The 144,179-nt window shown below is 44.0% G+C and overlaps 1 protein-coding gene across 1 annotated transcript; it reads left to right on the top strand.

Annotated features, from left to right (window-relative positions):
* Positions 1–84,326: 84,326 nt before the first annotated feature.
* Positions 84,327–136,948, top strand: sema3ab (sema domain, immunoglobulin domain (Ig), short basic domain, secreted, (semaphorin) 3Ab). Its single transcript, XM_079567810.1, has 17 exons — positions 84,327–84,966; positions 107,025–107,185; positions 109,297–109,359; positions 117,691–117,810; positions 120,037–120,127; positions 121,706–121,825; positions 123,329–123,471; positions 124,896–125,010; positions 125,091–125,160; positions 125,297–125,441; positions 125,624–125,843; positions 126,204–126,295; positions 126,382–126,423; positions 128,416–128,573; positions 131,242–131,309; positions 134,671–134,816; positions 136,175–136,948. Exons 1-17 carry the CDS (start codon positions 84,846–84,848, stop codon positions 136,727–136,729), a joined length of 2,430 nt encoding a protein of 809 aa, XP_079423936.1. The 5' UTR covers positions 84,327–84,845; the 3' UTR covers positions 136,730–136,948.
* Positions 136,949–144,179: the final 7,231 nt, after the last annotated feature.

Genomic DNA, 144,179 nt, shown 5'->3' with positions numbered 1-144,179 from the left:
TCACTGGCCTCTCGAAACGAGCTATCAGACAGCTACAGTACATCCAGAACGCTGCTGCTCGAGTCCTGACAAGAACCAGGAAATACGACCATATTAGTCCAGTGCTCCAGTCTCTGCACTGGCTTCCTGTCACTCAAAGAATAGACTTTAAAACAGCTCTGCTTGTTACAAGTCTTTTCATGGTTTAGCACCAAAGTACATCTCTGACATGTTAGAACCGTATGAACCATCTCGGGCCCTAAGAACTTCAGGGAGGGGCCTCCTGGTGGTTCCCAGAGTCAATAATAAACACGGTGAGGCTGCGTTTCAGTTTCATGCAGCTAAAATCTGGAACAGTCTTCATGAGGATGAGACAAGCCTCAACTCTGACAATGTTCAAATCCAGGCTGAAAACAGTTCTTTTTGCCCGTGCAAATGACTGAATGTATTTTATCTACACTCTTGCCTTTTACCGTAATTGATTAATTTTTATGTTGATGTCCAGAGGAGAAGGAGCGACAAAACAGAGGTTAGGTAACTTTGTGTGAACGAGCAAGAAAAAATAGTGCTCAAGACAGAGGGAAATAGTGCTCAAGACAGAGCGAGTCTAAACAAGACTTAAAAATGCATATAACTGAAAGTATTTTATCTACACTCTTGCCTCTTACTGTGATTGATTAATTCTATGTTGATGTTTTTATTGATTGTATTTGTTTTCTTATATTTAAGTAACTGTGAAGCACTTTGAATTGCCTTGTGTATGAATTGTGCTCTACAAATAAACTTGCCCTGCCTTGCTTATCTATTGTCTATGTACATTTGCACTACTATGGTATCTGCACAGTTATATTAGACATGTTTTTGCCAGGTTAGTGACACTTTTACTTGTTTTTGAAATAGCGACACAATGCTAAGCCCTTTCCTGTTGCTACCTTGCTATTGTTGGTTAGTTCATAGACGTATGCACACATTTTGACAGTTTGATTTCATAAAGGCTGATCTTTATGGCTTTCTAACTGTCACATTGATTTGTACGGTCTTGCTTTACTTCACTCTGTCATTGCTTGGCACCGTACACAAGGCTTGTTTGGACATGCCGTATCCTGAAATGGGTACATGCTCAATACTTGTGTAAACCATCATCAGCAGAGCATGAAAAACAAGTTGGTATGCTGTATTGGCAGATGACACGGGTGTTCTAACAAGCCGTGTTCAGAGGGTGAGTTCATGCTTCAAAACAGAAGTCAAGCTCAGACTATTTGAACCGCGACTGTATTGTAAACAAGCCAAAACGGGATAGAAAAGGAATTAAAATGTTTTAAAACTCATGAGCCATAGTTTGGACACCTCCACTAAATAAATCTAAATTCAAACCTACTGAACTTGACCAATTCGCCACCAAAAAAAGGTCAAACTCTCTAATATTTGGTTGGAGCTCATTTGGCTTTGATTCCAGCGCATTCGTTGTGCTGTTATTTCAATAAGATTCTGCAATGTCCAAAGAACTAGTGTTGCATTCATTTTTTCATCAAGATCTTGTATTTATGATGGGAGAGTGCACCAACATCTTAAAAACAAATGTAAATTCCACCTCTTTCAGGTGACACCTGAAGTTTTCTTGTCCTGGGGGGTCGGGGATGTCTCCTATTGTTTCCGGTGGCTACAGAAAGTGTTAGTGCAACCCTAATGACCTCAGGTGTGGATGACTTTGGAGATAACATCTGAAGTGTGCCGTTAATCCCTGGTCCGCCCTCTTTTACTGCTGGTCCCAGGAGGACGAGCAGGGCAGAGGAAGGAGCAGTTGGGACTCAATAAACTATAGAAGACACATGACAAGACTGTACTTCACAGTAGTATAACCATATAAAACTGTTCTGTCATCTGGAATAATGTTTCAATTAAGTGTTTCTTAAGTAAAAAATAATATAGTTACTTGTTCCACAGTGACTAAATCTTAATGTGTGCTCTGTACAAAAACATGTACAATAGGTGAATCCTCCAGCCAGGTTATCCTGGCCAGCAGCCTGGCCCCACATCTGAAGATGGGTCCTCTCGTGTTCCACTGCCGTCGTCCACTGCTCCTTACAGGTGCAGCGGCATCAAAGGATGCGTCAAACGCAGATTATGTCCCCATGGAGACCATAAAGTACACCTTAACCTTACTATTACCTATCTGCCCATCTCAGCTTAGGGCATCGGTTCGGTTGGAGTATTTGGACGATTTGGTCTGATTTTTTTTGCTCCCTTCGATCCCTTGCAAAAAGGGACTTTTGCATAATGCAATCAAAGTCATTTTTCTACCATGCAATAATGTTCATCATAAACATATCTTTACTTATGTGTCTTTCATGCTTGTTAGAGCTGGTTCAGCTGGTGGGTCAGGACCCAAAAGTGGTCACAGGAAAATGGTTGTCTTTTTTACATTATTTATCTTCTTTCAAGTCTATTTAATCCTTAAATCGTCACTGAGCGTCTGCTGCAACAATTCAAAGTGTTACTATTCCTTCCTTTTTCATATAGTCATACCGTCAGCCCTTCGTAACCAGAAACTTCTCTGCCTACCTCCATGCTTCCATTGAAAAACATCCACCAGACCTCCATCTCAAACCAAAACAATACTGTAGCACTTATGGTCGTGACAGTGTTGGATCGTAAATTACATCCAGGGAGCCACAGACAAAACACAAAACTGTCCTAAAGTATTACATTAGGACCCCTGAGGTACCTAGTGGACTGTTTTCATAACCTAAAAGGAAAAGTGAATTCAAGAGTGAACTTATCGGATGTAAATAAAGTCTTGTTGGATCATAGCATTCTCAAAGCAACAAAAAGATAGCGAAGAAGCTGCAAAACGTGTAATGAGATCTATCGTAGAAGCCTGAAGAGCTGGTCATAAATCAGGCCTTCTGTTTGTTGCAAAATATTGAGCTCACAGGGATTTGGAGTCTGGCTGAATGAGCGGACCACACAGACCTTGCCAAGTGCGATGGAACGGCTTTAGATAATTACGGCATTTAGCACTCTGCGCGGCTAACTCTGTGTTCTCAATTACGGCCTGTTCTGTGTTCACTGGCTCTGCTCGCCCCGTCCCTCTCCGTAATCTCACTGTAATTGTTTTCAGCCACCGTGACAAAAATATTTAGCTATGAACAATGGTGGTTTGACACGGAATGGACTGGAATGACTGGAAATCGCTTTATCATTCTCAACTGTTTACGGAGCAAGTCTTTCTTTATTTGAAATGGTAATCGAAGAGTTTACGCAGGGACTTGAACATGCAAGTATTACCATATGTACATTCCTGATCAGCATGAGAAACCCAGCTGAGAATGATGAGAATTCATATTTTAGGGTCTTAAAACAGCGGCATGCCATTTAGCGATGCAATGGACATTCCTTTAGGACAACGCAACAGTTCACAATGCCTGCATGACACAAGAGTTCTTCCACTCCCTTGGTTCCCCTGATCTAAATCCAAATGAGAACGTTTGGAGATGGATGGCAGGGGAAGTTTACAAAAATTGACATTTCTAGGAGTGGATGCCCTTCATGAGGCCGTCTTCATCATTTGGAGAAATGTTCCCACGAGCCTCCTGGAAACACTCACATCAAGTGGAGCAACTGAGTCCTTGTTTGAAACGTGAACTCCATGGTATTACACTTCTGAACAGCTGATGAACAGCCTATTTCAGTTTAATTGACGTTTTCAGGAGATGGTTTACTCCTGTTTCAACAATACGGACGACAATCCAGGAGAAGGCGGAAAAAAGAGGCCGCCTAAAGAGACATGACTGTCAGTGATGTGTTGTCCCACCAAGGCGCCTTTACACACCGTCACAGTGGTCACTAGGACGCTCCAGGATCAATTGTTTGGAAGGTTTTCTCTGCTGACGAACCCTCTCACCAGAAAACCTACCAAACAGTTGATCCTGGAGTGTTGTAGAGACCACTGTGATGGAAAGTTCAGGCACCATGCTGACCACTCATACAGACGCTGGGTCACTACAAGGTCAAATACAAACCAATATGTTTTTTTTTCTCTTGCATAATGCACCTTTAAAGTTGTTGAATATATTTAACAATTACATTTATGAAGTGGGAAGTCACAAATAATTCAAATGGTTTAAAAAGAACTGTTTTACTAAAGTGTGGACTGTTTTGATTTTGTCAATTAAAATACAACCATACAATCCTTTTTTTTTTAAATGAAAGTAGAGACTTAGATCTTTTTATCAGTACACAGCGCGTGGTTTTCAGAGTGTTACAACATTTTCTCGGGCAGCGGAGATTGTTGAAAATGAGCAGAATTGCTGGCAGACTGGGGGTGGCTTCTGAGCAAAGGGCTGGCAAAGAGTTAACATTTTGATCAGTGGGATCTTTCAAACATTGTCCATTTTCACCTCAGCAAACCAGCCAAGATTGGACTAAATTGATGCCGGCAAACTTTGTGACCAGACATTGTGACGACCACCATCTTTATAGAATCCCCTTTTTCCCAGCATTGTTAATCATTTCCATTCTCTGGGTTTCCTCCAGGTGAACCTCTACATGTCCCCATTGAATCAATAACAATTGCCTACACCTACAGCCAATCAAAACCAGATTTTCTTTATTCATCACCAAGGATAAATTCTTTTAATTTGAGTTAGTGAGTGCCTTTGACTCCTCTGCATGTCTATGTGATCTGTGACTGTGTTGAATTTGGGCTTGTGTCGTTTAAAATTTCTCTCCTCATTTCAGCCCCCTTTAATGCCGTTCCAACATTCAGTCGACGGGCCGAGCTGATGAAACCACCATCATTATCTGCCTCCGCGGCCGGACACGTGAAAGACACACTACCCTCGGGTCTTAATTGCATGTGGCAGGTCCCGCTTGATCGTCCCGACAGCGTCTTTGTCTTCGTTCACGCCGACTTGAACAATGTGCGACAGTCTTCATGTGATCTGACCCCGAGGTTGTGGAGGTCCGTGGGTCAAATGCAGGGGCCTTTCATCAGCGGAGCGCGTGCAGTTAGGCTGGTATATGGGTGTTACAGAGTTCGGTCTCTGGTCTGAATGTCAGCTATTGTTGTGCGGTCAATTGAGTGTGGCGAGCTGCATGTTTGCGTGTTTATCCCAGAAATCGTTGGGCAAAGTGGAGCCTGTGGGCAACGCGGGAACCAGGGCTGTCCAGGTCTGATCAGTGTGCGTGAGATTTTTTAGCCGCAGATGGGGAGGGAAATACTTTAGCCAGTGACACGACTGAGAAGAAAGGGAGGAGCTCAAGAAGCGATTGAGGAAATAACCTGGCTTATAAAATATGATACATTCTTTTGTTTGTAGTGTGAGCAATGGGATGTGTGGCAGCTTCGATTCCCTGTGGCTTCACTCTCCTGAAACGTAGATGTTTCAAGTCAATTCTTAATTGAATGGAATGGCAATGGAATGGTGTTTCAAAATGTTTTTTATGACGTTTGGCTGAGGTCTACAGAGCCGTGAGATTTGTGTCGACCTAAGTAGGACGATTGAATTGCACGTTAGACAGTATGTGCTCGCTGAAAACTAGCTTACAAGGATGTGATCTGCTTTGAAGTGCAACAACTAGGACAGGCCTGGTTAAGCAACGTGATGTATGTGCCCAAAGAATGAGATCAGCTGAAAATCCTGAATGACCAGGTGATTCCATCAATGGATTTCTTCTTCCCTGATGGCACGGGCAGGTTCCAAGATGACCATGGCAGTGGACGAAGCACGTCCAGTTGCTGCGCTGTCCTCGGTCCGGACGGGTTTGTTAGGTTCCGGTCAGCTGCCGGACACGTAGTCCTGCCCTGCTCCAGGATGTTTCTCAGTCATCCTTGGACCGATTTTGACCATTGCAAAACTCAAAGAAACGTTAAAATCTCAACTGTTTCGATCTGTCCAGGGGAAGCCGCTCTGCTTTGTCAAACGTGCTCCAGAGAGCGAGTTAGCTGTTCGCTACGAATAGAATCATTTTGGGAATATAACTGACCTTGCATCACATGAATGATTGCATTTTGAGGGACTATTTTCTAGCAGATCACTCCGCCGCTGCATAGCTTGAAACCACGAAGCTGATGATGCTCAAATAAAAGTTCTTTCTTTCTTTCGTTCAAAACTACAGGCGGTCCATCGACATATTAGAGCATACGTGGCCTTTTTGTGACTTTCTTGTTGTTGTTTTTGGTCAGGACACTTTATTAATCTTCCATTGTACTACTCCAAAACTGGATTCATGAAGTCACATGACAGTTATTGAGTTTGACAAAAGTTGATGTTGCATTCTTGATTGAATTTCGATTCATTGCCGAGCCCGAGTTTACTGTTGTTCATGGAGACATTGCAGAACGTCAGTGAAATGGACCGGGCACGATTGACCAGCTTTAACTAAGTCGATTTTCACTTTAATAGAAAAACTTTCCTCAAGGCACTGTTGTTCCTCACTCAGACACAACAATTCAAGAGTTTAGATACTTTCCCTAAGAGTCATATCACAATACTTTCCCCTGTAGGTCATGAGGGCTCTGGTATTCGCTTACAAGGATGTTTACGCTTTGCTTTCCCCCATTGCGTCTCCGGGGCACTCTTTTTGATGAAGCTATCATGTTAAATGAGTATCTGGGTGTGATGGTGGTGGCAGCAATAAAGTTGATAGCGAAGCGCTCGCAGGTGTTTGCAAATGATATCGAGACCGTCTAGACAATGAGCTGGTGTTGTTTGGTCTCCTGGAAGCCACTGAACCATTCTTCCCAGTCTTTAATTTGTGGACAGTTGCTATGGAGACAAATCAAAATGAGTGGCTCTACTGCTGCTCAAATGACATTATTAAATGACGATAAGACTTCTGTATCTAAAGTTGACATTAGCCTTCATTCATTGCAGACTGAGAGTCGGAAACACTCAACTTGGGACCCTCGAAACTTCTTAAGCCTTCAGACCCTTTCCCAAAAATATGTGTATAAGGTGGTTAGTGATTTTATTTATTTTGCTAGTATTGAAAATTCCTGCGTCAGTGAATGCACCACCTGTGGGAGTGCCATGAGCTCTGGTGCTGCTGATTACTAGACTCAATAAAGGTGCGCACGCCAGTGTAGTTCAATACATGGGGCTGTCGGCTGGTCATGGTGTTGTGGCACGAGTAAGTAGACCGGGTGGTTTTGGTTTTTAGAGCTTACAAATGTATTTAAAAATGTCCGTATTGAAGTGTATTGTTTTGACCAAGGTTATGAGGGTGGTTGCTGCCTGTTCCCCCTCGGGTGTGCCCTGAGCCCTTGCTATGGTGTCTGGATGCTAAGGTAACTGTCTTGATTTATGCATGCGCCGCTAATGATTGTGAACAGTGACTTACTGAGTTTTGTTTTTGTCAAACAGTAGGCCACTGCTGCTCTTTTATGCTCATTCTAAGTTGCTCTCAATGTAGCCTGCAAACAGGAGCTGGGCTGGGTTTTGTTTTTGTATCTCGCTAGCATAGAATGTGGGACTTACGGTGTGTGTGTGTTGTGTCACAGTATAAACCTGTACATATTGGCACTTTAATGCCTAGTACACTGGCACTTTACCTCAAGCACCTAACGGGTTATTGTCCTACCTTTTTTTTCATTGTGTCCTTCAAAATTGCTGCCTCTACAATATTCAAGTGAAATACTTTTTGCACTGAAAACCTCAAATAAAAATATTGTTTATTTCTGTTATTTCTCTGTTGTCTTATTCAATGTTGAGCCAGACTTACCTGTAGCATTTAAAGGGGCCTTGCCGCTCCGGTTACATCAGAATATCATGGAAAAGTTATTATTATTATATTATATTATATTATTTCCATAATTCCATTCAAATCATTAAACTTCCATTGATAATAGATTCAGGGCCCACAACTTAAATGATTTCAAGTATTTAGTTGTTTATTTGTACATAATTTGGGCTTCCAGCTCACAAAACTCACGAAAACAGGATTTCCAAAAAATTGAATACTGTGAAGAAATCAGCCCATGAATGTTTTAAACTGAGTGTCACACACGACTCATCTACTAAACTAAAAAAGCACCTGCACAGGATTTCCCAGGTGTTATTAAATTGCTTCACTTTGGTTCAATTGTCTCAGGATCAATATGGGGAAGACTGCAGACTTGACAACTGGTCAGAAGTTTCAAAAACCACCACATTCAGACGCATCTGGGAGATGGGCTACAACTGTCAGGTTCCTCGGGTCAAACCGCTTCTGAGCCTGAGCCAACGTAGGAAGCGTCTCGACCGGGTCAAGGAGAAGGACTGGACTGTTGGCCAGTGGTCCAAGGTCCTCTTTTCCCATGAAAGTAAAGTGTGTCTTTCATTCAGAATCGAAGTCCGAGGGTTTGGAGGAAGATGGGTGAGGAACAGAACCCGAGCTGCTTAAGGTCCAGTGTGAAATATCCACAGTCAGTCATGATTTGAGGTGCAATGTCCAGTGCAGGTGTTGGTAAACTCTGCTTTTCTTAAATCCAAGGTCACCGCATCAGTCTACCAGAATGTTTTGATGAGGACTTCTCGATTCCTTTTGCTGAGGATCTGTATGGAGATGCAGATTTCATCTTCCAGCAGGACCTGGTCCCTGCCCATACCGCCAGAAGCACCAAAACCTGGTTTGATGCACATGCCATCACAGTGCTCGACTGGCCTGCCAACTCGCTGGACCTAAACTATTATCAAGAGGAAAATGAGGGACACCAGACCCAAAAACAAAGAAGAGCTGACAGCAAGCATGAAGGAAATCTGATTAAGGCAAAGGGATTCTCTACAAAGTAGTGAAGATTGACGTATCATTTTGGAAGTTTGAATTTCTTTTTTTTTTCTGCAAAAAAAGTAAATTGTGATGTCTTCGCAGTATTCTAATTTTTAGAAATACTGTTTTTGTGGGTTTTGTGAGCTGGAAGCCCAAATTATGTACAAACGACTAAATACTTGAATCTATAATTTATGGAAGTTTAATATTTTGAATGGAATTATGGAAATTAACTTTTTGGAAAGGGTCTGTAGATCTCAAGTGCTTGTGCACAGGTGAAACAAGTTACCAAAGCTTATTAAAACTTTTTCCCGCTGAATCTTAACCAGACACAGGCATGGTGGGCAGTGCTACTACAACTACATTGGTGAGTCAAATAATGAAATCAACGGCCCATTTGGGAAACATGTCAGTAGAAATAACGACCACAGTGCAGTGCTGGGATCCATGTCCACATCTCGATCCAAGTTTGGCCAGACCCACCGAGAATATATTACCATATTGTGCATGTTTTAAGCTGATGGGGAATCCAGGCACCCCGGAGATGTCCCACGGAAAGGGGAATCAAACTCAGATCCTGTTAGATTGCCAAACCACTTTAACCGAGCGCCTCTTGAGTAAATTGTGGAATGGACATTTAACAAACTGTTGGCGACTGTGGCCTGCCCTGCATAACCTCTGCAAAATTTCTCCCGTCAGAGAAATGATTTATTGGTGTCAGTGAAATAATCCCCAAGTTTGTTTTACGTTTTTGTGGACAGCGTTCTTCATTTTGATGGCATCCTGCAATATATCCTGCTGCTTCAATGACAAACTCGGAGACAACTTCCTCTGGACTAATTGGTGTGGAATTTGTGCTGTTTAATGAACCCCCGGGGCCCCACGGCAGGGACGGCTGTCAGGAGGGGAGGGTCGACGAGGCCCCACCTCCAAAATCTTACATCTAGGGCTGCAACTAACGATTATTTTGTAATTGATTAATCTATCGATTATTTTTACGATTAATCGAGTAATCGCTTGGCTGTGAATGGTGTAGGAAAATTGTATTTTTTCCCAAAAAATTCTCACATATAGCTTAAGTGGCGCTGCTTGAAGATGTGTTGATGGAGTAAACTAAAGAGACATGTTTGTTGGAGGCTCTATTCATGAAATTTACAATGGAAAAAATTTACACAGACGCTAACTACACTGCTCAAAAAACTTAGGGCACACTCAAAAAACACATCCTAGATAACAATCATTGCGATTTTTCGGATGAAAATCTTTATTCATAGTGTAGGGCAATGTGTTGAGAACAAAATAACATAAGAATGATAAATGGAAATCAAATTCTCAGCCCCTGGAGGTCTGGATCCAAAATTATAGTCAAAATCAAAGTGACAAATAAGGTCACTGGTTGATCAAAATTCTGTAGAAATTCCTCAAAACGAGTCTGTATCATCCTCAGTAGTGTGTGTGGCCTCCACGTGCCTGAATGCACTCCCTACAACGCCTGGGCATGCTCCTGATGAGACCACGGATGTCCTCCTGAGGGATCTCCTCCCAGACCTGGATTAGAGCATCAGTCAGCTCCTGGACAGTCTGTGGTGCGACGTGGCGTTGATGGATGGACCGAGACATGATGTCCCAGATGTGCTCTATTGGATTTAAGTCTGGGGAACGGGCAGGTCAGTCCATAACATCAATACCTTCATAATGCAGGAGCTGCTGACACACTCTTGCCATATGTGGCCTGGCATTATCAGGCATCAGAAGGAACCCAGGGCCCACAGCACCAGCATATGGTCTTACAGTAGGTCTGAGGATCTCATCCCGGTACCCAATGCCAGTCAGGGAACCTCTGGCTCGCACATGGAGGGCTGTGCGGCCCTCCAATGAATTGCCTCCCCAGACCATCACTGACCCACCACCAAACCGGTCATGCTGGATGATGTTGCAAGCAGCAGAACGTTCTCCAGGGCTTCTCCAGACTCTGTCACGTCTGTCACATGTGCTCAGGGGAACCTGCTCTCATCCGTGAAGAGCACAGGGAACCATTGGCCAATCTGCCAATCGCTGTGTTCACGGGCAAAGGCCAATCAGGCTGCACGGTGTTGGGCAGTAAGCACCGGCCCAACTTGTGGACGTCGGGCCCTCATACCACCCTCATGGAGTCGGTTTCTGACCGTTTGAGGACCAACATGCACATTTGTGGCCCTCTGGAGGTCATTTTGTAGGGCTCGGGCAGTGCTTCTCCTGTTTCTCCGTGCACAAATGAGCAGATAGCGGTCCTGCTGCTGGGTTGTTGACCTCGGTCGCCCCCCCCAGGTCTCCTGGTGTAGTGGCCTGTCTCCTGGTATCTCCTCCATGCTCTGGACACTGCGCTGGGAGACACAGCAAACCTTCTTGCCACAGCAAGAAAGGACGTGCGATTTTGGATGAGCATCACTCCCTGAGCAACTTCTGTGGGTTGTAGATGCTCCTCATGATACCTCTAGTGGTGAGAACACTGGACAAATGCAAAAGTGTTCCAAAAATACGGAAAAAGGAATAAGACAGGGAAATGGTCTGTGGTCACCACCTGCAAAACCATTCCTCTTTTGGAGTGATCTTGCTAATTGCCTCTCATTTCCACCTGTTGTCCACCTGTCCGTGAGAAGAAAAAAAGCACCCGCGAGAAGAGGAAAAGCACCCGCGAGAAGAGGAAAAGCACCGTCGAGAAGACCGAGAAAAGCACCGTCGAGAAGACCGAGAAAAGCACCGTCGAGAAGACCGAGAAAAGCACCGTCGAGAAGACCGAGAAAAGCACCGTCGAGAAGACCGAGAAAAGCACCGTCGAGAAGACCGAGAAAAGCACCGTCGAGAAGACCGAGAAAAGCACCGTCGAGAAGACCGAGAAAGCACCGTCGAGAAGACCGAGAAAAAGCACCAGCGAGAAGAGAAAAAGCACCGGCGAGAAGACCAAGAAAAAGCACCCGCGAGAAGACCAAGAAAAGCACCAGCGAGAAGAGAAAAAGCACCGGCGAGAAGACCAAGAAAAGCACCGGCGAAAAGAAAAAAAGCACCGTCGAGAAGACAGAGAAAAGCACCGTCGAGAAGACCGAGAAAAGCACCGGCGAGAAGACCAAGAAAAGCACCGGCGAGAAGAGAAAAAGCACCGGCGAGAAGAGAAAAAGCACCGGCGAGAAGACCAAGAAAAGCACCAGTGAGAAGAGAAAAAGCACCGGCGAGAAGACCAAGAAAAGCACCGGCGAGAAGAGAAAAAGCACCGGCGAGAAGAGAAAAAGCACCGGCGAGAAGAGAAAAAGCACCGGCGAGATGACCGAGAAAAGCACCGGCGAGATGACCGAGAAAAGCACCGTCGAGAAGAGAAAAAGCACCGGCGAGAAGACCGAGAAAAAGCACCGGCGAGAAGACCGAGAAAAGCACCGTCAAGAAGACCGAGAAAAGCACCGTCAAGAAGACCGAGAAAAGCACCGGCGAGAAGACCGAGAAAAGCACCGTCGAGAAGACCGAGAAAAGCACCGGCGAGAAGACCGAGAAAAGCACCGGCGAGAAGAGAAAAAGCACCGTCGAGAAGACCGAGAAAAGCACCGGCGAGAAGACCAAGAAAAGCACCGGTGAGAAGAGAAAAAGCACCGTCGAGAAGACCTAGAAAAGCACCGTTGAGAAGACCCAGAAAAAGCACCGGCGAGAAGACCAAGAAAAGCACCGGCAAGAAGACCAAGAAAAAGAACCTGCGAGAAGACCAAGAAAAGCACCAGCGAGAAGAGAAAAAGCACCGGCGAGAAGACCAAGAAAAGCACCGGCGAGAAGAGAAAAAGCACCGGCGAGAAGAGAAAAAGCACCGGCGAGAAGAGAAAAAGCACCGGCGAGAAGAGAAAAAGCACCGGCGAGATGACCGAGAAAAGCAACGGCGAGAAGACCGAGAAAAGCACCGGCGAGAAGACCGAGAAAAGCACCGGCGAGAAGACCGAGAAAAGCACCGGCGAGAAGACAGAGAAAAGCACCGTCGAGAAGACCGAGAAAAGCACCGTCGAGAAAACGGAGAAAAGCACCGTCGAGAAGAGAAAAAGCACCGGCGAGAAGACCGAGAAAAAGCACCGGCGAGAAGACCGAGAAAAGCACCGTCAAGAAGACAGAGAAAAGCACCGGCGAGAAGACCGAGAAAAGCACCGGCGAGAAGACCGAGAAAAGCACCGGCGAGAAGAGAAAAAGCATCGTCGAGAAGACCGAGAAAAGCACCGTCGAGAAGACCGAGAAAAGCACCGTCGAGAAGACCGAGAAAAGCACCGGCGAGAAGACCAAGAAAAGCACCGGCGAGAAGCCCAAGAAAAGCACCGGCGAGAAGAGAAAAAGCACCGTCGAGAAGACCGAGAAAAGAACCGTCGAGAAGACCGAGAAAAGCACCGTCGAGAAGACCGAGAAAAGCACCGTCGAGAAGACCGAGAAAAAGCACCGGCGAGAAGACCGAAAAAAGCACCGGCGAGAAGACCAAGAAAAGCACCGGCGAGAAGAGAAAAAGCACCGGCGAGAAGAGAAAAAGCACCGGCGAGAAGAGAAAAAGCACCGGCGAGAAGAGAAAAAGCACCGGCGAGAAGAGAAAAAGCACCGGCGAGAAGAGAAAAAGCACCGGCGAGAAGACCGAGAAAAGCACCGGCGAGAAGACCGAGAAAAGCACCGGCGAGAAGACCGAGAAAAGCACCGGCGAGAAGACCGAGAAAAGCACCGTCGAGAAGACCGAGAAAAGCACCGTCGAGAAAACGGAGAAAAGCACCGTCGAGAAGAGAAAAAGCACCGGCGAGAAGACCGAGAAAAAGCACTGGCGAGAAGACCGAGAAAAGCACCGTCGAGAAGACCGAGAAAAGCACCGTCGAGAAGACCGAGAAAAGCACCGTCGAGAAGACCGAGAAAAGCACCGTCGAGAAGACCGAGAAAAGCACCGTCGAGAAAACAGAGAAAATCACCGTCGAGAAGAGAAAAATCACCGGCGAGAAGACCGAGAAAAAGTACCGGCGAGAAGACCGAGAAAAAGCACCGGCGAGAAGACCAAGAAAAGCACCGGCGAGAAGAGAAAAAGCACCGGCGAAAAGACCAAGAAAAGCACCGGCGAGAAGACCAAGAAAAAGCACCTGCGAGAAGACCAAGAAAAGCACCGGCGAGAAGACCAAGAAAAAGCACCTGCGAGAAGCCGGAGAAAAGCACCGTCGAGAAGACCGAGAAAAGCACCGGCGAGAAGACAAAGAAAAGCACCGTCGAGAAGCCGGAGAAAAGCACCGTCGAGAAGACCGTGCGAGAAGCACCGGCGAGAAGACCAAGAAAAGCACCGGCGAGAAGACCAAGAAAAGCACCGGCGAGAAGAGAAAAAAGCATCCGCGAGAAGAGAAAAAAGCATCCGCGAGAAGAGAAAAAAGCATTTGCGAGAAGAGAAAAAGCATCCGCGAGAAGAGGAAAAGCATCCGCGAGAAGAAAAAGAAAAGCACCGGCGAGAAGAGAAAAAGCACCGGCGAGAAGAGAAAAAGCACCGGCGAGAAGACCAAGAAAAGCACCGGTGAGAAGACCAAGAAAAGCATCGGCGTGAAGAGAAAAAGCACCGGCGAGAAGACCAAGAAAAGCACCGGCGAGAAGACCAAGAAAAAGCACCTGCGAGAAGACCAAGGAAAGCACTGGCGAGAAGAGAAAAAGCACCATCGAGAAGACCGAGAAAAGGCACTGGCGAGAAGACCGAGAAAAAGCACCATCGAGAAGACCAAGAAAAAGCACCCGCGAGAAGACCAAGAAAAGCACCAGCGAGAAGAGAAAAAGCACCGGCGAGAAGACCGAGAAAAGCACCGGCGAGAAGACCGAGAAAAGCACCGGCGAGAAGACCGAGAAAAGCACCGGCGAGAAGACCGAGAAAAGCACCGGCGAGAAGACCGAGAAAAGCACCGTCGAGAAGACCGAGAAAAGCACCGTCGAGAAGACAGAGAAAAGCACCGTCGAGAAGACCGAGAAAAGCACCGTCGAGAAGACCGAGAAAAGCACCGTCGAGAAGACAGAGAAAAGCAACGTCGAGAAGACAGAGAAAAGCACCGTCGAGAAGACCGAGAAAAGCAACGTCGAAGACCGAGAAAAGCACCGTCGAGAAGACCAAGAAAAGCACCGGCGAGAAGAGAAAAAGCACCGTCGAGAAGACCAAGAAAAGCACCGGTGAGAAGAGAAAAAGCACCGGCGAGAAGAGAAAAAGCACCGGCGAGAAGAGAAAAAGCACTGGCGAGAAGACCAAAAAAAGCACCGGCGAGAAGACCAAGAAAAGCACCGGCGAGAAGAGAAAAAGCACCGGCGAGAAGACCAAGAAAAGCACCTGCGAGAAGACCAAGAAAAGCACCAGCGAGAAGAGAAAAAGCACCGGCGAGAAGACCAAGAAAAGCACCGGCGAGAAGAGAAAAAGCACCGGCGAGAAGAGAAAAAGCACCTGCGAGAAGACCAAGGAAAGCACCGGCGAGAAGAGAAAAAGCACCATCGAGAAGACCGAGAAAAAGCACTGGCGAGAAGACCGAGAAAAAGCACCATCGAGAAGACCGAGAAAAAGCACTGGCGAGAAGACCAAGAAAAGCACCGGCGAGAAGACCAAGAAAAAGCACCGGCGAGAAGACCGAGAAAAAGCACCGGTGAGAAGACCAAGAAAAAGCACCGGCGAGAAGAGAAAAAGCACCGGCGAGAAGACCGAGAAAAAGCACCGGCGAGAAGACCGAGAAAAAGCACCGGCGAGAAGACCGAGAAAAAGCACCGGCGAGAAGACCAAGAAAAGGACCGGCGAGAAAAGAAAAAGCACCGGCGAGAAGACCAAGAAAAGCACCGGCGAGAAGACCAAGAAAAAGCACCCGCGAGAAGACCAAGAAAAGCACCAGCGAGAAGAGAAAAAGCACCGGCGAGAAGACCAAGAAAAGCACAGGCGAGAAGACCGAGAAAAGCACCGTCGAGAAGACCGAGAAAAGCACCGTCGAGAAGACCGAGAAAAGCACCGTCGAGAAGACAGAGAAAAGCAACGTCGAGAAGACAGAGAAAAGCACCGTCGAGAAGACCGAGAAAAGCAACGTCGAAGACCGAGAAAAGCACCGTCGAGAAGACCAAGAAAAGCACCGGCGAGAAGAGAAAAAGCACCGTCGAGAAGACCAAGAAAAGCACCGGTGAGAAGAGAAAAAGCACCGGCGAGAAGAGAAAAAGCACCGGCGAGAAGAGAAAAAGCACTGGCGAGAAGACCAAAAAAAGCACCGGCGAGAAGACCAAGAAAAGCACCGGCGAGAAGAGAAAAAGCACCGGCGAGAAGACCAAGAAAAGCACCTGCGAGAAGACCAAGAAAAGCACCAGCGAGAAGAGAAAAAGCACCGGCGAGAAGACCAAGAAAAGCACCGGCGAGAAGAGAAAAAGCACCGGCGAGAAGAGAAAAAGCACCTGCGAGAAGACCAAGGAAAGCACCGGCGAGAAGAGAAAAAGCACCATCGAGAAGACCGAGAAAAAGCACTGGCGAGAAGACCGAGAAAAAGCACCATCGAGAAGACCGAGAAAAAGCACTGGCGAGAAGACCAAGAAAAGCACCGGCGAGAAGACCAAGAAAAAGCACCGGCGAGAAGACCGAGAAAAAGCACCGGTGAGAAGACCAAGAAAAAGCACCGGCGAGAAGAGAAAAAGCACCGGCGAGAAGACCGAGAAAAAGCACCGGCGAGAAGACCAAGAAAAGGACCGGCGAGAAAAGAAAAAGCACCGGCGAGAAGACCAAGAAAAGCACCGGCGAGAAGACCAAGAAAAAGCACCCGCGAGAAGACCAAGAAAAGCACCAGCGAGAAGAGAAAAAGCACCGGCGAGAAGACCAAGAAAAGCACAGGCGAGAAGACCGAGAAAAGCACCGGCGAGAAGACCAAGAAAAGCACCGGCGAGAAGACCAAGAAAAAGCACCGGCGAGAAGACCAAGAAAAGCACCGGCGAGAAGAGAAAAAAGCATCCGCGAGAAGAGAAAAAAGCATCCGCGAGAAGAGAAAAAAGCATTTGCGAGAAGAGAAAAAGCATCCGCGAGAAGAGGAAAAGCATCCGCGAGAAGAAAAAGAAAAGCACCGGCGAGAAGAGAAAAAGCACCGGCGAGAAGAGAAAAAGCACCGGCGAGAAGACCAAGAAAAGCACCGGTGAGAAGACCAAGAAAAGCATCGGCGTGAAGAGAAAAAGCACCGGCGAGAAGACCAAGAAAAGCACCGGCGAGAAGACCAAGAAAAAGCACCTGCGAGAAGACCAAGGAAAGCACTGGCGAGAAGAGAAAAAGCACCATCGAGAAGACCGAGAAAAAGCACTGGCGAGAAGACCGAGAAAAAGCACCATCGAGAAGACCAAGAAAAAGCACCCGCGAGAAGACCAAGAAAAGCACCAGCGAGAAGAGAAAAAGCACCGGCGAGAAGACCGAGAAAAGCACCGGCGAGAAGACCGAGAAAAGCACCGGCGAGAAGACCGAGAAAAGCACCGGCGAGAAGACCGAGAAAAGCACCGGCGAGAAGACCGAGAAAAGCACCGTCGAGAAGACCGAGAAAAGCACCGTCGAGAAGACAGAGAAAAGCACCGTCGAGAAGACCGAGAAAAGCACCGTCGAGAAGACCGAGAAAAGCACCGTCGAGAAGACAGAGAAAAGCAACGTCGAGAAGACAGAGAAAAGCACCGTCGAGAAGACCGAGAAAAGCAACGTCGAAGACCGAGAAAAGCACCGTCGAGAAGACCAAGAAAAGCACCGGCGAGAAGAGAAAAAGCACCGTCGAGAAGACCAAGAAAAGCACCGGTGAGAAGAGAAAAAGCACCGGCGAGAAGAGAAAAAGCACCGGCGAGAAGAGAAAAAGCACTGGCGAGAAGACCAAAAAAAGCACCGGCGAGAAGACCAAGAAAAGCACCGGCGAGAAGAGAAAAAGCACCGGCGAGAAGACCAAGAAAAGCACCTGCGAGAAGACCAAGAAAAGCACCAGCGAGAAGAGAAAAAGCACCGGCGAGAAGACCAAGAAAAGCACCGGCGAGAAGAGAAAAAGCACCGGCGAGAAGAGAAAAAGCACCTGCGAGAAGACCAAGGAAAGCACCGGCGAGAAGAGAAAAAGCACCATCGAGAAGACCGAGAAAAAGCACTGGCGAGAAGACCGAGAAAAAGCACCATCGAGAAGACCGAGAAAAAGCACTGGCGAGAAGACCAAGAAAAGCACCGGCGAGAAGACCAAGAAAAAGCACCGGCGAGAAGACCGAGAAAAAGCACCGGTGAGAAGACCAAGAAAAAGCACCGGCGAGAAGAGAAAAAGCACCGGCGAGAAGACCGAGAAAAAGCACCGGCGAGAAGACCGAGAAAAAGCACCGGCGAGAAGACCAAGAAAAGGACCGGCGAGAAAAGAAAAAGCACCGGCGAGAAGACCAAGAAAAGCACCGGCGAGAAGACCAAGAAAAAGCACCCGCGAGAAGACCAAGAAAAGCACCAGCGAGAAGAGAAAAAGCACCGGCGAGAAGACCAAGAAAAGCACAGGCGAGAAGACCGAGAAAAGCACCGTCGAGAAGACCGAGAAAAGCACCGTCGAGAAGACCGAGAAAAGCACCGTCGAGAAGACAGAGAAAAGCAACGTCGAGAAGACAGAGAAAAGCACCGTCGAGAAGACCGAGAAAAGCAACGTCGAAGACCGAGAAAAGCACCGTCGAGAAGACCAAGAAAAGCACCGGCGAGAAGAGAAAAAGCACCGTCGAGAAGACCAAGAAAAGCACCGGTGAGAAGAGAAAAAGCACCGGCGAGAAGAGAAAAAGCACCGGCGAGAAGAGAAAAAGCACTGGCGAGAAGACCAAAAAAAGCACCGGCGAGAAGACCAAGAAAAGCACCGGCGAGAAGAGAAAAAGCACCGGCGAGAAGACCAAGAAAAGCACCTGCGAGAAGACCAAGAAAAGCACCAGCGAGAAGAGAAAAAGCACCGGCGAGAAGACCAAGAAAAGCAACGGCGAGAAGAGAAAAAGCACCGGCGAGAAGAGAAAAAGCACCTGCGAGAAGACCAAGGAAAGCACCGGCGAGAAGAGAAAAAGCACCATCGAGAAGACCGAGAAAAAGCACTGGCGAGAAGACCGAGAAAAAGCACCATCGAGAAGACCGAGAAAAAGCACTGGCGAGAAGACCAAGAAAAGCACCGGCGAGAAGACCAAGAAAAAGCACCGGCGAGAAGACCGAGAAAAAGCACCGGTGAGAAGACCAAGAAAAAGCACCGGCGAGAAGAGAAAAAGCACCGGCGAGAAGACCGAGAAAAAGCACCGGCGAGAAGACCGAGAAAAAGCACCGGCGAGAAGACCAAGAAAAGGACCGGCGAGAAAAGAAAAAGCACCGGCGAGAAGACCAAGAAAAGCACCGGCGAGAAGACCAAGAAAAAGCACCCGCGAGAAGACCAAGAAAAGCACCAGCGAGAAGAGAAAAAGCACCGGCGAGAAGACCAAGAAAAGCACAGGCGAGAAGACCGAGAAAAGCACCGGCGAGAAGACCAAGAAAAGCACCGGCGAGAAGACCAAGAAAAAGCACCCGCGAGAAGACCAAGAAAAGCACCAGCGAGAAGAGAAAAAGCACCGGCGAGAAGACCAAGAAAAGCACCGGCGAGAAGACCGAGAAAAGCACCGGCGAGAAGACCAAGAAAAGCACCGGCGAGAAGACCAAGAAAAAGCACCCGCGAGAAGACCAAGAAAAGCACCAGCGAGAAGAGAAAAAGCACCGGCGAGAAGACCAAGAAAAGCACCGGCGAGAAGACCGAGAAAAGCACCGGCGAGAAGACCGAGAAAAGCACCGTCGAGAAGACCGAGAAAAGCACCGTCGAGAAGACCGAGAAAAGCACCGTCGAGAAGACCGAGAAAAGCACCGTCGAGAAGACCGAGAAAAGCACCGTCGAGAAGACCGAGAAAAGCAACGTCGAGAAGACAGAGAAAAGCACCGTCGAGAAGACCGAGAAAAGCGCCGTCGAAGACCGAGAAAAGCACCGTCGAGAATACTAAGAAAAGCACCGGCGAGAAGAGAAAAAGCACCGTCGAGAAGACCAAGAAAAGCACCGGTGAGAAGAGAAAAAGCACTGGCGAGAAGAGAAAAAGCACCGGCGAGAAGAGAAAAAGCACTGGCGAGAAGACCAAAAAAAGCACCGGCGAGAAGACCAAGAAAAGCACCAGCGAGAAGAGAAAAAGCACCGGCGAGAAGACCGAGAAAAAGCACCGGCGAGAAGACCGAGAAAAAGCACCGGCGAGAACACCAAGAAAAGCACCTGCGAGAAGACCAAGAAAAGCACCAGCGAGAAGACAGAGAAAAGCACCGGCGAGAAGACAGAGAAAAGCACCGTCGAGAAGACCGAGAAAAGCACCGTCGAGAAGACCGAGAAAAGCACCGGCAAGAAGAGAAAAAGCACCGGCGAGAAGAGAAAAAGCACCGGCGAGAAGAGAAAAAGCACCGGCGAGAAGAGAAAAAGCACCGGCGAGAAGAGAAAAAGCACCGGCGAGAAGACCGAGAAAAAGCACCGGCGAGAAGACCGAGAAAAAGCACCGGCGAGAAGACCGAGAAAAAGCACCGGCGAGAAAACCAGGAAAAGGACCGGCGAGAAAAGAAAAAGCACCGGCGAGAAGACCAAGAAAAGCACCGGCGAGAAGACCAAGAAAAAGCACCGGCGAGAAGACCAAGAAAAGCACCAGCGAGAAGAGAAAAAGCACCGGCGAGAATACCAAGAAAAGCACCGGCGAGAAGAGAAAAAGCACCGTCGAGAAGACCAAGAAAAGCACCGGTGAGAAGAGAAAAAGCACTGGCGAGAAGAGAAAAAGCACCGGCGAGAAGAGAAAAAGCACTGGCGAGAAGACCAAAAAAAGCACCGGCGAGAAGACCAAGAAAAGCACCGGCGAGAAGAGAAAAAGCACCGGCGAGAAGACCGAGAAAAAGCACCGGCGAGAAGACCGAGAAAAAGCACCGGCGAGAACACCAAGAAAAGCACCTGCGAGAAGACCAAGAAAAGCACCAGCGAGAAGAGAAAAAGCACCGGCGAGAAGACCAAGAAAAGCACCGGCGAGAAGACCGAGAAAAGCACCGGCGAGAAGACCGAGAAAAGCACCGGCGAGAAGACCGAGAAAAGCACCGTCGAGAAGACCGAGAAAAGCACCGTCGAGAAGACCGAGAAAAGCACCGTCGAGAAGACCGAGAAAAGCACCGTCGAGAAGACCGAGAAAAGCACCGTCGAGAAGACCAAGAAAAGCACCGGCAAGAAGAGAAAAAGCACCGGCGAGAAGAGAAAAAGCACCGGCGAGAAGAGAAAAAGCACCGGCGAGAAGACCGAGAAAAAGCACCGGCGAGAAGACCGAGAAAAAGCACCGGCGAGAAGACCGAGAAAAAGCGCCGGCGAGAAGACCAAGAAAAGCACCGGCAAGAAGACCAAGAAAAAGAACCTGCGAGAAGACCAAGAAAAGCACCAGCGAAAAGAGAAAAAGCACCGGCGAGAAGACCAAGAAAAGCACCAGCGAAAAGAGAAAAAGCACCGGCGAGAAGACCAAGAAAAGCACCGGCGAGAAGACCGAGAAAAGCACCGGCGAGAAGACAGAGAAAAGCACCGGCGAGAAGACCGAGAAAAGCACCGGCGAGAAGACAGGGAAAAGCACCGGCGAGAAGACCAAGAAAAGCACCGGCGAGAAGAGAAAAAGCACTGGCGAGAAGAGAAAAAGCACCGGCGAGAAGAGAAAAAGCACTGGCGAGAAGACCAAAAAAAGCACCGGCGAGAAGAGAAAAAGCACTGGCGAGAAGACCAAAAAAAGCACCGGCGAGAAGACCAAGAAAAGCACCGGCGAGAAGAGAAAAAGCACCGGCGAGAAGACCGAGAAAAAGCACCGGCGAGAAGACCGAGAAAAAGCACCGGCGAGAAGACCAAGAAAAGCACCTGCGAGAAGAGAAAAAGCACCGGCGAGAAGACCAAGAAAAGCACCGGCGAGAAGACCAAGAAAAGCACCGGCGAGAAGAGAAAAAGCACCGGCGAGAAGAGAAAAAGCACCGGCGAGAAGAGAAAAAGCACCGGCGAGAAGACCGAGAAAAAGCACCGGCGAGAAGACCGAGAAAAAGCACCGGCGAGAAGACCGAGAAAAAGCACCGGCGAGAAAACCAGGAAAAGGACCGGCGAGAAAAGAAAAAGCACCGGCGAGAAGACCAAGAAAAGCACCGGCGAGAAGACCAAGAAAAAGCACCGGCGAGAAGACCAAGAAAAGCACCAGCGAGAAGAGAAAAAGCACCGGCGAGAAGACCAAGAAAAGCACCGGCGAGAAGACCGAGAAAAGCACCGGCGAGAAGACCGAGAAAAGCACCGGCGAGAAGACCGAGAAAAGCACCGGCGAGAAGACAGAGAAAAGCACCGTCGAGAAGACCGAGAAAAGCACCGTCGAGAAGACCGAGAAAAGCACCGTCGAGAAGACCGAGAAAAGCACCGTCGAGAAGACCGAGAAAAGCACCGTCGAGAAGACCGAGAAAAGCACCGTCGAGAAGACCGAGAAAAGCACCGTCGAGAAGACCGAGAAAAGCAACGTCGAAGACCGAGAAAAGCACCGTCGAGAAGACCAAGAAAAGCACCGGTGAGAAGAGAAAAAGCACCGTCGAGAAGACCAAGAAAAGCACCGGCGAGAAGAGAAAAAGCACTGGCGAGAAGAGAAAAAGCACCGGCGAGAAGAGAAAAAGCACAGGCGAGAAGACCAAAAAAAGCACCGGCGAGAAGACCAAGAAAAGCACCGGCGAGAAGAGAAAAAGCACCGGCGAGAAGACCGAGAAAAAGCACCGGCGAGAAGACCGAGAAAAAGCACCGGCGAGAAGACCGAGAAAAAGCACCGGCGAGAAGACCAAGAAAAGCACCGGCAAGAAGACCAAGAAAAAGAACCTGCGAGAAGACCAAGAAAAGCACCAGGGAGAAGAGAAAAAGCACCGGCGAGAAGACCAAGAAAAGCACCGGCGAGAAGAGAAAAAGCACCGGCGAGAAGAGAAAAAGCACCGGCGAGAAGAGAAAAAGCACTGGCGAGAAGACCAAAAAAAGCACCGGCGAGAAGACCAAGAAAAGCACCGGCGAGAAGAGAAAAAGCACCGGCGAGAAGACCGAGAAAAAGCACCGGCGAGAAGACCGAGAAAAAGCACCGGCGAGAAGACCAAGAAAAGCACCTGCGAGAAGACCAAGAAAAGCACCAGCGAGAAGAGAAAAAGCACCGGCGAGAAGACCAAGAAAAGCACCGGCGAGAAGAGAAAAAGCACCGGCGAGAAGAGAAAAAGCACCGGCGAGAAGAGAAAAAGCACCGGCGAGAAGAGAAAAAGCACCGGCGAGAAGAGAAAAAGCACCGGCGAGAAGACCGAGAAAAAGCACCGGCGAGAAGACCGAGAAAAAGCACCGGCGAGAAGACCAAGAAAAGGACCGGCGAGAAAAGAAAAAGCACCGGCGAGAAGACCAAGAAAAGCACCGGCGAGAAGACCAAGAAAAAGCACCGGCGAGAAGACCAAGAAAAGCACCAGCGAGAAGAGAAAAAGCACCGGCGAGAAGACCAAGAAAAGCACCGGCGAGAAGACCGAGAAAAGCACCGGCGAGAAGACCGAGAAAAGCTCCGGCGAGAAGACCGAGAAAAAGCGCCGGCGAGAAGACCAAGAAAAGCACCGGCAAGAAGACCAAGAAAAAGAACCTGCGAGAAGACCAAGAAAAGCACCAGCGAAAAGAGAAAAAGCACCGGCGAGAAGACCAAGAAAAGCACCAGCGAAAAGAGAAAAAGCACCGGCGAGAAGACCAAGAAAAGCACCGGCGAGAAGACCGAGAAAAGCACCGGCGAGAAGACAGAGAAAAGCACCGGCGAGAAGACCGAGAAAAGCACCGGCGAGAAGACAGGGAAAAGCACCGGCGAGAAGACCAAGAAAAGCACCGGCGAGAAGACCGAGAAAAAGCACCGACGAGAAGACCAAGAAAAGGACCGGCGAGAAAAGAAAAAGCACCGGCGAGAAGACCAAGAAAAGCACCGGCGAGAAGACCAAGAAAAAGCACCCGCGAGAAGACCAAGAAAAGCACCAGCGAGAAGAGAAAAAGCACCGGCGAGAAGACCAAGAAAAGCACCGGCGAGAAGACCGAGAAAAGCACCGGCGAGAAGACCGAGAAAAGCACCGGCGAGAAGACCGAGAAAAGCACCGGCGAGAAGACCGAGAAAAGCACCGGCGAGAAGACAGAGAAAAGCACCGTCGAGAAGACCGAGAAAAGCACCGTCGAGAAGACCGAGAAAAGCACCGTCGAGAAGACCGAGAAAAGCACCGTCGAGAAGACCGAGAAAAGCACCGTCGAGAAAACCGAGAAAAGCAACGTCGAGAAGACCGAGAAAAGCAGCGTCGAAGACCGAGAAAAGCACCGTCGAGAAGACCAAGAAAAGCACCGACGAGAAGAGAAAAAGCACCGTCGAGAAGACCAAGAAAAGCACCGGCGAGAAGACCAAGAAAAGCACCGGCAAGAAGACCAAGAAAAAGAACCTGCGAGAAGACCAAGAAAAGCACCAGCGAGAAGAGAAAAAGCACCGGCGAGAAGACCAAGAAAAGCACCGGCGAGAAGAGAAAAAGCACTGGCGAGAAGAGAAAAAGCACCGGCGAGAAGACCGAGAAAAAGCACCGGCGAGAAGACCAAGAAAAGCACCGGCAAGAAGACCAAGAAAAAGAACCTGCGAGAAGACCAAGAAAAGCACCAGCGAGAAGAGAAAAAGCACCGGCGAGAAGACCAAGAAAAGCACCGGCGAGAAGAGAAAAAGCACCGGCGAGAAGAGAAAAAGCACCGGCGAGAAGACCAAGAAAAGCACCGGCGAGAAGAGAAAAAGCACCGGCGAGAAGACCGAGAAAAAGCACCGGCGAGAAGACCGAGAAAAAGCACCGGCGAGAAGACCAAGAAAAGCACCGGCAAGAAGACCAAGAAAAAGAACCTGCGAGAAGACCAAGAAAAGCACCAGCGAAAAGAGAAAAAGCACCGGCGAGAAGAGAAAAAGCACCGGCGAAAAGAGAAAAAGCACCGGCGAGAAGACCAAGAAAAGCACCGGCAAGAAGAGAAAAAGCACCAGCGAGAAGAGAAAAAGCACCGGCGAGAAGAGAAAAAGCACTGGCGAGAAGACCAAGAAAAGCACCGGCGAGAAGACCGAGAAAAGCACCGGCGAGAAGACAGAGAAAAGCACCGGCGAGAAGACCGAGAAAAAGCACCGGCGAGAAGACCAAGAAAAGCACCGGCAAGAAGACCAAGAAAAAGAACCTGCGAGAAGACCAAGAAAAGCACCAGCGAAAAGAGAAAAAGCACCGGCGAGAAGACCAAGAAAAGCACCGGCAAGAAGAGAAAAAGCACCGGCGAGAAGAGAAAAAGCACCGGCGAGAAGAGAAAAAGCACCGGCGAGAAGAGAAAAAGCACCGGCGAGAAGACCGAGAAAAAGAACCGGCGAGAAGACCGAGAAAAAGCACCGGCGAGAAGACCAAGAAAAGCACCGGCAAGAAGACCAAGAAAAAGAACCTGCGAGAAGACCAAGAAAAGCACCAGCGAGAAGAGAAAAAGCACCGGCGAGAAGACCAAGAAAAGCACCGGCGAGAAGAGAAAAAGCACCGGCGAGAAGACCGAGAAAAGCAACGTCGAGAAGACCGAGAAAAGCAACGTCGAAGACCGAGAAAAGCACCGTCGAGAAGACCAAGAAAAACACCGGCGAGAAGAGAAAAAGCACCGGCGAGAAGACCAAGAAAAGCACCGGCGAGAAGAGAAAAAGCACTGGCGAGAAGAGAAAAAGCACCGGCGAGAAGAGAAAAAGCACTGGCGAGAAGACCAAAAAAAGCACCGGCGAGAAGACCAAGAAAAGCACCGGCGAGAAGAGAAAAAGCACCGGCGAGAAGACCGAGAAAAAGCACCGGCGAGAAGACCGAGAAAAAGCACCGGCGAGAAGACCGAGAAAAAGCGCCGGCGAGAAGACCAAGAAAAGCACCGGCAAGAAGACCAAGAAAAAGAACCTGCGAGAAGACCAAGAAAAGCACCAGCGAAAAGAGAAAAAGCACCGGCGAGAAGACCAAGAAAAGCACCAGCGAAAAGAGAAAAAGCACCGGCGAGAAGACCAAGAAAAGCACCGGCGAGAAGACCGAGCACCGGCGAGAAGACCGAGAAAAGCACCGGCGAGAAGACAGAGAAAAGCACCGGCGAGAAGACCGAGAAAAAGCACCGGCGAGAAGACCAAGAAAAGCACCGGCAAGAAGACCAAGAAAAAGAACCTGCGAGAAGACCAAGAAAAGCACCAGCGAAAAGAGAAAAAGCACCGGCGAGAAGACCAAGAAAAGCACCGGCAAGAAGAGAAAAAGCACCGGCGAGAAGAGAAAAAGCATCGGCGAGAAGAGAAAAAGCACCGGCGAGAAGAGAAAAAGCACCGGCGAGAAGACCGAGAAAAAGAACCGGCGAGAAGACCGAGAAAAAGCACCGGCGAGAAGACCAAGAAAAGCACCGGCAAGAAGACCAAGAAAAAGAACCTGCGAGAAGACCAAGAAAAGCACCAGCGAGAAGAGAAAAAGCACCGGCGAGAAGACCAAGAAAAGCACCGGCGAGAAGAGAAAAAGCACCGGCGAGAAGACCGAGAAAAGCAACGTCGAGAAGACCGAGAAAAGCAACGTCGAAGACCGAGAAAAGCACCGTCGAGAAGACCAAGAAAAACACCGGCGAGAAGAGAAAAAGCACCGGCGAGAAGACCAAGAAAAGCACCGGCGAGAAGAGAAAAAGCACTGGCGAGAAGAGAAAAAGCACTGGCGAGAAGAGAAAAAGCACTGGCGAGAAGACCAAAAAAAGCACCGGCGAGAAGACCAAGAAAAGCACCGGCGAGAAGAGAAAAAGCACCGGCGAGAAGACCGAGAAAAAGCACCGGCGAGAAGACCGAGAAAAAGCACCGGCGAGAAGACCGAGAAAAAGCGCCGGCGAGAAGACCAAGAAAAGCACCGGCAAGAAGACCAAGAAAAAGAACCTGCGAGAAGACCAAGAAAAGCACCAGCGAAAAGAGAAAAAGCACCGGCGAGAAGACCAAGAAAAGCACCAGCGAAAAGAGAAAAAGCACCGGCGAGAAGACCAAGAAAAGCACCGGCGAGAAGACCGAGAAAAGCACCGGCGAGAAGACAGAGAAAAGCACCGGCGAGAAGACCGAGAAAAGCACCGGCGAGAAGACAGGGAAAAGCACCGGCGAGAAGACCAAGAAAAGCACCGGCGAGAAGAGAAAAAGCACTGGCGAGAAGAGAAAAAGCACCGGCGAGAAGAGAAAAAGCACTGGCGAGAAGACCAAAAAAAGCACCGGCGAGAAGAGAAAAAGCACTGGCGAGAAGACCAAAAAAAGCACCGGCGAGAAGACCAAGAAAAGCACCGGCGAGAAGAGAAAAAGCACCGGCGAGAAGACCGAGAAAAAGCACCGGCGAGAAGACCGAGAAAAAGCACCGGCGAGAAGACCAAGAAAAGCACCTGCGAGAAGAGAAAAAGCACCGGCGAGAAGACCAAGAAAAGCACCGGCGAGAAGACCAAGAAAAGCACCGGCGAGAAGAGAAAAAGCACCGGCGAGAAGAGAAAAAGCACCGGCGAGAAGAGAAAAAGCACCGGCGAGAAGACCGAGAAAAAGCACCGGCGAGAAGACCGAGAAAAAGCACCGGCGAGAAGACCGAGAAAAAGCACCGGCGAGAAAACCAGGAAAAGGACCGGCGAGAAAAGAAAAAGCACCGGCGAGAAGACCAAGAAAAGCACCGGCGAGAAGACCAAGAAAAAGCACCGGCGAGAAGACCAAGAAAAGCACCAGCGAGAAGAGAAAAAGCACCGGCGAGAAGACCAAGAAAAGCACCGGCGAGAAGACCGAGAAAAGCACCGGCGAGAAGACCGAGAAAAGCACCGGCGAGAAGACCGAGAAAAGCACCGGCGAGAAGACAGAGAAAAGCACCGTCGAGAAGACCGAGAAAAGCACCGTCGAGAAGACCGAGAAAAGCACCGTCGAGAAGACCGAGAAAAGCACCGTCGAGAAGACCGAGAAAAGCACCGTCGAGAAGACCGAGAAAAGCACCGTCGAGAAGACCGAGAAAAGCACCGTCGAGAAGACCGAGAAAAGCAACGTCGAAGACCGAGAAAAGCACCGTCGAGAAGACCAAGAAAAGCACCGGTGAGAAGAGAAAAAGCACCGTCGAGAAGACCAAGAAAAGCACCGGCGAGAAGAGAAAAAGCACTGGCGAGAAGAGAAAAAGCACCGGCGAGAAGAGAAAAAGCACTGGCGAGAAGACCAAAAAAAGCACCGGCGAGAAGACCAAGAAAAGCACCGGCGAGAAGAGAAAAAGCACCGGCGAGAAGACCGAGAAAAAGCACCGGCGAGAAGACCGAGAAAAAGCACCGGCGAGAAGACCGAGAAAAAGCACCGGCGAGAAGACCAAGAAAAGCACCGGCAAGAAGACCAAGAAAAAGAACCTGCGAGAAGACCAAGAAAAGCACCAGGGAGAAGAGAAAAAGCACCGGCGAGAAGACCAAGAAAAGCACCGGCGAGAAGAGAAAAAGCACCGGCGAGAAGAGAAAAAGCACCGGCGAGAAGAGAAAAAGCACTGGCGAGAAGACCAAAAAAAGCACCGGCGAGAAGACCAAGAAAAGCACCGGCGAGAAGAGAAAAAGCACCGGCGAGAAGACCGAGAAAAAGCACCGGCGAGAAGACCGAGAAAAAGCACCGGCGAGAAGACCAAGAAAAGCACCTGCGAGAAGACCAAGAAAAGCACCAGCGAGAAGAGAAAAAGCACCGGCGAGAAGACCAAGAAAAGCACCGGCGAGAAGAGAAAAAGCACCGGCGAGAAGAGAAAAAGCACCGGCGAGAAGAGAAAAAGCACCGGCGAGAAGAGAAAAAGCACCGGCGAGAAGAGAAAAAGCACCGGCGAGAAGACCGAGAAAAAGCACCGGCGAGAAGACCGAGAAAAAGCACCGGCGAGAAGACCAAGAAAAGGACCGGCGAGAAAAGAAAAAGCACCGGCGAGAAGACCAAGAAAAGCACCGGCGAGAAGACCAAGAAAAAGCACCGGCGAGAAGACCAAGAAAAGCACCAGCGAGAAGAGAAAAAGCACCGGCGAGAAGACCAAGAAAAGCACCGGCGAGAAGACCGAGAAAAGCACCGGCGAGAAGACCGAGAAAAGCTCCGGCGAGAAGACCGAGAAAAAGCGCCGGCGAGAAGACCAAGAAAAGCACCGGCAAGAAGACCAAGAAAAAGAACCTGCGAGAAGACCAAGAAAAGCACCAGCGAAAAGAGAAAAAGCACCGGCGAGAAGACCAAGAAAAGCACCAGCGAAAAGAGAAAAAGCACCGGCGAGAAGACCAAGAAAAGCACCGGCGAGAAGACCGAGAAAAGCACCGGCGAGAAGACAGAGAAAAGCACCGGCGAGAAGACCGAGAAAAGCACCGGCGAGAAGACAGGGAAAAGCACCGGCGAGAAGACCAAGAAAAGCACCGGCGAGAAGAGAAAAAGCACTGGCGAGAAGAGAAAAAGCACCGGCGAGAAGAGAAAAAGCACTGGCGAGAAGACCAAAAAAAGCACCGGCGAGAAGAGAAAAAGCACTGGCGAGAAGACCAAAAAAAGCACCGGCGAGAAGACCAAGAAAAGCACCGGCGAGAAGAGAAAAAGCACCGGCGAGAAGACCGAGAAAAAGCACCGGCGAGAAGACCGAGAAAAAGCACCGGCGAGAAGACCAAGAAAAGCACCTGCGAGAAGAGAAAAAGAAACGGCGAGAAGACCAAGAAAAGCACCGGCGAGAAGACCAAGAAAAGCACCGGCGAGAAGAGAAAAAGCACCGGCGAGAAGAGAAAAAGCACCGGCGAGAAGACCGAGAAAAAGCACCGGCGAGAAGACCGAGAAAAAGCACCGGCGAGAAGACCAAGAAAAGCACCGGCGAGAAGACCAAGAAAAAGCACCGGCGAGAAGACCAAGAAAAGCACCAGCGAGAAGAGAAAAAGCACCGGCGAGAAGACCAAGAAAAGCACCGGCGAGAAGACCGAGAAAAGCACCGGCGAGAAGACCGAGAAAAGCACCGGCGAGAAGACCGAGAAAAGCACCGGCGAGAAGACAGAGAAAAGCACCGTCGAGAAGACCGAGAAAAGCACCGTCGAGAAGACCAAGAAAAGCACCGTCGAGAAGACCGAGAAAAGCACCGTCGAGAAGACCGAGAAAAGCACCGTCGAGAAGACCGAGAAAAGCACCGTCGAGAAGACCGAGAAAAGCAACGTCGAAGACCGAGAAAAGCACCGTCGAGAAGACCAAGAAAAGCACCGGTGAGAAGAGAAAAAGCACCGTCGAGAAGACCAAGAAAAGCACCGGCGAGAAGAGAAAAAGCACTGGCGAGAAGAGAAAAAGCACCGGCGAGAAGAGAAAAAGCACTGGCGAGAAGACCAAAAAAAGCACCGGCGAGAAGACCAAGAAAAGCACCGGCGAGAAGAGAAAAAGCACCGGCGAGAAGACCGAGAAAAAGCACCGGCGAGAAGACCAAGAAAAGCACCGGCAAGAAGACCAAGAAAAAGAACCTGCGAGAAGACCAAGAAAAGCACCAGGGAGAAGAGAAAAAGCACCGGCGAGAAGACCAAGAAAAGCACCGGCGAGAAGAGAAAAAGCACCGGCGAGAAGAGAAAAAGCACCGGCGAGAAGACCAAGAAAAGCACCGGCGAGAAGACCAAGAAAAGCACCGGCAAGAAGACCAAGAAAAAGAACCTGCGAGAAGACCAAGAAAAGCACCAGGGAGAAGAGAAAAAGCACCGGCGAGAAGACCAAGAAAAGCACCGGCGAGAAGAGAAAAAGCACCGGCGAGAAGAGAAAAAGCACCGGCGAGAAGACCAAGAAAAGCACCGGCGAGAAGACCAAGAAAAGCACCGGCGAGAAGAGAAAAAGCACCGGCGAGAAGACCGAGAAAAAGCACCGGCGAGAAGACCGAGAAAAAGCACCGGCGAGAAGACCAAGAAAAGCACCGGCAAGAAGACCAGAAAAAGAACCTGCGAGAAGACCAAGAAAAGCACCAGTGAAAAGAGAAAAAGCACCGGCGAGAAGACCAAGAAAAGCACCGGCAAGAAGAGAAAAAGTACCGGCGAGAAGAGAAAAAGCACCGGCGAGAAGAGAAAAAGCACTGGCGAGAAGACCAAGAAAAGCACCGGCGAGAAGACCGAGAAAAGCACCGGCGAGAAGACAGAGAAAAGCACCGGCGAGAAGACCGAGAAAAAGCACCGGCGAGAAGACCAAGAAAAGCACCGGCAAGAAGACCAAGAAAAAGAACCTGCGAGAAGACCAAGAAAAGCACCAGCGAAAAGAGAAAAAGCACCGGCGAGAAGACCAAGAAAAGCACCGGCGAGAAGAGAAAAAGCACCGGCGAGAAGAGAAAAAGCACCGGCGAGAAGAGAAAAAGCACCGGAGAGAAGACCGAGAAAAAGCACCGGCGAGAAGACCGAGAAAAAGCACCGGCGAGAAGACCGAGAAAAAGCACCGACGAGAAGACCAAGAAAAGGACCGGCGAGAAAAGAAAAAGCACCGGCGAGAAGACCAAGAAAAGCACCGGCGAGAAGACCAAGAAAAAGCACCCGCGAGAAGACCAAGAAAAGCACCAGCGAGAAGAGAAAAAGCACCGGCGAGAAGACCAAGAAAAGCACCGGCGAGAAGACCGAGAAAAGCACCGGCGAGAAGACCGAGAAAAGCACCGGCGAGAAGACCGAGAAAAGCACCGGCGAGAAGACCGAGAAAAGCACCGGCGAGAAGACAGAGAAAAGCACCGTCGAGAAGACCGAGAAAAGCACCGTCGAGAAGACCGAGAAAAGCACCGTCGAGAAGACCGAGAAAAGCACCGTCGAGAAGACCGAGAAAAGAACCGTCGAGAAAACCGAGAAAAGCAACGTCGAGAAGACCGAGAAAAGCAGCGTCGAAGACCGAGAAAAGCACCGTCGAGAAGACCAAGAAAAGCACCGACGAGAAGAGAAAAAGCACCGTCGAGAAGACCAAGAAAAGCACCGGCGAGAAGAGAAAAAGCACTGGCGAGAAGAGAAAAAGCACCGGCGAGAAGACCGAGAAAAAGCACCGGCGAGAAGACCAAGAAAAGCACCGGCAAGAAGACCAAGAAAAAGAACCTGCGAGAAGACCAAGAAAAGCACCAGCGAGAAGAGAAAAAGCACCGGCGAGAAGACCAAGAAAAGCACCGGCGAGAAGAGAAAAAGCACCGGCGAGAAGAGAAAAAGCACCGGCGAGAAGACCAAGAAAAGCACCGGCGAGAAGAGAAAAAGCACCGGCGAGAAGACCGAGAAAAAGCACCGGCGAGAAGACCGAGAAAAAGCACCGGCGAGAAGACCAAGAAAAGCACCGGCAAGAAGACCAAGAAAAAGAACCTGCGAGAAGACCAAGAAAAGCACCAGCGAAAAGAGAAAAAGCACCGGCGAGAAGAGAAAAAGCACCGGCGAAAAGAGAAAAAGCACCGGCGAGAAGACCAAGAAAAGCACCGGCAAGAAGAGAAAAAGCACCAGCGAGAAGAGAAAAAGCACCGGCGAGAAGAGAAAAAGCACTGGCGAGAAGACCAAGAAAAGCACCGGCGAGAAGACCGAGAAAAGCACCGGCGAGAAGACAGAGAAAAGCACCGGCGAGAAGACCGAGAAAAAGCACCGGCGAGAAGACCAAGAAAAGCACCGGCAAGAAGACCAAGAAAAAGAACCTGCGAGAAGACCAAGAAAAGCACCAGCGAAAAGAGAAAAAGCACCGGCGAGAAGACCAAGAAAAGCACCGGCAAGAAGAGAAAAAGCACCGGCGAGAAGAGAAAAAGCACCGGCGAGAAGAGAAAAAGCACCGGCGAGAAGAGAAAAAGCACCGGCGAGAAGACCGAGAAAAAGAACCGGCGAGAAGACCGAGAAAAAGCACCGGCGAGAAGACCAAGAAAAGCACCGGCAAGAAGACCAAGAAAAAGAACCTGCGAGAAGACCAAGAAAAGCACCAGCGAGAAGAGAAAAAGCACCGGCGAGAAGACCAAGAAAAGCACCGGCGAGAAGAGAAAAAGCACCGGCAAGAAGACCAAGAAAAAGAACCTGCGAGAAGACCGAGAAAAGCACCGGCGAGAAGAGAAAAAGCACCGGCGAGAACAGAAAAAGCACCGGCGAGAAGAGAAAAAGCACCGGCGAGAAGAGAAAAAGCACAAGCGAGATGACCAAGAAAAGCACCGGTGAGAAGACCGAGAAAAGCACCGTCGAGATGACAAAGAAAAGCACCGGCGAGAAGAGAAAAAAGCATCCGCGAGAAGAGGAAAAGCATCCGCGAGAAGAAAAAGAAAAGCACCGGCGAGAAGAGAAAAAGCACCGGCGAGAAGACCAAGAAAAGCACCGGCGAGAAGAGAAAAAGCACCGGCGAGAAGACCGAGAAAAAGCACCGGCGAGAAGACCAAGAAAAGCACCGGCGAGAAGACCAAGAAAAGCATCGGCGAGAAGAGAAAAAGCACCGGCGAGAAGACCAAGAAAAGCGCCGGCGAGATGACCGAGAAAAGCACCGTCGAGAAGACCGAGAAAAGCACCGTCGAGAAGACCGAGAAAAGCACCGTCGAGAAGACCGAGAAAAGCACCGTCGAGAAGACCGAGAAAAGCACCGTCGAGAAGACCGTGCGAGAAGCACCGGCGAGAAGACCAAGAAAAGCACCGGCGAGAAGACCAAGAAAAGCACCGGCGAGAAGAGAAAAAAGCATCCGCGAGAAGAGAAAAAAGCATCCGCGAGAAGAGAAAAAAGCATTTGCGAGAAGAGAAAAAGCATCCGCGAGAAGAGGAAAAGCATCCGCGAGAAGAAAAAGAAAACAACCGGCGTGAAGAGAAAAAGCACCGGCGAGAAGACCAAGAAAAGCACCGGCGAGAAGACCAAGAAAAAGCACCTGCGAGAAGACCAAGGAAAGCACCGGCGAGAAGAGAAAAAGCACCATCGAGAAGACCAAGAAAAAGCACCGGCGAGAAGACCGAGAAAAAGCACCATCGAGAAGAGAAAAAGCACCGGCGAGAAGAGAAAAAGCACCGGCGAGAAGACCAAGAAAAGCACCGGCGAGAAGACCAAGAAAAGCACCGGCGAGAAGAGAAAAAGCACCGGCGAGAAGACCGAGAAAAAGCACCGGCGAGAAGACCGAGAAAAAGCACCGGCGAGAAGACCAAGAAAAAGAACCTGCGAGAAGACCGAGAAAAGCACCGGCGAGAAGAGAAAAAGCACCGGCGAGAACAGAAAAAGCACCGGCGAGAAGAGAAAAAGCACCGGCGAGAAGAGAAAAAGCACAAGCGAGATGACCAAGAAAAGCACCGGTGAGAAGACCGAGAAAAGCACCGTCGAGATGACAAAGAAAAGCACCGGCGAGAAGAGAAAAAAGCATCCGCGAGAAGAGGAAAAGCATCCGCGAGAAGAAAAAGAAAAGCACCGGCGAGAAGAGAAAAAGCACCGGCGAGAAGACCAAGAAAAGCACCGGCGAGAAGAGAAAAAGCACCGGCGAGAAGACCGAGAAAAAGCACCGGCGAGAAGACCAAGAAAAGCACCGGCGAGAAGACCAAGAAAAGCATCGGCGAGAAGAGAAAAAGCACCGGCGAGAAGACCAAGAAAAGCGCCGGCGAGATGACCGAGAAAAGCACCGTCGAGAAGACCGAGAAAAGCACCGTCGAGAAGACCGAGAAAAGCACCGTCGAGAAGACCGAGAAAAGCACCATCGAGAAGACCGAGAAAAGCACCGTCGAGAAGACCGTGCGAGAAGCACCGGCGAGAAGACCAAGAAAAGCACCGGCGAGAAGACCAAGAAAAGCACCGGCGAGAAGAGAAAAAAGCATCCGCGAGAAGAGAAAAAAGCATCCGCGAGAAGAGAAAAAAGCATTTGCGAGAAGAGAAAAAGCATCCGCGAGAAGAGGAAAAGCATCCGCGAGAAGAAAAAGAAAACAACCGGCGTGAAGAGAAAAAGCACCGGCGAGAAGACCAAGAAAAGCACCGGCGAGAAGACCAAGAAAAAGCACCTGCGAGAAGACCAAGGAAAGCACCGGCGAGAAGAGAAAAAGCACCATCGAGAAGACCAAGAAAAAGCACCGGCGAGAAGACCGAGAAAAAGCACCATCGAGAAGACCGAGAAAAAGCACTGGCGAGAAGACCAAGAAAAGCACCGGCGAGAAGACCAAGAAAAGCACCGGCGAGAAGAGAAAAAGCACCGGCGAGAAGACCGAGAAAAAGCACTGGTGAGAAGACCGAGAAAAAGCACCGGCGAGAAGACCAAGAAAAGGACCGGCGAGAAGAGAAAAAGCAACGGCGAGAAGACCAAGAAAAGCACCGGCGAGAAGACCAAGAAAAAGCACCCGCGAGAAGACCAAGAAAAGCACCAGCGAGAAGAGAAAAAGCACCGGCGAGAAGAGAAAAGCACCCACGAGAAGAAAGAAAGAAAAGCACCCAGAAGAAGAAAGAAAAGCACCCGCAAGAAGAAAGAAAAGCACCCGTAAGAAGAAAGAAAAGCATCCGCAAGAAGAAAGAAAGAAAAGCATCCGCAAGAAGATATAAAGCATCAGCGAGAAGAAAAAGAAAAGCATCAGCGAGAAGAAAAAGAAAAGCATCCGCGGGAAGAAAAAGAAAAGCATCCGCGAGAAGAAAAAGAAAAGCGTCTGCGAGACGAAAAAGAAAAGCATCCGCGAGAAAAGCATCTGTGAGAAAAGAAAAGCATCCGTGAGAAGAAAAAGAAAAGCATCCGCGAGAAGAGAAAAAGCATCCGCGAGAAGAGAAAGAAAATTATCCGCGAGAAGAGAAAGAAAAGCATCCGCGAGAAGAGAAAAAGCATCAGCGAAAAGAGAAAAAGCATCCGCGAGAAGAGAAAAATCATCCGCAAGAAGAAAGAAAAGCATCCGCGAGAAAAGAAAAGTACCCGCTAGAAGAAAAAGAAAAGCATCCGCGAGAAGACAAAAAGCATCCGCGAAAAGAGAAAAAGCATCCGCGAGAAGACCAAGAAAAGCACCGGCGAGAAGACCAAGAAAAAGCACCCGCCAGAAGACCAAGAAAAGCACCAGCGAGAAGAGAAAAAGCACCGGCGAGAAGACCAAGAAAAGCACCGGCGAGAAGACCAAGAAAAGCACCGGCGAGAAGACCGAGAAAAGCACCGGCGAGAAGACCAAGTAAAGCACCGGCGAGAAGACCAAGAAAAGCACCGGCGAGAAGAGAAAAAGCACCGGCGAGAAGACCGAGAAAAAGCACCGACGAGAAGACCAAGTAAAGCACCGGCGAGAAGAGAAAAAGCACCGTCGAGAAGACCGAGAAAAGCACCGTCGAGAAGACCGAGAAAAGCACCGTCGAGAAGACCGAGAAAAGCACCGTCGAGAAGACAAAGAAAAGCACCGACGAGAAGAGAAAAAAGCATCCGTGAGAAGAGGAAAAGCATCCGCGAGAAGAAAAAGAAAAGCACCGGCGAGAAGAGAAAAAGCACCGGCGAGAAGAGAAAAAGCACCGGCGAGAAGACCGAGAAAAAGCACCGGCGAGAAGACCAAGAAAAGCACCGGCGAGAAGACCAAGAAAAGCATCCGCGAGAAGAGAAAAAGCATCCGCGAGAAGACCAAGAAAAGCACCGGCGAGAAGAAAAAAAGCATCCGCGAGAAGAAAAAAAGCATCCGCGAGAAGACCAAGAAAAGCACCGGCGAGAAGAAAAAAAGCATCCGCGAGAAGAAAAAGAAAAGCATCCGTGAGAAGAAAGACTGAAAATCATCCGCGAGAAGAAAGAATGAAAAGCATCCGCAAGAAGAAAAAAAGCATCCGCGAGAAGAGAAAAAGCATCCGCGAGAAGAGAAAAAGCATCAGCGAGAAGAGAAAAAGCATCATCGAGAAGAGAAAAAGCATCCGCGAGAAGAAAAAGAAAAGCATCCGCGAGAAGAAAAAGAAAAGCATCCGCGTGAAGAAAAAGACAAGCATCCGCGAGAAGAGAAAAAGAATCCGCGAGAAGAGAAAAAGCATCCGCGAGAAGAAAAAGAAAAGCATCTGCGAGAAAAAAAAGAAAAGCATCCGCGAGAAAAGAAAAGCATCCGCGAGAAGAAAAAGAAAAGCATCCGTGAGAAGAGAAAAAGAATCCGCGAGAAGAGAAAAAGCATCCGCGAGAAGAGAAAAGCACCCACGAGAAGAAAGAAAGAAAAGCACCCGCAAGAAGAAAGAAAAGCACCCGCAAGAGGAAAGAAAAGCACCCGTAAGAAGAAAGAAAAGCATCCGCAAGAAGAAAGAAAGAAAAGCATCCGCAAGAAGATATAAAGCATCCGCGAGAAGAGAAAAAGAAAAGCATCCGCGAGAAGAGAAAAAGCATCCGCGAGAAGAAAGAAAAGCATCCGCGAGAAGAAAGAAAGAAAAGCATCCGCGAGAAGAGAAAAAGCATCCGCGAGAAGAGAAAAAGCATCCGCGAGAAGAGAAAAAGCATCCGCGAGAAGAAAAAAAGCATCCGCAAGAAGAAGGAAAAGCATCCACGAGAAGAAAGAAAGAAAAGCATCCGCGAGAAGAGAAAGAAAAGCATCCGCAAGAAGAAAGAAAAGCATCCGCAAGAAGGAAAGCATCCGCACGAAGCAAAGCATCCGCAAGAAGCAAAGCATCCGCGAGAAGAAAAGCATCCGCAAGAAGAAAAGCATCCGCAAGAAGGAAGGCAAAGCACCCGCAAGAAGAAAGAAAGAAAGCAAGCATCCACAAGAAGAAAGAAAAGTATCTGTAAGAAGAAAGAAAGCATCCGCAAGAAGGAAGGCACCCGCAAGAAGAAAGCAAAGCATCCGTGAGAAGAAAAAAAGCATCCGCAGGAAGAAAAAGAAAAGCATCCGTGAGAAGAGAAAAAGAATCCGCGAGAAGAGAAAAAGCATCCGCGAGAAGAGAAAAGCACCCACGAGAAGAAAGAAAGAAAAGCACCCGCAAGAAGAAAGAAAAGCACCCGCAAGAAGAAAGAAAAGCACCCGTAAGAAGAAAGAAAAGCATCCGCAAGAAGAAAGAAAGAAAAGCATCCGCAAGAAGATATAAAGCATCCGCGAGAAGAGAAAAAGAAAAGCATCCGCGAGAAGAGAAAAAGCATCCGCGAGAAGAAAGAAAAGCATCCGCGAGAAGAAAGAAAGAAAAGCATCCGCGAGAAGAGAAAAAGCATCCGCGAGAAGAGAAAAAGCATCCGCGAGAAGAGAAAAAGCATCCGCGAGAAGAGAAAAAGCATCCGCGAGAAGAAAAAAAGCATCCGCAAGAAGAAGGAAAAGCATCCGCGAGAAGAAAGAAAGAAAAGCATCCGCAAGAAGGAAAGCATCCGCACGAAGCAAAGCATCCGCAAGAAGCAAAGCATCCGCAAGAAGAAAAGCATCCGCAAGAAGAAAAGCATCCGCAAGAAGGAAGGCAAAGCACCCGCAAGAAGAAAGAAAGAAAGCAAGCATCCACAAGAAGAAAGAAAAGTATCTGTAAGAAGAAAGAAAGCATCCGCAAGAAGGAAGGCACCCGCAAGAAGAAAGCAAAGCATCCGTGAGAAGAAAAAAAGCATCCGCGAGAAGAAAAAGAAAAGCATCCGTGAGAAGAAAGAAAAGCATCCGCGAGAAGAAAAAGAAAAGCATTCGCGAGAAGAGAAAAAGCATTCGCGAGAAGAGAAAAAGCATCCGCGAGAAGAGAGAAAGCATCCGCGAGAAGAAAAAAAGCATCCGCGAGAAGAAAGAAAAGCATCCCCAAGAAGAAAGAAAGAAAAGCATCCGCGAGAAGAAAGAAAGAAAAGCATCCGCGAGAAGAGAAAGAAAAGCATCCGCGAGAAGAGAAAGAAAAGCATCCGCGAGAAGAGAAAGAAAAGCATCCGCGAGAAGAGAAAGAAAAGCATCCGCGAGAAGAGAAAGAAAAGCATCCGCGAGAAGAGAAAGAAAAGCATCCGCAAGAAGTAAGCAAAGCATCCGCGAGAAGAGAAAGAAAAGCATCCGCAAGAAGAAAGAAAAGCATCCGCAAGAAGAAAGAAAAGCATCCGCAAGAAGAAAGAAAAGCATCCGCAAGAAGAAAGAAAGAAAAGCATCCGCAAGAAGGAAGGAAAGCACCCGCAAGAAGGAAGGAAAGCACCCGCAAGAAGGAAGGAAAGCACCCGCAAGAAGGAAGGAAAGCACCCGCGAGAAGGAAGGAAAGCATCCGCGAGAAGGAAGGAAAGCATCTGCGAGAAGGAAGGAAGGCATCCGCAAGAAGGAAGGAAAGCATCCGCAAGAACCAAGGCATCCGCAAGAAGCAAGGCATCCGCAAGAAGAAAAGCATCCGCAAGAAGAAAAGCATCCGCAAGAAGAAAAGCATCCGCAAGAAGAAAGAAAAGCATCTGCGAGAAGAAAGAAAGAAAAGCACCCGCGACAAGAAAGAAAGAAAAGCATCCGCGAGAAGAAAAAGAAAATCATCCGCGAGAAGAAAAAGAAAAGCATCCGCGAGAAGAGAAAGAAAAGCATCCGTGAGAGGAGAAAAAGCATCCGCGAGAAGAGAAAAAGCATCCGCGAGAAGAAAAAGAAAAGCATCGGCGAGAAGAAAGAAAGAAAAGCACCCGCAAGAAGAAAGAAAAGCACCCGCAAGAAGAAAGAAAAGCACCCGCAAGAAGAAAGAAAAGCACCCGTAAGAAGAAAGAAAAGCATACGCCAGAAGAAAGAAAGAAAAGCATCCGCAAGAAGAGATAAAGCATCTGTGAGAAGAAAAAAAGCATCCGCGAGAAGAAAAAGAAAAGCATCCGTGAGAAGAAAGAAAAGCATCCGCGAGAAGAAAAAGAAAAGCATTCGCGAGAAGAGAAAAAGCATTCGCGAGAAGAGAAAAAGCATCCGCGAGAAGAGAGAAAGCATCCGCGAGAAGAAAAAAAGCATCCGCGAGAAGAAAGAAAAGCATCCGCGAGAAGAAAGAAAGAAAAGCATCCGCGAGAAGAAAGAAAGAAAAGCATCCGCGAGAAGAGAAAGAAAAGCATCCGCGAGAAGAGAAAGAAAAGCATCCGCGAGAAGAGAAAGAAAAGCATCCGCGAGAAGAGAAAGAAAAGCATCCGCGAGAAGAGAAAGAAAAGCATCCGCGAGAAGAGAAAGAAAAGCATCCGCGAGAAGAAAGAAAAGCATCCGCAAGAAGAAAGAAAGAAAAGCATCCGCAAGAAGGAAGGAAAGCACCCGCAAGAAGAAAGGAAAGCACCCACAAGAAGGAAGGAAAGCACCCGCAAGAAGGAAGGAAAGCAACTGCAAGAAGGAAGGAAAGCATCCGCAAGAAGGAAGGAAAGCATCCGCAAGAAGGAAAGCATCCGCACGAAGCAAAGCATCCGCAAGAACCAAGGCATCCGCAAGAAGAAAAGCATCCGCAAGAAGAAAAGCATCCGCAAGAAGGAAGGCACCCGCAAGAAGTAAGCAAAGCATCCGCAAGAAGAAAGAAAAGCATTCGCAAGAAGAAAGAAAAGCATCCGCAAGAAGAAAGAAAAGCATCCGCAAGAAGAAAGAAAGAAAAGCATCCGCAAGAAGGAAGGAAAGCATCCGCAAGAAGGAAGGATAGCACCCGCAAGAAGGAAGGAAAGCACCCGCGAGAAGGAAGGAAAGCACCCGCGAGAAGGAAGGAAAGCATCCGCGAGAAGGAAGGAAAGCATCCGCGAGAAGGAAGGAAGGCATCCGCAAGAAGGAAGGAAAGCATCCGCAAGAAGCAAGGCATCCGCAAGAAGCAAGGCATCCGCAAGAAGAAAAGCATCCGCAAGAAGAAAAGCATCCGCAAGAAGAAAAGCATCCGCAAGAAGAAAGAAAAGCATCTGCGAGAAGAAAGAAAGAAAAGCACCCGCGACAAGAAAGAAAGAAAAGCATCCGCAAGAAGAAAAAGAAAAGCATCCGCGAGAAGAAAAAGAAAAGCATCCGCGAGAAGAGAAAGAAAAGCATCCGTGAGAGGAGAAAAAGCATCCGCGAGAAGAGAAAAAGCATCCGCGAGAAGAAAAAGAAAAGCATCGGCGAGAAGAAAGAAAGAAAAGCACCCGCAAGAAGAAAGAAAAGCACCCGCAAGAAGAAAGAAAAGCACCCGCAAGAAGAAAGAAAAGCACCCGTAAGAAGAAAGAAAAGCATCCGCCAGAAGAAAGAAAGAAAAGCATCCGCAAGAAGAGATAAAGCATCAGCGAGAAGAAAAAGAAAAGCATCCGCGAGAAGAAAAAGAAAAGCATCCGCGAGAAGAAAAAGAAAAGCATCCGCGAGAAAAGAAAAGCATCCACGAGAAGTAAAAGAAAAGCATCCGCGAGAAGAGAAAGAAAAGCATCCGTGAGAAAAGAAAAGCATCCACGAGAAGAAAGAGAAAAGCATCCGCGAGAAGAAAAAGAAAAGCATCCGTGAGAGGAGAAAAAGCATCCGCGAGAAGAGAAAAAGCATCCGCGAGAAGAGAAAAGCACCCACGAGAAGAAAAAGAAAAGCATCGGCGAGAAGAAAGAAAGAAAAGCACCCGCAAGAAGAAAGAAAAGCACCCGCAAGAAGAAAGAAAAGTACCCGCAAGAAGAAAGAAAAGCACCCGTAAGAAGAAAGAAAAGCATCCGCAAGAAGAAAGAAAGAAAAGCATCCGCAAGAAGAGATAAAGCATCAGCGAGAAGAAAAAGAAAAGCATCCGCGAGAAGAAAAAGAAAAGCATCTGCGAGAAGAGAAAAAGCATCCGCGAGAAGAGAAAAAGCATCCGCGAGAAGAGAAAAAGCATCCGCGAGAAGAGAAAAAGCATCCGCGAGAAGAGAAAAAGCATCCGCGAGAAGAAAGAAAAGCATCCGCGAGAAGAAAAAAAGAAAAGCATCCGCGAGAAGAGAAAAAGCATCCACGAGAAGAGAAAAAACATCCGCGAGAAGAAAGAAAAGCATCCGCGAGAAGAGAAAAAGCATCCGCGAGAAGAGAAAAAGCATCCGCGAGAAGAAAGAAAAGCATCCGCGAGAAGAAAGAAAGAAAAGCATCCGCGAGAAGAGAAAGAAAAGCATCCGCGAGAAGAGAAAGAAAAGCACCCGCAAGAAGAAAGAAAAGCACCCGCAAGAAGAAAGAAAAGCACCCGTAAGAAGAAAGAAAAGCATCCGCAAGAAGAAAGAAAGAAAAGCATCCGCAAGAAGAGATAAAGCATCCGCGAGAAGAAAGAAAAGCATCCGCGAGAAGAAAGAAAGAAAAGCATCCGCGAGAAGAGAAAGAAAAGCATCCGCAAGAAGAAAGAAAAGCATCCGCAAGAAGGAAAGCATCCGCACGAAGCAAAGCATCCGCAAGAAGCAAGGCATCCACAAGAAGCAAAGCATCCGCAAGAAGAAAAGCATCCGCAAGAAGGAAGGCAAAGCACCCGCAAGAAGAAAGAAAGAAAGCAAGCATCCACAAGAAGAAAGAAAAGTATCTGTAAGAAGAAAGAAAGCATCCGCAAGAAGGAAGGCACCCACAAGAAGCAAAGCATCCGCAAGAAGAAAAGCATCCGCAAGAAGGAAGGCAAAGCACCTGCAAGAAGAAAGAAAGAAAGCAAGCATCCACAAGAAGAAAGCAAAGCATCCGAGAGAAGAAAAAAAGCATCCGCGAGAAGAAAAAGAAAAGCATCCGCGAGAAGAAAAAAAGCATCCGCGAGAAGAGAACAAGCATCCGCGAGAAGAAAGAATGAAAAGCATCCGCGAGAAGAAACAATGAAAAGCATCCGCGAGAAGAGAAAAAGCATCCGCGAGAAGAGAAAAAGCATCCGCGAGAAGAAAGAAAGAAAAGCACCCGCAAGAAGAAAGAAAAGCACCCGCAAGAAGAACACCCGTAAGAAGAAAGAAAAGCATCCGCAAGAAGAAAGAAAGAAAAGCATCAGCGAGAAGAAAAAGAAAAGCATCCGCGAGAAGAAAAAGAAAAGCATCCGCGAGAAGAAAAAGAAAAGCATCCGCAAGAAGAGAAAAAGCATCCGCGAGAAGAGAAAAAGAATCCGCGAGAAGAGAAAAAGCATCCGCGAGAAGAGAAAAAGCATCCGCGAGAAGAAAGAAAAGCATCCGCGAGAAGAAAGAAAGAAAAGCATCCGCGAGAAGAGAAAGAAAAGCATCCGCAAGAAGAAAGAAAAGCATCCGCAAGAAGGAAGGAAAGCACCCGCAAGAAGGAAGGGAAGCACCCGCAAGAAGGAAGGAAAGCACCCACAAGAAGGAAGGAAAGCATCCGCAAGAAGGAAGGAAAGCATCCGCAAGAAGGAAGGAAAGCATCTGCAAGAAGGAAAGCATCCGCACGAAGCAAAGCATCCGCAAGAACCAAGGCATCCACAAGAAGCAAAGCATCCGCAAGAAGAAAAGCATCCGCAAGAAGAAAAGCATCCGCAAGAAGGAAGGCAAAGCATCCGCGAGAAGAAAAAAAGCATCCGCGAGAAGAAAGAAAAGCATCCGCGAGAAGAAAGAAAGAAAAGCATCCACGAGAAGAGAAAGAAAAGCATCCGCGAGAAGAAAAAGAAAAGCATCCGCGAGAAGAGAAAAAGCATCCGCGAGAAGAGAAAAAGCATCCGCGAGAAGAGAAAAAGCATCCGCGAGAAGAGAAAAAGCATCCGCAAGAAGAAAAAAAGCATCCGCGAGAAGAAAGAAAAGCATCCCCGAGAAGAAAGAAAGAAAAGCATCCGCGAGAAGAAAGAAAGAAAAGCATCCGTGAGAAGAGAAAGAAAAGCATCCGCGAGAAGAGAAAGAAAAGCATCCGCAAGAAGAAAGAAAAGCATCCGCAAGAAGAAAGAAAATCACCCGCAAGAAGGAAGGAAAGCACCCGCAAGAAGGAAGGAAAGCACCCGCAAGAAGGAAGGAAAGCACCCACAAGAAGGAAGGAAAGCAACCGCAAGAAGGAAGGAAAGCATCCGCAAGAAGGAAGGAAAGCATCCGCAAGAAGGAAAGCATCCGCACGAAGCAAAGCATCCGCAAGAAGCAAGGCATCCGCAAGAAGCAAAGCATCCGCAAGAAGAAAAGCATCCGCAAGAAGAAAAGCATCCGCAAGAAGGAAGGCAAAGCACCCGCAAGAAGAAAGAAAGAAAGCAAGCATCCACAAGAAGAAAGAAAAGTATCTGTAAGAAGAAAGAAAGCATCCGCAAGAAGGAAGGCACCCGCAAGAAGAAAGCAAAGCATCCGCAAGAAGAAAGAAAAGCATCCGCAAGAAGAAAGAAATGCATCCGCAAGAAGAAAGAAAAGCATCCGCAAGAAGAAAGAAAAGCATCCGCAAGAAGAAAGAAAGAAAAGCATCCGCAAGAAGGAAGGAAAGCACCCGCAAGAAGGAAGAAAAGCACCCGCAAGAAGGAATTTTGAGGATTTGAGGGATTACAAGTGTATATTATGTGATCATGTGCATGGTCTTACCTTTTGTTGTGTGCTATAATTTCCTTTCTTGTCTGGTACTTGTTAACCTGCATTACAAAAACAAATGGGATTTATCTAGGGGTGGGCCAATAAAAAATGTATTCTACATCATCTTAAACTGGGACTGTTGTAGCTCCATATTTGTTTTATTCTTAAGGATTTTCGGCTCTCCGACTTGAGCGGAAGTGCGTCACAAGAGGGAATAGTCCAACTCTACGCTTCATCGATTTTAAACAGTACAGTCTGAAGCGCAAACAATTCCTCTGGGTCTAACTACCTGCAAACTGAAATCACACATATCATTTCACTGGATGTTAATAAAGTATTTTACCTTATTCAGGCCAGAGAAGCTCTTTAGTTTAAAGCAGTACTAAGTAACTTGTTTACCTTAAAGGTGCTATGTGCAACACTAAATGATTGAGCTCTCTCTGATCACTGCAATCGCCCCTATAATCCTGTGCAGTCAAATAAATAAGAGGGATTTGGGACGGAGTCTTCAGGTTTGAGCCTGGGCGTGACGTCATGCGCGTTCACGCTCACCTGGCTTGCTCTGGGGAGTTTGTGTATTCGCCGCCATTATTAGCATCAGCGAAGACAGCGAGCGACTTCTGTGAAAGTAAAGGATGGATTCAAAGAAGAGATCTGATTCTAGTTCATCCATAACCCCAACGCAAACTGAAATGGGACACACAGTTGGCTTTCTTCTTGATAAAATGGTAAGATATAGCCTAGTCTCTAAAGTCTGATACGGTAAATCTATGACAACAAATGACGATGCGTAAAATTTGTAATGTTATGTCTTTAGCGTGTTGCTAACGCAACACGCTAAAGAATACATGTGCTATCAGAATTGGTTTTACTGCCATTGTTAGTGAACAGGTTCACAAACTACGAATTTTCTTCGGAGCAATCGGTACACCATGAAACATAAAATATGTCACATAAAAGATGCTAACTTTGTTTTGGTGTATGGTCTACCGGTAGCCTTGTGTCTGCTAACATGCTAAGATGCTCATGTCCTTGACCAAAAGGGAAGCTTACAGTCAATGCCGTTGCATAGGCTATCTTTTATTCATCGGGAAAATCGGTATTGTTTCCGTGAATGTGATACATTTTGCATGTAGTGTATGTGGAGGAAAACAAATAATTATACTCTTTGGGAATCAATACGATACTTGATAAGCTAGCGTTACTGTTATTGTGTAATCGATTCAAAGTGCCAATTCTGCCTGAAAATAATAAATTGTAATCTGTGAAGAGCGCAACCCGTATACATTTTTTGTCATGGTTTAGTCCTACTAGTGTATGCATAGTCTAGGCCTAGCTCAGACCTGGTGTGGTCCAGGTTGTGTTGGTCCTGGTTTAGATCTAGTGAGATGATATACTCTGGGTCTGGACCTTGTTTAGCCCTGATTTAATCATCTGTTTAGATATTAGTTTGTTGTTATATATTACATGTACTCACTGTATTCTTCATGGTAACAATGGCTGTCTTGTTTTCAGCTATGAGAAGACGTAGTAGCACCATCTACATCCACACCTCATCAGGCATCTACTAGTACTGCAAACGTATTGGGAATAACAGATCCTCCAAGTTCAGTCACGACAGGAGAGTCTGATAGGTATATTTGCTTCCAGGTAGCATTTTAGAAATAAAACATGTCCCTTGCTCCTTCTGATGTTGAATTTATAATGAATGGGTAGTTAGTGTCCAACTCAATGCATTTAGTTTGAATATGAGACATACAAACTGTTTTGACTAACGGATAATAATATTTTGTCAACAGGGATGACTTTCTGGTTGCTGGAGTGCAACCTCTGAGAGAAGATGAAGGTTTGGAGGAATTTTATGTGCATTGCTTTTGCACTACATTTTTACTGTGTTTTTCTGTAGTGTCAAGTCTATCAAGTTGCAGGATATTTCCGTAGATGACGATGAAATCAACAACCTGGAAAATAGTGTGTAAATTGCAAATAATCTCATCTAATCTTTACTTTGTTTGGGGTCATCAATTATTTTTTTCAAGTATTATTGGCTAACATACTGTATTTTTCATTTTGTACAGGATAGAGTTTGAGCAAGAACTGGCCACAGATCCTTATGACTCTGATTACGTCCCCCCTATATCTTTGCGGTATGTTTTGACGTAATGCAAGTCCTACAGTCTTTTTCTAGTAGAGATATGAATGAAGTGCATATGTTTTTGTTACACAGCACTGGTGATCCAATGCAGGATCACTTGGATGACCTTCCCATCCTTGGGGTCGAAGAAGCTGTCATGGATATTTGTGACCGGGATGAGCCAGCTGATGAGGCACCTGAACGAGACCTTGGTGAAGATGCAGGGGATTCAGCATCAGATAGCTCCACCTTTCCAGGCCTTCTGCGTGTGGTTGCTTAGAGTGACCTAATTAACCAGCAGGCCTGCATTACATACACCAAAAGGCCACTTTTCTTCAGCTGCCCATTACCAACTGCAACTATAGTGATCACAGCACAGGAGTGGAGTGTGGCGGCCGTCCTCCTTTCACTGTCAGACCAGATGACCCTCGGTTTCTGGGACCCCTGTCTGGCATTGTGCCCCCTCCTACAGCTGATCTGGTGCAGTCACAAGTCCACAGGGGGCAGGTTTGTTGTGTTAATTGTAAAACGATGAGCAACTTTTTCGTTTATTTATATGCAAGAGTCCTATTGTCATAAATTCTTTCAACCACATCGCATCTATGTTTCTTTTCCATAATAATAAACTATTCTAATAGCAAATGTGTTTTTTCTAGGAGATGCCATCAGCTCCCTGAACAGACTTGAAGTCAGACATTGGCACTGCATATTTATTTATTTTAACAAAAAAAAAACGTTTTTTTTCTCTAATTTGTAGCCATATTTTCTGACGTGCTCACAAGTTCTTTATTGCCTGAATGGTGCTTCTTTATAGCCAACGTAAATGCCAAAAGGGTCAGGATATTGTTCTCGGATTCTCAACACACAGCAGGATGGAATGACAATCCTATTGCCTGCACCGAGCCGGCCATGTTGCCAGATTGTGAATTGTCGGTAGGCCGAGTCGCCCCGGCAAAGTCGGGCCTCTGCTCCGCTGCTGTTCTCCACAAAGTCCTGCGTATCTGAGTTCCTCTTGAGAACGTGCTGCCAAATGTCCGTGATGAATCTGATGTGGTTAATTTCTCCGCAGTTTCGTCGTTGAAGGATAAAACACATAAAACATTACAGCTGTGTTTAGCTCGCGGGTTTTTGAACTAGATTTGACGGACACGTGCTCTGTCCAATGAAAACACGTGTATAAGCTCGAGGGCGTTTGGGCAGGTGAGCCTGCGCTCTGATTGGCTGAAGGGTCTGCTACGTCATATCCAGTAGTATTTGTTAATAATTATCATCATTATATTATAAACAATCTGAATAAACTGCTGTAGAGCATTTCTTCTGATGCCTGATTTATATGGACAATGTTACACATGTTATTATTTTTCTATTCAAAATAAATGTCTTGGTCATAATAATCATTCTACTCATATGTGTTTCTATGCATGACATAATGAGCTAAACACATGATGCAGATTAAAGGTTAAGATCATTTATGTGTCATTACAAAATGTGTCTCTGCATTTGGCCCCTCCTTCAACTGAGGCGACCCGTCAGGAGCAGTGGGCAGGAGCGTGTAGCATCTGGGGACCATCTCCAGATGTGGAGCCAGGCTGATGGTCAGAATCACCTGCTGGAGGATTCACATCATGTGCTCTGGGACATTTTTTATGTTTAAAACAAATCTAATAGAGACACTGCAGATGTGGCACTTTGTGTTTAGTGTGAATGTTTTGTCATGTCTGATTGTGTGCGCGCAGATGAGCGGCACTGTCGCCAAAAAAAAAAGACAAATCCCCCTCTGGGGCTAATAACGTTTCTCTTATTGTACTGTTGCACCCAATGTGACTCCTGTCCTATATTGGGATTCACAGCCAGCTAAACTCGTTCCTTCATTATCTCCTCCAAGGAACAGGCACGTGTCGTTTTGGACAGGATTTAATTTGCAAAAAAGTGTGAAACTGAAAAAGACACAGATACACACATGTATTAGTGACTAAAACAAAAAGATAAAAACAGAAAAAGTGTATTCAAAGATTTTAGTTAGCTGAGTAGCTCTAGGAACTTATAGGACACATCTCTTAAAATGGTCAATAAAATTAAACAACCTTTACCAATAAAGAACTATACCTGTTCTAAACATCACATTAGTCAACAACACTTACTAATATTGCCACTCAAAGGGCTAAAAATGGGTAGATGGCTTCAGATGGCGCACGACTCAACAGCATTGACATTGTTTACTTTTGTGTGCTGGGGATCTGTGATGCCACCTATGGGCTGAAACTAAATTGAGTAAAAGTAAAAATTGTGATAAAACTCAAATAACAGTTAAAAATACAAATAAATGGATCCCAGAAAGAATAGTTATTGCTGTGGTAAATACATAAATGCAGAAATAGTAGATCATAAGAAATGTATAAATAAATAAATAAATAAAATAAAATACATAAACCCCTTTCTTTTTTCTTCCCACCTGTACACCTTTCGCTTTAGGGTTAAATCCTGCTTCAGTCCATATAAATCACAGGAATCAGAAGAAATGCTCTACAGCAGTTTATTTCAGATTGTTGTTGGCAGACCCTTCAGCCAATCAGAGCGCAGGCTCACCTGCCCAAACACCCTCTGTCTGATACACGTGTTTTCATTGGACAGAGCGAGTGTCTGTCAAATCTAGTTGAAAAACCCGCAAGCTAAACACAGCTGTAATGTTTTATATGTTTTATCTTTACAGGGTTCGTACAGATTTTCTCTGGAGGTTTTCCATGACTTTTCCTTAACAACATTTCCAGGACCCCAATGCCATCATTTTTTTAAGATTAGGCCTGGATTTTAAACAATGGTTGGCTAAGTTTTGTGCCAGTTTCTCACTGGAGTGAGCAGTGACTGGAAAAGACACAGCCAGGATAAAATACTAATCCTGTCCACGCCTAATGTTATAGCTTGGTTACTTTTATATTTTTTATAATAATACTGCTGTGAGTGCGAACCTCCGGAGATGCGCCTTTAACCTACTCTGACCACGGAGACGATAAAACTGCATGCTTGCTAACGTAACGTCGTTCAACACACGACGCGATCGTTATAAAACAAACAAATTTTTTGTTTGAGTTTTGTTCGCTGTGAGTCTGGCGTGGCCTGAAGCGTGCGCTGCTCGGGTTGTTGGAAACAAGCGCGTGCGGGGAGTGGCTCGGACACACAGGTAGAAGCTTATGTTTCAGTCGGATGCGCTGAGAGCGTCCGTGCACAAAACACTGCTTAGTGCGCAGTACCTGCTATAGTCCCGTTGTTACGTTATTGCCAAAGAACATGCGTGTATAAAGCACCGGAGTCCTCATGATCCAATGTTGCCAATTTAAACACTTACATGCAAGAGCGGAGAAACAAGGTCCTTGATTCTTTACTCGCCTGAAGAAAAGTCCATCTCCAACTTCACGTTGTCTGCATTTCCATGGTTATGCGCGGTACTAGCTAGACTTTCGCTACTCCGCTTTGCTTCCTCTGGTCTTGTGTTTGTGTAATTATGAAGCCAGCACCAATAATTTCCTCCAGAAGCGCATTATTGTCATTTTAACTCGCATTAGCTGTTCAGGGAGCCCAGCTCCTACAGAGCAAACACAGGCGGGGGACCTGTCGCCGCTACAGGCCTAACCACTGTCGGAATCAAAATGTGCGCCGTGATTCCTGATTTACTTTTGATTTACCCATTATTTTTTCTACTATATTTTAGGATTCTGAAAAAAGTTTCTCAAAATTCCAAAACTTTTCCAGGGCCTGGAAATTTGATTTAAAATTCCATTACTTTTCCAGGATTTCCAGGACTGTACGAACCCTGTCTTTAAATGACGAAACTGCGGAGAAATTAACCACATCAGTTTCATCTCGGACATTTGGCAGCACGTTCTCAAGAGGAACTCAGAAAGAGACGCAGGACTTTGTGGAGAACAGCAGCGGCCCGACTTTGTCGGGATGACGAGAGGTGTTTCCCCGCATCATTTGCACTGGAACCCGGCGCGGATCTGAGGCTCGCCGCGGTCACCGGACAACCGGACGTACGGGTGACACGGAGTCTGACAACACGAGGACGTTTGAGGACAGAGATGGAAGTGACAGGAGAGTTTATGGAGTTGGCAGTGACGCAAATGGAGGAGAAGAAGGACTCACGAAGACATCAATGGTAAGTTGTGCTTTGGTGTCGCTGTTGTTGTGAGTAAAATGGTGATAACCTATAGCCTAAACATATAATATAATAAATTATGAGAGTGGTGAATGGTAGCCGCTGCTGCGGTTGGGAAGGTGTGATGCATAATAGCGCAGAGAGCCTTTGTCACAGTTGGACGTTCAGTTCCTCCACAGGTGTGGTGGGGGTGAGGATCTGGGACTGCTTTCCTTATTGCTTGTGGGGCTAATTTTGCAAGTTTGTGATTTATTTCTTTGCGTTTGAGTTTTGGAATCGTCGCCGCAAGTGGTCAGGAACACTACGTAAAATAAAGTTGTTTCTGAATCGGGTTAAATGTAATGGACGTACCCTCAATGGGAGCTTGGGGGCGCTGTTTTAGCAAACGTCTTACATGGTCGTAATCAAGGGATAAGACAAACGACCACTTGTGTCGTATGGATTTGGAGGACTTGTTGTCAATAAAACAGGCTAAACCCCCACATATCTTCAAAGGCCTGTTTTGGCTTTGACGGTAGTGTCATAGAGCCATTTGATTGTTTATTAGCTTGAGACATTTGAGTCTACTTTGTTAACCAAGTTTTTGGTGTGATTATTATTTGGAGCTCTTACAGTACAGTACAAGTAATAACTTCTATATTCATTAGCGCGTTTTACTAATAATACAGTCATAAGTGGATACAGTAAACACAACAGTTCAAAAATGGAGGGGGAAAAAATACGTTTTCTCCTACCCCTGTTTCCCCTCACAAATAAATAAGTATATAATTTACTTAAACACCTTTCCTTTCACATATTCAAAATAACTTGCAGACTTAAAACTTTCTTACCTCTGAAGACATAACGACTCTAAAAAAAGATTTGTGCAATCGCCACGAATGATGCTTCTTTCATTTGGTTCTGAGCGGCTCGTGCCCGTGCAAGCGTGCGTGTGGTCCATGAGCGTGCACAATTCTGGTTGCAGTTCCGCCTTTCGCCAAAGGGGGCATAGTTCTGCCAAAACTCAGAGGGCCCGATCTTGTGCATCAAAACTGAGAGGATAGCGTGACATTTTGCGCTCAGTAGGAGCGCACTTTTTGATCTTGCCTCTCCAGACTTAGCGCATTTAAGTGGGTGGAGACACACATTTTCCTCCAACCAGATCGACTCTGCGTCCAGGAGAGTGGTGTGGGGTGAATATGTGCTTTTGTTTTGCTTCGCGTTCACGCCAAGCGCGGGCCGATCCGCGCCACAGCGGACGCTGTAGCTCTTTTTCTCTCAAGTCGTGAACATCGTTTAGCTCACAATGGGGTAAATAAAGTTTTTAGTTTGACCTGTGAGAGCCTAAGGCTTAAGAAAGAACGCAAGACAGCGCAATGTAAACGAGGAAGTGAATGTCAGCCGTGATTCCATCAGTGCAGTCAATAAATACTCTAAGAGAAGATGAAGCATCAACTTCTAACTACTTCTTCTGAGAGTAATAAGAGAGCATTGAACAATGAGGACAGTGAGAAAGATGTGTCGTGACCCATTACCCTCTCAGTCGATCACACAGAAAAAGCATTACGCAGTGCATTCTTGTAACATTACATTTAAGAACATGCTATATGAGCGGGCAATTCCATCTTCCTGCTGTGGTTGAATTGATAAAACCTTCTCGATGTATGATTGATTGTTTTACAGAGTTCCAGACGGTAAGATTGAGATGATGGGTTTATTCCTTAATAATAAACCAATGGAGACTGTTATATCGTTTTTACCACTCGCTAGTCTCAAGACCATCTTTGCAAAAATAGAACTAAGATAACTGAACACAGATAATAATATCCACATGAACATATCAGAAGACAAAAGCTCGTTCTGTCCTTTTCAAACCAGCCCAAAACAACGCCCTGGTTTATTTCCTCTCTCCTGCGCCGCCTTCCATGACATCAGTGAAATGTATTCAACCAGGACATTACTTCCAGCTTGTTCCTAGCTCTTATTAATCACAGCCTAAACACACTCTCTTCCTCCTCATCCTGGCATAACTTTGTTTCCAGGAACGAAAGATTTAAATGTCGCAGACTGGACTGGGTTGATTGAGTATAGACTTTTCGCTTCTATCTTCAGAGGCATCTTCTCGCTCTTTTAGTGAAAAGACGGACTGTTCAAACTTACCAGCAACAGGTCAATTTAAACTCAGGACTACCAAAAAAGACCACCATTTCCTTCAAGCTACAATTTCGTCTTTGCTGTCATCAAAAGTGTGGTTATGTTGTTCAGATATTCAGCTGACCATGCTGTTCTCGTCTGTAATAAACTGTCTCAACAGTTCTTTGCATCAGGTATCTGCCGGATTCCAAAGTTAACCTCGTTGACTTTAGGTAATGGTCAATGTTGAGATTTCGATGCTCATAAATCTCCCATAAATCACAATATTGTGGCGTGCCAGCCGGTTTCCCATGCATATTCATTCACAAATATTGACATGTTTGGTGTCTACGTGTGGCGTGGAAGGCTGTGAGCGAGAAGACGCTGTAATCCAAATATGGCCATTTCCTTCCTGGGAGACAGCTGTGGCTAAAGATGGGAGAAATATACATTGCAAAACCATTTTCTACAGCAAACGTTTCCCCTATTCACCTGTAGTGTCTCTTCTCTTAAAATGAACAGTTTGTAGGTAAAGACCTGCACATTCATGGGTACTGAGTCAGTGTGCTGGATCAAAAAGCAAGTACAATGAAGAAATAAGGAAATATCCGCACCCAAGCTTTTTTAACGCAGGCTCACCAAGTGACGTTTCGGGAGATAAGCCCTTCAGACCTTTCGTTATTTCTTTTTCGTCTCCTAAGATGGCCAGTTTTACCATGCTAACTAAAACGCCTATTTTGCATATTTTACACACTATAAAGCTAGTTTAACTTCAACATTGTAGAGGAGAATTTGGTGCTGCAGCTTTAAGTATCCACATTGATTTATGGCTGCACAACACGTCAATTCTTCTTAGGTCCATTCGTTAGCACCAACTGGACACTCCAAGGCTGAACGGCTATTACCGGGTTGGTGTGAGAGTCAAGGCCTGGCTGAGAGGCATAAATCCACCTGGAGCTTTATGGATCGTGTCACTGTCTGGACTGATAAGCAGGAGAAGCAATATTTGGAGGTAACCTGAGATCAATCGTTTGTGCAGGTTGCTTTGCTGGAAGATATCGACAAGGTCGAGTAATCCATTGCCAAACGTCGGAAGACAAAGCCCACAGCTCGGGCAGAGGTCAATGGCGTCCCCCGAGAGGACAGTGGCTGATTAGAATACACAATGGACGATGACAAGGACGCGCAGTGTGGCATGTGACGATGGACCAGAAGAATAGTGAAGGTGTTTGGAAGTTCAGTCATTAGGACATTCACATCCTGGTTTCAGCAAAAGTAAAAATGCCATGAAGATCCAGCCATCTCGATTGATCGGACTTTGCAACGTTAATTTACCTGGATGTCTGATTGTAAAAAATACCTTTTTTTTCTGGTACAGCTACACATTAATTTTGATGGTCAATGTTGAGATTTTTAGCTCTACACAATGTGTTGCTCAGTCGGTGCTCAGTCCGGCATCACACGCTTATTCATTCACAAATGTTGACATATTTTGTATCCACATGTACAGTGAAAGGCGATCGAGATAACGCCGTACTCCAAAGATTGTAATTTCCTTTCTGCAGGAGTGCCGTGGCTAAGACGAGAGAAATATATTGTACAGGTGCATACGTAGACGCTGCTTGGTCCACTTTAACAGACCAGGGTTCGTTTGGAACGCTGGTCGGGACCTTTTATGCAGGTGTGAATACAACACACGAATCCTGGTGCGGATCAAAGAACCGGACCGCGGCCCACTTTTTCAGGTGGTCTTGGTCCGCTTCCAAACGGACTCTTGTGCGGTTCGCTTCAGGTGTGAATAAACCACTGTTGATCCGAAACAACTCCAGGATACATGCGCCTTTTTGGGCTTAACAAGCCACCATAGCAAGGCACCGTGGGAAAAGTTAGCCCTTTGCTGCTGCTAACGCTAACACTGGATGGATGCTACAAACAATGAGCCTTGGACAGACCTGGAGCAACGAGGAGACACTGAGCCTCCTCGATATTTGGACAGATGTGCACTATCCCAACTGCTAGAAAAGACACACAAAAATGCATTAGTGTTCAGCATGTTTAGCGAGAAAATGAAGGAGAGGGGCTTCATGAACAGCTGCGTCGAAGTGGAAAAAACTTTGCCAGACTAAAATGAAAGTACGAGACGCATTAAAGAAGAGGAGGAACAAGACCAACAGTTTTTCCCGTGGACATAATAGAAACAAACAGCTCAGCAGACGACCCTTCATCCGCACAAAACACATCTTCCTCCAGCTGCTCCGGTGAAGCTGAGGTTAATGGTCAGTGGTTAAGCCTCTTACGTTTCTTTTATTATCGTAGTAAGCGTCAAATATTCATTTTTATTTCATTTGTTGTGGTCATTGATATCCAATGAGACCATCTATTGTCACACACGTGTATGTGTTTACAAAATATAGTTCTCTTGCAAGAAGTACAGTCTGAATGCAAACTGCACCAAGCGAACAAAAAAAAAGTCAGGTTTTGGTCCGGACCAAACAAGCGGAGCAAAGGACTTTTCTAGTCTGAATAACCCCTAGGTCAGTTTTCTCCAAATGAGATCCATCCATCCATTTTCTTCCACTTGTCCGTTGCCGGGTCCGTTGCCAGCTGTTGGAGCTGCCCAAATCAGATTGCACCAGCCCCTATGGCTCCTCCAGCAGGTGGTGGGTCCACAGAAGGCCGGCCTCATGGTTCAAACCGGGCCTGTTTCTGTCTCTCATAAGGGGCTTCTGAATTCCAAATGAGATGTTCAGTCCATTCTTGCAACACAAAAATCCACTCAACTTTCCAGTCAGTAACTAAAAAAGATTTTGACAGAGGTTTCAGAGATATACATGCCTTTCAGTCATGTGACTTTTGTTGTTATGGCGGCCATTTTGAATACAAAAGTAGAATTATGCAGTACTACAACATGTAACAATATCTCTACTCTGGATGAAAATGACAGACAACTAATTGATAGCGGCATTTTAATATACTCATACTCATTGCTCAAGAAGATAAGTGTAAGTGTATGTTTATGCACTGAAAAAAGTAAAACACTGCTGTTGTTGATTCAATATGTTCTTTGCTATTGGCTTAAATAAAGAAAATCAAATTGGTTAGTCCAATTAAAACCATATAGATTGAACATTGTGTTTTGATACATTTTTGTATGTACATCTAATGGTCTATTGCAAATTGACAGTTATTTATAAAAGTTAATTGATCGAATGAACAATCGTTCGTCGAGCCATCGAACACAGGGGGCAGCACTGACAACCGCAGCACTTGACTCTACCAATTAACGCTGAAGAAGATGACACACCACGTGTTCCAGATTTCAAATGTGGCCAAGACCTTTTCACTCAAGATATGGCCAGACCCACTGTTGGAACTTTACAGCGAGAAAAGGTAAGTTAAAAGCATATTTAGACTTGTAAACTTAATACATGTGTCCTGTATGTATGCACAGAGGCGTCAACTAGAATTCTCCTGAAGTTGAATTTTAATTGAACATGTTTTGGCACTGAAACTGAATGAATTGATTGTGCATCAAATCTCTAAAATATTGTAGGCTATGAGTATTAGGTTGAAGGTTTTATTTTTGACCAATTGCACCCTTATGATTTAGATATTACACTAACTTAGGAGGGTTAAGCGCAGCCGCCATTTTGTGTCGTGACATCGCCTGGACTTTGAAATGAAACTCGCATAAAATAAATACTATCTACCTTTACTGTGCTTTAAGCTGACATGAATATTATTCCTTAACGTGTTTTGCAAGCGCTTAAACCAGTGATGTGACGTTCACGAACGAATCGAGTCTTTGTTCGTCTCTTCACTGAGAACGACGGGAGCCGAGCGGAGCCAAGTCCCTGTAGAGAACATGAACTCTTTTTCTTTATTATTCCTCTTCGCGCTTAAGTTGTGCATGCTTATTTTGCGAAACAAGCGTGACTGCTGGAGTGGGGCGGAGAGAGGAGTGGCACAGGGACAGACCGCGGGACGTGAGCGTGGCCTGCGGGGAAAGGGTTTTGAGCGCGGCTCTGGGGAAACAGCGAGTGAGCGCGGCCGAACGTTCCCAGCGCCAGCTCTCCCGGGCCATGGGAGAGGAAAGGTGCGCGGGGTCGGTGATTGAGGAGGCGGCTATAGGCGCCCCGACACGAAACATCTTCCACCTGTTCGCTCAGCTCCACTCCGCTCTTGGCCGTCTCCGAACGGCAGCGACATCACCGCGCCCACTGCCTCCTCCGCCCCGGTCACCTCCACCGCTGCTGCTGCCCCACAGGGAGCTCAAAGTGAGCAGCATGAATGAAATAATAAACGACTGTTTGGGGCAGACGAGCCCCTAAACGAGGAGATCGCGTTGAAACACTATTTTATGACTTGTAATTACAATTAAAGTACAGAAAATGTTTGACCCAACTTCCAAAAGTGACTGTCATAAAAAAGTCATAAAAAGTCATTTGTAAAATAATTTGTTCAAAAAGCTGAACCAAGCAAATGTAATTAATGTTCAGCTGTTCTGTATTGTGTACTTTTTGTAATTTTAGCATGAATATGCGTTGCACTTTTTTTCTTAACTTATTTGTTAAATTCACAAGACTATATGCATTTTAGTCTGTTAAATTTGCTGAAAAAATGACAGACCATTTACAGTTAAGTAATGTATTTTTCTGTGTTTCATCTGCACAGGAGCCGTCCCCCACACCAGCACTAGGATGAGGACTCCTGTTTGCTGGTCATCTCCATTTGAGGAGGTCGGTCTATGCATTATTTGAAAGGCATAATGTTATGCAACCTTATTGTACCAGCACATTTTCAAGAATATATCTATATATTTAAATTACTACAATGTCTGTACATACTTGTTTACAGTTAAATAATTATCTTACAGGCTTCCATGAGCGGTACACTGGATGCAAGTGCACAACACCATGTGTACTGAAGTTAGTGATGCTGTTCCAGTGGACGCGCATTTAAAGAACATCAGGTATGACTGGGCTTGAAAATAACCATGTCTTTGTAGTGCTTGTGCTCTTAGCTGTAAAATCTCTTATTATATTAGGTATGGTATTAACAACCGCCAATTTCACATAATTTACAAAGCTTAAATGTTCAGATTTGAGCAACATCAATGCTATTAATCATTTCTCTATTTGATCGGTTCTTTATTGGTTCTCTCGGTTCCTGATCAATGGCCTACATAACATATGTGCATCTTGTAGTTTAACATTTGATCAGAGATAATAAATGGATCTTTTTTGACAAGTGTGCGAGCTTACAATGGGCTCTATTCACACAAGTGACACGTGACTTCAGACTGGACTCTCTGGGAGGCACTGCTCTTCCTCTCCCATTATTTCCCTAAGGTGGATTAAAAGTGTCTCATCCAAATAAATGAATAGTTCTAGATTACATGGCAGGCTGTAAGTTACTGACAGTCAGTGTTATAAACATCATACTGGATGTAAAGGCTTCACTGAAGGACACGTCAGTGTTCCATTGTGGTAGATGTTTTTGTGCTCAAGCTAAGGGTTAACTTTTTTCTTCGGTCAAGTATTTACATCCAACATAATGTTTTAACATGTACCTTCAACTGTTCATGGGTAATTCACTGTCCATGGAATCTAGAGCTTTTCATTAATTTGGACGAGACGCTGCTAATCCCCGACAAGGAAATAACGAGAGAGGAAGAGCAGCGACTCTTGGAGAATCTAGTCAGAAGTCCCTCATATAGAGCCAATCATGTACTATAATGTATTTGAAATAAATCTGCAAATAAGCCTTTGGATGTTATGTACATAACATCGGCCACTGAGTTGGCAATGTTTTCTTGAACTGTCCCTGTCAAAGAAACAAATAAATGAATAAGGGTATTGAACAAATATTAGAAAATGAACTGAAAGCTGAAGATATTAGAGTTGCAGGAGAAATATGGTTTTATTTTACCCAAAAACTAAAATTAGTTCTCTTGTAGTGCTGTGCAATACCTGAAATTTTGCTAAAGATCAATATCATGCAAATACTGGAGCCAGTCCTTTTGTCTAAAATTGGTGTATATATATGCTTCTTTATATTTTAATTAAGAAATACCATAGGAATGTATCATTTTCTAACTTTACTTTACAAAATGGGGGAAATCAGGCTTTTTCATAGAAAGAGAAGATGAACGACATTTCAAATATTGTAAGATTCTGGTTTGTGTTTAACATGAAGTGCACATTTATTACTGATTTGGGTATTTTGAGAGCGGACATACTTACTTACATACTTTCTCAGAGCTCCCCTTTAATACATGTATTTTCAGTGTTATCTACAGCTGCAGTAATGTTATTTACAAAACCCTCATACTGTAATTACAAAGTTAAAATACCAGTGGCTCATTCAGACTCTGTTTGACCTGGTTAAGGCTTAGTTTAGCCAGGTTTAGACCCGGCCATGAAAATCATTGCATTATTTGTAAATTCTAATATGTGTTATTCCACTCATGTTTTGCAGATTCAGCAAGATTTCCGTGTGGAGGAAGAGCCGATGGCAGTCGTTGTAACACCAATCGTGAAGATTGTGACAGATCTGCATTCAATGGTTCAAGACTTTGCAATTTGGACTCATAACGCCTCAACATGAAGTACCCAAAGAAATGTGAACGCACAGTTGAATTCATCCTGAAGGTACTCATGGGACTGGATAACAAGAAATGAACACGGATCACAGGGAGACTGATGCAGTGATTAGTATGCTGTACCTTGGCTGCACAGTTGTTGTTTTTTTGGAAAATTCTTGTTCATCCAGTTTTGCTGTGCAAGTGTTTGAAAATGCATAACAATGTGGCTAAATACATTATACTGCAGTTTTAACACCTTTTCTCAAAATGTTTAACCAGCTTTTGAACCTTGAGCCAAGAATTAGAAAGTATGAAATGTTTGTGTACCTACATTACTGCATTTGTACATACAATGTCTTTGGCAATAAAAAAGTAAATTAATCCAAATGTGTTTTAATGAAATTAATCAATTTAAATGAAATCAATAAATGGCATTGATTAAGCCATTAAAAGTACATTGGTTCAATGAAAAAATTTAAATTGGCTCATATCTGCTAATGAAGAGTTTTAAATTGACTCAATTAACCTTTGAACATTCAAGTCACGAACATTTTTTTGTTGAACCAATTTAAAATGTTCACAGTTACAGATGAAACATTTATAGTTGGACTAATGAATATATATCATTATGAACAACTAGTAAAATGCAGATGTAAATGATTTCTAAACAATTTGCAGATTAAGCCAATGTTTTATTTTTCTCAGTGTGTGAAGATACTAGTGAGTCAGTGTTTAAGTTGCTCAAGACATTAGCATGCTACTGGTTAGCATTTAGCTTCAACAGCTCAGCTCTGACCTCTCCAAGAGAAAGCCCTGAACCACAAACATCTAACCTTGGATGTGACAGAGGTTAGATTCATAGATGTGAGCCACATGTGTTTATCGTGTTGAAGCCATTGACAGTTGATTGATGATAACGTCTTTAGCAGCTTAAACACTGACTCAGACTGAGACTGTGATTTTTACAGTTAGTCATGTCAACAGAGAAAGGTTTTCTGATTCCTCTTTGATGTGTTAATTTCGTCTGAGGAGTGAAGCAGATCTTTAGTAAATCCTGCTGTAGTTCGACAGATAGAGCTGCTACGTCTGTGCCACATTTGATGGTTATATCACATAAACGTGCACCTCTGGGACCGTGTTTTTACTGCTATCTTCTCGAGCAATCATTAAGAGTACATAAAAATGCCACTGTCAATCAGTTGTCTTTAATTTTCATCCTGAGTAGAGATATAGTTACATGTTGTAGTACTGCATAACGCTACTTTGGTGTTCAAAATGGCCCCCGGAACTATGCATTATGTCATCGGAAACACATGTATTACAATTCTGTGGGTAGTGACCCTTACACATTTGTATTGAGTCTGAAATTTGAGAAGTGGAGACGACTGGACAGGAAAGTGGAGTGAAGACAATGTAGAAAGTCTGTGAGCTCTGCATTATTAGCATTGACAGCAGCTTGTCAGCAGCAAGCCACACATGGGCTAACAAGGTCACACAGTGTCACAAACTCCTGTTTCGATACAAGTGGGTCGATCTGAATCTACGGTGCGTCACTTTTACTACAGTTCCCATGTGCTATAAGTTTGCTCTTCAAAACGCTTACAATTGTTTTTTAGATGGTTGATACAGGCAGAAGTAAGTCCAATCTAAAGCTGCAACTGAATGTTTCAGACCATCATTTTGGCATTTACTATGAACTTATACAGTAAAAAAAATGTCTAACAATGTCATTCCTTTCCCAATAAATTTTGATTCAAATCCAATTCAATCCATTTAAGGCCTTGATTTTGGCACACTTCATTTTATTGTCTTTTAATGCCCCGTGGAACAAACCAATTACGCAGCATGGTCTTTAAAAACAAATCACACTAAAAAATTACTCTTACAATTCCAATTCTCCAATCATGTCGCCTTCCCTCTGGTCCTCAGACAAACACATGCTCGACCCAGCATGATCCACTTTGATCGTTTGTGTCAACATCTTTCTTAACGCCTCTTTGAAACCCACCCCGATGACCCGGGAATCTCCCTGAAACGGTTTCTTTCCTGAAATCCCGCAGATTAAAACGGATTACGGAAGCGTGGAGAGTTTGTGTTTACTTTCCCGCTCTGACTGTCCTGTTTATTTGCGCTTTCCCTGTTCAGACATATTGCTTTTCATCGGCTTACAGGGAGGCTGACCCTTTGTGACATTGAGGTGATCCTGATGAGCGCGTCAGCGGGTGGCGTAATCCCCGCTTCTCTGTATTGGTTTTTAATGAAGTCCGCCCTCTGACCTCCGGCGCGATCAGGCATTCCTGACGGTCTTTGAGGGACGGTCCGAGAGGTCAGTGCAGAGGGAAGATGGGCTTTGATTATTTCTGTCACAGTGAGTTCGCTGTCGAAGAGAAATCTGCAGAGAATACGTGGGTGTGGGGAAAAGTCGGCAACTAGAAGTGAAGGATTCATCAAAAAGTGCAAAGTTGCAATTGTAGGGAAGTTATAAAATGTAACCTCAACGAGCTTTAAAGAGATCATCAAATTTGTAATGTTTCTTTTTTACATGGCACCAAATGGAAGAGATTAAAATGACGTAGTAAATGAGTAGTGTAGGCTTCATAACAATCAGCTAAAAGGCATGAAGATGTATTGTCACTGCTCTGTCGTGATGAAAGGTCAAATCTAACCTCGAGAACTCGCGTGTCAAATGCAAGATGAGGGGGTGTTCAGCTGGAGAGCATCTCCCAGTCTCCGGGGGAGGCAGGAAGTTGAAGCTGGGTGAGGAGGAAGGTTGTAAAACTATTTCACTGTCACCCAAGGACAATCAAAATCAGGAAACACATTTTCGTGCATGATTTTGTACTCAGCAACAGTGTGTGGGGCAAAACCCAGAGGTTTTCTCAGGATTGCGCAGCAGCAGTGGCTCCTCCTGAAGTAAACACAAGCGACACAGGCAACTGAAGCGGCCTGAGCGACTGACAGCAAACTGACAGATATTTTCATCATTGAAAAATTCTGTTGAAACCAAACCACGGTCAGGTCGACCATTAACAATTTCCGTGACAACTAGCAGGAAAACTGTGCAAAGAAAAAACAAAAGTGGTGTAGCTGTTTCAAGATGCACAATAAGGAGGCACTTGATGAAGAATGGGCTGCATGGCCAAGTCACCAGAAGAAATCCATTACTTTGCAAATGCCTCAAAATATCCGCTTAAAATATGGCAAACAGCACAGAGAAAAGACTCAACATTTCTGAAGAAATGTAATTGGGACTTGCGGATTGAAATTAGCCTTGAGCTAAATCTGGCAAATTTACAGCACTAGTTGTCTGCTCATTAATATGCACTGTCCCATTCAAATAAATTAATAAATGAAATTTGCAGCCATCTCAGTCTCATGACCTAAATATCATTGAGCCACTCTGGGGAGATCTCAAACGTGCAGTTCATGCAAGACAGCCCAGGAATTTACAGGTACAGGCTAGGTTATAAAGATTTAAAAAGAGCAAACTCAGTTGTTTGACTATAAGTGGCTTCACACAAGCCATCTCGATTGATCGGATTATTCATATTCACAAAAGTTAATCGTGTTGCAAAAAAAATTGTAAATTCAATCATCATCACAAAGTTTCTATTACCATGTTTCAGTTCATTGTACTTGGCTTTGGCAGAATGAGGAGAAACAAGCACATATCCAGTTATTGTTATGTCTACATGGAGCGGGTATTCGTTACACGCCGGTGAGTAGCTCTGTGGTTTTGGTAGAACTTTCCTCCTCTCGCCTTGGCACACATAGGGGCTGCAGGGCGAGGGGAGAACACGCATATCCGGCAGAATGATGTAGTGTGTGTGTGTAGTGTGTAAGAGGCGCTCCTGCCAATGTGGGCTTCGACCAAACAGAATCAGGAAAGGCCGTCTCAAATTCTGCCCCTGCAACAGAAGTGGGGCATTACGGTGAGCAAATCAAAAGCACAATGCAAGTTTATACTGAAGTTTGTGACAGGCCATGCAGGAGAGTATCTCAGAGGTGGCCAGGGCCATTCGGGGGGTCAATCACAAGTTCAAATCGAATTTTGCCCAAAGACTTGGACCGACCTTGGTATTACACAGTGAAAAGGCTTGGACATGGGGCCTGAAGCAGTGTGCTGAGTGGAGAAGGCCAACTGAACGCCATTCGAACCATTTAGGAAGAGAGAGTCATCAATACATTTCGGTCGGCATCACACATGAATTGTTGGCATATAATTGATCCTCTCAAAGGCAAATCAAACAATTTGCATAGTTATGGCGGTTTTCCAAAGTGTTAAGTAAGAATAACCACCAAATACAAATTAACGTATGCTTTAGAAAGGAGATTTTGTGTCCATAATAATGATTTAGTGGTTAGGACGTTTAGCAGTAAGTAATTTCCTTCTCCATGCACGCGTCCTCCAGCTGTTCTTGGGGGATCCCGAGATGTTCCCAGACCAGCGTGTTCTAGGTCTTCTCTGGGGAAGGCGACAAGGACTCCTCTCAACTGATGTACTGTTTGCTTTACCGAACGGTACAAGTTTAACCTGCTGTACGACATGATCAGAATTATAACTATTGCTGCTTGAGAACAGGAGAAACAGCAGCTCTAATTCTCATTCACTGACCTCATATTCAACCTGTCATCAGAGATCTACGGAAGGCCTTGTTGTTGAGGGGACTGGAATATATCACACCTCGAAGATTCTGCCCATATAAATGGAAAGTGCGCGGTGTATGCTGTCAGAGTCTCGTAAATGCAGCCCATAAAACAGTGTAATGTAACGCCGCCGGCCGACCGGAGTGCGCGGCTCTGAAAATCCCTGAGAGGCGGATGGTTTCTGGGGTTATGCGGCGCTGCTGACCCGCATCAGGACCTCCATAAAGAGCGTGCAAACATATGCATATTGTATTACATTACCGGTTTTCACGAAGTTGTCAGGGTTTGGTGCAAAGAGGTCACGGGGTGGAGGAGCGTTCACAAATCAACCGCCGTGAAGTGTGAGAGACTATTGCTCATATTCCATGTGGTCTTCCGTTTGAGGTCAGGTAGGAGTTTACGTTTCTCGTAAATGCGTAATGGAGCCCCAAATGACCAGAGCAACCAAACACACAGAGAAACCAGAACAATTTGAGGCAACTGGGAATGCTCGAATACAAAAATAACCCACATCATTGTTTACATGTGGTTTTCCCTTTTTTCAAGTGCTATATCTGACTTACGGTGTGCTTGTATCAGTTTGACAAGCTTCACAAAGAAAGGAGGTTAGGGAAAAATAACTTGCTCCCCGTCCTAGTGTCTTGCACCAAATGCTCAGGTTGTAGGCCGCAGTCCACCCGGCGATCAACAACTGGTGTCCTGGGTTGAACAGGTGCTGAAAGGAATGGCATGATCACATCTACAAACACAGCTTCTTACTGCTAAAATAAGACTTTCAAGAGCGAGTATCGTGCTTTTATCAGGTATTTGGTAACAATCTCAAACACATCTTTTGTCTTCCTCTGTCACTATCAAACACTTTGTCGGTTAGAAAATGCAATGTTGATCTGAAACAACATATCCAGTGGTTTCACTTCCATCGAAAGCCCCTTCCACCTCCCCTTTGCTGTGCAGCTGTATCAAAAAAAGACACGAAAAAAGAAAGGGAAAAAAGTCTGTACAGTGTGTGTGTGGCTGCAGTGAAGCTATGGCAAGTGTTTCACTTCACAATGAGAGGTGGTGAGTAATAGAATTTTACTCTTTATAATGAGCTTAAGTTACACACTGAAGAAAAGAGATTGGATACATTTAGAAATGTATTAATACTTTGTCATAATCAGCACAGTAATAATACTTATATTGCAAACTCACTATATGAATTATAAAAATCTAAGTAAACTCTCAAAACTCTAATTAAGAATAAAAGTAAATACAAACTCAAGGGACTGGTTTGGTAAATGCTTCTGAATGAGATGCCCCTGTCATGATGTCAAGCTGCTGCAATGGGATAATCTGTCCCTGTGTGAACCTTTCAAATAAGACTATTACTGCCTCGATAATATAGGAGAGGGTTTTATTGTGTAAATGGCAAACTGGAAGCATTTACTTTTAGGTTACTAAACAAACCTCAGAAGGTTTCACTGGTGTTTGGGACAAGTCTTATTATAAAAAAAAAAAAACATGGATAGACTGCACATTCGTGAACATGGACCACGGTTTAAATGAGATGAATGAGACGAGTGCGGTGTCTGACCGGACTGAAAGGATGAAGGACGAAGGCCGCGATGTGTGTTAGGTGAGCAAACACATGGCGGGATCCACGCACACGGCATAAGCCTTAAAGGAACAGGCCACCGTTTGTTCGTACAGAGATATGTTCTTACCTGAGCTTAGACGAGTTGATGCGGACCTGTCTGATCTTCAAGCGTGCCCTTCGTCACGCAAAATGACCAGATGTTGTTAGCATTTGCCCTCTCCCAACATATTCCTATAGCTCCAAACAGGGGTGAATTTGTGCGTGCCCGTGGAAGAGCGTGGTCGCTTCCAAAGACCAGACAGGTACGCATCAACTTGTCTAAGCTCAGGTAGGAACATATCTCAGTATGGAAGGACTGTGTGCGCTCAGTCACACAAAACAACCAAAAATGTTGTTAGCATTTGGCCTCTCCCTGTATTTTCCTATAGCTCCAAACGTGGTGAAGTTAGAAACAACCAAGCTCTTCCACGGGCACGCACTAAGACCAGACAGGTACGTGTCCATTCGTCTAAGCTCAGGTAAGAACATATCTCAGTATGAAAAAACGGGGGCCTGTTCCTTTAAGCATTAGCATCACACATACAATGCAGAAGGTTTGTGGCTTGGGTTTCCTTCACTGACAGTAGCAGGAAAACGGCAGACTCTGCAGTAGTGCTTTAGATCGCAATAAAACTGTGACAGACTGTCAGCCCTGGTGATTGTAAGACGGTCTAATATCGTCAAATTGTCCACCCAGAAGTGGAGAGGTGAGGAAAGCACTTCCTGGATACAAAGGAGCTTTTTGCTGCAAATGCAGTGCTAAGAGCAGCCACTGAAGAAGAATCAAAGGTCACTCAAAGGTGCGCAGGTGGGTCAAAAAGCTCTAAAAGGTTGATTTTGCGTAAAAGATTCATCTGCTGTAACATTGCCTTTGTTTGGTTGGGGTAGTTTTGCCAATTTCATCAGTAAACTCTTCTAGACTGGGCGGAAAAAAAGCAAAGCGCACACCGTGACCTGTTTAGGGCCACTCGTGCGGTGCCTGCCCTTGTTCTTGTATTCCGTGGACACTCCATGTTCTGTGCACCAGTAGGGACCGTGTTTGTTGTGGTCTGCTGAGGTTAGAAGCAGGTAGCCTCCAGTCTGAAATATTGATGGCCGATGATAAATTCATGGGCCTGGCAGATGTACTGTGTGCTGCCCATTCGAAGCTACTTTTTTTCTGTTTCAAACGCACTACTGTACTCTGTCAGAAACTCTAAACCGTTGTGCAAACACTGCTTAGAGGATCTTTTCCATTCTGGAGGAAGCTAGTTAAGTTGAAATTGTTAGTTGTGGTCCAAACTTATTCTTAACATTCCTCACAAATCCTTGTCTTCCAGATTCTTCTTGGGGATGAGTAGACAAGCGCGGGTCACAGCTTTCAGGGAGAAAACTGGAGTTGTACCATCGCCTAATGTTAAAGGAGACATAGCAACATTACTGAGCACTTTCAACATTGCAAGAGGCAATATTGACCTAAACCGACTTAATAATTTAAACAAGTCATTTATTTCCTGTCAATAGCCCGCAGAATTGATTCAGTCCTGCCCTGAAGCAAGTGACACTGTAATCGTCACCAAAACATAGCGACAAGGCTAAAGTGTTATATTACGAGAAGTCAGGCCCGACGGACATTTGGGTATTTTACCATTTCGGCTGAGATCTCTGGAACCGAAGGTGATAGACTTCCTGTTTTTTTGCATTGGAGAGAGCTCAGTCCAAGCTTAAAAATGAGGGCTATAGGTGAAAATCGGTCACAAGTTTATACACCTATTTTATATATGTTATGTGTAAACGAGATATAGGCTTGCCATTTTTTTTTGTTTTGGAATGTGATTTTTGTCTTCAAAACCCTCTGAAGTACCTACTAAACATGCTCCTCATACAGCGCCCACTGCTGTCACACACAACACTGACACATATAGAAACATCATACACAGAACTATAGATGAGACATAAACATATTGGCCAAAAATATCAGCGGTGCATATCGGCCAATCAAAATCCCCAATTATCGGCACCGGCCTTAGAAAAACTCAGTTGACCTCTATAAGACCACCTATCTCACCTTTTGTCATGACCTGGAAACTTGAAAATGGTGCTTCTCCTTGACATCCATTTCCTCATGGAGAACAAACGGGTTCTGAAAGATGGTCTTGGCCTCCTCAACAGTTTGTACTTCTTTGGGGTATCTCACATTTAGAAATAATACTACTACTAGAAGTCATGGCTTAGGCCTTACTCAACCTGGTTTAATCCCAATATAACATCTATTCTTAGATCATAGAAATTTGCAAAAGGTATTAAAGGATCTGTATCATGCTATTTTAGCCATCCCACAGTAAACTATTGGCATTTATATGATATATTGTACCTCTACCACTATGGAGTACTATTTTTCGTGAGAAATATAAGTATTTTCGGGGGGTATTTTGCAAACCCGGAAGACATGACGCTTCGATTCAGTTAACTCTCTCCGAGCTAGTCCGCCCATGTGTTATTAGCAGTAACTGACCGCTCTGGTCCATCGCTGTTTACGTTATGGGACTCGCGTTGGTTATAAAAGTTAATCCAAGGTTCACCAAGCATTCATCAGTTACAGTCACAGACAAACACTATTTTCGCCGAATCCCGGAAAGAAATTCCAACCTCTGGCGAGTGGCCTCTTCTTTAGGAAGGTTGAATAAAGTTCTGTACCTCTTGTCGCCAAACACACTTTTCTCTGTGACATTATCGTTAGGTAAGACAAAAGAACAGGCGTGTCCAGAGTAGGTTAGAAAGAGCTCCTTCTTCACAGCTTTCAGTGCAAACATGACATCTGTTCAGACGCTCAGGGGTGCATTTGTTTTGTCCGCTTATATCATATTGTAAGGAGAAGCATCGATGATGATTGATTGCAAGTTCTTAGAAATTGTTCTTGGAAATGTAATAATACTTAGCAGGGAGGCCAGTCAATCCTCTGTTTGCAAATGGTCTCTTTACAAACAACACATTATCGCCCTGAAACCAACGGCCAACAATTCACCAGTTTCAGCCTGTTTGAGGAGAAAAGTTTTGGTCTTTCAAAGTACTCAGTCCAAAAAGTTTCACAAGCACAGTTTTCGATAATAGAACTGACACTTCTGCACATGTGCTTCAGAGGAGTTCTAGCTGCGGTTGGGCTGTGCTTACTGTGGCGAGTTAGACAATGCTCTGTAATTAATTCATAGCTCTGGGTTTTTTGTTGTCTGTGATATCAATTTTTCATTAAGACAAAGCAAATCACCAGCAGCGTGTGGCTCCTCCATGTTATGAATACTGCATAACATCCTTGGACTATTTATGCCACTGCCTCGTGAGCGAAGAAGAGTGCAGAAGACTTCTTTATGTTTAGTATTGTTTTTCTCGATTGACACTTAATTCATGGACTGCACAGAGGCAACTGATTGAAATAATCCCTTCAAAAAACAGACAGCTGCTGGGCACATTTCTGCTCAGTAAACACATCTGTCAGTGCCCACGAAGTCAAAGTGAGCTCATCTTTAACAGTTTTTAACTTTTTATGTGTGGAAGTTTACTTTGGCCCAAGAGTGCAGTGTTTTGTGACTGCACGTTGGTGCCAGTCAATCATGGTTATGATGCTCTATGTGCCAAGTAATCACGAGTTTGTCTACACAAGGACATAATTGTGTGACGCCACACGAAGCCCTGGGCATGGTCCCAGGGCATTTCTCTGGGCATAGGTGACCGAGGCGGCTGCCAAATCTTTTTAATGAGATCCATGCCCCTGACATCTACAACATCGGTAGACATTTGCTGTCTTTTGTGTCAGAAACAAGCGATGTTCAAGCTTTCAGACAAACCCTCACTGAGCCTCCTGTTCCCGGTATAGTCAAACATCAGTCAAATAAATCTATGGGTCAAGAAATTTCAGAAATGTTTCCATGTGTGCATGCATGCAATAAAAAACGCATACAGCCAGTGCTGCAGGATTACAGATCAGAACCAAATGTGTATCAAGTGTATGATTCATTAACTTGAAATTATAGTTGTTTTGCATTTTTAGCCCAATCTTGCCTAGGCACCAAATTGGCTTGGGCCGACCCTTATTGGAGTTCTGCTTTAAAAATAAATAAATAAGTAAATGTTTATGTTCAACACTTAAACTCAAACTCACGATGATGATGGAGACAGGTCAGGCCCCCCAGTCCAAAACCACAGCCCCATCATTATGGCTATTTGCATTAGCCGGATTTACAGTATTTGCTGCACATGTACCCCTTTATTTATCATGCGTGTTCATGTTTTACCATTTCAATTGCTCAAATAATATATCTTATGACCGAGGCGTCTCGCAAGACAAAGTTCTGGGCACCTCATGCTGTTCCAGGCGCCTCCCTTAGAGGTGCTTGGGAACCACTGCTCTTCTTGATTAGCAACTTGAAGGACTTGTTCACTTGTTTGAGTGGCTAGTGCTCTCGATTCACAGCAAGAAGGTCCTAAGTGAAACTGTTGGGAGTTTCCTCTTGGCACTGTCATTATCCCCATTGTCCAAAATACCCCAAATACCAAATCCAACAAACCGAACTGACATATAGATGAGTTTCCGTGCAACTTTGGTGAAACTCTGTCCACATACTGACTGAAATTCCGCTGCCCATCCCAGTTAGAACCCTGATCTTCCCTGTCAGACCCCACAGCTGGTTCTGTCTTCTCTTCATATGTGCATGCGAGTTTGTTACACTCATAATAACCCCACTGACAGTCTATCACCAGGACTACAGTAATCTAATATCATGGCGGTGGCTCCAAGTCCATGATGCCCCATCTTATAATGATCTAAATCTGCTGAGGCATTCCACTCCCCCAGACCTGCTCTTCCACAATTAAACCCCCGATGTTGGGCCTAATGCGCGGTATTCTATTCTTGCACGCTTGCATGTTGAGGCCACGAGCTGCTCCGCTAATCTTAGCCTCAGCTGGGTGGGTGGTGGAGGACTCCCGGAGAGAGGGTTGTGAAAGAAGATGTGGGCAACAAAGGCAAGGGAGTGATTTACTGAAGTATTTCAATCATTGGCTTTTTGAAGGACATAAGTTCTGTTAAGACTTGTGATAACCAAGAGGCGGTCCCGGGGCCAGAGCTCTCATCTGGCTTTCTGAATGTTACTGAAACAAAAGCATTGGGTCTCTGGTTGTAGCCTGGCAAGTCTAGAACTATAACCCTCTGTATTGTTTTGTACACAGGGATATCAGTCTTCGTTGGCCGCTTGAGAAAACTCTAACGGTCGATCAGATTTGCTTGTTTACCGTCACGTGTCGCAAGTCCCCTCGATAACAATCCACGTATGGGAGGACCAAGAGCATTTTTCCAAGCGGTATTAACCAAAAAACAGATCGACAGTCGTGGCTGAGTTTTGGGATTTCAGGAGTTTTGATTATTAGCGCAGGGCCACTAATAACACAACAACGACACATGTCCGCCCTTCGCTGAATGGTTAACACTGCTTCCTGTTTGCTCCACGTCAGAACGCACCAGCGATTGAGTGTGGATTTCCAGGAAACTCTGGTTGTAGTGTGTCTGTGTCGCAGCCGAGGCTTTACTTAAAGGAATAGGCCACCGTTTTTACATACTGAGATATGTTCTTACCTTAGCTTTGACAAGTTCTTTAGGACCTGTCTGGTCTTCCCCCGTGCCTTCAGTCACGTAAACACAGCGCAGACGGCGTTAGCATTTAGCCTCTCCCTCTGTAGCTCCAAAACAGGTCAAGATAGAAGCTACCCAGCTCTTCCACGTTTTCCCTATTTAAATATGGTTACGTTAAGTGTTCCACTACAAAGTATAATTACGCAAAATTAAACAATGTGGATTTTCTAAGCGGATAAAAAGGGGGACTATATTGTAAGGCATAATAATACCAGGAGTAGTTTGGCATCCGCACAGTAAAGTGAAGATTACTGCGCGGATTTTAGCGGAGAGGCTAAATGCTAACGCCGTCTGTGCTGTGTTTACGTGATTGAAGGCACGGGGGAAGACCAGACAGGTCCTAAAGAACTCGTCAAAGCTAAGGTAAGAACAAATCTCAGTATGTAAAAACGGTGGCCTATTCCTTTAAATCAAAATGTAGTTACTTTACCAACAATGCTTCTTTGGATTCTGGGCCCAAGGAACCACAAATATTTGTTTCTCCCACGCTTAAAAAGATCACAGGTTCGATAGGATTATGAAAGTGGACAGACAAAGCAAAAGTTATGATATAAAGTTCAATTTATTTGGTTTTATAGGAAATGTAATGATTTTGTAAATCGATTTAAAATCTTTTTAACTCACAAACAGCTGCATTCACACTCAATGAATAAAATAAAATACTAGACATTTCTAACATAGTCCTATGGGCTCAGGGCCAAGCTCCACTCAGAGGAGACCAGGATAGCAATGAAGTATCACACAAAAAATCACAGCAGCCATTGTGTATTAGGGCCACGCAGATGGCGATAGCCTTGTTACCTTGTTTGTGGAGGAGTAGTTCATGAGACCAGCGAGGAACACGCTCGGAGGCGGAAGCCCTCGCACCCTGGTCAATTCAGTTCAGTTCAGTTCGTACACAGCTTTAGACTTGCGCTGAGTGGGCGCTTGCTTTAACCAAGGGACCAGTAAATCGAAGGGACCACAACCATATGGACAGGTAGGAACAGGATTCTATGAAAATATGACTTGTTTTAGAAGGAGGAGCACACATACATTTGTTTCCTGGAAGCACTGTGAAAACTTACCGTCAATTGAAGCACTCTGCACATGATTCGCCCGGTCCTCTCTCTCAATATGACCGCTTTGCACGGCGAGGAAAACCCCCTACGCCACAGCCCAACACTGGCCAAACACAGCAGCTCCGTCCCCAGGCTACGCTACGTGACGTCAGAGGCCAAAAGGAGGGCTGAAGGTGTATAATATAAAGTCGGATCTAGCGGTGATTGGTCAACCAGCGGAAGTGCGTACCACCACATGTAGTTTTGATACCAAGAATGCAGTTGTAGACACATTTCTTACAAGATACCAATGAGAAAGAAATGATACATAAAAATCATCATCATTTTCATCATTGCTTTCATCACACTCTAGCAACAACCTTGAGTAGAAGATAGAGATGCCCAATTTTCCAGTCTCGTGCACAACGATATTCCAGATTTTGTGGCTCTGGAAGACAGGAAATGGAAAAGGGAAACGTCAATGTCCTAACCAATTATAAGACAGTGACGCGGTGTTTAAAATTACACTACACGTCTGAGGAAAATATCTCCCCTTGAAGAAAACCCACTGGCCTAAAACCTCCTAATGCTGAGTAAAGGCGCTCACATCACTTGTCCTCCTAGTTCCCAAGTTCTGTTCGGCCCCAAATCCTCTCATTTAGGGGATTATGTCCTCTGCTTGTGTTGAGTTGGCGTAGGTCACCTCACGCTTCACGGATGAAACGAACCAAAGAAAACCAATGGGCACCGACGGACCTCTACGCGGCCCATCGCACACATGGACGGACGGAGCGGTGGGCGTTAAGTGCCAAAGACAGGCCCGATGTGGACCCACAATGGGGGGGGTCAATGTATGCAATGGGGAAGCTTAGCGAGACAACACCGAGGGGGAGGAGCCTTGAGTGGGGAGATCTAAAGGGGTGCTTTGTCTAAACACGAGTGGGTGATTTCAATGGGTAGGGGGGGCTTCCGAACCTGCCTGGTGTTGTATTCATGACTACTTTGACTACTTTTACCCAACTCAAGACGGCCAAAGGACCCTCGAGTGTCGCTGAAGTACACTACTCTCTTTGGACGGAGAAAAAGGCTCAGGAATAGATAAGAGTGCACTTGTAAGCCAGTTATTCAGAGTATGGGAGAGGTGAGGGGGATTAGAGAGATGGAACACTGGGGCGAAAGGAACACTTTTGGAAAGACGGAAGGAATTAGGAACTTTTAATTCAAACAAACCTTTTGCAAAGTGTCACGGATGGTGTCTGGTCATAATCCGCCTCAAAAGCTTTGTTTAGAAAAAAAAGTCCTAGCAGAATGTTGTCCAGGAAGAGCCCCAACACGAGCTTCAAATCAAATGTGCTGCTTCTGTGAGTGTTTTAGCTGCCGAGTATGGAAAGCGAAACTGAAACTTATCACTTATCACTTAACAAGGGCATGGCCTCCACTGCTAATACTGCCATTTTGTTTTCTGTTTAGTTTTGTACTGTGAGCCCACAGGCACATTTTATTATAAAGCAGCTTTGAAAGCATTTATTTTGTGATTATAAATACTGCCTAATGATGAACATTTAAACAATTTTATCTTATCTTTATCTTTAACTACTTGCACCGTGATGCAATGAACCATGAGAGAGCTGAACCTTATTGAACGCAGTTTATGATTTGCACTCCGTTTCAAAAACTCGATTCTCTCTTCGTTAAGAAAGAATAGAGCATGAGGCACAGGCTGACTCTTTCCAACATGGTTATTCACAGCACACTGAAAGCAAAAAAGCGAACACATCATCATTTGCTATTGCACTTTCATATGAAAACCGTCTTTAGTGTTTTGCTGGAGTGTATTACTCTGCTGTGGGGGCAGGTTTTGATAACAAAGGTCAGGTTTTACAAAAAATTGTAATTTTGACCAAAGAGTGCAGTTCTTTGTTGAAAGAAAATAGTATGCAGTGTCCTATCAAGCATGAACATGTTAGTGTGAAATAAAGGTGAGTATTCCACACTAACAACTTGTTTTGAGAATCATCAACAATATCCTGTTTGAATAACTCATTTGTGCAAACTCACAGTTATAATTTTCAAAAGGCAAACATATGAAGTAGGTTCTTTTGAGACCAACCCCTTGTAAAGAAAAGTTCTTTTAAGTTCTGTGAACTTCAACCTACTCCCTTTGAGTGCACAAATGCTCTCCTTTTTCCTGTGAAAACATCTGTTGTCTGTACCTTGTTTGCTGCTCATATAAACTAATAAACAAACAAACAAAGAAATGTCATCACCCCTGCACATCCTTGGTCTGTAACCTGGTATAGTTCATTATGTAGTACAGCATACGGGGAGAACATGCAAACTCCACACTGAAAGGCCCCGTCCAGGTGGGAATTGAACTCGGGACCTTCTTTCTGTGAAGCACAAGCGCTAACTGCTGTGCCACCGTTACAATAAACTATTTCAATGGCCTGGTGTCATATTGTCCTATGTTTCTCTATCTGAGGCTCGATTGTTTAGTTTTCCTCAGATAAGGGATGACACTTGCCTGGCCTGCCAAACTGCATGCTTTTTCATAAAGACAAATAGTCTGGGAGCGAGCATGAGCTCAACGATTTCACGGTGGGCGTGATTGACAGACGGCATCAACCAATTAGAGCAACGCTAGATATGTCGCAGTAACAAGTGGCAGGAAGCCTTTCCAAAAACGTCCTTATTTGCGAGGAACGCTTCGAACGCAAATTTTTCAAATGATTTAAAACAGACGAAAGAGCAGAAGAAAAACTTTAATGATTTGGAAGAGTGTGTGGCGGTGAAAGGTGACGGCTTCCGTCTCGTGGTGCGTGATTGGACTGATGTTTGTCAAACCGTGAAATGATTGGCTGTGAGCCGCTGCTCGGACGGTTCTTCTTTTGAACAGAAAGGAGGAGTGTCTGGCAGGCCAGGTGAGAATGACACTGCAGAGCAAACCTCAAATGTTCAATTCCCCTGACATTGTGGGAATGACATCTGTGTTTAAAATAGTTTACTGTAGTTTATTGAAAGGACAGTGTGCAGTTACATTAAAAAGAGGGCTGCACTAGATTTAGCACTATGCTAATTTCTATCTGTGATAGCACCTACAAATGTTCCTTTCTTATACTTGAGAGTTTAACGTTTTGTAGTTTTTTCAGGAGGACTAATGTCTAACTTGTAGCCTGATTTATTGAAGCGTTGAGGCGGACATTAAAACATTGTAGCTTTCTTCAAAAAACATACAAGATATCCACAGCCTGTCTGAAAAAGATCTTTGTCTTAATTGGTCATCGAAATAAACCAGTTGGAAAATGTGCCCAAATACTGCTTTGTATGCCTTCATCTAGTGATCATGAATCCTACTCTGTATATACACACACACACAGTGCATATACTGTGTGTGTGTGTGTGTGTGTGTGTGTTTATATACATATAGTATATACACACACGCACACGCACACACACACACACACACACACACACACACACACACACACACACACACACACCTACACACACACACACACAGTAGGATTCATGATCCTGATGATGATGAAGGCATATAAAGCAGTATTTGGGTACATTTGGTATTTGGCTTCCTTTTAACAGCCATGTATCGCGCTTCTGGGACTCTTTAACAGAACATTCAACAATGCACGAAATATGCTGTTTTTGGACTCCCCCTTCACATTATTGCCATCATCTGACCTTCCACACTCCCAGCATAAAGTGCACCTGAGGCTATAACTCCGCGGTCCAAAACAAGTCCGAGACACCGGTCCCCAGTGGCCTCTCGCTGTCGGCTCAGCGCTCGCCCCCTGCGTCTGGCTTCAGCGTCGGCAGATCACGTTACACTGAGTAATGACCGGCTACGTCAAAACTGTCAATGCCTCATGAAGAAGAGAGAAGAATCCAAGGCTTTACTTAACTGGGATTTCAGGGAGAATTAGGAAGGCTCTTCTCAAAAACACAGCATCACACACACTTCCATGAAGGTGCAAGAATCCAGAAGAATCTACAGACATTTACAGACATCACACAAAGTTTTCAGCACAGCTTCAACAGACGAACCGAGGGAGCTGCCTCACAAACATGACAGCTTTGTGACAAGTCCATTTTAAAGTGAGACCCTGCACGTGAATTGGGGGAAAAAAATATTTAGAGATATTAATTCGAAACTATTGCTGTTTTGATTACCGGCATACATATGAAGAAAAAATGTATGGGAAGTTTGCTGTAATTTTAGGTTTTCAAAAGGCTTATTTATTAGTTATAACATGGATAAACCAGATGCATTATTTAATGCAGGGGTGCCCAAAAGTGCGGCCCGGGGACCTAATGTGGCCCTCAGGCTGCTTGTTGAATTGGCACACATCCCCAGAGATGGTACTTTTATTGTAAGTTTAATTATTCCTCACAAATAAAATCGTAAAAAAAAAACAATGGAATAAATTGTGAGACAGAGCTGGCATTCAGGTTCCAAGACTAAAGGTGTGGGGCACAGCCGTTAAACCACTCTTAAATGCACCGGGGTGAATGTTTCACTAAACTGACCACAGATCTTTGGCTCTCCACACTTCATACACTTCGATATGCGACTCCCTCGAGGAAAAAAGTTTGGACACTGGTTTAAAGTGTTGTAACACATGTGCTTCAACACCTGTCCATAGGGGCCTTATAGGTTACAATGGATAAAACCCATTATTTAACAAGACAAGGCACGTGTTACACATGGGAACAACTCTGGCCCGATTTGAGCCACTGTTTGAGCTCTCTGCTCAAGAGGTTGATATCAGTCTGCACACTGTAAAATAGCTCCAACTCAAATTTGAGATTCACTTCTTTAGACAGTTCAGTTCAATTGTGTTCTTAGGTTGACATAACTGTTTTTAATTGACAGACAAACAACAAGTTGTTATTGGTTCAACATAATATTTGTTGGGAGTTTGTTGGAATTAGTTTTTTGATTTGAAACAATTTAACATTTTGCAGTGCAGTTTCAGTCCAGTGAGAGAGAGTTCCACAGTGTATCCTTGAAGATGAAGATGGACTGTCCAAAAGATTGTCTGAACAGAGGGAGCACACAGTCCCCGGGTCTGAGAGCCCTCACACCTCACCATGAGGCCAGAGGACAGCCCTGACACACAGGCGTTTCCATTTCAAAATACTAACATTTACAAAGTTTTCAAACATAAACCACTATGCAACGATGCCATCTCATAGGTTTCTTGTCAAATATCTTAATTGCCTATTTGTACAGAGAAGTGACTGGCTTCAGAGTGGACGCTGATGTCTGTGACCATATGGCAGATGTGATAAAACCATTGCAGGCATATACAATAAAGTGTGACAACTCTCTTCTAATAAAACAAACACAGTTCAGATGTGATTTCACTTTCCTGCAGACGTTGTTTACTTGACTTTGAAACTTCAGGTGTTAATCATCAACGGAAATATCTGTAAACCTTCAAACTTTGACTTCTGTTGCAGTTCAAATTGCAATAAATCAGGATAGGAATAAAAAAAGAATTAAGCCCAAGAAAACTTTTTTTTTTACTCCATCCTTTACTAACATTAAAACTGACATAGGGAGAAAACTAGCTAAAAATCTCATGGATTACTGCATGAAAATCCATGTTTTCAACTGTATTGTGTCGCCTTTTGTCGGTCTACCCCTACGTCCGATGGAATAGTCCTCGCCAAAGCGTTTATTGCGTAGTTAGCATGAAAATAAACCAGACAGATCTATATTTTTACTCATTGAGCCTCATTTTCTGTTTGTTCAGCTCCCAGCCTTATCCCCACTCCTTTTTTTTTTCTCTCCACAAAATCCGAGTTCAACACCTCCGTGCGGCGTATCCGGCCGCATTGGAGTGGACCCTACATTAGCATACCCGGCGCGGGGGCCCCTCATGCACTCAGGATCGGATTAGTTCTGCTCTCCTCCCACTGTCTGATGGCTCTTTAGATGGACCCCAGCCTGTTCGCCGAGCGGTCTATACTTAAGTCATTATCATTCAGGACCAGAGAGCCCACAGCACTGAGGATCTCCTGTTTGGAGCGCCAACGGAGTGACATCTCATTTGGCCCGGTAAAAGATACACAGAGTCCTCCATTAGGCGATGATGGAAGAGCTGCTAAGTTCCCAATTAATCTCTATAAACACTCAAGTAACGCCTTTATGTTTCCTAATTCAGCCTTGTAATGTTTTTCTGGCACATGACAGCGTTCATGCTTCAGGTCACGCTTTGTTTGGGGTTCAGTGGCTCGAGATGGAGATTTTATAGGCAAAAATGAGGCTGTTTAGTCAGGGCTTGCACATCACTCGACACTTTTTACTAGAAAACCATGGAGAAGTATAATTACAGCTCAGTTTGATCACCGTTGTTATGTTGCCGGTTTGAGAGACTTGAACTTGACCTGTGCAGAGCTTTTCCCAGACAGAGAAATGGAGAAAAGGAACAACAAAAGACATGACTCTGAAACACATGGACTTCGAATGATGACTAGGGTCTATGGGCTGCACATATTCACATTTTTATAGATGTGACTGTCATTGAAATCACTTGAATTGATTCTAGAGGCTTATTACCATCACAAAATGCAAAATAAGTATGTAAATTTGATAAGGGTCACTCATTTGAATTTAAAAAGAGAGGTCATTTTACGGGCAGGAGCAAGACATTGACCTGTTTAAATTAACATTGCAATAAGTAGCAATTATAAGTAACAAAATAATTTAAAGGGACTATACGGAGTTTAAAAATGTTAAAACCAAGTATTTTCCTCCCCCTACATGTTCCAGCCATGTCCTAATGTGTAGAATGAGCTCAGACATGTTCACCACAACTGCCTCTAAAATCCTGCACTGTGACTCAAAAAGGTGTTAATTCGGGTCCAAAGTGCCGTCATGCAGGAGCTTAATATAGAAGCTGCAGTTACGCATAAGACCTGAGATGGCAGTAGTGAGCATAAAATGACTAACTTGAATCTAGCCCCTTTAAATGGAAATATATCTACAAAACAGATGCAAGAAAAATCTAATGATCGATCTAGTTAGGTCAATTTGTGATCTTTTTTGTCTTTGTTTTGTTGTTGTGAAATGTATTGACACCCCCCACCTGCCATTTGGGCAGGTGGGGGGTGTTTTCCCATGGAAGAGGTGTGGTTTACTATTTAGAACACGATCTAAAGCTTGATTTAAAGATGGCGTCGCGTCTGCTGCTGTCATGTTGGATCTGTAAACAAACTACAAGCTTCCGTATATCGAATAGTGCGTCATCGTCTTGCTGTCCCTCCTCGTTCTGTGATTGGTCCCAAATCCATGCACATTTTTTGTCCTTAGTTTCCAGGCTGCAGAATAGTTTGAAACGATTTGATCATGCTAGCAGCATGGGTATTCCCAGGCTATGTCGCGGACTGAAAAGTTTGTGATATTTGCTAGGGATCCTGTCTTCATGTACTCAGTCATCTGCAACTTTACAGATCATTTAATTTATTCTTTAGTAATTTTTTTTTTTTTCTTCTGGTTTACAAACACACATACACCCCAAAAAAAAAAAAAAAGAAAAAAAAAAAAGTCCCCCTCATGAGTGATTAGCCACCTCGCTTGGTCTGGTGGTACATGCCAAAGAAAAGGTCACACGCTCTAGTATTTTGTTGTAGTGCCTTTAGCTTTAATGACATCACATTCGCTGTGGAATTGTCTCAATAAGCTTCTGAAATGTCCAAAGATCCTGCGTTTCATTCATTTCTCACCACCGTCTTGTATTGATGATGGGAGAGTGTGACCACAGTGCATGTCCCAAAGATTATCAATGAGGTCAAGATCTGGAGTCTGCGGTGGCCGATCCATGTGTGAAAATGATTTGAACCTTTTTATTCAGGATGTTCAGGTCATCAGCTGATCTCTCTTTCTTTTTTCTCTTACAGCAAAGATTCAAAGGTATTTTCTCCCTCACATTCCATAAAATAATGACCTACTGTCACTTGTAACGCCTCTTCATCCGTCAGGCCACTTGTCGTTGTCAAGCCTTTACACCCCACATGCCCATTAGAGTTTGCTCCAAGTGTCTGTTTTTGTAGCTTATGTTTTGTCTCACATGGTGTTTGCGTTGCAGATTGGGTTAAGCTCTAAAAACACTCGTGTGCAGCCTCGCATGTGACCGATGCTGTCTGTGGCGCCAGCGGCAGACAGACTGATGGCCATGACGAGATAGGGCCTTCTTAAACGTTACATAGGGAGAGCTGCAGCCTCACAAGCTAATAATCCATCCGACGCAGGTAGAGAGCTGAGGCGCGAAAACTAGTCCTTGTGGTAGCATCTGGTAGTGATGTGTGTAGAACGTTTAAAAGTCAATTTAGCACAATACGGCCTTAAACATGAATGGTTCCAAAGTATCTCAGGCCATTTGATCCACTTAAAGTGAACTCAGGCGCAGATTGTCGGATTATCTGCTCACAGAACTCACAGGAGCATCTAAAACAGCTGAAACTAAATATCCAGTAGTTTCATTTATTGATTTAAGGGGAGACACTACAGGCAAAACTCATTTTTTTCAGTTTTCAGGTTTTGGGCCAAATTGGTCTCTGAACATATAAGCTTTCACCCGGAAACAGAAAATAGGACTAATCTTCACAATAACATGTTTAAATATTGCGCTGATTCAATGTTCCCCCATAGACTTATATGGGACAATGCAATTTCAAGGGCCTTTTTCTCAAAACACATTTTTCTGTCATTGTGGCGACACTATGTCCATGTCAGTCGGACCTAAAGACTTCAAATTTTCCAGCCTTGGACTGAACAATATTTGGAAGATTTTTTCAGAGGGATTTTTTATTATTTAATCCCTAGCCCCATTTATTGAGTTTTGAATGTCAAAAAATAAGGTGAAAATTAAATTCCACTAAAAACAGCTTATTTTAAAACTAAACAAGATATCCAAAATCCCCTCTGAAAAAGTCTTTGCAACTCATTTATCAATAAAATGAAACCATAAATTTGAATGTAGCTCTATCCATTATTCAGATTTCGTCGCCGAAAAGATGGGAAATTTGGGGCATTTTTAGGCATAAAACACCTTGTTCTTATATGAAAAGATAAAATGACAGAAAACTTGCAATGTATTTTTTTCTCACATTTATGCCAGTAATCTACAGCAACAGTTTCAAATTGATATCTGTAAATATACATTTTTTCCCTATTCACTTGCTGTTTCTCGCCTTAACAAGTGATCTTCCCATTTGCCCCTCCCTCCCCCTTCCTCTTGCTCCCTTTTGCTGGGCAGCTGTTTCAATAAAGAGAGGAAAAACAGACCATGCGGGTTCGTGTGGCTGCAGTGAAGCTTTTTTTTTTCTTTTACTCTCCGATGAAAGGATTAATCTTAGCAATTTCCTGGATACGTACGGGACCTCAGGGGGAGCTTTGTGAGAGCGGCCGCCGCGCTGCTATGGACAACCACAGGAGCGCTGATGAATTGCTAACATCTCAAACAAAGTATAGAAGCTACAATACAGATTCAAATTCAAATCTCGATATTGCTGCACTAGACTTTAAAACTCGTGCTGTTACTGTGTCCAACTCTTTTTCAAAGAGCAAAACGTGAACGCTAATTAACCAAACGGAAATAGTTTGTTTGCTTGGAGAGACCAATGATGGTAAGCATGTTTTTTTATCCAAAGAGCAAAACAGTGTGTGTTTGTTCACAGTCCACAGCCCATATTTCTCAAATAAAATCGAAATCAGCAAGTCTATTGATCAGCTCCCAAACATCTCCAGTGTCAGACAGTTGCGTGCAGTTTATGTCTGGTTCAGCCGTCAATTTATCTTGGCTTAGTTCTTGTTTAGTACTGGCTAATCCATCCGATTCAGGTAAGCGGTTGAGGAACGTGTTGGTCTCTATTGAAGTCTGCCGGGTCTGCTGAGGTAATAAAGAGGAGGAATGGAAAAACATGGTGTAAACATTTTTTGGTGGATTTAATTCTCTCCGACATTGTTGGAAAGGTCGGGCATTCCTCTGGAGCTTAGTATTCCATGGTTTCAGTATCACCATAGACATACCACATAAACTTGTTCGCGATAGTCTGTAGTTGAGTACATGCCACACTGCATGGACGGACTCTACACGAGCTGGAGATTGTTTGTAGTTTACAGACTTCAGTGTTCCAGAAAAAACCTCTCAAGAGCAGTGGGCCACATATACGTATTACTCGGGTAGCAAAGGGGTGGAAAATTCCTGAGAAATATGCAGAACATTTCCAGAAACTTGGAGTTTTGTCTTATGCAACATCTCAGCTGAAGCTAACCCATTGGTAAAAGATGAAAACACTGCATGTTGTGACATCATCAGCATTACTGTAACTTAAATTTAACTTTTACTCAACTAAACACCCCCTCCTGGAGCCGCCACCTTGACGTGTTGGAGGGGTTTGAGCGCCCGAGTGATCCTGGGAGCTCTGTTGTCGGGGGCTTCGTGCCCCTGGTAGGGTCTCCCAGGGCAAACAGGTCCTTGGTGACGGGTCGGACAAAGAGCGGTTCAGAGGCTCCTTATGAGAGACCAGCAGGCCCGGTTGGAATCGTGGGGCCGTCCTTCTGTGGACCCACCACCTGCAGGGGGAGCCGTAGGGGGCTGGTGCAAAGTGATTTGGGCAACTCCAACAGTTGCTCCCACGACCCGGCAAGAAGAAAATGAAAATGGAAGAAAATGGATGGATGGATGGATGGATGGATGGATGGATGGATCAACTAAATGCTCCCCAAGCACGATGTATGACTTGTCATTTTGTCTGTGTATGTTCAACCTTTGACTTTCACGGCTTGAAAACAGGAGCGGCCTTGACATCATGACTTAAAGCAGAACTAAGCAACTCATGCCCCTAGAGGCCGTAATTGTCCGTGAGAGTAAATACTACACTGAAAGAAAAGACAAAGGGACAGAGGGATATTGTACATCCAGTTACACAATGAAGATTATTTTTTTTCACTCAAACTTGGCTGTAAATACTGTTTAAGTGGCGCTAGCCCACAGTTAGCTTTGCCCATTAGCCTGTTAGCTTCTTCTTCATGATTCCACTAGTGTGCATTAGGGCCTCCAACCCGTAGGCTGCGACGTTGCAATTGTGGTTTTCTGGCCAGAGACACCAGGGGGAGATGAAAGACCCCCCAATCATCCCAATTAACACTTACCCCCAGAGGGACTACGGAAAGGATTTATTAAGGTTACTTAGTACTGCTTTAATATATGTTCAGATCAAACGCGTCAGGTGCATATCATTTCTGTGTATTGTCAATATGAAGGTGCAAACATGTGCGAATAATTACGTGACAGAGTGATGCGATCAGTTTAGCATTGCTTGATGGTTTATAAGTTGAATTTCCTGATTGCATGTGCGAAATTGTGAAATAAACTAAATGATGATGAGTGCGTGATGATGAGTGCGTCAGAGCATCTTGTGCAACATATCAACAAAAACGTGTAAACATTACACATAGAGGAGGAAGTGGAGTCCAATCCACTGATTCGAGGGAAAAGGACACTGAAGATCAGAATATCTGTGTGAACTAGGGACAACCTCATCAAGAGGTGGAGCATTATGACAGGCAGCCTGTGGTTGCATGAAATGCCTAGCAGATTTCTGGCAGAGCCCAGGCATTCCGATTAGAGGAATTATACACTTCAATAAACTTATGGACAGTAGACACACAGACACCACAAAGGATTGCATTACAGACATGTTTCACAGGATTTTTATCATGACACGATCTGTACTGCACACTGCAACACACACTCTTATTGGGCAAAGTTATAATGAAATAATGTTTAGGCTGTAAGAGTTGTGGGAGGGAGGGCAGGGAGTTCAGCTTCCTGATGGCCCTGTGTATGTGTTCTTCAGTTGACTGGAACTGACCCGTAGATCTTTAGTATCTTTATAACATACGTAAGAATATCGGCTGACAAAAGAAACTTGCTCTACTACTGAAAAGTCAAATGGTTCCCCTGGCTTTGAAGTGTCCAAATGATCCCTAAAGAAGCTCCTTTTGCAGATCCTACCAAATTCTCTTGATCAAAAGGTGCTTGAACTGAGTTTGTTTACTCTTTTCTGATACTTAACTCCCCTTCAGCACACTCCGCACAGCTTTATCCTCTTACTTTATTTTGACGTCCCTCTTTCAGATCTAAATCCAATTTCCCCTGTTTTGCTTCCCGCCACATATCTCACTAACCTTTGACACAACCTGACCCCCTCCGCGTCCCGCTGCTATATACTACTTCTCCTCTACACTTTTCCTTTCTGCTTTCCTTCCTATTCCACCTACACTCTCTCTCTCTCTCCTTTTCTCTCTTGCCCACTCACTTCCTCCCTCCCTCCCTGCTCCTCTCCCTCCTTCCCCCGGCGTGTGACTGACTCGGCTGCTGGCTCCGACGCTCTTCTCAGTTTGCGCTCGGCCGTCGCAGGAGGAGCAGCAGCAGCAGCAGCGCTTGGGGACGGGGGAACGAGCGGAGTTGGGAGCAGTGCGCCTATACGGGATACGAGGGGGGGGGACAGCTTCAACAACAGGACCCCGCGCTTAGCCGGCACTTTGGACTAACAGCTGTGGCAAAAAAAAAACCTGCGTTCAAGAAGAGAGGACATGGTGAAGGGGGGGGCAACGATGGGTTTCAAAGTCTGTTTTTAGGGTGGAGAGAAACTAAGCAAGAGTGGAGATCTTTCAGGAGATCCAAGCGGCTTTGAACCTGCCTTGCGCCCTGGACTCTTTGGAGATGGACTGAATTTGACTTTTGAACTCCAAACTCGCAGAAACTCATTCGGAAACTGACCCTAGTGATAAGAATTTTGTTTAAAAAAAGCAGTCTGGATTGATTACATTTTCAGCCAAAGAGGATCCACTTTGGAGATTTCTTGAGGTGCTTTTTGAAGGGGCTTCTCTAGTTTCCCCCCTTTGAGATCATGGGCTCTTTCTGGGGCAGTGTGGTGCTGCTTCTGCTGGGTGGACTTGTGGTTCTCAGGACGGAGGGATATGGAGAGCAGAACAAGAACAATATACCAAGGCTAAAACTCTCATATAAAGGTACGTTTCCATTGTAAGAGATTATATTGAAAGAGCTGGGAGACACTGCGGGCAATTATCTGTTCAGGTTTTGGACCAGTTTTCTCTATCAACAAAGAAACAGTCTATAATGGTGATAGATTTCTAAGTGGTCCAACTCATTTTATTTCACAAATCTTCAATTAAAAGCACTGCACCTAGAAATTGAACTGAATGTGTGTTATTCTCCTCGAGTATGTTCTAAACTCAGACACTCTGCATCTAATTATGAAGCATTTTGTTTGAATCTCGTGAACTTGTAGGCGAGTTTGACCCTGCCAGTTGGGAAACGTGCCTATGTGCACTCGCCCCTGTGAAGGATTGGGATGTTAACAATAGAGAGACCACAACTCACATTTTTATTTAGTGTCACTGTCTGAAAAGGGGCCTTTAAAGAGTTATTCATTGTGCGTTTTTTTTCTGATGGATTAGTTGAAGTCTAATTTGTAGCCTGGTTTTTTGAGCACAATTTGAGTTTTTATCATGAAAAAAAGAAAAAAAAAGAAATTAGAATCCAGAATCCCCTCTAAAAATCAACCACATACTGAAACTAAACCCATACTAATATTTTTTACGCATACATGTATTAATGAATTAAGAAATTATATCAAACTGGAAATACAAGTTCCTATCTTTATATTTTTCCCCATTTGTATTTTCACATGTAAAAGTCACTATATAAGATTGAGTCTTTCGTTTTAGTCAGTTTCACCTCCATATTTGTCACGATGTATTTGCAATGTGGTCGTCATAAACAAGTGGATGATTTTTTTGTCTAAAACAAGGCTGTTTTGGAATGTAGAATCAAGGAATTCTTCATGATGTTGTATTTGTAAATTGTTTGGGACTCCCCAATGTGGTCTGAGCTCATCTATTACTAAAAATGGTTCAGACGGATACGCTGATTGTAGTTGTAATATGAAATGCCGCAGGGGTAACTGTTCGGTATGCACTATTGAAATTGCAAGTGACTGGCTTTGTAAACACCGCTGTCAATTTGAATTAGCCACAGCAAATGTGCACTCGCTGTCTTGGCTTCCACATATTTGCCAAATATGAGACTCCAAGATGTTCGGCATCGGACAAGTATATCCGCTCGGTTAGATATGGCTAGCTGTTCTCTATCTATGAGGTAATTTCATGACGAGGGTCGGGAGGAAGTCAAACTGCACCAGTGACCCGTTGTGCTGGTCATATTTTGTGAAAACGCAACAATAAATGAATATATTTTTATGTTTGAACAGAAATATGCCCTCTGGGGGGTCACAAACACCAACACTTGTTATCCTGGGTTGAGAGCCAGGATAGTTATAGTTAATAGTTAATAATAGCATCTTATTTTATCGCTATGTTGACCATGTTTCACCGACATTATCAATGGCACGGGCGATAAAAGTGCAGCCCTCGAACCCGGTGTACAATTTTGTCCCATCAGCGGTCGAGAGCAATCGTCTGGGACGTTAAACTCCATCGACAGCACCAAGCCACGGACTTATCAAAACCTTAAAAGCATGGTTCACACACAGTTCCCAAAACTCTACCCCCTTTTTCGAGAGACCGCTGCAGTTCTCGCAACTTCTTCGTCGGTTCCTTGACGTCGGAGATATTCTCGATATTGTAAATGATTTATTTATTTGCCATGTTCTTTGTTAAGTGATATGTGCCTTGAATGTCGAGAAAAGTGCCTCAATAATCACGAAATGTGTTGACCCGAAAGAGATTTAAGTAATGCCGAGGCTTCGTGATGTTTCAATATCATTTCATCAAGCGCTGTTGCAAATCTCGTAAACCCGCTCATCTCTTCCACTACCCGTCGAGCATCCTTCGCTCCTCTCAGTCTCGCTTTCCCTCATTCACTTCCTTCCCTGATAATAATGTTGAAGATGAATGGTGGCGGGCGGTTTCGGCGGCGGCAGATGGCTTTCCCCAAAGAGAAATGTGCGCCGGGACGTCCGTAATTACACACGCCGCAACACGCGCGCGAGGAGCTAGCACCGGCGAATACAGTTGTAAAGCATGGAAAAGACACACACACACACACACACACACACCAAAAAAAAAATCTTTCTGCCATCTGTATGCCGCTAATAGTACCTGTAAGCTAATCCGTCATTTAGAGGCGCTAGTTGTCAGTTAGCTGGGAACGCCCAACGCAGAGACAGCTCTATTAGAAGCACTTCCCCTCGCAATTTCCGTGACTTTGAATTAGCATTTTTAGCTTCTGGGTTCAATATGTGCCGTATGGTTGAATGGGGGGTGGGGGGGGGGGGGTAGGGGAATGCTTCAGGGCAATTTAGATTACAACAAAAGGATGGTAATTTGAAATACTCTAGAATTACAAGGTGTTTCACGTTTGGGAAGTTAAAAGCGGTTATTACGCGATGAATTATGTATGTGATTACATAAATAATGCATTTCTCATAAAAGGTGCTAAATGCCGGAATGCTAAATGAAAGTGGGGAGCTGCGAGGGGAGGAAGCAGTTAATAATGCTGTGCGATAAAACATTTTAGTGCGTTTAAGGGGGCAGGAATTGTCTTACATTTAGTGCACTTTGTATATGTAGATTTATGTTTAAACGTGCAGTCTAGTTATGCCCTAATCTGAAAATGAAAATGTTTGCAGAAGGCAAATGTAACGCAACATTGAATTAAATAGATTTATGAAAGTAAAAAGCATATTTCAGTAAAATGAAGAGAACTCATATAACAGTAAACTAGATTTTTCAATGTTTTGCACCTGATTTTTTTTTTCTTTTTATTTACTGCTAATGACACTTCACCGAGTTGTGTTGGATGTCGCGGCCCCGGAGAGTTTGGGGAACCACTATCGTAATGCATGGTGTAGCAGGTCGCTGCCCTAAAAATAAACAGATGAACTTCTGACTTAGGCCAGTTCTTCAAACAAACTCTTTTGAGATCAGTGACAGTCAAGAGACAGGTGGTAACTTAACTACGACTGCCTCGGTGTCAGCCTGTGCGCAGTTTGACTGCCAAATGCAGGTGGGAAGGCACATAACAAAATCTGTGATCATTAAGAGAATATGACAACACTGGAACAGTTTTACACTGCAAATAGTACCGGACAAAGCTTCCCTGCTGTAGCGGTCAGGAAATATTTGCTGCTTAGGAAGATCATACTGAGGGTGCCGGCACGAGGTCCGGAACAGAATCTCACATAACATTTCACATAACAGCGTTTAGACTGGTAGCGGCACGGTGAATGCAAATATGTGCATATTTAATTTAAGAAGATTTTCAAACATTCCGTCTAACAGAGAAATGCAGTCACTCAAAAGCAAATTCTATACAGCGGGCATAAAAAAAAGAATGTAAATTTTCAGCCAACATTGCAGTTGAATGTGTGTTTTAGGCACTGATATGTGTAGTTTAGACAAGCAATAACTGCTGGAATGACATTTGAGGCCGTTTTGGCCCTTTTAGGACATACATTTGATGTAGACAGTACCTCTATATAAGCTAAAAACAAATATATGATGTAATGTACTCTTAATCTTCAGCTCCCAGTTCCATTAAAAATACCGCCAAGTGCCGACCCGCGCCATCTTTTCTACCATTCTTTAATGTGACACTTTCAGAATTTTTGTCAAGGTCAAAATCTTTACACTTTTTATGAGGTTCCAAAAGTAGAACGTTTGCATTTTCTTTGTGCAAGTTCCTTCAAATTGTCTCTCCAAATAAACACTGAGGTTAGCTAAAGGTTAGCTAAAGCAACTGCCGATTTTTATGCGTATGGCTGCTCAGCCTGATCGTTGGCACCTCTGCATCACTGTACTAGTTTGAAGAAATAATTTTGAGTCTGTTATCAAAGCCACAATCATAACTTTGTCAGTATTCCAGCATGTTTTTCTGTTTCTATAAGATTTGAACATGCTAACGGTTAGCCTAGCTAAATGCTGCCGCTCCGCCTCTCACTCGGGCCTCATATCATAACAACATTACTAGACAAACTCAACTGTATTCAACGCATCCTCATTATGCTAAGGTAGACTCATTTTCAACAGTTAAATATTATTTTTATGATAAGCAGGAAATAAAGAATTTGCACTGCGGATGAGCAGAACTGTTTTTTGCCAACAGTTCGGCTGCCATCGGTCAAAGGCCAGTGACAGCGTTCCAGCTAGCATACAATGTTCATAATTCCTACATAAAGTAGCTTGTACAGCACTGTCAAAGTTGAGGTAGTTTATTGGCAGTTCAAGGATAGCCAAATATGATTTGATTAATGTAGTGGTTATTCTATCCAAGTGTTTCTCATTTCTCATTCCAGTAGATTATTACATTTTGAATAATTAATGCCTCCATGCATAATGCATCACTCTTAATGAAAGCCTATGGCTGTGAGGTGATGGTACGCTGACCCCTACAGGTGGCCTCCTGAAAAACATTTCTGTACAAGGTATTTTTGTTGCGTGAAAAGAAGCTCAGCTAGCAGCCGTTTTTGCTCTCTTTTGACTGAAAAACTGTTATTTCACTTAAGTCATTGTCATTTTGACCCTTCTGCCCACACGGCCTTCCTCTCGCACCGCGGGAGTCTGTAGCAGAGCCTTAGAACCACCGTGTTATGGGTCGAAGGCCAGAGGAGAAGGGGCAAAGACAACAGCGGTACCCCACGGCTAACTAAATACGAGCTAGCGGACAACTGTGTCAACATAAAGTGATAAAAAAGAAGAAAAAAACACCAGGGTGTGGACCAGAAAGCTATACAGACAATGAGTTTTGAAGTTTGATTTAGCATTACCCACCAAATGATTGAATATGAGCAACTGTATCTGAGGTTAGCTTGTTTGTAGCAGTTCGGCGGTAGCATGTAGCATACAAGCAAACGTACAACAATGCTAGGAGATGTACTATTTGCATTGGGTGCCACTGAGTTGTGTGATGTCTATTGTGGTCGAGTTTGCCACCACATATTATGCCTGCCTTTTAGTAAGCAAATTCACTTGCATAACTGTGCAGTTTTTATGATGTTGTATGAGCTTAATTCATTTGTCTGACACCTGTATTGCAGTTTTTGCAGCTGAGTTGGGGCCTGGGGAAATTTGACATAAACCTGTAAAATTCTGATTTCTGGTGCATTTCGGGCCTAATGTTTGTTGTAGCCTTGTAAGACTTCAATCTGCTCAACTGTATTTCCATCACTGGATTTTAATGCACGTTTTGAAGTTTTGCATTAGTAATGAGGGATTGAAACACTAAATTTCGCAACTTAAACCCTTATTTTGCATCAAAAGTTTATCCGCTTGCTTCAGGTGGTTTTTGATTTTTGTGAGTAGGCATTAATGCACATTTAGGGATTTGGGAACAGATTTTCGTGTGTAAAGTTTGACACGTGACTGTTGGCGGTGTCGATCTGTGGACAGAAGTGAAGCCATCGGTCGCAGGTTGCCTCTTGTCCAAATCCAGATGTGCAGGAGCTCAAACATCCCTGCCTTTGCCGCTGCATTCATGCTAACAACAGACCACTGCACCTGTGGACCATGTTAGTGCCTAAAAACTTGCCCAGAGACGCAGACACTCCCGATTTCCATTAGAAAACGCACAGAAAACACACTCGGGGCAAAAAAATCAAAAATGCACCGTGCGCCCTCTGCTGGGTAAATGCTGCAATTCGCAAAACGTCTTTGATAGAAATGTATGTACATTTTCTTTTGTTATGCGCATTTATTATGCACATTTTTGACAGATGCGCATTATCTTTGATGGAAAAGAAACTTGTGTTCTTCCAAAAAGCCACGGGACTCCCCCCAATCTATTTTGACTTTGAGGTTCCTGGCTCTGACAATTTGCTGACTGTCTCTCCCCTCTCTTCAACATATTAGTGTACATGTTAGCTCATCAATGCTTTCTTCGCCTAAGTGAATATTTTCAGACTGGCCCATACTGATAGAGGATGTTAAATTACAGTATGTGCCAGTTTTTAGTTCATGTATTTATCTAAGTTTCAAAACATTTTGAATCCTTAACAGTAAATCCTACCTTAGAAAACCATGAACGGAGTGACTAATAATCTTTGGTCGCTTAGTCAAAGGGTCACTGTGCAAAATTCTGGCTGACTAGTATTGAATTTTGTGATGATTGTATAGAACAAATGTTGTAGATTTTTAATGATATGTCAATAACTAAAAACTCAAATTTGAGTAGAATCGGTTGTCAAAATCGATTCTAAGCTGATCTTTGAGGCACAGCATCTGGTTTGGACTCGAGCGGTACGGTGCGCACATGTTGTTGACCGGGAGAGAGAGCGAAGTGGGGTACTTTAGTTTTATAGGACAAGTGTGTACTGCCAGAAGTACTCCCTCACTCCGGTCCTGTCCACCCCTTTCCCCAGACCGGCCAAGTGCCCCGGCCGCACAATGGAAAGCAACTCTCCCGACATGGGATTTCTGGAGCGCTCGCCCCCCCCCCGCCCCTGCTCCCGCTTCAGCGCCGTGTCCTTATCCCGCAGTCATTTGAATCAAAATGGCCGGACAGAAGTGTATTGAGAATGGTTGTAATCCCCCCCCATGAGTATGAGCGCAATGTCCGACGGTGGAGTTAAGTTTCGTTGGCGCGTGGGGTTCATTGGTAAAGTGCTGAATGGTTGGACTGTTGCTGAAGTTTTCAAAAAGTTGTAGTTTCTGGGCTATAGGATCAAGGCTTAACGTCATCTCTTTTGGCTTTCCTTTTGCGATCGTTGTTACCTTGATGGTTTTACGAGACTGATTTCATTGGTTTTTGCGATGAATCGATGACATTTCTTGACGCAAACGGCCGACGATTTCAAGGTGAATCAAATCTCTTCTCCAGAGCCAACGTTTGAGGCAGGATTCCCCCCACATTGTAATGTTCAATCATGAACTCGTGTTGAAAATGAAAATCTGACTTAATTTAATTCAAATATATTCTTGTTTAAGTCGAGACTTTTAATTTTCAGGTTTTGGGCCAGGTTTGTCTCTTTACATGAAAACCTTCACCTGGAAACCAAAAACTATACCAATCTTCATAACAGCATGTTTAAATATGCACTGATTCAATGTTTCTCCACAGATTTATAAAGGAAATTATAATTTCAAGGGCCATTTTCTGCATGTTTCTCACATTTTATTCACATAAGTAGCTCCTATAGACCTCAAACTTTCCAGTATTGGACATACAGTATTAATATTCAGAAAGTTTTTCATATATAATTTTAAATATCTAGTTCCTAGGTGGTGCAGTGGTAAATGAATCTAAGTTAAAAGTTGCTTATGAGACTCAAGTTGTTAATGAGACTCAAACCATGACTAAAATGTCCATATTTTTTCGTCGACTAAAATATAACAAAACAAAAATGAAAAAATGACACTAAAATCATTTTCCAATAACATTTAAATCCACTGCCGAACTTATGGGAGAAGCTCCACAAAGCAGAGGTTAATGATTATACTAAACATTCATGTAACTGTGACTAAATTATTCTTAGGTTTGGTCAACTAAATGTGCATGCACTGGACTAAAAGTAGACTAATATTAAAGATAATAATTGGACTAAATCTCGACTAAAATTGCGCAACTTGCACAACTAAAGATTTCACATGGAATTTCATTTCTATGGTTTCTTCATATCCTTAAGAGAGAGCATAGCTTCCCCAGTTCCAACACTCTGAAGCCTCCGGTTGTGCTCATGCCTTCTTATTCCTCGCAGCCTTGCAGCGGTTCAAAGTTCACAACAACTTCTTAAGGGATTTCGCAGTGTGTTTGCTAAATCCAAACACCGCCTCGAGCCGTGAGCGTAAATTTCACGAACGCCTCGAAATCTGCTCTGTTTGGAAAATCCGCCATGTGAACGGCAGCGCAGTCTCTCTGGTCGTACAGTCCGCTTGTTTTGACGAACCCGTTGCCAAAAAAAGACGCTGAGAGTTTTAGGATTCTGCCTCGGATAATTTGCACTTCGTGGCAGAGAAATGTTGGGATAGGAAAGGACAAGTAAGGTGATCCAACCCAGGTGGAAGGTTTACGCCAAGACAAAGAAACAACTCTCCAGATCCAAACGAAGATGTTCCATTTACCGTAATTTCATTTGAGGAGGAATCTGTAAACACTGGATTTATCAGGTCCCTGGTGGGGGGGTCATTGCAGATGAGGATTTGGGATCATGTTTTTGCATATGAATATCACTTGACCTGATCGTCTGTGGGCTAGTGTCAGGATAATATTGTGAATAGGCCGGCTCTTTGTGGTGACGGGACGGATGAGGGGCTTGTGGCTGTTGGCAAACAGAGCTGAGACTGTTTCCCTTATTCAGAAGATAGATCTTAGCCAGTTGTTTTTCCAAGTCATTTTAGGTTTTTATCCTGCGTAATCTTTCTGTTTGAACTTGTGTAGTAAATGTATTTACAAATCTGTCCAGCTGTTGCTGATCGTAAACCATCTCGTAGACGTGTTCGCAAACCTTTCAAAATCTCTAAACCGGGACCGTCCTCTGTAGAATAGAATTGGCATTTTTATGAATTACATATTTAAAGGCACACTGCGTAACATTTTGGACTATACTGTTTCCATCAACACAAAACATGATCTCGATCACCAGCTCGATACAAACAATTCTATTTCTGCAGTGAGTAATCAAAGATGAGAACCTAACCTGTTTAAAACTCAAATTGCGCTGGCTTAAGTCACATCTCCATGGCGACGAGCTGGAGACGCACCCACTCTCGGTAAACTTACAGTCATGTCTTAGGAGAGCTGAGCCGCTCACAGTTTGTTTGTACATTTATGAGGTGTTTTTCAATGATGAAAAAATCTGACGTAAAATAAATGCTTGTATTTCAATATTATTTAATGGGTGAAATGTTACGCGGTGTGGCTTTAAAATCCCCTAAAGTTTATTTCAATACTTCACAATGTTTGTTTCTCTCCTATTTTCACTCTACATGCTACATTCTGGTAAAGAGCCTTCTGAGAGTTTGTGTTCTATAAATACCTCTCCGTCCCTCTAATGATGCTGATGATTCATCCAAAATAAACTCTTTTGTAAATGATTCAGTGTTTTGGTGCATTTTGTGGGAGCCTGCGTTTTTTTTTTTTGGACAGTCTCTATATTATCTGGTAGTAGAGGGGCTCTCTCAAAAGGGAAACAAGGGAAACTAGAGGGCCAACCCACACACTTTGAAAATAATCGACCATAGTTAAAACAGCAGATTAGTCTCTGTCGTGCCAAACTTAAAAGGTGAAAAAAGAAACACAGTGGCCGTATGGGTGGTTACCCTGGCGCCTTTACTTTCCACCACGGTGGCCTCTATCCAGTTGTTTTTTAGGGTTCTTGGTAGGTTTTGTGCATGGAATGTATGTGTAAAATTCAGCACGAACCAGAGCGGGTTTAGAGGTTGGTCGTCACTGTTGGACTCCCAGCACCTCCTCCTCCTCCTCTGTCGCCTGGTGTTTTACTTTATAACCGTTTTGGTGTGGGTGATTACTTTCTACACATGCTGCTTCGGAGTTTCGGTCCTGCGCCTGTACAAACATGCGGTAAGACGTGTCAAAGGTTTCGTCAGAAGAAGAGGCCTAATGTCAGAGCGGGTTAGGCCTCACTAGATAGATCTCCCACACTGACAAATGCTACGTGACCATTTGTCAGTCACACTCTGAGCCATGTGCTCAGTGGACTGCTGTTCGGGCCGCCGGGGCTCGCGGAACATCGGGTTATATTTGATGAAGAATTTCTTAGCCCGCCTGTATTTTTACATATCTACTGAAAACATACACAATAATAATTTGAAGAGTCGTAATTTAAGCTTTGCCTAAACTAGTTGTGTTGATTATTTTTTTTGGCAGTTTGATCCAATTGCACTTATCGATGTCTGCGCCCTGTCGAAACCTGTTTAATCGCTGGTGGTCGTCATGGTGATATCGTTTCATATTCAATTCCTGCCTGACTTGTAACTTAGCATCAACAGCTCGTTAGAAAAGAGATACTGCTTTTTTTTTTTTTTTTACCCGGTACAACTTGCCACAGTAGCCTTGTGCTCCTCCAGAGAAATTGACAATAGACACAGATGGCAATGTCAAACAAGGGGGCGTGGCCTCGCCGACGGGGAAGAAAACCTCTCATGGGAATCACAATTTTTCACTGTTACGATGCATTTTCTTTTTCTCTGTGATCATTTTTTTAATTGAAGTGTTGCATTGCATTGGCATTTTCATTTTATACCCTTTTTGTTACCCACATCCCCATTTCCCTTATGATGGGCAGAGAAACTCAAAATTGCGTAAAAAAGCAGTCCCCAAAAATGAAAAAAATAGATAAATAAATAAGTAATACAAATCAAAATAAAACAGAAAATAAAACAAAGAATACAAAATAAAACCCTGTACAGGTTAACATATACAAGTGAAGCAAATTGTACAGTTGAGCAATACAAGGTGCTAATTTCCTCCGTCAAAGACATGCACAGAAATAGCAGTATACATATGGCTATGTAAAATACATCAATCAATTCACATAGTACATATAATTATGTAATAAACTTTCTCTCAACACACAGTACATCAAAACATGTTCATTGTAACACTGTAGTTCATAACGTGAAATCTAATCCAGTTTGGATGTATTTAATAAATTGGACCAGCATGAGATATTTTCAGTTTTTGCTCCATGCATTCGAGCGGCAGAGAGCTCCAACTGAATGATATCTCTGCAGGACGATCCGTTTTCTGGCGAACTATAATATACATATATCTCACACACAAATAAATTCAAGCCAAAAGCTGGCCCATATGGCTGTTTTCTCACAATAGTTTGTTCTGTAGAAGCGAAAAACAGCACTCGTTCACATTACTTCGCTAACCTTAGCATATGTAACATGAAGCTAGCATAGCATGTCCGTTGTTGAACTCTATCTAGTAGAAAATATATTCACAATTCAGCATTTGCTCAAGCAATGGTGGAGAAATGGGAGGAAGTTACATTTTTTTTCCTCTTCTTTGTTTTCCCCCTCTGGCTGCTTCGAATATGACCATATATGGGCATTTGTACAGATGGTGTCTGTGTCTATATCTGGTGCATTTTAGTGCAATCATAGTTCTCATAATGGCCAGAGGGCTAGGCTAGGGGGCCGGATTTAGCCCATGGGCCTGACGTAGCTTATAAAGTTTAACCTGGAATGTTCTGCAGTGAGGCTTTAATGAAAAAGAAGAATAACCAAGGCCAGTCCAGCAGAATAAGCGAACAGGTGCCAACATTTTTTAGTGAGAATCATTTATAAAACAATGTATTGAAACGGCAGTATAACACTCAACTGTAGCATATACAATCATTACATTTCTTTGTATTTATCCTTGCATAGCCATTTATTTTTTAATTGTAGAATATTTTTGGGAATTAAACAGTGTGCTTAGTTTTGCCATTGTTGAAGAATCACAAGACACATGCACTAAGAGCACAACCATCAGTGACCCAAGAGTAAAAATGACTCTGGCCTGCCTATAATAACTTTTAAATCTGAAAATTAAAGAGTCGTGTTTTCGTGTTGTCACCACTTCTTGTCCGCCGCCGATTCAAAGGTTGAGTGACTCCCTCTCATCGTCTTTAAACGCTGCCCCGGGGCGAGACACTTTATGTCACCGCACTCGCGCCTTACGAGACCGCCGCGTGGGTTTTATTGTGGGGGACGTGTCGGCCCTTTCTCTCCCTGCCCCGTGCACTTAGCTCCGCCCGGCCCGTGCCCTGCAGTGGAGAGACCGCGCGACTGAATGTAGGCTAAAAGACTTTATTTATACCGTTGCGCTCACATGGGACTGTTGATTCTTTGCATCCCTTCCATCTACGCTCTCTGTTTTATCCCCCCCCTTTCCATTTGGAGGCTTTCTGCAGTTCCGTCCTGCCGTCCTGTTGTTGCGAACAAACAAGTCGGACAAACCGTAGGGAGGGAAGATGGGGAGGTTTATCGCGGTAACCCCCCCTCAACTGCTCCGTCTTTACGAGATGGAAATGGCTCGTAAAAAGGGAAGAGTCTGGACGTGCACTGACACATGTTACAACTTCGAATGGGTTCAGTTACAGTTCCAAGTGTTAGAGCCCGACAATGGGAAAACTGCGGAGGGTCATTTGGATTCTCTTTGTGCAACAGTGCTCTCCAACAACAGGCAGTTGGATGGTCATGTTTATATTCATTCCAACGTTCATGCCATTTGGCCATTTTCTCATAATTAGAAGTGAATTTTAGACATTTTTAATTCTAATTAAATTGCATTCATGCTGAGTGATAAATAACTAATAATTAGAAATTGTTTACACCCAGTTTAGACTTTTTTTCATAGTACACTATAGATACAGACGGCATCGCATCATAGAAGGGGGCGTGGCTTCGCCGAGGGGGAAAATAGAATCTTCTGGGAAAAACAGTGTTTTGCACTTTTTAGCCATTTTCTGGTGAAATATTAACTTATTTATCACATTCAAATTAAGTCAAATCTAAACCGGGTCCATATGGATGTTTATTCACAGCTGACAGCTGTTCAGTAGAAGCGGAAAAAACGGCAGTCGTAGCTAACGCTAGCTAGTGTTAGCATTAGCACGCTGCTAACATGTAGCATCATGTTAGCATTCTCCTTTATTTATGTATTTATGGGCAGTTGAACCACTTTGCTCCTCTCCATGTCTTTGTATCTTTATTCAGTAGAAAACTATATTCAGAATTGAGCATTTGTTAAAGTAGTTTTTGAACAATTAGAGAAAGTTTACATTTTTCTCCAAATTGTTTTCCCCCTTAACTGTTTTCAAACATGACCATATATGGGTGATTCCAGAGATGCCGTCTGTATCTATTGCAGATCCTTTTAGCTCCTGATTGGGTCTTGATCTTGGCCTGGGGGCACTTGGACAGTCAAATATTCAGTTAGTTCGTTTTGTTTGCTTATTTGTGTATTTATTTGTTTTGGTGGGACTAGGGATGGGACAATAATCAAATTTGGGGTAATGATTATCTTGGCCAAAACAATGCGATAAACGATATTAACAGACATAATGGGGATTGGGCAATTAATATATATTCCTCTTCCTTGTCTGCTATAAATGTCATATTGAGTGAGACATAAAGTAAGTATTTAAAGGCACACTGTGTAACATGCAGCTCATGAGCAGCTTGACACAGAATAGGCTATTTCTGCAGTGGGTAATCAAAGAATAGATATGAATGAGGAACTAGCCTACTGAAATCTAAAATCCTACTGACTTTAGTCACATCTCCATGGAGATGCACCCACTGGTTGTCTGATGAATTTAGCGATTATCTTCTATAGCACGATAATCACAATGATCAAAAATGTGGTGATCAATTAATTGCTGCATTTTTTATTGCAATTAACAATATTCTAGTTTATTGTCCCATCCAGTTGGGACAGTGTATGTTGATGAACACACATGGGACTCATGCATGTAAACACACCACACTGGATTGTAAGCATGGGCTGATTTCCATTCACTGGCTCATGTTGTTCTGTTCTTTGCAGAAGCAGATGAAGTAAAAATGTGATTTTATCGATCCAATAAGTCATCTCGTGAGAAGTTGTGGCTACAGATGTCGCTTACCAAGTATTTAAAAAGAAAACATTCATATATTCTGAAACTTTAACAACAGCAATTACTTACAATTAATAACAATTAATAATAGCGACTTAACTGTAGTTTGAATGACTCAAACGTGGAACTGTAATGTTTTTTGGAGGTATTATGAAGTATTTAACATTGTGAATTTGACATACTTTTGAAACCAATCCTGTCAAGAACTCAACTCGACTTTTTTTAACACGACAATCATTTTATTGGCACGTCTGTCATAAAAGGAACTACCCCATGGGAAGAATATTACGACGTCACAGCCCTTTAGCGTTTGGCAGTTCATGTTTTAGTGGTTCATAATCATCAGAAAGATTGAGAGATTCAAAGAGATTCAACATTCCAGTGACAAAATGTCCATCGTCCTTTCATCTCAGTCCGGTCCAAAGTGAACGTGTGGAGTGTTTGGCTGATCCTGTGCATTCCCACCTGTTGCAGTTTACCAGAGGCAGGCAGCTCCAGTCCTGACACGCTCCCTCCTCCGCCGCCGTGGCCCGCGGGCCCCCGGGCTCTGGGCTGAGGGCTGTGGGCTCGCTCGGAAACACGCGGCCGGTCTTTCCAATAACAACATCTCCCCATACGCTACCAGCCACCCAAACACTTCCCAGGAACACTTACATTGTTATTTCTCATGGCGACAACACAGTTTCCACAAATTAACACGAGATTGGCGTGTGCGGCAAAAAAACAAAATAAAAATGAACTTGAGCTCATTTTAGTTTACTTTCCTTCTCATATTCCCACCCCTGAATCTGACAAGTATTGATATTTGATTTGCAATTGACTGTGCACATTTTAAACAAGTCCAGGAATTTTAAGTATAGACCTCATGGAGACAGAGCTTTCTCCAGCATTTCCTGGAGGGGAGACAAATATATTACCTAGAGAAGTGGTTCCCAAAGTGGGGGCCTCAGAGGCACTACAAGGTGCACTGCAAAGCTTACAAAACAAGAACATTGAAAAAAAAAAAATTAGAAATGTATTTGCGACATTATACTACTTTAAAGCAGAACTAAGTAACTCTTGCCCCCAGAGGCCATAAGAGCCACTGCAGGTGTCATAGCATGTTACATTTTTTTTTACTTGTTAATTGTCCGTGAGAGTAAATACTACACTGACAGAAAAGACAAAGGACGAGAGGAATATTGTACATCCAATTACACAGTGGAGATTTTTTTTTTCCACTCAAACATGACTGTAAATACTGTTTAAGTGGCGCTAGCCTGCTGTTAGTCTGTTAGCTTCTTCTTCGTGATTCTATTAGTGTGTATTGCGCCTCCGACGCGGTGCAGGGAAAGCTGCAAGTGTGGTTTTATGGCCAGAGACACACTTGTATTACCCCCAGAGGGACTAGGAAAAGGATTTATGAAGGTAAACAAGTTACGTAGTACTGCTTTAAACAAGTATTTCACCTAGAGCAGGGGTGTCAAACTCATTTTCGGTTGCGGGCCGAAATTCCGCTCCCACGGTGGGTCGCGGGCCGCATATAATAGAGTTTTTTTTTTCATATAAATAAATGAAAAATAGAAATATTATTATAAACGAAGCTGTGATTTGGTCAAAGCCCCAACTTGACTGTAGCTTCATTAATAACAACGGCTCACACTTGTATTGCACTTTACAAGCCTGTGTCACAAGTTCCTCAAAGTACTACATAGTAGTCATTATTCATTCACTCCACACTCGGTGGTGGTAAACTGTTGCTGAAGCCACAGCCGCCCTGGGGCAGACTGTCCATTTACCACATGGCTATATAATATGTTGTTCATATCCTGAGCTCTTATTATGTCAGTGCCCTCGGCTGAACACGTGTGGAACTCTTTCCTTTAAAAAAAAAAAAAAAGTAATGCCCCCTAGTGTCTAGAATGAGCATTCTGGTTATTCTTTAAAAAATCATAACTCCGCACAGGATTGGGCTAGAGACTTACTTTCACCCCACATACTCTGGAATTTATGCTCTACAGGGCAGGGGCCGGATTAAATCATCCCGCGGGCTGTATATTTGACACCCCTGACCTAGAGTCATAGCTAGGGTCCTTCCCGAAAGATTTTTGGATTGATAAGGGGGATATCCCGGACCTTTGGAATGGCTGACCAAGAGAAACGAGTCTTAGCTACTAATACGAAGTAGGTTGACCGAATTCTTTTTAATCCGAGACCGTCCTAGTCCTAATTGGAGTTGACCAATAAAGTGTAGCTATTGTTCCAAAGTAACTCTCTCGGTCAGGTGTTGGCGTTTCGTCGTATTTGTGGATTGAAAAGGTGCTTCCACATTCCCTTCCCTCCTCTTTCTCCCAGGCAGCGCCGTTGCGTAGCGTTTGATAGCGGATGGCGAAGGCATGGAGGCTGGCGCTCTCCCACACACACGACTCCAGGTGAGCAGGGGTCAGAGCCTGTTGTGTTGGTAATGATGGATCACCATGGAGACGGCATCTGCGCCAGCTTTGGACAAGCCAGTATTTCCTTTCAGTCATTTTTGTATCATATTCGCTGAAGCTGATTTCCTACGTATTTCGGTATACTGAACTTTCACAATATCCCAGCAATTTTGTTCAATACAAGCACTTCAACGGTAATCGGTTTATGATACGGGTACCTGAAGTATTTTTGTCAATATCTAGACCACATCATTCATTATCCAGAACCATAAAACTGATTGATCATGTCAATGTATTCCATAAAATACCATTTCTTTTACATTTTATGAGCTGGAACAACCATGTATTAATTTTGTTGGTAATGTTTCAGGACCAGGCATAAAAACTTGCCATTTAAAGAACTTTTTGGGGTGTTCTTTGATCTTTCTACTTTGAATGTTCAAGATCTAGGGGATTCGTATGCTAAAATGGGGCACTTTTTGGTATCATCATCTGGGACAATAATGCAATCAAAAGTTTAGGACCAGTTGAATGGTTGGATCTTAACAAGGTTCCAAGTAGAACTTCAATATGCAACAAGAAGAAATGAGAGCGAGACAGAAAACTAAATTCCAGCGAAACAGAGGTGGTTCGGGTCTTTTTCATATTCTTTGTAATGAATTGTCTTCAGGGAATATGGGCCACTCATCGGCTAAAGGGAGGCAAATGGATTCTTTTTTTTTTTTTTTTTTGATGGACTAAAGTGCTAACATGTAAAACACCAAATGAGCATCGTAAAACATATTGTTTAAGCACAGTTCCCTTTGAACCGAACCGTACAGCCTCCAGCGTCCTGGCCTACACCCTGCACAAGACCTTGGGACGGGTGCCATCTTTCAGAATCATGTTCAGGACACCCACCACCTAAGGCCCATAGACACCGAGACAGGCTCCAGGGACTAATGGGAACAACTTGTGTTCATCTCCAGTGACCAGACAATGGCGCGTTGTCTTCTTTCCTTTTCCAGTGGAAACGCGATATTTGCACATGGCTTTTCAAACTTTACCGCAAAACACATTGACCACGACTGGTGCTGGACACAATATCGGAATCATCAATACCAGCCAATTGTTTGGAATCAAATCAACAGTGAAAGAGATGGTATCATACATCCCAAATTCATAAGTAATTGAATGCAGGGAACCTACAATTATATGTCTGCATCGCGCCATGGAACACCGTCAAGTCTACAAACAGGGCTCATTTCCAAAAACAGCAAATAAATCCAAATGTTAAATTGGCATTTGTTGACAGGAACAGTCATAGTGCCAGATTAGCCTTATCCAAACAAATAAACCAGTTTGGAAGCTGCAGTGATTATATGTTGCACGTTGTATCCAAAGAGACAGAGTGCTTCTGCTAACCTTATGTGATTTAAGAAGCTTCTGGCGCAGTATCAATGCCACATTCTTGTCAGTGTGCCTAAGGGCAACTGTTGCATCAGAAAGATCTCAGCAAGAAGTTATTGAGAAAATAATCCTTTTGACTTTTTTAATAGCCTATTGAAGCTTATAACCTTGTTTTTCCCGTCATCGTAAAAACATGGGGTGGTCCTTTGTTTTGCTTGTTTAATTCAATGACCCCTCATATTTATGTGCTTCATGTGGCTTGTACGGTCTACTCAAGTCCTAGTGATCCAGTCCTGTCTGTTGATTTCAATGACCTGTACTCACCTGGACCTAGACTTCTGACCATCCAGAGTGGTGGAAAGCTATAGGCTCCATCTTAAAAAGTTGTGTCTTGGGAGATTCATGAATTATATAGAAAGAAAAGATTGGTGCTTTCAAATGAAATAATGATCTCCACAACATCTGACCCTTTTGTTGGTGCAAATGAACATTGGACATTTGACACAAAACGGCAAACATTTTCCCTGGTTCTCCACTTGAACTTTTTCGCGCTTGACGTGTCAATACAACGGAAGTGCCGATCCGTAGCAAAAAGGATTGGCAAAAGTGGGCGTGGGCCGGAATTAGGTGAATACATCTATTGGTCTGTGTCCCAGTGTCCACACCCATGAAGATCCTCCAAGCCCAGACACCTTCTCCAGAGTAGTTCTGATCATGGATAGAGACAAGTATCCTTTGCGCCCACAAAAATGCCAAGTCCTTCAATAAGACGTTAATGTAAACCACATTATTTGTATTAGCATGATTAAATTACAATGTGTGTTTTCTATAGAAAGCATGACCAAATGTGTTAGCTTTTGTTGTAGAATTAAACACAGAGCCATACAGAAAGTACAGAGAACTTATACTATGTACACATGGCAGATCTTCCAGTAAAAGCACTAAGCCGCTTGGACTTATTGAGTTTTGTTGAGTATACAATAGCCTGACTTTGATCTTTGAAATTTGCCTTAGGGCTAGAACCACTCTGTCTGTCCCTCCAAACTTTCTTGGCAGCAAGCAACATAATAAGTCTTTCCACCACTTGAAAAATGTAAAATGGTCCCAAAGGGAAGCGCAGTAGTCATTCAAAGGTACTTGTGCTTGTACTTGTTCCGGCTTTTAAAACTAATTTTGGACCCATGGCATTAGACAATAAGGCAGGTGAAAACTAACCTTTCCAGCCATACACACTTCTTTCTCTTTAATATATATTTGACAGAAAGTTTAGAATGAACACAGTTTAGAACAAACAACATCAACACAACGTTCTCCTCCACTCGCGACTAGTTTGAATCTGAACCACGCAAATTTCCCTTCTTTTATCCATCCTGTAGGACCTTATGTTTCTCTTAGAACTCAAGACAAACATTATCCTTGCTTTTATAGTACACACTTTTACAAGGCATTAATCGTTAACTATTTGTCATCATTTATTTCCATTCCTGCTTCAGCTCAGACAGCACCTTGTCATGTGCTAAAGAGAGAGCAATCTTTTCACATTTCCATGATAATAAGCGTTTGGACAATGGGCTCGTCATGAAGCCCGCTGTTGCATGGGCTGGACTCATTGTGATGTAGTGGGGTCGTGCCATGGTTACACTTTGTGGATGAGAACAATTCTCTCAGCGCTACCTTTTTTAAGAGACCGAGTGAATCATTTGACCCAGTTTGACCCAGCTTTGTAATGATTAAAATATCCCCCTTAGATTAAAAGAAGGAAAACGGCAGAATCCTCACCATTGTGGCATTGATTCAGTATGATCATTTCAGTGCTTAGAATCCATTCATGTTAAATTTGGTTGCAATTTCTCCGCTGTGTGCAAATAAAGATGTTTCTGTCTTATCCTCGTGTATCATGAAGGCAGAAGCTCATTTTATTCAATAATATATGACTGCACCTTACAATACACGACAGCATGAGGGACACTGGGAGTTAGTCTTTCCACTACCACTGCAAAAGTCTGTTTCCCTTTGGTCTTGGCACAGCCTGGGATTACACTGCAGAACGTGAGCTGAGGTTTTCCAAAAGGAGCTGATGTGGTTTTCTGAAAGACCTACTTTTAGCAAAAGTAATGTCTTTTCATATTAATGCTCATTTTCCACAGGGGATGAATAATTGATCAGATCACATTTGCAGTTTGAATGGTCTCATCGAGCAAATTCTGTATTTACTTAAAATGGCTTGTAACTGTTGTAACTGTTCGCTCTTCTCTCAAATGTTTCGAGAAAAGCTGTGTTTAACTCATGTCTATTTGAGAAATCCTACTTATTCACCCTGTTCCTCTACACATGGCCCCACCTGCTGATGTGTTTTTCCAGACTGCTTTCAAACTCAGATCAGTTTAGCATTTAAACCTGTTTCTCTCATTCTCATGTGTTCTTCTATGCTCAGAAATTACAGCTGACCTAAGTGCTTTCTGTACTAAAAAATGTTGTTGGTATGAACATGAAATCCAAATATTGAGTGTACAAGACTGGTGTAAAAAGCCTGATACATGTATAGTATAAATCAGGGGTGGGCAATTCATTTTCATAAATTGAGTCGGAGGGCCGCACCAACTCAAACTTATTCTTCTCAATTTGATCCTATTGTACATTACACTAAATTGTGTATTTTGAATAGCTGATACCTACTGTTATTTTTTGTTGACATTTTTGGATTGAATCATGGTGTGGGCCGGGGTTTGCCCAGGTCTGGTATAAACAATGATTATTGCTGCTCACTTAATCTCATCACATCACATGCGCACACTAGCGCAGTGGTTAGCGTTTTGTGCTTCACAACAAGAAGGTCCCGGCTTCGAGTCCCACCTGGACGGGGCCTTTCTGTATGAAGTTTGCATGTTCTCTATAGGTTTCACCCGGGTACTCCAGTTTTCCCTACCACTACAACATGTACAATAGGTGAATCATCCAGCCAGGTGATACTGACCATTAGCCTGGCTTCACATCTGGAGATGGGTCCCTGGGCGTGACACTGCTCCTTACGGGTTGCATCAGCGGGATTGAAGGATGGGTCAAATGCAGAGGACAAGTTTCGCTATGGGAACAATAAAGTACACTTTAAAGGCCATTTTGATGATTAAAGCTAGCAAATCCTTAAGATTTCAAATGGGTATTACAGAATCCTCTCACAATGAGAACCAAAATGAAGTTGCTTGAATCTGTACTTTAAAACATATCACAAATGTTATCTTTAACGCAACAAAAAAACAGATGGTTTTCTAATGCTGATTTAAAAAAACAACAACAGACTATTGATTTAAAAACTAACTTCATTAGTGAAACAATAATTGTCAATGATCATTAGACATTCTACTAAAGACTTTTTATTTAAATCAAACTTTATTTTTGTCCAATTGGGCTATGGTCAAGGTTACCCTCTCAGCCCTCTACTTTTGGCACTCTAATGGCTTCATCTGCCCAGAGCAGTTTGGCTTCACCCCTGCCCCTCCCTCTGTCTGTCTGTAGCCATTTTTTAGTGCAGTCAACAAAATGTGCCTGATAAATTATTGATAAAAAAAAAAAAAACCTTTGAAAACACGCGGGAGTCTCCAGGGTATAAAAGAGGAGGTGAATCTGTGGTCAGATTAAAGTTGAAAACACGCAACAGGAACATGAGGTCAGTCTAAGTACAATCATGGCAAGTGTGTGCATCCAATCCCAATCAAAAATGATCAAAGGTCCATCATATTCAGATTTATAGTCAATTCTATTAGATCTACTGGAGTCCATCGATGGAACTGAAGTAGTGTTACTCTCTAAATTTCAGTGTAAACATTAAGTCAAGCATATAAACAGCAATATACTGTATAATAATATCAGTTTGTGGAGGAAGTAGAGACACCGATGTCCTTCCTAGGCCAGTGATGTTGTCTCTCCTCAGCAACTTTGAGGAACGTGCTGGATGTGCGCTCTCCTTAATCCACAACGATCTTCTTTGTCTACATAAGATTCAACATTTGTGTGCTTTTTATTTGGAGATTTCGGTTTAAATCTACTATGAGGATCACATACTTAGGAAGACCAAACAGAGTTATTTGGATATATCTGACACAAATTGTGAATCGCTCCAAGACATTTAGCCTGCCAAATGCAAAACATCATAGGTTTCCAAAGAGGGGCCAGGGGTCTAAAGGGTTTAGCAAGGGGCCCCTGGAGGTTCATCAAACACTTAAAAAACAAAAACTTTTATCTAAATGTACAACTTTGAAGCTGTGTAAACTTGTAGAATGTTAATCTAAGAGTCAAAACACAACACAGGACTTTGGGAACGACTGCAGTACATAATGCAGCCCTCTTCATTTTGTCTTTGCCTTGAACTGCCAAAAGAACATGATCATTTAGCACATTTAGTACTTCATTACACAACAGACTCCTTTCTCTAACATATACCAGACTGGAAAATCAAGCAATATTATCCAATCGAAATGTGGTATTGCTTGAACATCTTTACTTAACTTTTTTGTGGAAAAATACCTTCAAGCTACATGGAGGTTTTGAACATTAGCATTGCAATTACATAAACCACCAGGCGCATTTGTATTCACTGGCTGAACGTACAGTAATTTTTGGAGTAATAACGGCATGCTTAGATGGTCGTGCTGACTGGTGGACTTTCCGTTTGTTTCCGCAGAAATGCTGGACTCCAACAACCTGGTGACGTTCGAGGGTCTGTCCAACAGTTCGTCCTACCACACGTTCCTTCTGGACGAGGAGAAGGGCCGGCTGCTGGTGGGAGCCAAAGACCACATTTTCTCCTTCAACCTCCTCAACATCAGCAAGGAATACACACAGGTACAGTGGAAAGAGCTAACTTTACGCTTAACAAAACATCTCCCAAATAGTGAGATACCAATGGACACAAGAACCAAAGCCTGCATTTTCAGAAGCCTTTGTATAATGAGCTTTTATCAAGTGGTTCCTTACATGAGTTTAACTGAAGTCCTACACTTAGCACATTGAGTGCCAAAAACAGAAAAAATGTTTTTTGCAGGGTTTTTTTTATTGCGAAACTAGTGTGATTTTGGTAGCTCTGTGATGAACAGAAGTGAAATAAATGACCATCAAAAACTAGTGAAAAGTCACGATCTGAACATTATATATATATTAATGCGTTTCTTTTCTCATTTTTTTTTCATCCGGGGGGGCGTGGTGTTGCGTAGCGAACGTCTGTAAACCCAGAGCGGCATCCCATGGAAAGATCTTCGAAACAGTTGAGATTTTAACATTGCTCTGAGTTTTGCAATGGTTAAAATTGGTCCAAGAACGGCTGAGAAACATCCTGTTAAAGTCCTCAATCCGAGAACCAGGCTGTTTAAATGCACACGCCATAATGAGCGAAAGCGATCGATAACATGCGGTGTTTCAACAATGGTGTCGTTGAAAACTGACTTGAAACAAATATATTTAGGCTTTCATAAAAAAACTGTGATTTTGATCCAAATTTGCCTGTTTAGCTTAGATTTCTCAGGAACTGAGACACATAGAATTAAACTGTTTCCACCTATGGAGAGCTTAGAGTCTCATCTTTCCAACGAGCCATAGCACGTGTCCATAGCTGTATAGAATCCGCTGTGGTGCTACGAATATCATGAAAAAATGTCTGGATGGTTGGCGCTCTACAGCTAAATCTCAATAACAGCGCGGCACTCAATGTGTTCATGGAAATTTCACTCAGCAAAATCTACTTTGTTCAGATTTGTTCAGAGGAATGAAAGCCTGGAAGTCTGCCTATACAGACGGCATCTTCGGAAACACTACAAAACAGAAACAACTAAATATGTGCATACAACAGGGAAGGCTTACCACAATTGTAATGTTAGTTTCATGCTACAAGCTAACAGCAAGCTTTTAGGCCTGTTTAAACATTCACAAGGACCCGATTTTGACTTGACTTTTATTTGTTTGAGGCAAAGAGAGTCTACTAGAGAATGTCTTAGATTTCAAAACGACATTGGAAAATTCACATGGAGCAGAATGTCTATTATACTTCTGTCTATAGTCTGAACCAAGCAGCATGTAAAGACGCACAGCCCAGTGAGAATGATACAGTATATGTACCGAGTTTGATTTTCAAATCTTTATCACAACACTTGTATCATGTGATCGAGAAATAAATTTAATGTCGCCATCTAAAACCTGCATCAGTTACACATCTACAGCAGGTTGTGATATCAGCACTTCCTCTATCCGTGCATGCATTTTTTCACAGTTGAGAGTTGGGCACAAAGATCAGCTGGATTCTCTCCTCTGATTGGTTGAAAACATGTTTTCTTTATCTTATACGGGAACTTAACCTGACCTAGGGCAGGTGATAGGCTAAAGGCATGTTTCCATACAGATAAACCTCGATAAAAAGTGACCCAGCTGCCTAGTCACTCTAAACCAGGGTAAACCCCACACTTTGAATGCACTCACATTCAAGCAAACTTTCATCCTGACAAATCCTGACCCGGGACTTTGGTCAAGGGCAGCTCGAGGATTAAGCTATTATGCACGTCTTTGGATTACTGAAGGAAACCTGGACAACAGCCACCCAGATACATCAGAGAATGTACAAACACCTCACAGAAAGCAGTGCCCGTTCATTTCCATTGGTTGGAGTATGAACTGATTCCTCCATCAGGCCCTGGACGACACTCGGTGACGCAAGATAATGTTCGCCTGCCACACTTTGAGAACCCCTGCTCTGTTAGCCAGTGGATCACATGTCTGGGGACTGCCTTTTCTGCTTCTAAAGTAAAAGCGCCTTATGCATATTTCAACCCCAGTGCGTCACATTCGTGCTGCGAGCTGCTGTACCTGGATAAATAATGGAATATATTGAAACAAAGTGGAGAACAAATCCCTTTTTAATGTTGTTTCATTGACCTGTTTTCGTCTGACCTGTGCTTTTTGTGTTGCAGATTCCGTGGTTGGCCGCTCCGAGCAGACGCGATGAATGCAAATGGGCAGGAAAAGATCTATCGGTAAGCAGAAAGCATGCGCGTGTTCTCTTCGGTCGGTAAATGGATTGCGTATGACCTTTGGAACAGGTATCCTCCATTAGTGGATGCAGGGAAATGGCAAATAGAGCCATTTTGGGGCAAACTTTATCATAGAGTCCAACACAGAAAGGATCACAACAGAAAAATTGTATACCTGACAACCAGCCCTTGTAGAATAAGGTAAGAGGTTTAAATCTAGGGACATTTATCTACTTTAGGTTCTTCAGTGCCACAGTCAGAGCACATGTTAAAACAGAGTGGACAAGGGATGTTTTATTTATATTGAAAGAGACAGTTAAAAGAAATGTGCATACATCTGGGCATTGATAAGAGGAGGCAGGTATAAAGAAAACTGTTTGTGGAGGGTTGGGTCATCTAGGAATTATCGTAGACTGAACTGGGTTTATTGCGTTGAGGGCAATTTGCTTACATCTTCAGAAACTTCTTCTCGCTCCCGTAGTCAGAATATAAGACTATTAACATCACAACTTCTTTCTACAAGCGTGAGAAGAAGCTTGAAGACAGAAATGCAATAATCAAATGCTATCTCAATCCATCAACCCAGTCAAGTCCACAATATTTGAAAAGGAAACATACAAAGCCAATGGATTGCTCAAAACAGAACCGGCTTCTAAGTAGAGCCATTCTCAATTTCCATCCCTGTTCAGTATTACCTTGTTGAAACCCACTCAGACATGGGAGAACGAGCATCTGCCACTCAACAACCGGCTCTTATCAAAGGTCATAACGTTTTATACACTGACATACACTAGTTATGAAGGCATCATTTAGTTTTTTTTACGTGCAGTAAGGATACTGCCTTTGTCAACAAGTCTTTCATTCATTCCAACATTCGCCTGATTGCTGTTGATAAATCCAACAGTGAATGTGTGATGTTTGGGCTTTGGTAGATTTGGAAATAACTAGGTTTGAAAAAGTGGGCAGGTCAGGCCAAAACCATAGATGTTTTACAGCTATGGCCATATAAAATGTGTAATTCATAGAAGGCAAAAGTGGATGAATAAATATTGCACCAAGATTATGTTACTAATGTGTTGCTGATTTAGGAAAAGCAAATAAGAGCCTTGAAATATTCAACTTTACTACATGTTGAACAGGAAATTACTCAGAAATTGTAGAGCCCAAGAAAGACAACACCCTGGCCGGACACAGACTTAAAAGCTGCTGTTGGATCGACATAAACAATCTGCTATCAAGATAACAAAGCTTAATCCCCCCGGCTCAGATTGAGACCATCATTTGACCTTAATCACCCGTCGATCCTCTGGGAACTGCATTTGACCCAGAGAGCACGCCCTGGGAAGCCGCCGCTCTGTTCCGCCACAGCCGCTGCACCACTGAGATAATGACAGTCATATTTTTCAAGGATCAGCAGCATTAGTGAGCTTATGTTCTTAGACTGGAAACTTTCTGTCAGGCCAAAATACAGGATTCCGGAGCACAAGAATGGGGACAGGAGTTTCCAGACGTGGGCTTTTTTTTTTCGAGGGCTGGCTGGTCAGGCGCATGTGTAAGCAGTTCTGCAGTAAACCAGTTCATTCACCCAGAGGAAAAGACTGGTCGGTGAGACGTCTGCAGTGTGAAGGATCGGTCATTCTGCAAGAGCGATAAGTAACCTGAGCAGGGTGATTTTGGGGGATCATTATGAACGTGCCAAACTAATCTCCAACTCACACCGTGTGACTGAAGGCTTTATGAGCACAGGCCTTGCCCACGATCGAGGTAATGCACATGGCTGACCTACTCACACTGTTCAAGTGACATGACCAGAGCAGTGTGTGTGCTTTATGTGCCCAATCCCAGGTCTCATTTTACCCCCAGCGCCTTCCCCTTTGCCCAATGCACATTTGATCCAACACCTAAGCGTTCACTGAAGTTGGCCAGGCTCACTTCCAAAACAAATTAGGGCTTCCAGGCACTTGGACTTGAAATCAGCTTAAATGTGTAGATATATTCCATCATACTTGGCAATGAACAGCAGAAATGCAAGAGCCATGTTGTTGAATGAACAGACTTATGTTGGCACTACTGCCTTATCGTCCTGTGAACGTCAACTTGACACATTTAAGTGGACTGTGAACTGGATTAGGGTAAATTTCTTTGAATACATGTGCTACTCATGGAATAAAAGCTCAATTGCTTCATCATCGTAATTTATTATGCAGAAAAATGTTGATATTACTGCGTATTTGACCTTTAGTGGTCCACTGGCTGTATGGGTGGTTATCAGGGCGCCTTTACTTTCCTTCCTGGTGGCCTTTACTATGGCGCTACAGGATCACTTGTTTTTAGAGTCAACTGTTTCTGGATGGAATGGAGGATGGAAATCAGCAGAGCAAACCCATAGCAATAACAAGGAGAGGCAGTGTTCGATCCTAATGTATGTGGACGCCGGACAGTTAGCAAGTAGGCTAGTGCGGGAGACTCAATTTACTCAATTTTTTGACCTAACGGTTTTAGCCACCAAACAGCAAATTATGAACGATCCAGATGTTTTCAGCTGTTGTCGATCCATCAACCACATTTAGGTCAAAGCCTCGTTTGATTCATTAATGGGTGTACAGACCTTTGAGGTTTTACTTTAGATAGACATCGCTGTATAAAAGTGTCCTCTGAGCTAAATGCTAACTCAAATTCAGTTAAGTGTTTGCTTTTTGTTGGGTCGGATACACATCCAATGGACACATCAGATGTTAATGACAAAGAAACCACACAAAATTTACATCAATTTCATGAAAAGGACAAAACTTACCTCTCCATACGTTAGTATTGCGCCTTTGTTCCCTATTCTTTTGAATGGGGATGGAACGTTCAATTTAAATCGGGTCCGGGGTTTGACAGCTAAGAAAATGTGTGCGTTTGTAGGAACAGGCTCAGATAGCTAAAGGCATTTAATCCAGGTCCTCTGCTTCATGGAGCTGCTCCCACATGAACAAAGCTCAGAGCTGCTCCTTTGGCAGAGAATTTACATGATATGAGGCCCTTACAGACTGTCAAGAGAAGTTTGGAAGATTTTGGTTGTATTGTTTGGCAGCAATTTTGATTTGTTTTTTTTCGTTTAGTTTTTGTCATAGTTCTTTAAAATATGCAGTGCCATAGTTTGAACACCGTGGCTGAAAACATTCTTTCAACTTGTACACACACTCTCAGTCTGATCAAAACTACGCATGGGTTCCTCCGCCGGACAACTTCAAGCGCAATAACGGCTTTGTGCTCTTTCTGTAAACGCCATGTCACAGCTGAATGCCGGACCTCCAGGCGTGGGTTTCAGCGCCGTGGAGGCTGGAGCGCACAGAAAGCCAAACAGATGGGTGTGAACCAGCGTGTTGTGCTGGCCGTAGTGTTGCGTCACGCGGCTATTTTTAATGTATCCACTGTACAGATTAAATAACACGAGGTTTCCCCTGCACTCTGCACTATTTGGCATTTATTCATCAGCTGTTGGGAGACTGTCACCAAGACGCCGTTTTGTTTCCATTGCGTTGAAATGCCGTGTTATCTTATCCATTGTTTGTGTATTTGCATAACTGGACACATTGCATTGATTACAATAACCCAATGACAATTACTCATTTTGAAAGCTAATTCTTCCAGCCCTGTTTTTTATTGTTTATGAGGGTCAACTTGAACTTCTCTTTGTTAACTTGAACTGTTTCAGGGCTCCACTTGTTTACTAAACGATGAAAGGGGGAGTGCGTAAGTCTTAAAGTGTTGATGTGGTCCAAATTCTTTCCTAACTTTTGTGAAGAGTTTCTAATATCCCATTTCATCACAGGGTTGAACCATATGAGCAATATCGTAAGCATGTAAGTATGCTGGCTACAACTGATTGGAAAGCCATATAATTGGATCCACGGCGTACACATTCTTTTGGTCCACCAACAGTCAGTCTCTGTAAACTAACCATCCTGCTCCTTCTCCCAAACATTTTGAACACATTTAGCAGCTGCGTCAGACAATAAAACAACAAGCGTGCCATGGACGGTGACCACGTTATGAGCAAGAACATGCTTTAGTCACTCATTACATTTAGAAGTCCACCGATATGGTTTTTCTAAGGCCGATACCCGTGTATGATGCGTCTGAACTGTAAAATGTGTCAGTGATGAACTGTGACTGCAGGGGGCATTCATGTTTAGTAGGTTCTTCAGAAGAAGCTCGTGTAAAATAGAAATATCAGCAGATTCAGTACTGAGCATCTGAGCTGTACAAACGTGCTTCACAGCTAGAAGGTCCCGGGTTCGATTCCCACCTGGACGGGGCCTTTCTGTGTGGAGTGTGCATGTTCTCCCCGTGTCTGCGTAGGCTTCCTCCGTGTACTCCGGTTTCCCCTACAACTAAAAACATGTACAATAGGCCAGGATGAGTGAGTGTGTGATTGAGAGTGCGCCTGGGGGACGACGGATGGAAATTAGCACGAGGCTACAATCTGGTGTGGCTTGTTAACATGCATGAGACCCATGTGCGTTCATTAACATGCACTGTCCCGACCAAATAAACCAAATAATAAAAAAGTCCATCACTTTTGGTTCCAGAGATATTGGCCTTTTATTGGGATTATATTGGCCGATAGCTGATGTTGTAAAATAATAATAATAATAATATGCAGACATGCAGAACATGCAAACTTCACACAGAAAGGCCCCGTCCAGGTGGAGAAATCACAGCCTGTCATCAGTAAGTAGAGGAAATAGTAATATTCATCTGACCCATGGTTGACCACACATTTTCCTAGTTTTAAAAATCTAACATAGACAGTGATGTACTGTAATAGTCCGTTACTAACTGAGATATATGTTAGATGTAACATATAACCCAGTTAGTAACACCGTTAATCGTAAACACCTTTACTACGAGCTTTAGTTTGGACCTAAAGAAGGGACTATTTTCGGCGGGTCATGGGCCATGGGTCAAAATTCACTGTTGCGATATTCATTGTTTTTGTAGTGTTTGATGATGCTTTCATCTACAGAACTGTGTGAGAAAATGCCGTATTTAATCATTACATACTTCGAAAAAGGTCAAACTGCAAAAGTATTTTATTATAAATTAAGATTTACATTTTCTGTCACTGCTTATGATCTTAAAGGAACAGGACACTGTTTTTTTCCATACTGAGATATGTTCTTACCTGAGTTTAGACGAGTTAATACATACCTGCCTGGTCTTTGTGCCCATTGAAGAGCTTGGTCGCTTCAAACTTTACCCAATTTGGAGCTATAGGAATACATTGGGAGAGGCCAAATGCTAACAACATCTTTGGTCGTTTTGCGTGACTGAGAGCACGCACAAAAAGACCAGACAGGTACGAATCAACTCGTCTAAGCTCAGACAAGAACATATCTCAGTATGGAAAAACGGTGGCCTGTTCCTTTTAAAGGTGTATCCTGAAGTTGCACCAGTTGAGAGCCTACGCTATACAAACACACATTCACTGGTTGTATATTCCTCTATACTCACCAAACAGCCATATTCCAGTTCATTTCTGTAACTCTGAACAAACACTGTACATTAAGCTGCGAGGCCAAAGCAGAAGACATGACAACAGCAAACACGCTCCCTGCGGCTGACCCAGTAAAGCGTCCCGGGCAGGCAGACCCGCTCATGCATACGCTCTTTCTCTCCCCGTGCATATGTGATGACGCGGCGGCTTTTACCGCGGCCCACGTGCAGCCGCGGCACGGGGAGGGAACGCCGCGCGCCCCTGCACCGCCCCGTCCACAAACATACGAACTACATGAGCTCAGCCATGACTCGGCACAATCCAACTTCACTCAAAGCCATGCCCTTAATCTGATTCTTAGCAGCGGCTCTCCGGACTCTGAGGGCTTTCACAGTTGTTTCCACGGGGGGATTACATTGGTCTTGGTCAGTCGAGGAAATGCCAGGATGCCAGTGTAAAGGAAACCATTTTACAATTTCAGCGGGATAAACAAAAACAGATGGGATTAAGTTGCAAAGGAAGGGAAACTTGGCCGAGGTGCTGTCTGGTCTTACAGCCCGGAGACTGACCCATTTTGTTGAGGACATAAAAAGACGCTATAACTATAGCTTCAAGAGGCCGGTTTTGAGTTTTGCGCTGCCTGAAAATGGGGCAACAACTCGCGAGGACGGTAAATATGTTTGGTATTGATGTCCCCGGTGCCTCGTGGAATCGGACTATGTATAAAATGTGCTAACCTTGTAGTTTCCTGCTCTATAAACACGTTTGGAAGTGGATGGGTTCTTGTAAGTTTAGCTCCTTGTGTCTGTGTAGGCTCTCAGTCGTACAGGAGTTGTCCATCTTCAATGAAGGTTCTCAGTCATCTTTAGGTGAGAGGAGCTGTTAATAGAGGGGAGGGACTTAGCCCAGTAGTCTATATGTAGTCTGCAGGCTGAGCTTAAACTTCAGTGTCGCTGACGAAGCCTTTTAGATGAGAGGCCAAACGTTCCAGCGCTCGGGGACCCATCACCAGATGTGGAGCCAGGCTAGTGGTCACAATCACCTGGTCGGAGGGTTAACCTATTGTACAGCGGAAAACCGTAGTACCTGGAGGAAACCTACACGGGGAGAACATGCACACTCCACACCCAGGACCTTCTCGCTGTGAAGCACGGGCTCTAAGCACCGTGCCGCACCGTGCTGACTGCCGTGCATTATTTTTGTATAACCGCACATGTAGTCCGGTAGTTAAATCACTGGGATATCACTCCGCTGTGGGCATCGCCATAGCAACGCATGACACAGCTGAATCAGATAAACGCTTAATTAGCTAATGGGTGACAAGTCGGCTGACTCGACGAGTGACTGACAGTTTGGATGAGATAGATTTTGTTGTTTAATTTCAACATTTTTGGCCAAAACAAAACTTTTGATGAATGGCAAATTGAGGAAGATGGAGAAGAAAAACTTTATTTATTTATATTATTATTATTATTATTATTTATTCTAATAAAATATGAGCTTTCCAATTCAATTGAAATCGGTTTAGGCCAGGGGTCTCCAAGTAAATTTCCCTGGGGCCAAAATATATCGGGAGTCTAATGCCGGGGTCCATAAACAGAAGCTCCAGTAAAATGCGTTTTGATCGGGATAATACTATTGAGGAAACTTTTTTGAATAAATGAATAATAATGAGTCTGACAGGACTGTAAACCTCTGCTTACACTTGTATTGCAGTTAACAAGCCTGTGTCACAAGTCTCACTGTAGTCATTATTCATTTACGACTATTGTAGCCACAGCTGCCCAGGGGCAGACTGTCCATTTACCACAGGATTATAATGTGTTGTTTATATCCCAATGTCTTCTTATGTCAGTGCCCTCTGCTGGACACGTGGGAAATTCTTTCCTTTCTTTCTTTAAGCTGCCCCCTAGTGGCTGGAGTGAGCTTTCTGGCTATTTCTTTAAACATTCATAACTCTGCACACAAATGGGCAAGAGACTTACTTTCTTTTTTGACATACTCAGGAATTTGTGCTCTACAAGTCAGGATTGAATCATCTCAGGCCCGAGGGCCGCCTGTTGGAGACCCCTAGTTTAGTCACTATTCATCATTTTCAGACATAAATGATCCCTGCACTTCAGCATATTTGGCTGGATTAGTAAAGTCAAACATAAAAGTTTCAGTTTGTTGTTTAATCCCTACGTAACTTTTAATTATAATTTTACACCAACAAAATGGCAATTTCATGAATTTCATGAAAAAAGTTTTTTAGTTTTTAACAAAAAATGATGTTGGGAAGGGGAAAGCTCTATGAAACACTTTACTCACTCATGACCCAATGGTACAGTATAAGTTGCATGGCAACAGTTAAATGTGCATTATGGAACGTCTTTGGCCTTTTAGAGACCCAGCGGTTCATCTCAGTGGCCGGTTTGATCAATCATTTTCTAGGGTTTCTGTCATAGAGGTCCCTGTGATGCAAATTAAAGGCGCCATACTAACCACCCATACACCCGCCGCGGGGTCACTGAAAGGTCAAATACACACAAATATCAACTTGAGTTTTGCATAAAAAGTTCCATAATGAACCTTTAATTTTGTGTTTGTCACATGCTTTGCCTCTGAATAAACATCAAACAATCAAATTAGGTTAACATGTATTATTGTTTTGTCCCTGTGTTAGCTATTTTCTGGTGAATTGTGTAGTATAACCATCTGTACATTCATGCTCTGGGACGTCTTACAGTGTGCGCTGTGAACAGAATACTGAGGGGAATCTGATCTTACTTGCTAATCATGTCCACAACCTGGTGCAGCTAGCTTTACCCATTTATTTCTTGCTAATTCCGTGTATGTTTTCTTTTCAGAGGGAGTGTTCCAACTTCATCAAAGTGCTGCAGCCGTTCAACCACACACACATTTACACGTGTGGGACCGGAGCGTTCCACCCGGTGTGCGGCTATGTGGAAGTGGGACGCAAGGCCGAGGTAAGGGCACAATCCTCATAAAGAAGACACAATGTAAGGTACCCAGTGTTCTGTTCCATCAGAAAATAGTTTAGAATGATCGTTCAGTGTTCAGAAAGATGGCTTATATTCTGCCTCCTATATTACTTTATACACATTTTTTCTACCATACATTTACAATAGATAGACAAGTATGTTCTGTACAAAATTCAATGCATTTTCACGTTTAAATATCATCTTGGATACTATCTCTCCAGGGTGAACTCCTCCTTGTCAAGTCTCATAGTTACACATCTATCTCCTTGACCTTTTTGGAGCTCACCAGGTCCGAAAGGTTGGAGACGCCTGTGCTAGTGCATTTGTGTAGTTCGATTGGGAACTCTCTGGTAAACAATAGGGCGGTATGTGCAGACAAATTACAGCCTGGAAACACAGGATTTTCCAAGATACGCTCATTAAGGAAGGAAAAAAAAGAGGAAATTGCAGTTGTTGCAATCCCGGCGTTCCATTGCATCACGCGGTCCTGCTGCTGCCGCTGTGCCAGCCTGACTGTTGCAAATGGCTCTCCTCTGCTTTACAAATGTGCTTCCTACTCATTAGCCAGCTGTTTGTCAGTGGCACTGGGAAGACGTGTTATCTTCTGCAACTCGCAGGACTGCTCTCAATCTCCCCAATCCAACACAGGTTCAAGGAGGGTTCATTCCCATCACGGAGAAGTCTAGGTTTTTTGGAATTAATCATTTATTTTATTGTAAAAAGCATCTTCCAAAAAACAATTCAGGTTCACATAAAGTTTTCACAATTAACTAAAGTCAGTTTGCCTTGGTTTGATCCTCAGATAAACAAAGTAACATATGAAGAGTTGGAATTTATGGAACGATGGAACTTTCCTTCTTCTTTTGTTACAAACGATCTGAATCTAAGCCCGCGCTTCTCGAACTCTCCACATCAAATTCCAGCTCATTAGGTTTTTGATCTTCCATGTACGAATGTTTGATGAGGCAGCACTCGGAAGGTCAAATATGTTTATATTTGGCTTTCCAAACACCATCATATCAGGACTGAACCCAGCTGAACAATGATCTGAAATGCTTCAGACTGTGGTTCTCAACTGGTGTGGCTTCCATCAGGATATTATTATACATATTACTAATATTTTGAATTTTTTGTTCTTAAATTGAAGTATTTAAAGGGCATATGACAGGTTTTAATATTGTTGTTTCTTTTCTTTTTTTTCATTTTATTTCAGTGAAGCAGCAATTTTAATGAAGAATTGTTGGGCAGAGAAGTTATTTTTATTTAAATGTTTAAGCTGCTGACAGGAAGTGACATAGATAAAGGTAAAGTTCCAGAGCAGTTTGACTCATTTCCCCATTGGCTTAACATGGTCGGCATGGCAACAGTTTAACATGGTTTGCCTTCATCTATGTTACTTCCTGTCCGTATCCAATAAGGATGTGAAACTATAAACATCACAAAAATGGTAAAACTAAAGAAAAGGTGGGTACAATCTTTAGCAATGTAAATGTAAATGTAGTCCTATTGATTTAATTATCAAAACAATTTGTCTGTAATAGGGTTTGTCAAAGGCCTGCGACCCACTAAAAATGGTCCTGCGAGCTACCAGTTGTGAACCACTGGGTCAAACCGTGTTTAATTCAAAATAAAATTACAGACCAAAAAAGAAAAATAAAGATCTCCCACTCTAATATTTGGTTGCAGCTCCTCTAGCTTTGATTACAACTGTGGTGTTTTCTCAATCAACTTCTGAAATGTCCAAAGATCCGTGTTCGGTGTTGCATTTCTCACCAAGATCTTGCGTCGATGATGGGAGAGTGTGACCACTGTGCAAGGCCTGCTCCAGCACATCCCAAAGATTCTCAATTGGGGGTTAAGATTTGGACTCTGTGGCGGCCGATCCATCTCATGCTCCCTGAACCACTCTTTCACACTGAGTCCGACAAATGCAGGCGTGGTCGTCTTTGAATATGTTTGTGCCATCAGGAAAGAAAAAATACATTGAAGGAATAACCTGGTCATTCAGGGTGTTCAGGTGATCTCATTCTTTGGGCTCATAGTGTTGCTGAACCTCAGACCTGACCAACTGCAGCAGACAGAACAGTACATTAGGTATTCAGTGTAGATTTAATTACAAATCGAAAATGAACTAAGTATGAACTTTCCCAAGCCTCCGTTTCCCACCACACGCCTTTTCCTCACGCTTCCTTTCCTCCTTTTTTTTCCCAGGACGGCGTGTTCCGGTTGGAGTCCCACACAGAGAACGGCCGTGGAAAGAGTCCTTACGATCCTCGCCTCACCACGGCCTCCATGCTTGTCGGTGAGTGTGTAAAATAAAAAACATCCGCGCTCAGAAAACACCCTGCACCTAAACCCTTTCATCTCCCCGCGCGTAGACGTGTCGAACGCGTCTTAATGACAAACCAGGCGCTCGGTACGCACTCGCAAACACCTAACCCCTCATTGGCACCGCTGGTAAAGTCTATTTTAATCTGCCAGTACCAAAAGGAGGCAGGGCAGAACAGATGAGGCCCGATTATGCTCGCTTTGTGACGTTTTTTTTTGTTTCTCCTTTTGGCAAACGAACACGCCTTTCTTTTCTCAATTCCCAAGTCGTGTCGTGTTGAATCACAGCGTTTAACCCGCCAGATGGCAATTTTCCAGCCCATCACCTCCAGTTTTTCCCCCTTTTGTTTTTCTAAGTTGTTTTCTGACCGGTCTCTCCATTGTGCCTTGCCGTCCTTCGCCGTTCACGTCGACCATATTTCACTAAACTGTGTGGAAATGCACGCGTTTGTAACTTTGCTACATACTGATGTAAGCTTTGTTGTTCCATCAACCTAAAACATGCACAATAGGTAAATAAACCCAAAAGCTAGATACTCCTGAGCAACCCTAAATCAAAATGTTATCAGTGGCAATGGTCAAAAGCAGAGGGTAAATCAAACAATGGGGAAAATAAAGCAGAGAGTAGCAAAAATAGTGTATTTAAGTGTATGGTATGAAATACATTATACTCTCAGGAAGAAATAAAAAAACATTATTCAAATAATTACTCAAGTGAAAATGAGAAAACAAAGAATTCTAAAGATAAGATGCGCTAAAACAAAATCAAGTGTGTAAATAAACTGATTCCATTTTCACATAATCAGCACAAGGTCACTTACAGATTTGCTCAGGGAGGAAAGTTTTACTCTACAGTACTTTAAAATACGATCACTCAAGTAGAAGTGAAATGTACTGCATGATAAAGCTAATCTGAGAAGTACAGATACTTGAAAAACTTACTGAAGTGCATGTACTTGAGTACCTGCCTTTGCAATAAAACAACATGAAGAGTTCATTTGTGCCACTGAAAAAACTCAACGTGTGCTTTCTCTTTTCTCTGTTTTATCATAATCAGATTAGTTTCAGTGCCATAAAAATATAAAGTCACTTTTTAAACTTTAAAAGTTGTGGTGTAAAACAAATAAATATATTTTTTTTTTGTCTGTGTGACTCTAATATACCCCTATCCCTAAAAACTCAAGTAATATTGATACCAAAACATTGCTATTGCGACACTGGAGAGTCAAAATCATCTTTTTCTTTATTGTTCACATTTTTGCTTTTCTACTCATTTTAAAGTATGGCCAGTGTTTAGTATATATAGAGCATTTTCCAGCGAGAGAAATGTAGATCCAAATTCTAAAACAATGGGACCATTTTAAAACAATGGGACCATTTTTATCTGCCTTTTGCCAAAATGCCTAGATCCATTTAACGGCGCTATGTTTTTCATTTCACACTGCATTATTGAGCTTCACCTCTGCCACAAACAATCAGGCAGCGTTTAACACTAGAACAGGCAGGGACATGGGTAAAGGAGAATTTTGAACCTTCCTGTTATCTCCCACAGATGGGGAGCTGTACGCGGGCACATCTGCGGACTTCATGGGGCGAGACTTTGCCATTTTCCGGACTCTTGGGAAGCATCATCCAATCAGGACCGAGCAGCATGATTCTCGGTGGCTAAATGGTAAGGAACAAAGTGTGTGTGTGCAAACCCAACCAAAAATAGTCTAGCCAAGGCTGCACCAGGCGCCACGTTTTCTGAACCAGTCTGAGCCAGTCCAAACCCAGATTGCACCAGTCCAAACTCAGACTGGACCCGCCCTAATACAGTTCGGAACAATTCTGAAACAAACATGACTGAAAAAGCTCGTTCAGCACCATGGACAGCTTTATTGGACAATACAAAGCCTAACCAGTCACAACTTTGATCATAAAACTCACCTCTTCCATAATACTTTTCCACAAATGTTCTCATAAAATGTTAATCAAGAGAATGGATTATAGATGACACATGAATGCCGCTATGTCTCAGTGACTGACAAGGAATTCCCGCATTAGTAACTTGCAGCAGACGTACCTAGTTGGGCTACACACTCGAAGAAAGTCAAAGGAATAGTCTACATCTTCGGAAGTGGACTAGTCCTGAACTTTTAGTATGTCCGGCTTGAGCTGAGAAGATCTTGCGCTCGTTGTGGGCGTAACATTCGGCCAAGAACCATACGACATGTGGAAGAATAGATCACAAAGGGTTCAAATTGGCGTATCCATCCATCCGCTGGTGCCAGAGCATGCCGTCATGGCAGCGAAAGGGGGGCAGGGATGGGAGCTGCCGATTCACAAGGCTTTATTTACATAGACTCATTCATGAAGAGGAGCGCCGAGGTCGTTGGCAGACAACGCGCATCCACTTGAACCAATGACAAGTTTGGCGGAATTCGGTGACATGCCAAAATAGTTGATTAGTTCCCCCTCGATGTTAGTGAAGTGGAGACCGGGGGTGTTTGCCATGCTGGAGAAAACAGGCTTTATCTGTGGGCAAAAGTCAGATAGATGGAAGAGATTGAAAGCAAACTAAGCGTAAATCATTGGAGATTAGGTTGAGTAGGTTTTGGAAAAAATATTCATCTTGGCAAATGAATAAAATCTGGAAATTCTGGGGGTGAAATGGCGCTTTAATGTCTTGGTTTAAGTTTTCTCTACTTGTTGTACTGTTGTCAGATGAACTGAAATGGAGGGCTGAAAAAGCTGTATCCTGGCTAACGGCAGATCATGGGGAGTCATGATAGTCTGAAGGCTCAGACTCAGTTTTGAATCACTGGCTTAGAGATCCCTGCAAAGCATGGGGCAATAGATAAAAGCCACTTTGTGCTTTTGTCCCTAGTGATTGGGTGGGGTTGTGTCAGGGAATCTGAGCAAGCAATGCTGGGTAACCTCGCTATGTAAACCAAGGATTCTAGGTTTCATCCATGAAGAAAATCCAAAGAGTAATTTGTTTTCTGGCCCAAGTATTAAAAGTCATGAATTATGCCAAAACTAAAGCAAGTCATTAAAAAGCACTAAAACTGATTCAAACAGGCATTAAAACCACATTTCTGTGAAAAGATCTTTTACCTTTGGGACAGAGCCAACAACAATGACATTGCTTGACTATTTTCACTGCATTCATTTGTCAAAAACCTCTTTGTAGACCCGCGGTTTGTGGGAGTTCACCTCATTCCAGAGAGCGACAACCCAGAGGACGACAAGATCTACCTGTTCTTCAGGGAGAATGCGATGGACGGGGAGTTCGCCGGGAAGGCCACCTACGCTCGCATCGGGCAGCTCTGCAAGGTACTCGCATGACTTACATCTAACACCAGATACACCAGGGACTTTTGATGACCTACATGCACATATACACAGCACAGAGGAGAAGACTGCCTACCATCGGACAGCTCTGCAAAGTACTCCCCCTTTGGCAAGGATCACAGCTTGTAAATTCTTTTGCAGGCTGCCAAAAGTCTTTCTATTGTAGTTCGAGCTAGTTTTACCCTTTCCTCCATACTAAAGTCTTCCAGTTCAGAGGGATTTCTGGACTGTCTTGCACACACTGTCCTTCTGAGGTCTCTGCACAGATTTTCAATGAAATGTTTAAGTCAAGAATGTGTGAATGCCATGGCAAAACCTTCAGCCTGCTCCTCTTGAGATTCATCGTTTGTGGAACCCATCCTGTCTAACTTCAGATGGTGTTATGTTTAATTCCCCAAAAATCTGGAAAAGTGTGGAGACATGTGAGCATATCCATGATCAGAACAAACCTGGTGAATATTTCTGGACTTTAGAAAGCATACTCCATTGTGGATACTCTTATAGACTGGACATTGTTGCTTGATTGTTTAAAATGCTAAGAATCTTCAGGGCTGACCTCAGACAGATGCTCCATTATGTGAGCTACGATGCTCATGTTTGCCTCTCCGTCCATACACAATCTGATTTATCATTTCGCAACACAAAGTTATTTTCTTGGGTAGCTTGTTTTTCAACACTGCAGAGCTAAAAAGTACTAGCTAGCAGCCTTCTTTCCTCAGAAAAGTGAGAGGGAAAGGAAAATGCAATCTATTCATGACAGGCCACAGCTGCTTTTTACCTGAATCCAATGACTCGATATCTGTTGCAACCAAGTCCCAACAAACAAGAAAATGGGGGTTGTGGCAAAGTGCCGACATCATTACGACCCCAAAATGGAATCCGATAGGGACATTGTCGAAAACCACTTAAGCTGTGGTAATCAAATTATTTTCTTGTAGAGTCAACTTCATTTTGGCACTAGAGAGCTACACTGTAAACGCAACACTTGTGGAAGTAAAACAGACCCTGTGCGCTGTTGTGTGTAGACCTAGATATAGTGCATTTTCTTCCAGCGCGAATGAGGAAGTCAGAGGCTAAATTACTTAGCATTGTTAGCATTCACGTCTCAACTATCTTGCTAAAAACTCTAGCTGAAATGTGTTTCGAATTAACTAAAGTGAACAACTGAGATGTATTGAAGTGTCTGTGAGAGTTGCAAACACATTTAAGCAACAGCTGAGAGGTCTTACTGCCTATGACTTTCACGGTTTGATAACTGAGTACAATTTCATTTTAATAATGTAAATGGGGAAGAGTGACGAATGGCAGTCTATATTTAATATGTCTGTGGTCGCGACTTGTCTTTGGTCATGTGTCGTTTCTATATTTAACAGTACTGATCCTTCCCTCCATGTCTTTGTTCACAGAATGATCTGGGAGGGCACAGGAGCCTGGTGAACAAGTGGACCACGTTCCTCAAAGCTCGACTGGTCTGCTCGGTTCCTGGAAGCAACGGCATCGACACACACTTCGACGAGCTGCGTAAGTAATGTGATCATGTCAACCTTGGTGTAAAGGTTCCCCTCGTTCAGTTGATTAATACATGTGACTTCTTCTTCCAGAGGATGTTTTTCTCATGAGCACAAAGGATCCTAAGAGTCCCATGGTGTATGCGGTCTTCACCACTTCCAGGTACTGTGCTTTTCACCGACAGGCCCGGGGATATTTACTTTTCCTGAAAATTCTAAAGCTGAGGGGGACTTTAAATAATTGTCAGACCACTGAAACATGACTGTAATATTTAGTAATTTGTATGTTTTCTCCTCAGCAACATCTTCAAGGGTTCAGCGGTGTGCATGTACAGTATGGCGGACATCCGGAGGGTCTTCTTGGGCCCTTATGCTCACAGAGATGGCCCAAACTACCAGTGGGTGCCATTTCAGGGGCGTGTTCCCTACCCTCGACCCGGGACAGTAAGTGTGCTAGTGGGGAATTGTATCAAATATCCTAGTACAACATACAGCCGATCAATAACAGCTATTAATGTTGACTGCTATGTAATAAATAATCATAGTCTTTGTGGTTTAAAACAAATTGGCACATTAGGTTTAGGAACTCACAAAACACACACATTTATTTTATTTTTTTGTCCCAGTGTCCAAGCCAAACCTTCGGAGGGTTCGACACCACAAAGGACCTTCCAGATGAGGTGGTGACGTTTGCCCGGAGCCACCCCGCCATGTTCAACCCCGTATACCCAATCAACAACCGCCCCATCATCGTCAAGACGGACGTGGACTACCAGTTCACCCAGATCGTGGTGGACAAGGTGGAGGCCGAGGACGGACTGTATGACGTCATGTTCATCGGGACCGGTGAGGCTTTTTAGATGTCCCACATTGCGAGACGTGGAGAATGGAAAATCGTGAGCCGACACTCGTCTCCACTCTGTGATGGTTCATGGAGTCAATCGTAGCAGTGAACGAGGGGCCTGTTCGTGCCCATAATAGTTGTATTCATAAACTTGTTAAAACAAACGCGGGATCCGTGCAGGCTGCAACAACCTGGTCTCACCGACAAGTCAGGCGAGGCACACGTCATCTTAAACCTAGTGCATGATATCTTTGGTTTCAGACAAATGGAGAAATGTTGGTGCTTTGATCACCTGAGTTCCTTTGGCATTACAGACCACGGACTAGAATGATGAAACATTCCATGTATGTTTGTGTTTGCAGATATAGGGACTATCCTGAAGGTGGTGTCCATCCCTCGAGGATCATGGCACGATCTGGAGGAAGTCTTACTGGAGGAAATGACTGTCTTCAGAGTACGTTTTCAGAGTTCTCTAAGAACAGGGAAATGTACTTTTCCAAAATGTGTTTGCATTAAACATCCTCTTTGGTTTGGTTTTAGGAGCCCACCGCCATCACTGCAATGGAACTTTCCACCAAACAGGTAATGATTGACCTTTTTCATGCTCTATTTCAATGAGTTAATTGAATCCAGTCCACTAAAGGTTTATATACTCAATACCAAGTAGTACTCCTGTACCCCTTAGCCCTATCTCTTCATTTGTGTGGTCATGAGAGACAAAAACAATCATTGCTTTCTTGGCCAAAAAGGAGCTTTAACATACTTTTACATTAGTTTAGGCTAGTGGTTCTCAAACCTTTCACACCAAGTACCACTTAAAATATAATTATAAAATATCTTACCCCCGAAGCACCACCAGGACAAGATCAAGTTCAAATCAGGACTCAGCCAGGCCTAAAAAGGGTTTCAAATATTCCTAAAATACAACAAAGTCTGTGTAAACTACTTGTAGACTGTCTAAACCAAAAGAAACAGGGCATTTGTAAAGCATAAATGAAACAAAAATTGCCGCCTGAAGAAGCCCCCATTGTTTGAGAACCACCGGTCTAATTTATTTAGGTTGGCCTTCCGTAAAATCCGCGCGAAAAGCACATTTAAGTACATTCCAGACAGGGGAGATTCCTACAGCGGGGTAATTCCTATCTTAAGATAATTTTCCGGGTTTAGGTAGTCCCGTGTCTCCAGCGCAGGTGACACATTTCTGCTGCGGGAAAAATTGGAGGCAGAACAAAGAGGCGTTTGTCCGCGCTTCGGAGAAGACGTGATGAGCAGACATGTCAACACAAAGGCCCGGATTGTTGGGCTGTTTAGAGACTGACAGTTAGCTAATGACTTTAAACGGCGGGCAGAAGCCTCCTGTAATTGACAGCTCGGAGGTAGCGGTGGTGTGACGGCCTGTCAGCGTTCCTCATGTGTAAACACCGGCTGAGCCAAAAACTGCACGAGATATTAGCGGCTCCACCCAGACAGAATACCGCAATGTCACAGTGCAGCGTGGAGAAGAACTTTTTTTAAATTGATGGCCTACACGTTTTTCATATTTCGTAGCCAATATGGCCTCTTGATGTGATTTTTATGTGAGTTTTATACAGTTACTAAAAACATTCTTACTCCAAAAAAGACACCAAAGTAAGGCGAGACACTGCAGGTGAATAGGGAAAAAATGCATATTTACAGATATCATTTTGAAACTTTTGCTGTAGATCACTGGCATAAATGTGAGAAAAAAATACATTGCAAGTTTTCTGTCATTTTATCTTTTCATATAAGAACAAGGTGTTTTATGCCTAAAAATGCCCCAAATTTCCCATCTTTTTGGCGACGAAATCTGAATAATGGATAGAGCTACATTCAAATTTATGGTTTCATTTTATTGATGAATGAGTTACCAAGACTTTTTCAGAGGGGATTTTGGATTTCTTGTTTAGTTTTAAAATAAGCTGTTTTTTGGTGGAAAAATTTGTAACAATGTAATTTTCGCCTTATTTTTTGACATTCAAAACTCAATAAATGAGGCTTGGGGATTAAATAATAAAAAATCCCTCTGAAAAAATCTTCCAAATATTGTTCAGTCCAAGGCTGGAAAATTTGAAGTCTTTAGGTCCGACTGACGTGGACATAGTGTCGCCACAATGACAGAAAAATGTGATTTGAGAAAAAGGCCCTTGAAATTGCATTGTCCCATATAAGTCTATGGGCAAACATTGAATCAGCGCACTATTTAAACATTGTGAAGATTAGACATATTTTCTGTTTCCTGGTGAAAGCTTATATGTTCAGAGACCAATTTGGCCCAAAACCTGAAAACTGAAAAAATTGAGTTTTGCCTGTAGTGTCTCCCCTTAAGCTGGAAGCATTAACACAGTAAAATAAACACATTCCTGAGAAGAAATAATCATATAGAATTCGTATATGGCACAAATCAAGAAACCGAAGAGTCTTACATGTTGTAGTGCCATGCCATTTCCATGATCTCATTATGCCATGACTGTTCAGTAAAGTATTTGCCACCCAATCAAGCCTAACCCATCTCCAGCCTTTGCACTGACCTCATATCGTTTGCGCCCTCTATAGCAACAGCTGTACCTGGGCTCGGACATCGGCGTGTCCCAGATGCCGCTGCACCGCTGCGAGGTGTACGGACAGGCGTGCGCCGAGTGCTGCCTGGCCCGCGACCCCTACTGCGCCTGGGACGGCACCGAGTGCTCGCGATACTTCCCCATGGCCAAGAGGTACGCACAAACAGGAACACAGCCGGAATATTCAGTCAGAAAATAGATGGCTGGTAAACACAGGCACAACAACTATGAAATTGGTTTGTAATTCCCTCTGAATAAGGTTAGGGTTTGTATTTATATTGTTAAAGGAACAGGCCACCACTTTTCCATACTGAGATATGTTCTTACCTGAGATTAGACGAGTTGATACGTACCTGTCTGGTCTTGGTGCCTGTGGAAGAGCGTGGTAGCTTCCAACTTCACCCTCGTTTGGAGCTATAGGAATACATTGGGAGAGGCCAAATGCTAACAACATCTTTGGTCGTTTTACGTGACTGAGGGCAGGCACAAAGACCAGACAGGTACGCATCAACTCATCTCAGCTCAGGTAAGAACATATCTCAGCATGGAAAAGCGGTGGCCTGTTCCTTTAATCACAGTCTTAATTATACTTTATTGCACAAGCCGTACTACTATAATAAAATGCAATAACTAATGGCACCATTTCATCACTGTCTGTTCCAATTAATTAGCGATGGGGAAACAATACCGTGAGAACACACTTTGTGAGCGCTCTGGCTGAGTGTTTCAGTGCGTTGCTGTTTGACAGCTTTGAGCGGCGATGTGCTAAATTCAGCTGCTCTAAATGCTATGTTTTTTAACAGGGAACATTCAGATGAGGCAATGGGGACGAGTGGGGTTTGCTTTAAGAAGAGCTAGAACCACCATTTAGAACCTTTTTGTCAACGATTTAAGATGAGCTGTCCTGAGTAATACAAAATCCTAAGCATTTTGTTTTATTCCCATCTAACTGTGTCAAAGCAATGCAATACAGCACAATGTAATCAGGGCTTTAAAAAAAATGAAACTTTTTATTTTTTACTCATGCATGTAAAGCTGTGTTTGCAGAAAAAAACAGTGTAAATCTATGTCAGATGCAGGACTTCAGCGTGATAAATTGTTACTTTTTGTGAGATGGATTAGATCTTTCGAAGGGTTTTTGGCCTGAACTACACTCGTACATCTTTTGCACCGTTTCACATCCAAAAGCAAAGATGCGCTCGCTCAGGCTTTGTGTGTATTTGCCAGAATCCCCTTCAGCTGCGGAGTCAGGTTTCCAGGAGAGAGCTTCGACATCCAAGCTCCTCTCTGAGCGAAAGTGAGAGGAGTCTGGGAGGTGTTCTCCACTCTGCCTCCGCGGACTCTATTGATCCAAACACTGTGTATCTCCTTTTGACTTTTACACTCAAAGACAACGCTCCCAGCTCCGATTACGGCAGAACAACAGCCGACGGGGGAGATCCCTGGTGTTTCCATAGCTCCTCCGACGGCTGTTTACAGAAAATACCTGCGGGGCTACACTTGACACTTGGATTGGAGCGTTGTATTGTGCACGGCGCTGAAATGACTGATGGCTCTGGATTCCAGCGCGTCACACGCCCTGTAATCAAAGCTCCAGTGCGGTGCTGCGGCGGCCCGCCCACGTGACTTTATCAGTTTGTGTTGGACGGAGCCCGTGACCGAGGAGAGGCGCTAAGGCCGCCAGATAAGACAAATAATGCTATTGAGTATTGTTACTGTGCTCAAAATACAATAATAACGCAGGGAGAGTTTAAAGTCTTTGAATTTATTGTGTGTTTTTTTAGGAAAGGCTGGGCAACATTTTCAGCTGAAACAGCCACTCAGTGTGCCTTTCAACAACACATAAAAATACAGAAAAACACACTTACTTTAGTCACGATACTTATCATGATACTCAGGGGCTGATCTGATACGTATTGTGATAAACTTATTATGATAAGAATTACCTTAAAATGTGTCAAAACTTTATAAAAAGTGTTAAAGCAGTACTAAGTAACTCTTGCCCCTAGAGGCCATAAGCGCCACTGCAGGTGTCGTAGCAAGTTGCGATTTTTTAACTCATTAATTGTCCATGAGAGTAAATACTACGCTGACAGAAAAGATAAAGGGACAGAGGGATTTTGTCCATCCCATTACAATTTATTTTTTATTTTTTTTAACTCAAACTTGGCTGTAAATACTGTTTAAGTGGCGCTAGCCCACAGTTAGCTTTGCCCTTTAATCTGTTAGCTTCTTCTTCATGATTCCATTAGTGTGTATTGGGTGCTCCGGTCCGGTGGCAGTCAAGTTGCAAGTGTGGTTTTCTGGCTAGAGACACCAGGGGGAGCTGAAAGACCCCCCAATTATCCCATTAACACTTGTATTACCCCCAGAGTAAACAAGTTACTTAGTTCTGCTTTAAGATTGAAAAGTGCAACAACATTTTCTGCCTGGACTTAAAGATAGTCAGAGTTCAGGCCTGTCTCACTTCCTCAGGGAGATTGTTCCAGATGTTTGCTGCATGAAACTTAAAAGCAGCCTCATCATGTTTACTCTAAGAACCACCAAGAGACCCCTTCCTAAGGTCCTCGGAGTCCAATGTGGTTCACATGGCTCGAGCTCGACCATGAAAATACACTTGGCTTATATGGTCATATTTCCTAGTTCTGGTCAGAGCTCGAGCAGCCGCGTTTTGTTGTCGTTTCCCTTGTTCTACACTCCATCACTCCCAGATATGTAGTGTTTTAGTGTCTAAAGCAGTTGATAGTCCAGAACATGCACGTGACCACTCCTCTGTTTGTTATTGCCACACTGAAAACTGCCCCTTTGTGTCGTTCCACAGGAGGACGAGGAGGCAGGACATCAGGAATGGGGACCCGCTCACTCAGTGCTCCGACCTGCAGCACGACGGTAGATATACAACCAATGTCCTCCAAAGTGTGTCACTGCTCCCTGGACCTTACATTTACAAACCCCCAAACACACGGCCATGCTGCAGTCCAACAGCTCTGGCTCTCGCTCTGATCCCCTTCTGACAGTTCATCCTTCCAGAGGGCGAAGGAGCCTGTTCGAGCTTTTCCAAATCCATTTTCCAACAATATCAGATTTTCCTTTCCTTCAATGCATTAACACTTCACTGTTGAGTCCAGTGTTTATCACGTTTGGAGGAGCCAAGGGAATAGAATTGAGGAGGAAAGGGAAATTATTTGTGCAGTGTCACAGTAGTTGGTCACAAAGCATTTCACAAGGGACTGTTAATCAAGCAAGTTTAGCCACAGCTGCCCTGGGTAGACTGCCAATCTGAGCTGGAGGACCCACCGTGACACTAGCCAAGTAGCCAGATGCTGGTAGATTTTCCTGTTGGCTAGTTACACTTAGTTCTACAAGCTTATTTGGCCAGCTGGATTTGCTCCACAACCAGCCCAGGGCTTTAGATAGGCTTCAGTTGGTTATTAAAATGTAGAAGCTTTTTAATAAAAGAGAAAATAAACAATGCACCAAACCGTATTTTGATCAAACAAAGTCACTTTATCGCTAATAACCAAACGTGTGCAGTAAGTGACTGTTTGAGAGTAAAAGTCTGATTTATGAGAAATAAAACATGAAATAATAATAACTTCATGATTTACTCACAGTGGTACGAGTATGTTTTTTTTTTTCTTTTACTGCAGTAAGACTACAGATACTTCATTATAACATGATATGATATGAACTACTCAAGTACAGCCATTTCCAAAACGTTCTCAAGTGAAAGTAGTGAATGTGTTATTTTGTTCCACTAAAAACCCTTCTGAGGCACACTCCAGAACAGTAGGGGGTGCTGTGCTGTGCTGTGCTGTGTCTATGTCACTGACTCACGACAAGGAAGGAGGTTTGTTCCAGTCGTGTTGCCGGGTAGAGGGGAATATGAGTGTTTTTTGAAACTGCAACTTATTATTTGGACCGATTTGTTCTTTCTACCTAGAATACTTGAATATTTTCTACATGCTCCGAGTCCTAAACATCGTCATACTATTCGTTTTATAGTGGGTATATTTCTACCATGCAAATTTCAATAAACACATTCATGTCGCTGAGTTCTCATTTAAAGTTTTGAGGTTGAAGTGAAAGACACGGAGTCAATTAAGGCATTTGCCAAAGCAGCTCTCCTCAGCTCCGGTTCTGGCCCATTACCTCCAGAGCCGGCTGCTGTGGAGCGGCCGCCAAATCTGGGTGTGATTAATAACTTTATGTATTCGACGTGAAGGTAATGTCAAATATTTGAACGGAAAACTTCCAAGTCAAGCGGAGTTTCAGTTAGAGCAAGGACGCTGCGTGTTTTTTATGAACTGGATCTTGACGTTAAAACATAACTCAGCAAATCTAAATGCAATCAAAACAATGATATTTTCCAAAGTTGTGCAGCCGCACTCATAAATGTTTGAGAGAATTGGCTTCTACGGTAAACCATAGTCCGCGCGAGTCGACAAAGCAGTTCCCCAAACACTCGAGTGGATTGCGAAATATCTCAGGCAGCAGAAATGTCAAGCCGACCAAACAATGCCAAGCCACAATTGGGCCCACAAATCCTTCGCGCTTCTAGGCCTCGTCAGAATGTTTGGTAAATATGAGTCGACAACTGAATTCAGCCGCAGATCGTGCAAGAAGGTCATTCCCAAAGCGGCGCCGTTTCTCCAGTCTGAGCGAGTTTTCTGTGACAGCGATGCTAAGTTAAAACAGAAAAGAATTGAGATGTTGTGCCCGAGTTACGGACTTCCAAGTCATTTTCGAGAGCGGGGACTTCGGGTTCGACTTGGACTTGTGAGTTCCTGGGGGGGCAGTGACAGGCTGGGTCCCTGGCACTGCTGACCTCTGTATAATCATGTTATCACAGCTTGGAGAAGGGGAACTCATTGCAAACTGGACATACCAAAAGTCACCACCAGGATGTAAATGTTCCGGTTTGGGACTCCTGTAGTTGGTCAGGTCTATGTTCTATGTGCCCAAAGAATGAGATCAGCTGATGACCTGAACATCCTGCATGACCAGGTTATTCCACCAATGGATTTCCTCTTCCCTGATGGCATAGGCGTATTCCAAGATGACACTGCCAGGATTCATTGTTACAGAGCAGTTCAGTGAGTGAGACATCCTTTTCACACATGGATTGGCCTCCACAGAACCCAGATCTTATCCCCATTGAGCATGTTCGGGATGTGCTGGCGTTTCCGTTTTTTTTTTTATGCGGCGACCTCTTTTGGTCAAGCAGTGTATTTGAATGTGACTTGATCTCCGTTGGTTTTAAGAATCCAGCTAAAAACTAATGACCACAAAGCCTGTTGAAAACCAAAATGGAGTGTGTCGCATGGACAGGGCTGAAAAGGTACACTGTAAATTCCGATTAAGGTCGTAACATGAAATAAAATGTTCTAAATACTAGGAGACCTGAATTTTTCAGCAATTACCCTCTATTCCATGTAAGAAGTACATTTTCAAGAGAAAATTGTGATTAATTGCTTTTCCATTTTACAGCAACATGTTTCCGTTCCAATAACAGGGTTTTGCAAATACTGACTAACTTTACATGATGCCAGTAATGATTATTTGTAGTCATGTTGTGCTCACGCTCATTCTAAAGTATCCATTATAAGATTCTGTTCCATTTACTAGGATTTGCCAGTTTTGAATAATATAGGCTTCATATTGGCTTTACTTGCTTTTCTCTTTATCCGTTTTGCTTTATTACATTTATATCTTGTACTAAATTTGTAAAACTTCATTAATGGGAATAACAAATAAACCATAAAGGGAACAGGAATATTCCAGTAACCTTTACTAAGAATAATAGTACAGGTTAAGGCCATATTTAAGTAACAAAAGTAATCAGTACTAGGAATTCCCAGTTGTCAGTACTAACATGTCTAGTAATCAGAACTTGTATCATAAGTAATGAATACTGTGAAATCCCTCTTAATCATACTAGGGTTACTAGCAATCATGGCTTAACATTGGGTGTAATAATTATGCATCGGGTTTACAACTTATTCCAAGTAAGCGCAATGAGTTGGAATTTACAGTGTAATTGCAGATAAATAAAAATCGCACTTTCAATGGCTCTGAAAACAGCTCAAAAAGCCTAAAGCTGACCATGTTACTCGGCCCGGGAATTCACTGCCGACTCTTTCACACATGACTGGCTATACTGAATGGCGGTTGACTGCAGATTGCTTCAGCTGTGCCCACTTTAACTCTGTGTAGTGTATCACTAATGAGCCTGTGACGCTGTGTCCAGAGGAGCAGAACGTGCTGGCCACGCTGCAGGATAAGACGGTGTACGGGGTGGAGAACAGCAGCACCTTCCTGGAGTGCAGCCCCAAGTCCCAGAGAGCTCGCACCCACTGGCAGTACCAGAGGTCTGGGGACGAGCGCAGGGATGAGGTGGGTATCGCACGACACGCTGACATGTCTGTGAGGTGATCACACTGGAGTAGAGTAAGTCAATGTTGGGATTTTTCTTTGTAAACATCCTAGTTTTAATGACATTTTGTCTGGGGGAAATGGCGTCAACATTGTGGCGCTCCAGCCGGTTTCCCGTGCTTTTTAGTGCACAGATATTTACATATTTTGTATCCACGTGTAGCACGAAAGGCAACTGAGATAAAGCTGCAATCCAAATATGGTAATTTGCTTTCTGGGAGACATCTGCACAGAAGTAGAGCCCTCCTCAGAACATTTTTTTGCATTATTTAGATTTCGTTGCTGAAAATATATAACCTGGCTAACTCCAGGCTGCTGTGTGCGCTCAAATTATTTCGAACTGCACAACAGCCTGGGGACCATGGCCGACATCTCCGGTGGATTTGGGAACCAATCACAGAGCGAGGAGGGACGGCAAGACGATGACGCGCTATTCGATATATGGAGGCTTGTAGTTTATTTACGGATAATAAAAAAAAAAGTTTAATTACGGATCCAACAGCAGCAGACACGATGGTATTTTTTGATCAAGCTTTAGACCTTGTTCTAAATAGTTTATATTCAAAAGTTTACAGCGGGTACGTCATACGTCATCTCATACGATGATACGATTGGCTGTGGCTACGTGCAGACGCAAGAGACTTTTTTTTTTTTTTTTCGTATCGCCCAATAAACGAGTATGGACGATCGTAAACCACACCTCTCCTACGAGAAAATGAATTGGTGGTCCCCAGACTAAATATCACTTGTGATTTTAGTCTGGTGTTAGCCAGGCTAGAAAATATATTCAATTTGGGCCATTTTTATGCATAAGAGGAAATATTACGTCCTGCAAGTGCACACTGTCGTTGTGTCCTTGGGCAAGACACTTCACCCACATTGCCCCCAGTGTCTGCGTACATTGGTGTATGAATGGGTGAGTGGATCCTTGCTGTAAAGCGCTTTGAGTGCCTAATGTAGGTGGAAAAGCGCTATATAAGTTGAGACCATTTACCATAACTAGGAAATAAGGCCCTATGTCAAAAATCCTGAAATATCCCTTTAAAGAACTGAACTGAGAACACAATGTAAGATTGTGCTCAAGATTTGGTTAAAAAAAAATGCTTTGTGTTGTAGACCACTGTTCTCTCAGTAAAAGCATTTTGGGGAGAAATTGTTATCCTTTGTCTGTCATGAATTTGTTAAATTTGTCAAATGTTTTTGCGTAGCACTATTGTACATCCCTGTGCACTCAATGCTCTATTTTTTCTGTAATATGTAAAACACTGTTGGTTAGAAAGCCCGAATTTCAACACAAACTAATTGATCTCCTTCCTCAGGTGAAATCAGAGGAGCGATTTATCCGCACAGACCAGGGCCTGCTGATCCGCACGCTCTCCAAGACGGACTCCGGCGTCTACACCTGCCAGGCTGTGGAGCACGGCTTCATGCAGACGCTACTGAAAGTCACCCTGGAGGTCATCGACACCGAGCGGCTGGAGAACCTCCTCCGCCGCGACGGAGAGGGGGGCGCTGCCACCGGCCCGGCCCGGCCCCCCGTCCAGGAAACGCCCACTCAGAAGCTGTGGTACCGCGACTTCCTGTCACTGGTCAACCACCCGACTCTGCACAGCGTGGACGAGTTCTGCGAGCAGATCTGGAAGCGCGAGAGGAAGCACCGGAAGCAGAAAGCGCACATGGTCCAGGCGCAACATCATCAGCAGCAGCAGCAGCAGCAGCAGCAGCAAACAAAGACTATTCTGAGCCCGAGCGTTCACGCGCACGGTCAAATACACGCCCCGAGTTTGGCGGCGAAATGGAGACACCTTCAGGAGAGGCAGAGGGGGCGGAATCGGCGGACCCATGATATACAAAGGGCTCCACGCAGCGTCTGATGCGCAACAGCGACTTTGAACTTTGGTTGAAATCTCTCAAATCCTAACCAGATTTTAAGACTGGAGTAATAGACTATGATAACGGACTTTTGTAAAGGACGGGGGCAGAAAAGTGGACACTGGAATGCACATTATGATGAGGATTTTTGTTTGGGCGTTTGGGAAGTGGTTGATCGCCTATAGAGACACTAGCTACTTTCATGCTCTTCTTTGTGCTAGGCTCCAATGGTAGTTCCCTCTTCCTCGAGCTCTCACGTGTCACAAGTAAGAAGGGGCACTCGTTGGGGGTTTTCTAAAAGTATTAAAGCGGGGGAAAATGGTTTATTTGATCGTAGGTTTGCCAAGTATGACAACTTGCCGCCATTATAAGATGAAGTCGCTCGGTATAAGACAGGACTTAACCAGATAAACCCAGGAAAAAGTTGGACTTAAGCAGTTGTGATTTAATATTTTTCCATGACTCAATGAAGTCATGACTTTGATTGTCTTAAGGTGAGACGATGCAGGTGTATATATATAAAAACGGTGAAACGAACCTTGTGTTTGTCCTCCAGTGAGCGAAAAACAACATCCCCGGGAATCTCTCTCTGGGAAACAGATGAGAGAATCCTACACACGCATGTGCAGAAATCACAAAACCTTTAGACCCGTTTTTCCAAGCAAAGTTTTCATTCCACCCTTGCAACAGCATCTTCACTTTTGCAGCTCCTACAGACTTCAAACTTTCTTGTATAACTTAATATAACTTAATATTTGAACACTTTCAGCAGGATTTTCTAATGACTGATTTATTGAGCTTTGAACTGCAGTAAAAAAGATTAGATTCGATTTTTTGATGATTTGTTTCACTTCACATAGATTATTCAAAAACTAAACAAGATCCAAAAAATCAATGAAATAAAACAATTTAAATCACGCTCTTTCCATTATTGAGATTTTGTTACTGAAAATATCTGTAATTTGGGCCATTTTTATGCATAAAACACCTTACTTTTATATGAAAACATAAAATGAAAGAAAACCTGCAATACATTTTTTTCCCTCAGTAATCTACTCCAAAAGTTTCAAATTGACCTGCAGCGTCTCGCCTTAATTAGTCGTACAACAGAAAAGACGATCTGTGGTTCTCAAAATGTTTACAAGTTACCAGGATATCACAAAGAGGAGCGTAAAAATGGCTAGTGTCGCCAGCACATACCATACATGGACTACAAAAGTGTAAAAAAAAAAATCTAGTGAATCTAGTGAAAAACGTCGGTCCCCAAGCATGCTAACTAGGTCCCCCATTATTAGCCACTAAGCTAGCTAAGAACTATAACTAGTTCTATGATTCTGTGGGAGAAATCAATGAACTTTGGCGGGATTTCAAGCACAAAATAAGCTATCGTGAGCGAGGCGTTCGAATGCCCAGGAACTGCAAGAAAACTGGGAACAGTCGGTTATGTGTTTTCAAGTGTAGCTCAAGTGTAAATATTGTACTCAAGAAAAAAAAAAAAAGGGAATGGCTTGCAGTTGTCTTTGTTGCATTTTGTTCTCGATATAGTAATTTATTTATGAAAAGCGTTCGTGAGCAGGGATTGTGAACTAGTCCGTCGTCATGCCAAGAGTCGTAATATTTTATTAAGTTTGGTAGGCCATAAAAGTTACTCCCCGTGTCAACAGCCGTAAATGAAACTGTCAGAGGGGAGAGGAGTGCGTGCCAGATGTTTTGGAATGTCACGCTCCGTACTCTTTGTACACAGCCGGGTTTTATTTGTATTTATTGACGTTAAAGGTGATGAGATTATTTGTGATCTGCAGTGTGTTGTAGGGGGTTTGAGGGGATGATGGTCGAGTGGGTTTGCAGAACTCTTGGAAAAGCAGACGGGAACGATAACTACTGCGTGACTAAACTTAAAGTAACTTGTGTTGCAATCGGGGTTCTTCCAGTGGAATTAACTACCAGAAAGAAATCGTGTTTATATAAAAGAAGATGATATTCCGAAGGGTATTAAATCAAAACTGAATTTCACTGGAACACGTTCTGTCTCTCATTTTAAAGTTGTAATTGTGCAGAATTTCTAAAACTCTATGGAGATGTGTGCCAGCTCAGCAAGAGGCCAGAGGGCTGACAAAATATAGTCTGAGGACATGTGACCACATTTTGGGTCGTTTATTTGCTGTTTTCTGGAGTGTCCCATTGATTAGCAAATGCCTTAGGTTGCGTCCACATGACATCAAGTTTCTAAGCAGCAGCCTATGGTTTCTAAGGTGGTGGGCGTGAAGAATTCCATTGTGGTAACTATATTAATAGTCGAATTGTCAACTTGGTTCATAGTTAATATCTCTGTAATGGCTAAACCTATCCACATGAACCAAAAACTGTCACAGAATCCAATGTCTTCTCTCTCAGCACATACAAACTATCGTCAGATTCCTGTCTCATAAAAGGTGTCCCAAAGTGGAGACAGTTTTCAAAATGATTTGCTTGATGAGAAGCAGTTGGTAGGACTTTCAGCCATAATATGAATTCAAACACTTCCAAATAATGATCAGGGAAAACATGTGGACATTTCTTTCTGAAACTGTCTCTCACTGAGATGTATAGAACCCTGCCCTCCAACTGAAATTATGACATGGCATTCTAGAATGTCGTGAATGCAACCTATTGCTATAAGTGTCAGCAAAGCAGGTGGACTGGCTGAGCAGATGGAGGGACTGTACAAAGTGCATAAATGGGCCTTGTAGCCACCTCCACCTCGGCCCTCAAACAAGATTCTTCCAGGAAACCATTCCCACCTACAGTGGAGGGAAGGTGGCTGAAGCGCCTTGCCCAAAGCCACAACAGAACTGATTTAAGTTGCTATTGGGTTTGAAGGCCCAACTTGACATCCTCCATGAATTCAAAGGTTGGCGGTTCCACTCCCACCAGTGCACCATAACCTTCTGTCTTTGGGCATGACATTTCTCCAACCTTTTCTCCAATGTCTGCGTAGTACAAATATGTAACAAGCCGATATGCTATAATATGTTGAGTTTGCTCTCTTCGTGTCTGCTTTTCCAACACGGTTCTACCCCTTTGCACCGACACCCTTGTGTACCGCAGCAAAACGGAACGAACCAGCATTTACAGTTCCCTTCAAGACAGTTTTTTCCGAGACATAACTATGTGTATCCAAAAGCACAACCATGGAATATAGCTGTGAACGTCATGGTAACGGATGTAAATAGAAATACTATGCTCTATGTGGGACACTGTATACTAGTGCATGTGCGTATCCTAAGTGTTGTGTTATCGTAGACATTGTTCACCGTCTTTAAGTTGTTATAAAAGATGTACATACTGGGATTCGAAAAATTATATGATTCTATGCGACACGCCCGCAAACAGAATGGAGGACTTACTTTGAAAAACTAAGCCCGGAGGAAGATGTTTGTGGAGCCAGCTTCGTCAGAGACTCGGAGAAATCAAGTTGGATGCCACACTGTGCACACTGTGCCGTAAAGGACTCTGTAAAAGGCGGTGTGTTTTATGAATGGTGGAGTTCGGGGGGTTTGGCGTGAGGCAGATGTGATGTACTCTACTGATCTAATAAATGTCTTCATAAACAACGTGCTCCATGGTGTGGATGATGAAGTCATGTTGGTGCCATACTCTGAGGCGTCTGGTGATGTAAACGCAAGGTCTTTGATACAGTTACTGCTAAAAAGAAGCAATTCAGCCACATATCAACAGAACCAATGTGACAGGCATGGGCATGATTGACAAGCGTATTAAGCAATCCTAGACGGGGCTGTGAAAAGGACGCAAGCGGCATGCGGCACATTTTGTAAACAAGGTAGTTAGTGGTTTTACGATGCATCGGCCAGAAGAGTGGAGACTAATTTGAACAATCTGTCATTTTTGCCACAAAAACTTAAGGAACAAGGAGTCACTAGTAACTAAAGAATTCAACATGAATGCACAACGGCTGTTTCAATCAATGTACGCTTGGAACGGGACAAAAAACTTTCGATAGATGGCAACAAGAAGAAAACATTGTTAGGAGAAGATCAAGTGTCAATCTAGGCAGGGACATTCTTGTTCATTGTTCAAGTACATTTAAAGGAACAGGCCACTGTTTTTCCATTCTGAGATATGTTCTTACCTGAGCTTAGACGAGTTGATGCATACCTGTCTGGTCTTTGTCCGTGCCCGTGGAAGGGCTTGGTCACTTCTAACTTCACCCCTGTTTGGAGCTATAGGAATACACTGTCTGAGAGGTTAAATGCTAACAACATCTTTGGTCTTTTTGCATGACTGAGGGCACACAGTTCTTCCATGCTGTGATATGTTCTTACCTGGGCTTAGACGAGTTAATACGTACCTGTCTGGTCTTTGTGCCCGTGGAAGAGTGTGGTAGCTTCCAACTTCACCCCCGTTTGGAGCTATAGGAATACATTGGGAGAGGTCAAATGCTAACAACATCTTTGGTCGTTTGCCTGCCCGTGACTGAGGGCCAAAGACCAGACAGGTATGCATCAACTTGTCTAAGCTCAGGTAAGAACATAAAGGTCCATGAGGTCCTTTAAGAAAATATTTTACCAGTGGTTAATACGGTTACTGTTGTGACAACATGCTCTGTGATTGGATCAATATAAAACTATAGAGATTTCATTGGTTGAGTTACACCCCGTCATTCCAACATTGAGGTCTAGTTGAAACCCCTTTGTCAGAGTGGTGACACTTTTGTGCAACGTCCCGCCATTCTGACACACAAGATAGTTATCAAAAACACCCCGATTGGGTTTGTTAGCAAAGTTCCAAATGGTCAGACAGGGTGGATAATAACCTATTGCTCATTAGCATGTTTGGAATCGCTGGCTTGTTTATGTTTTGAGTTTGAGGACAGTTCAGTTGCTCTTGTGAATGATGTACATACTCCAGAATACTCCGCAGAGTGCCTTTAAGCAGTACACAGCATGCACACGTACTGCTTTATTGTTGTCACACACAGCATTTCCCATTAAACCTCATGGTGAGACAATGAACAGTCTGCTCAAATATTTCAAATGTGCTCCACTGCTGCCCTCTGGTGGGAACAGCATCACAATACATGATTTTATTTGCCCTGATGCATTTGACAGAAGTGAGACATGTCCAAATAATTCACACAAAACACAGACATGGTTTTATATCAAATATCTGGATCAATATCTGTTCAATATGGAAAGAAAGGGGAAAAACACTTTCAAACTAAGTCAAAAATGCATCTATGATTTACAAAAAGAGACTAAAGGATTTGAAGTTATCAACCTGTGTTAGTGTAGTTTACAAACAAATCTCTTGAACGTAGAAAAGGAATGTAAGAAAGACTGCTCCTCATTTAGACCTGTGTTTACGCTTGTGTTGACCGTTGCCCCTGAGGTCAGAGGGCACATGTCTCTGTTTGGACATTAGCCTTGACCTCAGCTGTCCTGTCCCTGTCAATGTGGACTTAAACTGTGAATGGAAAGAGCTCCGAATGGCTAAAACCAGAGAGTTGTATTCTCTCATAATAACTTTTGTGCGGTATTTTTTCTTTAGATCTTATCAGTTGGAGAAAACCTTTATATTTGGGCGGTAGTTTGAATAACCCATAATGTGTGCCAAATTTAAACTTATTCTTACTGATATCTTGGGAGAAACGCAGGTTATCCAAGGCCACAATAACAACCTTCAGTTCAGTGCATCTAAAACAAAGGAGCTCGTAGATCTGAAGACATCACAGACTCTTTCCAATTCCCTGGGACACACACATCAAGGGCACATTCAAGTGGAAGCAGCATGCAAGGGAGTGCTCCAAAAAAGCCAATGAAGGACTGTTTTTTGCCTCACACAACTCAACTGTCCCAGAGACGCATCAAACAACGAGCAATAAAAACACCTCGGACCACACATGTTTTTTGTTGTTTTTTTTTTTAAAGAAATGAAGGATGGAGGAATGAGATACACCACTTTGACAGCGTGTCAACAGTCACAAAATCTCATAATTATGAACATCTGAAAAAGATAAGCAGGCCATACATTAAAGATTGTTTTGTTTTAAGGCACAGACTGGGCTGTGTTGTATCCACTGAGCGAGGTGTGATGTTTCCCTTTGACAGAAAGCACAACACCATCACTTGCATGTGGTGCTGCAGGTGGAGCTTATCAATGGGAGGGGTGGTGTACAGCTGGAGTAATGGACTATCATGTAAACGTATCATATCTTATTATTGGGTTATGAAATAGGAATAGACAAAGTGCGGCTTCATGAAACAACAAAGTAGTTGAAGCAATTGTGGCGACCACAGATCTACAATAAAACTCTAGATATCACGTTGCCATAGTAATTCATTGGAGCTTATGTCCAGATCTGGCAGCCATGATGTGATTTTCCCGTCTACACAAGAGCTCATGTAAACTACATATTTCACCAATTTATTATAATTAAATATGTCTTCCCGATCTAACGTCCATGTTCAACCAGACTAATGGGAAACAACGTTGGAACCTGCAGCCAGTGGGAGGGGTCTGTGAGCCGCTTGGCTCCTGTAGGTTTAGCAACCTATCGCTAACTAAACAATAACGCTCATATTTGACCACAGAGGATTTCACGCAGATATTGCACCAAAAAGAGTCACTAACTCACACTTCTCCCCCGTAATGACATGTGTTAGACGGCACTATCCACACGGGCGCCTCTGAGTGAAGACTTCTGAACCAAAGAGGTTTTATGAAACATAAACATCAGAGGGTTTTAGGTCAGTTCTCCTCGCCTCCCATATCAGTCGTAGCATCAGAGAAGTGTGCACGTACGTGCATGTTGGCGCATTGACAGGTTTATGGTGGTTGTCATGGGAATAGGTTAGTTGAACAGCTGATCGTTGTGGCTGATGGTGCAGGATGTAAGGGCGTGTGAACACGGACTGAACTAACTTTGAAGTAAATGCAGTTGAAACTAGGGCGATCGAGTCGACCCATAAGGCTCATCTCTATGAGGCTTCTGTTTACTTAATATTTTCACATAAACCTAAATATGTGACCAAAGCTGTGAGCTGGATAATGGATTGTAAAGTTGGTTTATTCACAACTACACATATTTTGGATTCCAAGACAATTGGTAGAAATTGTGCACTTGTCTTCAATAAGCAGCTCAGCTTGACCAATGATAGTGCATTACTGCCAGTCTACATGGAGGAATGCTGCCCTCTGGTGGACACTCCAGAAGGTGTGGGCCTGACAGTGGCTCACAGCAGCAGGAGCACAGACTGAGTGGAAAAACTGACAGCGACAGAGAGCAGAGCCATTACTGCTGCTTTCACCCAAACGACTCCGTGCGGGACAGTCCGCAGTGGAAATGTGTCAGAAACCTGGAACACTTCCTAAACAAAGGCACAGGCGGCAGGTCACTGTTTGTTTATGCATTTCTGTTCCACTTTCTCAAAATGTCTTGGAGTCTGTATGTAC

This window comes from Gobius niger (genome assembly GCF_951799975.1).
Source record: "Gobius niger genome assembly, chromosome: 12".
NCBI classification, from domain to species: domain Eukaryota; kingdom Metazoa; phylum Chordata; class Actinopteri; order Gobiiformes; family Gobiidae; genus Gobius; species Gobius niger.
The sequence above is the reverse complement of the archived record's forward strand: the minus strand, read 5'-3'. Positions and strand labels throughout refer to the sequence as shown.

Excerpts from the sequence above, each read along its gene's own strand:
- sema3ab (XM_079567810.1), top strand. The coding sequence starts at position 84,846 with ATGGGCTCTTTCTGGGGCAGTGTGGTGCTGCTTCTGCTGGGTGGACTT. Across the intron at positions 125,442-125,623 it reads CCTACCCTCGACCCGGGACA|TGTCCAAGCCAAACCTTCGG; the intron begins GTAAGTGTGCTA and ends TTTTTGTCCCAG. Across the intron at positions 126,424-128,415 it reads TGGAACTTTCCACCAAACAG|CAACAGCTGTACCTGGGCTC; the intron begins GTAATGATTGAC and ends CGCCCTCTATAG.